Source organism: Adiantum capillus-veneris, chromosome 12 (genome assembly GCF_014529385.1).
Source record: "Adiantum capillus-veneris isolate H3 chromosome 12, ASM1452938v2, whole genome shotgun sequence".
Lineage (NCBI taxonomy): Eukaryota > Viridiplantae > Streptophyta > Polypodiopsida > Polypodiales > Pteridaceae > Adiantum > Adiantum capillus-veneris.
The window spans coordinates 106,336,989-106,481,167 of record NC_140942.1 but is presented as its reverse complement, the minus strand read 5'-3'; the positions used below and the strand labels follow the sequence as shown (position 1 = coordinate 106,481,167).

Sequence of the window (144,179 nt, the reverse complement as noted above, 5' to 3'; positions counted from 1 at the left end):
AGTCTGGGTGTTGCAAGTGAAATTTCTAGTACATAAGTGCACAATAAAAAATGTTCATATGCATTAAATTAACCCTATTTTTGAGTTCATCGGCCCCATACTCTATGTACAATTTAATGACCTTGTTGATATCATTTGCTGTCACATTGTGGGAGAGGTTTTTATAATGGGGGTTGATCCATATCTTTCATTCAATACCCTAGCATTCCATGGAAGGTATACATGTTCTTCTGCTTAAAAGCACGGCACAAAATGTTTGCACCAATAGGATTGTTGGTATCCCATCCTAGGTACACTTTTATCAGGAAAACTCCACAAGACCAGAGTCAATGGATGGAGATTAAAGCCCTACTTTCAACGTATCAATCCGCTGATAGGAAGTTATCTACCTACATCGTCTAAGCTCCAAATTGGCATGGCTCCCTTCAGCTTGGCAAATGCTCCACCTATTTTTAAAGCTTTGATGTGCAAAGAAGAACCAGCCTTGGAATCTGAACATACCCAAGGCAACCCTCCCATCTCCGATTTATGGGATTGAGGTAATGAAAAGCAGGTCTAATGGAGTAAAAGAGTGCATGTCGCTCCTCCTATTAAAAAAAAAAAAAAGGAAAAGAAAAAAAAAGAGAGAAAGAAACAACACCGTCCTCCTAAAGATATGAATATCTCTAGGCTTGGGGGAGGGCTAATATGAATGGCATAAAATGGTAACCATCTTTTTGCAACATTTTTCAGCCTACTCAACGTCCTCTTTCTCATATGTGTATATATTTTTCTACGCTATTAAGTTATCTAGAGTAAATTCCCCCTCTTTGTTTAACCTTTGTGGCGACACATACATTGTACTCTTCCCAAAAATGTAACCTTAGTCATATATTTATATTACCACCCTTTTCTTTTTGCTTTGTAAATAAAATTAAGCATACAATAACCAACTATCTACCCCCAAACTTTCTTACCTCTTGTGAATTAGTAGTAGAAAAATAATATATCCATCTTCCATCCCATATAGATAAATTACCATGGAAAATCAACTCTCCACTTGTCTTTACCAAAGATTATGGTCCATCTCTACAAGTCTTCTATGCCCCCTACATAGGTGGCCCAATATCTCTTAAGAATATACATATAGTTTTTCTCCTTTCAAAAAGACTCAAATTGTATATTCTTTTCACAAGCAAATAATATTGGGCCCTCCTCTATTTGTTTAAGCATCATACCCTTTTGAAAAAGCATGATTCCCCTTGGATGCATACAAGCAAAGGGCCCATACAAGAAGACTTGGAAGCAAAAGGTTCCCTAGCCTAGTGTGGACCTTCCAAACTGAATTTCTTGGTGCATGGGTGTGAAGAATAGTCCAAATTCATATCAAACATGTTGGGAAGGTCAAATTTTCCTTTTGAAGCATGTCATTCCGAGCTACAGGTAAAAAGTTATGGTCAAAATAGTGTAAATCTGTTAGATTCGCAGCAAAAGGGAACTGTAAATCAAGTAAATCAAGAGGGTGAGATCTTATTTTTCTCCTACTCATCTTCTAGAAGAGCAATGAGTGTTCAAGGTCACTTGCAGGTGATGGGACCAACCTAAAGATGCTTTCTAAATGCCAAGATAGACAAGTTGAGATACCCCGCAGGAGCCACCCGTAAGGCCTCATGGTGGGGCCCACCTACATTATGCATCCCTATGGAGCCTTCACGGTCTAAAATGATATTTTTGGTGAATAAATAGTCCCTTTTATGTCCAATATTCAATGAGTGGTCAAAGGACACTTAATTAGGGCTAATCACTCATCCTAATTAAGTGTAGCATAATCCCACTCCTACACAACTATAAATAGCCCCCCTTGGAGAGACTCAAGGACACACACCTATATTTTCAACTTCATGTTGTTCTTGATCAATAGTAGAGAAACCCCCAACTCTCCCTCTTTCACATCCTCCCTCCTAACCCTCCTCTTTGGAGGAAGTGCAACTCTATCCTCCACTCTTTCTATTCTACAATCTCTTACTACATCAACCCAATAAATCATTGTAGCACCTCAATAACTTGTAAATACATCATGATCTCTCTCATGGTTATGTTAATGATCATTAAATCATCTTCAAACAATCAAGTGTCGCAATTCGTGATGGTTAGCCAACGTTTGTCTACCCCTTAAAAGGTGTGCGAGAAATCAAGTAAGTGTTCTACTCTCAATTTACCATGGGTTTGTTTCTCCACACTTATTCAATTAGTCTAAAGAAAATTCTCACTCCAACTCTCTTTTGCTTCATTACATATGCATGTGGCTACCTCTCATGGTGATTTTATTTGTCATGGCATTGCATAGATGGAGATGAGCTCTCTATGCAAAGTGTGTTAGTTCGATGTAGGTGATTCTCTTGTGTGTTTGAGAGGCAGGTCTTGTGCGCATGATTTTTTTTTTTGATGAGTGCTTGAGAGAGGAGGAGTTTGGATGTATCATGGGTATTCTTATGGGGAGAAGGTGAATGCTATTCCAAAAATTGCATATTTACATTTGATGCACGGCATTGGGTTGCATAATCGTTGATGGTGTCAAGTGTCCAAAGTGTACATAGAGTAAAGGTTCTCAAAGTGTGTTGCTTGAGTGGGTGAGTGCAAGTGTTATTTTGATTGGTTTCCTTCTCCACTCCCAAAAGAAGGTGGTGCCCCAAGTAGTGTGCGTGCCTCTTTACGAACATTTTGTGAGGGTAGGCCCATTGGTTTGGGTTTAGAGGCCCCATTTCAAAAAGATCGCCCTCAATAGGTACTTCTCATACATGATGAATATCATATTTATTGGTATCAATATATGAGATGTATTCCCCATGTGGAGAATATGAGTCTCCGGGAGTGACACTAGTATCCGTTTCCTCAGTTACGTGTTGCGACAGAGTCTCTAGGTGCCGATCAAATCCATTGTTTAAACCACTTCAAGCACACAACATTAGGAACAATTTCAATATCCAAAAATTATCTGTTTTGTTGATGATTATAGGCACTTTGATTGACTTTCAAGCTGATCTTCAACACTTTGTAATTCTTCCTTGAGAGTGTAAGCGATGCTTGAATTGTCTTTGTTGCTTTTCTTCAACTGTTTGCATTGTTTTCTTTGAAATAGGTTGCTTGTAGTTGTGATTGAAGCTATTAAGATAAGGAAGCTTATTGTTCTTGTGTAATAAAATTGGCCTATGAACTTTGAGAAGAGCGGAATTAAGAGAATTAGAGTGAGCATTTTTGTGAGATTACTTTGAGAACATAGAGGGTGAACTTAACTGATGGTAGCAACATAAACATAGTACTTAATTAACTTGCATGAACAATGCTTTTGCAAGAGAGAGAGTATTAGAGAAATTACAATAGTTGAGGACCAAATTTACTTGGAGCCAGTCCCCCCTCCAAAAGGCGTTTGTATTATAGATTCTCCCATCAGAGAGACTTGATACAATACAATCTTTGTGTTCCTTGTGACCTAGGTGATGCAATGAAGATGGAAAGCTTCATGCATCACAAGCATAACATAAACTTTGCAAAAAATCATTAACTATCCCAAGCCTCAGTCCCAAGGCCTCAAACACCTTCGAAGGTGGAGAGAGCTAGCGGGGAATGAGGGTAGGGAAGAGGAAGAAGAATCATCCATAGGAGAAAGAAATAGTTCCTCAATTATCATCACTCTTCTTGCTTAGCATAGCATAATAGCATAGTAATGAATATGAAGAATATGGCAAGCTTAAGCATTGAACCATGGCTCTTGGTTGGATTTGCATTCCACAGCCAAGAGTGTTGGTGTAAGCTCTCCACTTCTCAACAAGCTTGGAAAAGGAGATGGATCTCTTGCACTACACAATGAGAGAATGTGTGTGTGTGTGTGTGTGTGTGTGTGTGTGGGAGAGTATACTCTCCTCTCTCTCTCTCTCTCTCTCTCTCTCTCTCTCTCTTGTATTATTTAATTATTGCATTTGGACATGTGTCCTCTTTTTCCTCTTTGAGATAAAGAACTTAATTATTTATTTTTATGCATCTAAATTCTCGTTAGACCCCTATAAAGCCTATCCAATAGGATTCAAGCACATCATGAGGGTCACATGTGGAGGATCATTTGGACATGGTTCTTTTATGTTTCTTAAGACATCATGTTTGAATTGAACACTTCAATTGTTTATGCCTCTTGAGATTTTATCTTTGAATTGAACACTTCAAGAACCTTAGTCATTTAAGCATAAAAATCACCTCAAGCTTTGGGCAAGGTTTGCACAAACACTTTAAGCACTTTAGTTAGCAAGCCGACAAGCACTTCATGTCAAGATCAACCCTAGCTTGCCTAAGGTCAAATGAATTTTTAACACTAACTTTTGGAGGTCTTTAATCTCCATTAGGTAGCATTGCTCTTTAACAGACCATCTCTCATTTAGACCCCTTTAACCTTGGCCCCATGTTGAGACAGATCCATAAGCACATACTATATTATAACCCTTGCTCCCATTTATTCTCCCACATTAAATGATCAGCTTAATATGAGAAAATCATTTGGGTTGGTTAGATATTAGATTTTATAACGTTACCTCTCTCTTGAAATCATAGTCGTTTTCGACTTATGAGGTAGAGGAGATAAAGTATTAGTCATTAGTCTATGTTTCTTAGCGGGTAGAGGATCCCTTTTCACCTTACGACATCATTCCAGAATGGATGACTAGTCCATTTGGTGCTTGGGAGATGTAGCTACCGCAAGCATGTCTGCTCTTTAGTCCATATCATACTCCCAAAGTAGAGTGACATTCTACTTGGTGTTTGAGTGACATCATCATCACAAACATGATTTTAAGCATGCATACTATTTAAATTTGTGCACAAAAGAGGATTAGTCTTATATGACAAAAACATTGTTCATTTAGAAAGCATTTACATTTGCTTACTCTAGTGCAGCATTGTAAGCATTGACAAGGTTCATACTATCCTTAAGATGTATTCCTTGCATCCATCTAGCATCTTCAAAAGGATAATTTTTTAACTTAACAAGATACCGTTAGATAATCTTACCATGCCGTATTACTTTGTCTTCATGCCAAAGGATAGCTTCGGGTTGTAGCACCTCTTCCTGGTCTTTAATTTCTAGAGGGTCTTCAATAATTGATTCCCTTGGTGGATCTCCTTTGTAGGGTTTAAGTAGGCTCACATGAAAAGCATTGTGTATAAGCCAATGGTTGGGCAACTTGAGTTGATAAGCTATGTCATTGATTGGCTTCAAGATTTGAAGAGGACCATAGTATCTTTTTGCTAATTTAGCATAATACTTTTGATGGCACGTAGGATTTTTGCCCGTCGGTTGCCTCAATCGAGCCTTGGGGAACTTAAGTAAGACCCAATCATTTTCTTTGAACGTTAAGGCCCTTCTTTGCTTGTCAGCAACAACTTTTTGTCTTTGTTGAGAGATGGATATAGCCTCCTTAGCCTTTTGAAAAGATTCTTGTAGGTCACGGCTATACTCATCAACAACGAAGATCTTCCCATGTAATTTAAGTAGCAAGGGAATTTTAGGTCTTCCCTCTATGATCTCAAAAGGTGCTTTTCTTGTAGTAGTATGGATAGTATTATTTTATGCATACTCTACAAGGGGTAAGTACTTCTTCCATTGTGATCGTTGATCTACTTCTGTAACATAAGTCTTTAGTAGATCGAGTATCGTAAGATTGGCTATTTCACTCTGGCCATCCGTTTGTGGGTGGTAGGTTGAAGAGATATTCAATCTTGTACCTAGATTTTCAAAGAGACCTTTCCAAAAATTACTGGTTATTCTAGGATCTCTATCTGACACGATGGATGTTGGTAATCCATGGTGTTTGAAAATCTGAGATATGAAGATGGTTGCCATTTGTTGTGCCTGAATAGTTTTTTTGACAGGAATAAAGTGTGCTTGCTTGCTAAACCTGTCGACTATTGTCCATATTCCCGTATTCCCATGGATAGACTTGGGTAATCCAAAGATAAAATCCATGGATATACTCTCCCATGGTGAATTAGGGAATGACAATGGCTGGAGTAATCCAGGTTTCTTCCCTCTATCATACTAAGTCTTTTGGCATACCACACATTTTGAAACATACTCTTGTATGTCCACTTTCATGGTAGGCCAATAGAAGTACGTCTCTACTCCTCGAAAGTAGGTTGAATGCCTCTATGCCCCGCATAGGGAGGAGCATGTGATTCATACTTGAATTTCTCACAAAGGGAGTGGGTAACACATAGCCTATTTCCATGGAGAAGATAACCATCCTACAAGGTGAATGGTTCCTCTTTTTTCTATAAATCAAGGACCGACATTACATCTTTAAAGTCAGGGTCAGTAGCATACTCACCTATCATAGAAGATAGATCATTGTGAGTTGCTATAGACACCGTATTGACTTTTGGTCATCGTGAAGTGCATCGGTCACTTGATTGTGCTTACCAACAAAGTGAGCATTATGAAAATAAAACTGCAAAAGAAAATTTTCCCACCTTATTTGTTTGTCAGAAAGCTTGGTTTGCATCATAAAGTACTTGAGAATTTGGCGGTATGTTTGTAAAATGAATGGAGTCCCCAATAAATAGTGCTTCCATGTGTCTAGGGCATGTAGAACAGCTAAAAGCTCTTTCTCATAAATGCCCAAGACCCGTTCATCTGTATTGAGCCTTCGGCTCTCACATGCTATGGCATACCCTTCTTGAAGCAAGACTGCTACAAGGCAATCACCACAAGCATCATATTGGACCTCAAATGGCTTTGAGAGATCCAGAAGCATGAGGATGGGTTGGGAGGTAAGCTTCTCTTTGAGCTTGTCAAAAGCATTTTGCTCCTTAGCAATCCATGAATACTTAACGTTCTTCTTTGTTAAGTCATGTAATGGTCCTGCTCTTTGAGAAAATTTTACTATGAAGCGTCTAGAGTATGCACACATACCAATAAAGCTTCTTAGCTCATGTAGATTCCTTGGATTAAGCCATGCTTTTATTACCTCTAACTTCAATGGATCCATACGGATACCATCTTGAGAAATAATATGACCTAAGTATTGAATCTCTTGAAGGAAAATTTCGCTTTTCTTTTGGTTGAGAAAAAGCTTGTTCTCCCTCAATGCTTGAAAAATCACTTGGAGATGTTTCTTGTGTTCCTCCAAGGACTTGGAGTAGAAGATGACATCATCAAAGAACACTCCAATGAACTTACGGTAGGATATAAATATTTTCTCCATCAAATGATTGAATGTGGCAGGTGCATTGGTCAATTCAAAAGGCATGACTATCTAGATATTCATAAAGACCAAACATTGTATGAAACGGCCTTTAGGATATCTTCATCGACTATCCTTATTTGATGATAGCCACTTTTAAGGTCAATCCTGCTGAAGTAGGTAGAGCCTTGTAGCTTATCAAATAGATCTTCTACCCGAGGCACGGGAAATCTATTTTTGATAGTGATATTGTTTAGTGCTCAATAATCCACACACATATGGTATGTACCATCTTTCTTTTGCACTAAAAGGACTGGAGAACAAAAGGGAAAGGAGCTAGGCCTCACCATCCCTTTGTCTACTAGTTCTTGTACTTGCCTCATGATCTCCTCTTGTTGAGCTTGGGAAACTCGATAAGGAGGCTTGTTAGGCAGTGAGCTTTCCAGTAGGAGCTCAATTCGATGGTCATGATCCCCTCGTTTTGGAGGTAAGTCCATAGGGATATCATTGATGAAAACATCTTGGAATCCATTTAGAAAAGTAGACAAGCCTAACTCTTCTTGATTCCTACCATTTTTATTTGATAAACCATTAGTGTCATTAGTGGAATCTTTGACAAAAATCATGTACACAGAAATCGAGCTTTTCATTGACTTATCAAAAGTTGGTGAATTTACAAGTGGTATAGTACGACCAGACTCATTAGCATCTATACACATGTTATTTCCCTTGTAGGTGGAGTAGATTATCCTTTCAGGGAACTTCATGTTGGCAGCCATGCAATCAAACCATGGCGCCCCTAGGATAGCATCCTCATGTTGGAGAGGAGAGATGAAAAAGTCTTCTTTGTTGACATAGCTTTGGACATGAAGCCTCAACTTCCCAATCAAGGGAGTAACGGATGCTTGTTGTCCCTTGAAAGCCTTGTCAGCCATTACAATATCTCCCATCTTGAAATCTTGAATGCCCAACTTGGTGGCCAACTCCGTTGACATGAAGTTGTGAGTAGAGTCAAGGTCAAACAAGATGAAGGCATCATGCTCCCTTACCTTTCCCCAAGCATAGGAGAGAGATGATCCTTTGCAATGAGCATCCTCTTTTGGAGCTTCGATGGTGGAAGCCCTAGGAGTTTCATTGCGAGTATTTTTCTTGGGGCAAGAACGATAGCCATGTCCTTGCTCCCCACACTTAAAACACTTATGGTCCTTGCAAAAAGCTTCAAGCTCTTCATGAGAGAGTTTGTTTTTACCTTTGTAAACCCCCTTCTCCTTGGACCTATTGTTGTTGTTGTAGGAAGTGCCTTGAGAAACATTTTGGGCATTGGTTTTCCATAGGTTTGACATTCCGTCTAGCCCCTTGTTGAAAATTGATGCAAGAAGCAACCATGGTGTGGTGGATTACTTTGGCGATAGAACTAGGCCGTTGGGAGTTGACATACTCGGCCATTTCTTCAGGTAATCTCGCACAAAATTTTTGCTTTTGCTCGGTGAAGTCTATCTTTTGGAAGATAGTAGCCTTGAGATGTAAATCCCAAAACTTGTCCACATATTTCTGAATAGACTCGTGCGAGAGAAGCTTCAAACTGTGCCATTCAGTAAGTACTTTGTCCTTTGCATTTCTTGCAAGAAATTGCTTCATGATGGAAACTCGTAGAGTTTTCCATGTCTTTGGGGCTTCACCGTTGCCATGAAGGCTAGCCCACCATTGATGAGCCAATTTCTGGAAGTGCATAGCTACATGGTGTAGCTTGGAGGACTCCGTGAAGCCCTCGTCTCCAAAGGCCACATCAAATTGTTGGATGAAGGCCAATACTTTGTCGGTGGCACCAAAGGTGCCATCATAGGTGAGAAAAGAGATACTCTTTCCTCTCTCTTTGAACGTCTTGAGCTTTTGTGATCTTTGCCATGCAGGGTATGATTTGCGATGTCCTCCCCTCTTCTATTATCTAGGATAATAGCCATAGATTTCGTCGGGAGAGTGTTACCATATACACGTGGTAGTGATGTGTGTGAACACACTAGGACCGCCGGGGCATTTTTTCCCTCTTTAGGAGGTTTTTTCCCCCGAGCATTGTATATACGCCCATCACTCTAGGGCTATCTATCTTTCCATTGCACACTAAGTAACACACTCTCTATTGTGTGCCTTGAGCTTCCTTCATCTTCTCCAAGTTGTGTGCGTTTCTCTGCAACCCTAATTCCAACAATTGGTATCAGAGCAGGTCACGTCTTCTCGGGCTTAGTCGCCAGTTGCTCCAGCACACGCCTGCTCACTTTCTTCGATTTCAGTGAGCTTTGGCAAGCGTTTGCAGGTCGACGAATATTTTGGGAAATGCTCGTAGAGCTTGTTCTGCTTAGAATTTTGATTTGGGCTCATTTCGGCCTCCGTTTCCACTATAGGCAGTACTGCATAGGCTATTTCGTCATTTTGTGCAAAATTTGTCAGTGCTGTTTTCTGCATAACAGGTACCTTATAGTCTTCTACGGTTTGTGCTATATAGCACAGGTTGTTCTCGCTCCGTTTCTCCTATTTTCGAGCAATTTTCACATCAGGTGCAGCATTTACCATGGCTGGCAACAACAACACAGATGTGTTCAAGATGTTTGTTGTTGAGGACAGGTTGGATGGGGACAACTACCCTATGTGGGCTTATATGATGCAACATGTTCTTGTGTCAAAGGGTGTCTGGAACATTGTGCAGGGCATTGATGTACGTCCTAGTTCTGAGGATGTAGGCGATGTTGAGGATGTTGCAAGTCTTGCTACAAGGATTGCTGCTGTTAGAGTTGTATTTCCTACGGCAGAACAAGCTTGTTGGGATGTTAAGGATGCGCAGGCTCATGCATTGATATCGTTGTCTGTGAAGCGCACCATTAAAACTACTCACATCCGTTCAGCAAAATCTGCAAAACAGGCCTGGGATATTTTGGCTGGTCTTTATGCAAGTCGCAATGAGGCTAAAATTGCTTTGCTGCGTAAAGAGTTGGAGTCGAAGATTATGCATGAGGAAGATGATATGGACACTTTCCTTGCTAGTGTCAAGGATATCAATGAGCAACTTATTTCTGCAGGAGAAGTCATTTCAGATAGTTCCCTTGTGCAGACTGTTCTTGATGCCTTACCAGATTCTTACCAGACTTTTGCTAGTACTTGGAGACTTATGACCCAAGGAAATCCAGAAGTTGTCAAGTTTGATGCATTATGCACATTGCTGTTGCAAGAGTCACTTTCCAGAAAAAGCAGCACTAGACAGCGTGCAGTTGAAAAGGCTTTTATTGCTTCTCAAAGAAAGGGTGGTAACAGCAATGCAACCACTTCTTATGGTTCTGTTGCGAGTGGCAAAAATTATGTTCCTAATGCTTCTGCTGGCAGCAATTCGTCTGGAAATTCTGGTGATAAGGGCAAAAAGAAGATGCGTTGCCATTATTGTAAAGCCAATGATCACTTGATCAAGTCGTGTCCTAAGTTGAAGGCCAAAGCGGCTAAGAAGAAAGAGGGTGGTTCCACTGCAAATGCTGGTTCCACTACAAATGCAGCCATTGTTGAGTCTTCTGTGAAAGGAGACTGTGTTGCTGATGTTGATGCAGAATGGGCTTTTAGCGCAGAGTGCAATTACAATCCTGCTGTCCATGATGCATGCTTGTCAGTTGCTGCAGATTCACATGTGTGGTATTTCGACAGTGGTGCTACAAAGCACATTACCTCACATCGTGAATTGTATACCTCTCTCCAGTCTGTCCCTCATGGGAATTTAGTCACTTGTGCCAACAACGCCTCTTATGTAGTTCAGGGAGTTGGAAAGATTGTGCTCACTGCTGCTAATGGCAGCTCCTTCACACTTGTTGATGCACTTTATGTACCTGGGATCAAGAAGAATCTCTTGTCTGTATCCGCACTTGCTAGACTTGGACTTGTAGTCAAATTTGTGGATGACAGATGTACAGTTCATGATCTCAGTTTTGGTGATGAAATTGTTGTATCTGGGCTTTTGTGTCGTGGGCTGTATAAGCTCACTTTGTATGACAAGTGTGGAAAAAATTTTGAAAATGCTGTTGCAGATTCAAGGGCTATTTCATATGCAAAACTTTGGCATGCACGTTTTGGTCATCTGAATTTTGCCAGTTTGCTGCGTTTGCACAAATCTGATATGGTTGCTTCTTTGCCGCCTCTTGAAGCACCTGTCAAACATGTTTGTGAAGGCTGTATTTTGGGTAAGATGCAGCGTTCTAAATTTCCAAAGGATGGTTCAGTTCGGGCCACATGCAGGTTGCAGCTTGTGCATAGTGATGTTTGTGGGCCCATGCAAACTCCGTCCTTGGGCAATTACCTGTAGTTCGTGACTTTCATTGATGATTACTCCAGGCATGCATGGGTATTCCTCTTAAAGCGAAGTCCAAGTTTTTATGTGCTTCAAACAATTTCTAGCTATGGCTGAAAATGTCTCGAAATGTACTATGGGCACCCTCCGTTCCGATCGAGGGGGGGAATATATGTCTCATGAATTTAATGCATTTCTGGCTAGTCGTGGGATAAAACACCAATGTACAGTGACTTATACACCTCAACAAAATGGTGTTGCCGAGAGGAAAAACAGGTCATTGACGGAAATGGCACGATGTATGGTCAAAAGTCAAGCTTTGCCGCATTCTTTTTGGCTTGATGCCATCATGTGTGGCACTTATATACTTCACAGGTGTCCTACGAAAGCTTTGCAGTCTATTACTCCATATGAAGCATGGCATGATAGAAAGCCTTCTCTTGAGCACATGCGTGTTTTTGGCTGTTTGGCATATGCTTTGGTGCCACAAGTGCAGCACAGAAAATTGGATGATAAGGCTGTCAAATGTATTTTTGTTGGTTATAGTGCTGAAAGAAAAGGTTACAGGTTGTATCATCCGCAAGCAAAACGTATTCTGGTTTCTCAGGATGTAGTGTTTGTGGAAGATTCTGTTCAGCCCTTGCTGTCATGTACTAGAGACAGTAATGTAAGCTCACAGGACATTTATGACACTTTGTTGCCTCTTTTCAGTGGTGGAAATACAAATGTAAGTTCCAATGAGGCAAATGTACAGCCTATGGGGTTTCTGAAAATGTTTTAGATCAGCCTATACTGATGTAGATGTACATGATGCACTTGATGAGGAAAGGACTGAAAATGAGCAGGCTAGAGGTATGCCAAAATGGCTGGTGCACACTTTGCCTGACAGTAAATTGGATGCACCTTTGTCTAGTCGTACTCGTTCGGGCTCTCGCCATGCATCTTATGCATCAGATTGTTATGCTTTGGCTGTGTCTAGCTTACATGATGTTGAGGAGCCTCTATCTTTTGATGAAGCACAGAATTTAGAAAATTGGATGGCTGCCATGCAATCAGAATATGATGCACTTATAGAAAATGACACATGGACTTTATGTGATTTGCCTTCTGGAAAAAAGGCCATTGGTACGAAGTGGGTTTACAAGTTGAAACGCAAGGCGGATGGTGAGATTGATCTCCATAAGGCTCAACTTGTTGCAAAGGGTTATGCACAGCAAAAAGGCATAGATTATGAAGAGACTTTTGCTCCCACTTGTCGTATGACTACTGTGCATTTTCTATGTGCATTGGCAGCTCATTTTTGTTGGGATGTACATCAATCAGACATTGTTACTGCTTTCTTGAATGGTGACATATTTGAGGAAGTTTATGTAACGCAGCCTCGCGGTTTTGTCATAAAAGGACAAGAGGACAAAGTGTGCAAATGTAAGAAGGCTTTGTATGGGTTGAAGCAATCTCCTCGTGCTTGGTATGAGAAAGCTGACACTCATTTGGTGAAACGAGGCTTTTGTAACAGTCCAACAGAAAGCACATTGTATGTAAAGCGTGAGGATGATGTACTTCTCATTGTGGTTCTTTATGTCGATGATTTGCTGATCACTGGACCAAATGAGAGACATATTGCTGAATTTAAGGCTGATTTGAATGCTACTTTCAAGATGAAAGATTTGGGGATGTTGCATCAATACTTGGGTATACAGTTTAAGCAGTGTGATGGTGGTATTGCTTTGTGTCAGAAAAGTTACATAGAAACATTGCTATGTAAGTTTGGACTTGAGGATTGCAAAGCTATTGCCACTCCCATGGAAACAGGTTTGAAGTCACTCTTTACCAAACTGCTGTTGGCTGCCATTTATGTATGCAACACGAGGCCAGATATTCAGTTTGCAGTCTCACAGGTCAGCAGATTTATGCATATCCCAAGGTCTAAGCATTGGCAGGCTGTCAAGAGGATTTTCTGCTACCTTAGTGGCACTTTACATCCTGGCTTGTTTTATCCCAAGGGGGGATCATTGCCGCCAGACTTACATGCTTTTTTGGACTCAGATTGGGCTGGTTGTTTTGACACGCGAGTGTCCACAAGTGGTTTTTGTTTCATGCTTGGCGGTTCATGTATATCATGGTTGAGCAAGAAGCAACCTACTATGGCCACTTCGAGTAGTGAGGCTGAGTACAGGGTAGTCTTCACAGCTACGGTTGAGTGTGTATGGCTCAGACGCCTTATGGCTGATTTGGGTGTTGGACAGGACACTGCCAACACTATCTACATTGACAGTCAGAGCGCATTGGCAGTTGTGAGAAACCCAGTTTTTCATGCTCGCACAAAGCACATTGAGGTGCATTACCACTATGTCAGGGAGAGGCTCTCAGCAGGAGAGATCAGCTTGGCTTATGTGCCACCATAGGACAACCTTGCAGATCTTTTCACAAAGGCATTGTCTCATGAGAATCTTGAAGCTTTCCGCAAAGCTTTGGGCTTACTCCCCTTTGTGGACTCATCCTGTCCTCAAGGCATGGCACTTCCCTTTACTCATGTGCCAGCTCTCGTTCACCGCATCACTCCAGGGGGGATTTGTTACCATATACATGTGGTAGTGATGTGTGTGAACACACTAGGACCGCCAGGGCATTTTTTTCCTCTTCAGGAGGTTTTTCCTCCCGAGCATTGTATATACTCCCATCACTCTAGGGCTATCTATCTTTTCATTGCACACTAAGTAACACACTCTCTATTGTGTGCCTTGAGCTTCCTTCATCTTCTCCAAGCTGTGTGTGTTTCTCTGCAACCCTAATTCCAACAGAGAGGAGGAGGGTGAAGAAGAAGGAGAAGAGGGTGACCTCTTTCTTGACCTTTTCTTCCTTTGTTTCCTCTCTTACCTTTCAGAGTGACGAGGATAAGGATTGTGTGTTGACCGTTTCCTCATGGGAGGAGTTGGCGATCGTCTAGACCGCCGTCTTTGTGGAGCCACATCTTCAAAGGAACTTAGGGATTCATTACTTTTTTTTCTTTGGATTCCTCCTCTCGTATGGGAGAGAGTCTTCTTTTGGGGGTCTCATCAAGAGGCCTCCTAAACTCTCTCTCCTCTTGGAGAGGAAGGGAAACTAGCACGAAGTTGTTGGGTAATTTCGGCTTGCAAAGTAGGGTTGCCCATATCTTATTGCAACCTAGTAACAAGATGAGTGATAAACATGGGGGCATCATCATTAGCACCGTCATGTGCAAAATCAAAGTTACCAATGTTCATTCTACTCTCTTGGTTATTGTCAGCCATGCTAATTATACTTATGGGTTTACTTAGTGTATTCTTTGGCAATTCAAAACCTTAGTTGCTACTCCTCTTAGCCTTTGAAAATAAGCACTTAAGTATCTACACCCATGGCTCAAATTGGTTAATTATAGAGAGTAGTTAGGTGGGTCTAACAAAGCAGAATTGCCGAGGGATAGCTCCTTTAAGATTTCTTATGGCTCAATAATGGTAAAGTCGTAGGCAAGTCTAAAAAAACCCCATTATTAAGAACAAAGCTCCCGAGGTGTGCACCATATCCCACATAGTGGGCTCAACAAAACCGATAATAGATTCCAGTCCCACTTACCCTAATTTAATTAACAAAATCAACTATTAATAGGCTACTTAAGGACCTCTCTTCTTAAGCAAGAAAAGAGAAACCAAATGCTCTAATATCATTGTAATGGAATTGGCCTATGAACTTTGAGAATAACGGAATTAAGAGAATTAGAGTGAGCATTTTTGTGAAATTACTTTGAGGATAGCGGAATTAAGAGAATTAGAGTGAGCATTTTTGTGAGATTACTTTGAGAACATAGAGGGTGAACTGAATTGATGGTAGCAACATAAACATAGTACTTAATTAACTTGTCATGAACAATAATTTTTCAAGAGAGAGGGTATTAGAGAACATGACAATAGTTGAGGAATATATTTACTTGGAGCCGGTCCCCCCTCCAAAAGGCATTTGTATTATAGATTCTCCCATCAAGAGAGACTTGATACAATACAATCTTTGTGTTCCTTGTGACCTAGGTGATGCAATGAAGATGGAAAGCTTCATGCATCACAAGCATAACATAAACTTTGCAAAAAGCACTAACTATCCCAAGCCTCAGTCCCAAGGCCTCAAACACCTTCGAAGGTGGAGAGAGCTAGCCGGGAATGAGGGTAGGGAAGAGGAAGAAGAATCATCCATATGAGAAATAAATAGTTCCTCACTTATCATCACTCTTCTTGCTTAGCATAGCATAATAGCATAGTAATGAAGATGAAGAAGATGGCAAGCTTAAGCATTAAAGCATGGCTCTTGGTTGGATTTGCATTCCATAGCCAAGAGTGTTGGTGTGAACTCTCCACTTCTCAACAAGCTTGGAGAAGGAGATGGAGCTCTTGCACTTTGCACTCCACATAATGAGAGAATGTGTGTTTGTGTGTGTGTGTGTGTGTGTGTGGGGGAGAGTATACCTCTCTCTCTCTCTCTCTCTCTCTCTCTCTCTCTCTCTCTTATTATTTAATCAATTCATTTGGACATGTGTCCTCTTTTTCCTCTTTGAGAGAAAGAACTTAACTATTTATTTCTATGCATCTAATTTCTCATTGGACCCCTTTAAAGCCTATCCAATAGGATTCAAGCACATCACGAGGGCCACATGTGGAGGATCATTTGGACATGTGTCTTTTATGCTTCTTAATATATCATTTTTGAATTGAAAAGTCAACTAAGCATGGAAACCGTTTATGCCTCTTGAGAGTTTATCTTTGAATTGAACACTTCAAGAACCTTAGTCATTGAAGCATAAAAATCACCTCAAGCTTTGGGCAAGGTTTCCACAAACACTTTAAGCACTTTAGTTAGCAAGCCGACAAGCACCTCATGCTTGGGTAGGGTTCCCACCTCAAGGTCAGCCCTAGCTTGCCTAAGGTCAAATGACTTTTTAACACTAACTTTTCGAGGTCTTTAATGAAGCTAACCCTAAGGTCTTTAAGCTCCATTAGGTAGCATTGCTCTTTAACATACCATCTCTCATTTGGACCCCTTTAACCTTGCCGTGTTGAGACAGATCCATAAGCACATGTCTATATTCGAACCCTTGTTCCTGTTTATTCTCCCACATTAAATGATCAGTTTAATATGAGAAAGTCAATTGGGCTGGTTAGGTGTTAGATTATATAACATCTTGCATCTTTAGCAAAGAAAGATCCTTCCAAAAGTGATGGCTGGTTAGGTGTTACATTTTATAACATCCTGCATCTTTAGCAAAGAGAGTCCTTCCAAAAGTGATACTCTTGAGAGTCTTCAAGCCAAGATTTGTTTGATTTTCCCACAATAAGCACTCTTCTTTGCTTCTACACATTGTCCAGAGTGTTTTTGAAGCTTTGATACCACTGTTGGCTTCCTGAAATTGAGCTAGGTATATCTTGCAAGTATCGGGTTCACAGGTTTACAACGTTTTTAGATAGGTACATGTCCATAGAGCCACTTATTCAGGTGTGAGCCAGTTTTCGAGGCTTTTGGTTGTGCATGTATACCATTTGTGGATTTGCTTACTGAGACACTGAGTGTCTATCTATGCTTTATGTGGTAATGGTGAGATTTTTTTGTATTTTCACTCAATTTTTAGGGGAAACTCTGTCAGATTTTTCCCAGAGATTCTCTCCATGTTCTATGTGTATCTGTAGTTTTACTCTCAGATGGTTTAGTGGTCGAGTTTGACTCCCACTTTGACAAGTTTTGTCAACCTTGTACACACTCTTGCACGAGTGACAATTGTATATGCTTATGTGGCTATAGACTTTGCAAGTCATAGGTTTCTCTTTTTTTTTTTGTAGATTTCTTGCATGCAATTTCTCTTGTGGGATGCATTTGAGCTAGTGTGCTCACTACTTGCATATATGGTTATGTGCTTTCTACTAGCTGAGTTGTTTGTCCCAGATTGTGTGCTTGCAAATAGCAAATTGTGGAGCTGATTTTATGCATATGTGAGCATCGATTTTGATGCGTTTGATCATGGTTTCTATGATTGTGTAGTGGTTGAGTTATCTCCCACTTTGTTTCCAATTTGGCAAGGTTTATGGTAGAGATTCTACTTGAGTTTTTTGCTCAGTTTACAGAGGAGACTTTTTTGTCAATTTTCTCCCATGATTTTTCATCATAGTTTATTGACATTCACTTATGGTTGCAGACATGTGTGACGGTTTAGAGTCTACAGTGTGGTGGCAGTCTCGTAGTTACCAATACATGCGATGTTGGCATTGTGGTCACACATGGCACATTAGATGTCGTTGTTTCATACATATGAGATAGATGCAAAGATCTATGCATGATACACATGAGGTTTTGACACATACTAGAGTGGTGGCTTAATATGCAAGTGATGGCGATGTCACGTTTCCCTTTAGTGTTCCTTCTGCTTACATGTCTTCTAGAGGTGACACTTCTCCCCGTTGGTTGTTAGATGAGGATGGAGTTTTCTATGACACACCATATTGTGACTAGTTTAACACCTTCTCTAGTGGGAGATTTGCTTGTGTACACTTGGCCAATGGTTCTGACTTTTACATTGTAGGTGCAGGAGATGTTTGTTTGTAAATGCCCAGTGGTGTATCATATATGCTACAACATGTGCACTACGTTCCTCAGCTGAGAGAAGGTTTGATCTCAGTGAGACAGTTAGAAAATTTTGGGTGTCAAAACACTGCTTAGAGAGCAGTCTTTCTAGATGCATTGTGGTTCATTAGTGATTTCCACAAGAGCACGCAATGGCTTGGTATATCCTATGCATGTGTTTGAGGTTTGAGACGGTATGGTCTCGGTGTTGTTGCAGGCAGGCTTTGAGCGAGAGATGAGACGTGTCTCCTTCACAAGTGAGCTCCACCATGCTCACAAGATAAAGAATTTAGCTATGCAAGACGTGCCAATAGACTCTTAGAGAGAGGTAGAGTGGCAATGCTCTAGTGAGACACAACATGTGTTGTCAGCGTTTGTGCAGGCAGAGGGAGAGCAATTGTGCTTTCTAGAGACACAGGCAGAGATGACAGACCTGGAGGTATTTGATATGCTCATGCCAGAGGCTGATGAGTTGGTGCCAGGACACACAATTTTGCCTATAGGTGAGAGTAACATAGCCATCCCAGTGTCGGCATTGACACATCCATACGTGATGAGTAGTCCTCATGATGTAGTACATGTAGACAGCACATGGGAGGCTAGGATAGCCAGGTTTGCACATATTTCATCAGTGTTTGGGCATCTCATGTATGACCTACTAGTGTTGAAGCCCAACCTGGCATCTGCAATGGGAGCATTTGCATCAGGGATTGTCAATTGTATGATAACTGACATTAGTATGATGCATTGTGGAGTTTTGCAGACCATACAGAGTAGTCTATGAGATTTACATGTAGGCTCTAGCATGGATACACATGCTCGTCTATCACTAGAGCTGATACAGATGCATGTAGATCGATTGAGCGAGCCAGTGTGCATAGGTTGAGAGAGTCTCTCACCTGTTTTCTTGTACACACTAGTAGTTTCTCTAGTAGGACCCACTTATTGGCACATTCTCCATTAAGTAGGAGATTGTTGGGGTAAAGGCCTTTGTGCCTTGCCGGCCGTCCAAGCTATGGGTGCCCACCCACTAACCACCTTATTATTTTGTACAAATACAAAGAATAAGGGGCATGTCATCTTGAGTCTTGCTCCACCCACACACCTTGCATTCTCTCTCTCTCTCTCTCTCTCTCTCTCTCTCTCTCTCTCTCTCTCTCTCTCTCTCTCTCTCTCTCTCTCTCCTTCTTCCCCTTCCCCCATGCACCACACCGCATGCATTTCGCTTGACAGCACTCTTCAAACAACAAGATTGCACATGGTCATGTTAAGGGATGACACAAGCTAGGAAGGGAGAATGTATGTGGATCTATATCGGTGCCCACCTAGCCAGACACCACATTTGTACCTAACTATTTTTTCAAGCTAGTGTAGCTACACTGTGTGTAAATCCTAATTCCAAAGTAGCAGGTGGATTCCCTGAGTTTAATAATTTTAATGTGAAAAGAGGCTTATCTTTAGGAGAGAAAGAACTCTATTGTACACAACCAGCAGCTCTCTCTCTCTCTCTCATAGTGTTCAACTCTTTCTCTCCCGCACATTCTCTCTCTAATGTTGCATGTCTATTCTCTCTCGCCAACCTTTATTGCCATATAGTTGCTCAGTAGTCCTACATACTTAACAAGCTGCACATGCAGACACTTCGACTCACCCCAACCCCCCCCCCCCCCCCCCCCCCAACTTTCTCGATCTCGACACGCTGCAAGTGCCACCCACCATCTATCCAACCGCAATCTCTCCCTCTATCTCTCCCTTCCACATGTTGTTTAGCCATCGTGGAACTACCAACTTACTCTTCTCACCCTCTATCATCCACTATAAACAGTGGTTGTGCATATAATCATCCAACCACACAGGCGCACACCGTCTTTGTGTCTTCTCTTTTGACTCTCGCTTGCCACACACTCACAACCACTACCTTTTGACGGCCATGCAACTTCACACCCCTCCCACCCCTACTTTTCAGTTCCAATTTTTGTGCCACACCTACACACATTGTGAGCGGTACTCTATCCGCTCATCAGTTACCATGCAAACACACACAACTCACAACTCCCGACCCCTCAGCATCGGCAAGTCCTGCAATCAATAGCCTTGCATGCTGCTTTTGGACCTCCTCTACGTACATGCAGCCTCACTTTCTAACGTCGGACTCGATAACCTTTCCCTTTACACTGCAGACCTCCTCTCGCGGTGCTCTCTAATGCCACCCTTTCTCTGATAACTGGCGAACCACCTTCAGACTCCTCTCTCTCTCTCTCTCTCTCTCTCTCTCTCTCTCTCTCTCTCTCTCTCTCTCTCTCTCTCTCTCTCTCTCTCTCTCTCTCTCTCTCTCTCTCTCTCTCTCTCTCTCTCTCTTCCCCTAGATGACTGCTTACAGTGGCGAACATGGGTGGCACTCTGCAGCGACCGCTGTAATACTTTCTAGAACAACCCGCCATCCTCAGCTAATATTCATTTTTAGCGCTATTATTTTGTATCCAAACATTGTATTAGCTCCACAAGGATGGTATCGGTTGGTTCCATAGGCCTTCAGAAGTCGTCATTTCATTTCATTTCTCTCTTATCCCTCCCAATTCGACTCCTTATCATGGAAGACATTGATGAATCTCTATAGCAACCGCCGCTGCCACACTTTCTCAGACGACGCCCGATGTCGGGCATCCTCGGGCACACACAATGATGATGATGCATTGCCTATGATGCTTTCATACTTTTAGTTTTAGTCTTTCACTGTAACTCATTTTATTTTTGTACCCAGGCATTATATTAGATTCACAAGGATTGTATCAGTTTGGCCTCATATTTCATTTTGGCATTTTGAAGCCCGCTAATATAGCATTTCATTTCATTTATCTCCCTCCCCCCCCCCCCCCCCCCGCCCCCCCGCGCTCTCGCCCTTCTCTATATCCCTTTCTTCTTCCCAATCAAGTTGTGGGATTATTTCCCATGAAGAGAAGGTTGAAATCAAATTCTAGCAAAGCTTGAAGTCGAAGACAATATTGAATCGTAAATACACCTTCAAGGACTGTTGGTTGTTTTCTACAATTGTATCTCCTTTCGGTAGTTATTGGCTTGGCATTGATAACCTCCTCATAATTGGTTTTTGGATAATATATTTGCTACTTGTCTTTATTCTTGCAAAAAGTTAGTCTCAAATGGTTAAATTTCATGTTAGAGCTCCTACGCCTGAACAAGGCAGGACTCTCCGCTACACACCTTGTTATGGAAACTTATGGTTATTGACATGTGTATTAGAATGCCTACGCCTCGTGAGGAAAAACTCTCCACTTTGCAATAATGTTATGGAAATTTATGGATGTCAATACACGTGTACTAGAGTACCTACGTCTGGTAAGGGAGGACTCTCCGTGGTTACATTATATGTGGAACTGGCCCACCACATTTGGTACGGATTGATATGAAAGGATATGATGAATTGGTATGGCAAGGTGGAACGGTGACAGATTGTGTTCTATTTGGCACAACATTTTGAACCAATGTTGCACTTTACACCTATACACATATACTTCGTTTTATGCACTCCCATCACACCATACACATGTTACACATTTTTCCACTTTTAAATTGCTTCCTACTACTCATTGTTACTCTTTTGGTTTTTAGTTACTCATTGTGCTATGTAGGCATGTACCTAGTGTCTTGTACCTCACACTCGACTCCCCCACTTATGTACCTCGCAACTGAGGATAATTGCTTTTTCAACCCCGGGATATGTTATGGATAAGAAATATGTACATTTATTACTCAAGTGCTCATTTTTAGGAGCTATGGTCATTTATGTCAGTCGGCCAATGTGTATTCATTCTGAGCATTGAAGAATCTATAAATAAAATTCGTGCAAGAGGGAAACGATCACTCTTGCACGGGGGGAGATTGCACCCAGTGTTTGTGTCTTTCTTCTCTCCACTCCTCCCCTTCTCTCATTGTGCCGACGTAGCACCCCGCTCTAGGAGGTGCGTCTGCACGTGATCTCTTGCTCTCTGTCTCTCTCTGGTTCGCGTATATTGTCAATTATGTGCTCGTGGATGTGTCAGGTATGCAATCTCATTGGTTTTATGGCTTGCAGCGTGTTCCTTTTGGTATTTTGCAAGGTCGCTGCGCATTTTGTTTGCAGGCTTGACCAAGCTAGTCTATTACGAAATATGAGTTTTGGCCATTTATATCTGGCTGGCCAGTTTATACTCACTTTCACCATTCAAGAAATCTATAAATCAAATACGTGCAAGAGGGAAAGGGTCACTCTTGCACGGGGGGAGATTGCACCCAGTGTTCGTGTCTTTCTTCTCTCCTCTCCTCCCCTTCTCTCTTGCTGTGGTGACGTAGCACTCCACTCAGGAGGGCCGTCGCGCGTTCGATGTAACACATTGTGTTCCTTTTTCTTTTTCTCTTTCAATCAAGTGTAAGCATTTTCAGTTTGTTGTGGTTTGTGACTACGCGTCTATGAGCCTATTCTTCAATTGTGGTGTTTATTTTGAAGTTATGGTATACCCAGATTTTGTTAATGCACTATTTCATGGTTTGCCTGTTTCATTCAAATGGGGCATTAAAAGATTATTTTTTGTCATTGTCATGTGTCTCTATGCACTCTATTTAACCCTCACCTCTCTCTCTCTCTCTCTCTCTCTCTCTATATATATATATATATATATATATATATATATATATATATATATATATATATATATATATATATATATATATATATATATATATATATATATATATATATATATATATATATATATAATGTACACATATATTCACCCTCCCCTTGATCATTTTTTGTGTATGCTTTCACTCATACATATTGAGGGGTAGCACTAGTCGCTAGGTACCTCTGGATGCAATCTGGATCATGACTTAAACTACATCTTAAGTCGGAAATTGAGAACTCCTTTCCTATAGAAATGCTTCCGCAACTCTGATATACATTGAACTTGTTTAAAAGTGTAAATTATCTCACATAGACCCTTGCAAAGGGTATCTTTCACCTGGTATCAAAGCCTAAGGTTATAGAGAAAGCGTGAAGGTTGATACTAGTCGGGCTAGTTATGCATCATACATGCATGTATGAATGGCTATGTGAAAAAGAATATTGTATTCATGAGCATTTACAAGTGACATTAATTAGTGATAACTCATGCTTGAATTTTCTTCTTGTGTGGAGTTGCATGGTATTGGGATTACAATGAGTTGATTGAAGTATCGAACAATCGTATCAAAGATTTTTGAATGTTTGTTTTGTAGTTAACAATGGTTCCTAAGTCCTAAGGGGCTTCTAAAAAGGGTAAAAGGTTTTGACGATAGTATAACTGACTTTTGATACCTCATAACTAGATCTTGACTTCTGACTGGGTATAAATGTTTACCCATTCCCTAGGATATTATGGTTTATAAAATAATCCTCCCACTCACCCTTTTTGACCTATAGTGCAAAAAGATTAGTGCAACATATTGTCAACCATTTACTTTTCATAATAGATTATTGAATATAGGATTTTTAAATTTGACATTATGTAGTAACCAATCATGCCTCGTAGAGCAAATAGAGTGACTAGTAATGCCAATGTCCCAATCGCACCTTAACTGACTATCATTGATCGTGACATCTATACTATGATTCAAAAGTCATAACCTGGGAACTTTAGCAGAGAAGGCAAAGATGTAGACAAGGTCCTTGAGGATTTGACTGAGCGTATGGATGGATTACTTTGATTTAGCTCATTCATCTGCCACGAGCAAGGCCATTATTGCAAATTTTTGGAAAAAATGGTTGAGAGTTGGTGGAAGGACCATTATGATGGAAATCATGTTAACCCTAACACAGCAACGTGGGATTATCTTAAAGCTCAGTTAAAGAAGAACTACCAAAACAAGGTATATCACTTTGACTGTACAAACAAGTTTCTTGATTGTACTCAGCAGAGAACCACAGTTCTAGAGTCATACTATCAACATTTCTTGACCCTTTTCAAGTACGCTCCAACTAGAATGACTCAAGAAGTCAAAGTGGCAAGATTCGTATCAAGTTTGCGCAACCCTATGAAGACTAGACTCCATAGCTTACGACTTATAAATTTTGCTTATATATTTCTTGATTTGGGTAAGCCCATTGAGCCTGAAATATCAAATGGTAGTAAAAGACCTCGACTAGATGATGAGTCTAGGTTTTCACATTCTCATACTTGAGAAGCTATGTTGCGTAGAAGGGCAATAAAATGTCACCTTCAATTCAATTGTTTTAAGCACGACCATGTGTTTCGGGATTGTTCATTTAATGATCTAGACACCTATGAACCTGTACGCAAAAATGATGCTTGAAGTATGGAAACTAATGGGAACTTCAGAAATTCATAGTCTAGTCCTAATACGCCGCAAAAAAAACTTGTATCAAGACTAGAGACCACCACAAAATCAAGGGAATTTTAGAGCTACAAATCCAATCTTTACTAGAAATGGACCGTTGAACAATAACAGAACGCCTCGTTTTGAAGGAAATCAACAAACTCAAGGAGCAACTCAAACCAACAAAACTCAGAACGCTCGATGTGGAGGAAATCCATCAAATGTTCGTGCCCATGCAACCAATGTAGAGCAAGGAGAAAATGAAGAGCTTTTGGTACCTTTTGGACTCGCTAATGCTCGAGCATTATTCCATACGTAACCACAATCTCTCCAACACAGGATCATAATTGAATATTTCATGAAATAGTCAATTTGGCGTTATATTTATAGAGGTTTTGTATTTACTTATTTGATATTAATGTTGAGTATGGAAAATTTGAGTATCAAATTTTTCAAGTATGGAAGGATGTAAGATCCCTGATTTTTAGGTCTCTTTAAAAAATAAGAAAAAAGATTCTAATGTATGTTTCTCATATTCTTGGTTTAGAATGCTCGTTCAGCAATGATGTAAGGTTTCAAAATGAGGAGCGATGTCGTTTTCATGTTCCGATAGATAAGACGCACATTTGGTTCACTTTTGGAAAAAATTATTTTTTACCTTTTATGCTTTTTGGTGAAAAGCATGGTCGAATCCTTAATCTATGAATCATCGGGATGCTATGATTCAATTTTGTAAAAACCCACTTCTCAAGTCCTTTTTATGCTATTTTCATCTTGTCGTGCTTTTCGATGAAAAGCGAGCGTGTTACCTTGTTCAGGTAAATGAGGAAAAGCCATGGTTCAATGTTTTTTGATCTTTCTATACTATTTTTAGCTTTTTGTGCTTTTTAGCGTTTTTAAAAAGCAATGTGCGTTTTAAAATGACTTAAACCTAGAAAAAATAATTTTTAGTCACCGTATGGGTGAAAAACGGGCATACAATGGGGAGATACGAGATTAAACGGGATTTTTATGGGAATTATTTTTATGAAAAACAGTGTCATAATTAGTTCGTGGTGGTACAGTGAGTGTCGTGATTACACCAAGGCACCATGATACGGTCTAGTTCACTTGCGGTCCCATTAGTTGCTAGATACTGTTTATGGGATGAAATCTTGTAGGTAAAATTGAAGGGTATGGCCAGAGCTGACTTCTAAAAGCAAAATCCTTGGTCTTTTTTAAAAAAACTAGTCTTTTCCCAAGACTAGGATATAGATATGTATAGCAAGAGAGGGGGTGCCTTCTATCAGCTTGGGGCACACTCTAGCCTGGTAGAAACATCATATAAGGAGCAGGTCCAACTTCGTGGTGAAAACTACTACGTAGCTCTCATCAGTGCTCTCTTGCAGCAAATCAAGACGCCTTCCAACCATCGATAACCACTTCTTAATCATGCCAAGAATCTCTAAAGTCCATAACCATCTTCTCTTTCTCTCTCTACTTCATAGCTGAGAAACTACGCTCTCGATGCTTGCTTTTTTGTATACATAGACATGTACGAGCTTGTTATATGTATACAAGGATGTTCTATTCTTATTTCATTAAGTTTAGCATGCTGATATATGATATATGCATACGGTGTGTTTATGATCACATAGGTGGATAAAAAGCGCTTTTTGTTTCATGTCACGTAGAGAGTAGGGACATTGTTTTGGTCGTATCTCCTAAACCGCTATGAATCAGGTCAAAAACTTTAAACCAAAGATTAAACATGTCATTTAGAAAATTTTCACTCGTGTGTCACGTGAAAATTCCACCCGAGCAAAGAGTTATGCTCAAAATACAGCTTGTTGTCCATTGCACTTGATCAATTTTTTGAACCCCCATGCTCCTTGAAGAGCCACCATAGAGATTCATCGGGTAAGGAAACCCACTTACCTGGATCAAAACCTTGATTAAACATGTTGATAAACACGATTAGATCATCGATATCATCTCATGAGTGTGAATTATTAATTGTTCCTTGTACGGGATTACCTAAATGTGTAGGGGTGCTACCTAGAGGGAGTACCATATCGACTCGTGAGTTTAATGAGTGGTTCATAGACTTTTTATGGTTTGTTTTGATGAGTTGAATTCAAGTGTTTTATGTCCATAAACTTATATTTGGATATATGGTTAGTCAACCTGAACAGTACGAGCAATTATGTACAAAGTGGCTTTCTTTTCATGCCACGGTTGTAAGCATGAGTTTCATATGAGTGATGTGCTATGAAAAGGTGTTGATATATGGTCTTAGCTTGATGCATTGGGTTGAGGTAAAATACTCTCTTTTTCATCTCATGTATGCATCCGAAAGTAAGAAAAGGTTGTTTTTTGCATATATATGAAGTTATGCCATAAAGTGGTGGGACTATTTTGTATCATGTTGTCTTACAATGTGTGGAACTTCATGGATAGATGTGGATGTCCCATGTGCTTGTGTGTATTGCTTTCCACCCTTTTATGTCAAAACTAGCTCTATGTGCAAGGAGGGTGAGGTGTGATCATAGTACATTGCTTATTCTTGGTTAGACGTTATCAAAATGGGATTTTGACGTCATGTTAAGTCGTTAGTCCAACTTATTTTACGCATAAAAATTCATCCTTTAAGAGCCGGGTATGTTGGCTCAATTTGGTTGCAGCATTGGTGCAGCCAAAGTTGGTTGACCTTGGCAACATGCACAAACAGGTATGGATAGGCTTACAGGTGCATGGCAAAGGTCTGAAGCAAGTGTGAAGATCCTCGACAGACAAGTGGTAGCGACGTGTATGGTAGAAATAAGCCAGAGGAGTGTTTTGCATTAATTTTGTATATATCATGCATGGTTTAGCACCAACCTAAGAGGGGGTGCCCTACTCAACCAGCTCCATAAGACAAGGAGTTTAACAATCCACACCAACAGTATGATCGGTAGGAAAAACACCTCACTCACTTTCCAGAACACACACAACGCAAGAAAGGCTAAGTGAGAGGAAGAGCTTCCTTCACCTTAAATAGAGGACCCTCCAACTGAAAACGGACAAAGACCCTCGAAGATTCAGCTTACAAGATCGGCACAAAGACCAAGTGGGCTGGCAACGCCATACTCCTATTATTCCACCATAGGTTTATGTCAATGGCACGAGAGAGAGAGAGAGAGAGAGAGAGAGAGAGAGAGAGAGAGAGAGAGAGTAGCAGATTGGGGCTATAGCTAAGGAGCGGGCAAGAAAGAGATGATCACTATTGTGCTTGGGAGGATAACCTCCATTAAGAGGGCACATACCTAAATGTATAGGATAATTGACCCTTTGGAACAAATAACTAGGGATGGTCCATCCAACAATAAAATGACAAAATTTCCTTAGCATTTTTATGGTAGAGGTCTACTAGAGACTAGCCCAAAGGATTATGCCAAGACCAAGAGGGTTCTATTTTTTTATATATGACATGTTTTTTAGGTAGCAAGTAAGAGTGTTAAGGGTATGATCAATACTAACAATAGTTCGATTATATAGTAGTGTTTGCAAGCTAGTTCACCCCAAAGTGAGCTACCCTCACCAAACTATTTAAGCCAAGATTAGGTCTTAAAGGGGCTATAGTTATAAAGCCAAACATGGAGGGTTATTAAATTGAATCGGGTCAGGTCCAATTTGTGAGTCACAAGTTTTAAGGTGTAAAATAAGCAACAGATAAACATTGAAGTGACGCGCGCGCATGTGTGTGTGTGTGTGTGTGTGTGTGTGTATCCAAAGTAGTCCATCCTCATCATGGTACAAAAAAGGTAGTAGCCCCAAAAGGAATTATAGTATTTCAAGCTTTAATGGGAGGTTCTTCAATGCATAGGCTCAAGTCTAGATTAATAAAATAGTTGACTGTTTTTTTAATTAAAAAAACTTAAAAACCATTGTCCCAAGTCTTCATCTATATCAATCCTTTGTTTTTGCAACCCCCAAGATTTTGAAAGTAGTACTTATAATTATGTATTTATATAACCACATTTTTTTATAAAGACTTTAAATAGATATTAGTATATATTTTATTTTGATAAAAAAGGCCACCAACTCTCCTGAACCAAGTGTCTTAATCCTTATATCATCTCTTAGATCAATTTTTTAACACCAAAATAACTTTGTCAATTTTGTCAAGCTCTGATTTCACTAGCTTTATTTAAGTACCATGAAGCCATAAAGCTTGTTTATCAAAAACAGAAGAAATCCATATATGTTAACGGCACTGTCAACGTTATGCTATATAAGCTAACAAGCGAGATCCTTTGCAAGGGTAAAAGGGAAGAAAAAACCCCATTACACCACGCAGTAGTAAACAGATTTTTTCATGCGTCAAATAAAGAGTAAAACAACCCTAACTTAAGGCTGCGTTTTATTAAGACAGACCAAACAAACGACAGTACCAAGTAAAAGATTCCCCCTTTTCTACTATCCGAATATTGCCACATCAAGCACCACTACTCTGGTTGTGCATGGGTTACCAAAAATCCTCATCCATAATAAACTAAAGGCACTGTACAAGCTATCAAAAATACCTTTTGTCATAAAAAACTAATCACCCTTTTTATAAAAAAAAAACCCAACAATAATTAGCGTGATTAGTACCAACCATCACCATCTCAAAATTTGTATTGCAAGCCATAAATTTTTTCACCATCCATCTACAAACAATTAATTCCAACATAGTTATGTAATTGCGATATAATATAAAAAAAAACAAGGTACAACCAATCAATAAACTGCGCGATTAAGCAAAAATAACAAACTTCCTTATAGTAACAAGAAGGGGAAAAAACCATTATTGTATGTCATCAAGGTACTATTATCAAGGTGAGTACCGAACTGAGATGGTAGCTCAACAACCGCCATAGTTGCTCAATATCAAAAGCACTCATACCTCTCTTTGAAATACATACACAAAGAGAAAGAAAAACCACAGACTAAGTGAAGGACCAGAGTACCCTCACCTTATATATCGCACCCGACATGCTCAAGGTGAGGACGTCCCACGATCAAGTACACAGCAGCTACTATCTCCCAAGCAATTTGTATGGCCACTCCTGCTTGCATACGGGGAGTTGAGAGGGAAAGAGAGCAAGTGTAGGGGTTAGCATACGCTACTGCGAGTTGTTGTGTACTTAAGGCGGACAAAGAGAGCTGACGGGCGTGAGGTTTAAGGTAATGAAAGCCACTATCTTTGCAAAAAACTCCTAAGGGGTGGGTTCCCATGAGATGTTTAGGACGAGGGATGTTACCCCCCATTCTTTTCAAAGAAAACCACACCGACTACTCCAATAGTTTAAGTTTTCAACTCGAGAAAGGAAATATATATTTTTTGTTCTATATATATAATCAAACTGTTGTATAGGTATACATGTGTGTGTGTGTGTGTGTGTGTGTGTGTGCGCGCGCGCGTGTGTGTGTGTAAATATTGTTTGAGAAATGTGTATCTCAACTTAACCTTAGTCTTAGACAACCACGGCAACGAGTTGAAAATAGATGGAAAAAACTTGATTGGATTTTGAAGATAGTGCTAAAATACCACTTGAGGATAGGCTTAAAGGAATTTGCGTATGTTGGGCAATGAAGGTTTTTTTCCTGTACTAGCGTTTGGGACCTTTGGGCATAGTGGCAACATGGTCTTTGGGCTTTAAGCATCAAATATGGATGTCTAATAAAGCTTGGAATGTTTTAAGGTCTGGGACATTTTTTATTTTAGCTTTTATTAAAATAGCCACCCAAAGCTTTCAAATATGAAAACGAGTTACAAGCCGATGAAAACATTTACAAGCCCATGAAAACATAACAAGTAACGTATAAAGATGCCACTCAAGCTTTTTGGATTGATAGCTGCTTGTAGTGAGCTATGAAGTGAGAGAGGGACTAGCGATGGGTGTAGAAGAGCCCACGAGCAGAGAGAGAGTGAGAGTGAGCGCTATTGCAGAGAGAGGGAGAGAAGAGATCGTAAGATTTCTTAGTGTGTTTCTTGGACACACAACTAAAAGTTCTATGTTTTATTATTATGTAAGGGTACAAACTTATGACCATTTAAATGGCATTTGGGTGTGAACACACCCAAGTATAAAAGAATCAATAAATGAGTAAGAGAGGCTATAAGAGGGCCTTTAGACCCAACAACCTCCCACTTAAAGGCCCGATGTGGTACCTTTAAGTAACTCCCACTAAGTGTAAGCAATACTAATGTTGTGTCTTAGCAAGACACTTAGTGAGAACATCTGCAGGGTTATCCTGTGTCTTGACCTTTGTCAGTGTGACAAGACCATCATCCAATACCTGTCATATAAAATGGTACCACACATCAATGTGTATGGTACGAGCATGGAACATGGCATTCTTAGCCAAGCATACAACACTCTGACTATCACAACCAAGCACTGGAGCATATGCAGGAAGACCGAAGTCTCTGACCAACCTGCCAAGCCAAATAGCTTCCTTAGAAGCCTCTGTGGCTGAAATATATTCAGCCTCTGTAGTGCTCAGTGCCACAATCTTCTGTAACCTTGAACACCATGAAATAGCACCTCCAGCAAGTGTGAATACATACCCACTGGTAGACTTTATAGTGTCAAGATCACCTGCCATGTCCGAATCACAAAATCCCCGCAATGATAGTGTACCCTTGCCATAACATATACATGTGTCCAGTGTACCTTTTAAGTACGTGAATATGCTCTTCACTGCCTCCCAATGTGGTTTGCTAGGATTAGACATGAACCTGCTAACAAATCCCACTGCATAAGCAATGTCTGGTCGTGTAGCAACCATGGCATACATCAATGAACCACAAGGTGAAGCATAAGGAATGCCTTTCATAGCATGAGCAGCAATATCGTCTTTTGGGCAATCAAGCTTGCTAAGCTTTGTGTGCGGAGGTAAGGACACACCAAGAGGCTTAGCATCAGCCATATTAAACCTCTCAAGTACTTTCTTGATGTACTTGTTTTGAGAAAGGAATTAAAAACGCTTCTTTCTATCCCTCCTAATATGCATACCCAAAATATGTTCAACTGCACCCAAATCTTTCATCGAGAAAGCTGAATTCAGCTCCTTTTTCAAAGCATTCAAAGTCTCCTTATGCTTGCCAGCAATCAACATGTCATCCACATATAGGACTAGCACAATAAGACTACCATCAAGAGCCTTTTTAGTGTAAAGACAATGATCTGCTTGATTGCGTTTGAAACCATGATTGAGCATAAAAGTATCAAAGTTTTTGTACCACTGTCTATGAGCTTGTTTCAGCCCATACAAGCTGCATTTTAGTTTGCATACCAAATGCTCTTTCCCTGGAATGACAAAGCCCTCAGGCTGTAGCATATACAGCTTCTCATCCAAGTCACCAGGTAAGAAAGCAATGATCACATCCATTTGATCAAGCTCCAAATCCAAGATAGCACATAGAGCAAACAACACACAGAGAGTAGACATCTTCACTACAAGTGAGAAGATTTCCTGGAAGTCAATGCCTTCCTTCTGTGCATAACCCTTAGCAACTAAACACGCTTTATATTTGGGTTTGTCATCAATAAATTTGATCTTATAAACCCACTTGTTAGGAATAGCTTTCCTACCTTTGGGAAAATGCACAAGCTCCCATGTATTATTTGCATACAGTGATTGCATCTCAGACTTCATAACAAGCTCCCACTTACTTTTGTCGTCACAAGACTGGGCCTGTTTGTATGTAAGAGGCTCTCCCTCATCAGTCAACAAAACACAATCCAAAGATGGTTGAAACCTCTCTGGTTGACGTCTCTAACGTGTAGATCTCCTCACCCAATCATCTACATTTGCCGATAAAGGGTCTACATCCTCAAGAATGATTCCGTTATCATTTAGCGGCTGATTTTCAGCATTTATACCCTGCTGTAAATTATTTTCAGCATGCTGGTCATTGTGTTCTACCGCATTTTGTGTATCTATTTGCTGTCCATTCTCTTCTAACTGTTGCACAAATGGTTGCTGCTCGTTTTCAACATCAATAGGCACCATATTTTCAGCAAAGGAAGGCTTTATGGCTGGCTAGTCATTATGAAATTTGACCCTCTTTTTATCATGGTCTACATGTGTAGCATTTTGGAGCAATTTAGCCTCATTAAATACTACATCTCGGCTACGTACAACCTTCCTGTAATCAGGTAGCCATACTCTGTAACCCATCTCACCCTCATCTCCATAACCCATGAAGATGCCTCTAATGGATTTCATGTCTAGCGTAGTCCTCTGATCTACAAGTACATGCACAAATGCCCGCAACCAAAAACACGCAAATGATCATATGAAGCAGGTATGCCAAACCAACCCTCTTCGGGGATGCCATTGTCCAAAGCACAATTTGGAGAACAATTGCATACATGAACTGCAGTTTTCAAAGCCTCTCCCCAGAATTCTTGCGAAAGATTAGCTGTGGACAACATGCAACGTATCCTCTCACAAATTGTGCGGTTATATCTCTCAGCCACGCCAGTAGATGATGGATTATAAGGGGCTATTAACTCCCTTTTAATACCATGCATCTCACAAAAAACATTAAATTCACGTGATACATACTCTCCCCCATTATCTGTTCTTATGGCCTTTAACTTGAGACCTTTTTGTGTGGTCGCAAAAGCATGAAATCTTTTAAAAGCGTCAAAAACATGACTCTTGTTTTTAAGTACATACACCCAAGCCTTTCTACTGAAATCATCAATGAAAGATACAAAATAGCGTGCACCACCATGTGAGCTCACAGGCATAGTGCAAACAACAAGCGCTTCCCAACCGTCAAGCAAAGTCATCAAAAGAAAGATAGCTTTCAACTTGTCATCAAATGGTTGCAGCTTTGAATCTTGAAGTTGACTCAAAACACCTGTAAACACATTCAAATGCTCAGATGCAGGCCGTGCCTCATCCAATTCCATATTTACAAGTTTTCGCATGAGATAAACTTGATTAACAGGAGTTTTATTCTCATATCAACTAGTCAACTTTTGCCAAATAGCATGTGCAGTGTCAAGACGCTTAATATCAGTAAGCACATCATCTGACACAGCCATTTTGATATAAGCAATAGCCTTTTTGTTGAGCTTTGCCCAATCTGCATCTGACAAGTTTTCAAGTTTTGCTATGAGCAATGCATCTTCGCAATCTTTAAGGAATAGAATGCCTTGCATTCCTTCCACAAATCAAAGCCAGTGCCATCAAATCTTTTGATTTCTATCAAAGACTTTGAGCCACTGCTACTTGTAGATGCATTAGAAGCCATTTCGATGCAAAATAAACCAAAAATTCACTGCTGTAATTTTACAACAACAAGCTGCAAGTTGCAATTTTAGCCTTACAGGCTCAGAGAACACTATAGAAGTGCAAGGAAACATAACACTGGATTACTAACACTTTATCCAAAGTGTACAGCAATAAAAGAGATAAATTTCAATAGTAAATACTGAAATTTCAACACACATGAAGCATACATCGTGTGCATGAATGGTAACACTTCAGTAGCAAAACCAGAGTGCATTTGCAACAACCTCAAACCTGCAACTGAGGTAAAAGCTACTGCAAAATGTATTTTCAGCAATACATAGACTCAATGGGAAGCATCCACAAGTAAATACATGTGTTTATTGTCATATAAACCTCTTGTATATGTGTTTATTGTCATATAAACCTCCTATATATATGAGAGGTCTCAAACTCTGCTCAATTGTACCACAAATTGCAATACATGACACAAAATGTCCAGAATTGCATTACATTAGCAAAAGCCCCAAAAGTTACTGCACAATTTGTTGAAATTTTTAAAAAATCAACAAAATCCCTAAATTTCTCAACTCGAATCCCCGAGAATTTCTCCTGTCATTATCCCTATAAGCGTAGACTTGAATAAGCTTGCACTAATGTGCAAAACCCCAAGTTTAAAGTGACAACTTGCTGAAATTTACTGAAATTTCAGCAAATAGGACAAAACCCCCAATTCTCCGAGTGGATTGGTGTTACCCAAAGTGTCCCAAATGTAGGTGTAACACTTGTGCTTGCTGTAATTAACAAATAAAACCTGTTTTTGAAGAGAAACAGCCTGAAATGACCTGTTTTCAACTTGTTTTCAATATATAAACACTTATGGACTGAGATATTGTCTTCTTGGAGTCTGAGGAGGAGAGAGGACACCTGCGCTTATTGGTTTTAGAGAGAGAAAACTACGCAAAAGAGAATAAAAATTTCTCATGAGTGAATGCACGCGGGAGTAGGGAACTTGGCTCTGATACCAGTTTGAAGTGAGAGAGGGGCTAACGATGGGTGTAGAAGAGCCCACGAGCAAAGAGAGTGAGCGTGAGCGCTGTTGCAGAGAGAGGGAGAGAGGAGATCGTAAGATTTCTTAGTGTGTTTCTTGAGCACACAACTAAAAGCCCTATGTTTTATTATTATATAAGGGTACAAACTTATGACCATTTAAATGGCATTTGGGTATGAACACACCCAAGTATAAAAGAATGAATAAATGAGTAAGAGAGGCTATAAAAGGGCCTTTCAACCCAACAAGCTGAAGCAAAATAGCCTCAAAAACAAGGGTGAAACTTTTTGGCTCTAAAAGCAACAATTTTGGTGAGTTTTGAGGGAAGATGTTCTCCTCGCTTCTGAGGATGAGTTTTTTTTCAGCTTTCAAGGAGCTATAAATAGGAGAGCTTTGTGCCTATTGTAGGCATTCAGAAGAAGGGATTTGAGGAGCTCAAAAACTCAAAGAAAGACCGAGAAACCAAACTGGGTGTAAACCCAACAAAGGGGAAAAATTTTGCAATGTCACACACATAATCTTGCTCTCTTTCTTTCTTTCTCAACACGCATTATATGACAAACATCAGAAGATAAGATCTTCTAGTCTCACTCTACACTTGTTTATTCTATGTAAAATGGAATAAGTTATAAAAGAAAAGAAGAGGATTGAATCAAAGCAGAATTCAAACTGACAAGATTATTATTTGTGCAGCAAGATCTTGCTACCAATCATAAAATTTCTTAGAATATAAGTTTTATTTGCCAGCCTTGTTAGGCCAGATGAAGAAACCAAAAGAATGGAAGACGAGCTCCAGGAGCAACTGGCAGAGCAGAGGAGGGCAGCAACTGCTAAAAAAATAACAAAACAAAAAGAAGCCCGGAAGACGGAAGAAGAAGAGGAAAAGGGCTGAAGAATATCAGAAAAGGACATATGTTCCACCATCACCTCCTCTACCTCAGCCACAACCACAAAGGGAGGGCCAGCATGCAAAGAGGACCCAGGAATTTCCAACCCCACCACCCATCGATCACCAAATAATCTTTTCAGGAAGAGATCTACTCCAGATCCATGCAAACATCATACGCATCACCACCGCAGCCGAGAACCTTCCCATAGAATGCACACAAAGAATTTATTTAACTCACAATGCTTTTTAATTGCGTCAGTCTTATTTGATTATGGCCACCTGAGCAATCATGCAGCCAATTATAGTTACAAAACATATGATACTGGCTCACTCTACATGCACATCTGAACAGCTCAAAATCAAGCCCAGCTAATTGGGCAGAGATACCAATCCAGCTCAGTTAGTATCCGAGCTGCACCGTTCTCATTCACACAGCCGTAGGTTCTGACTCCTTCGATACAGGTACAGCTTGTAAGACAGGGTCAATAGGGAACAGCTGACATTGAGCATACTGCTGCAAAAGTTGGTCCACGAGCACGAGTGCCACCATAGCTTCAACCATTGGAACAGCTGAAAAACATGGAAAGAGTCTCTCTCTCTCTCTCTCTCTCTCTCTCTCTCTCTCTCTCTCTCTCTCTCTCTCACACACACACACACACACGCGCGCGCGCACGCGCACACACACACTTTTCACACACATCCAGGTGGGCATCCTTTGGAACACACCTCGAGGAACAACACATGGATCATGACGACCTCGCGCTCGCAATTCCGTCTCATGTCTGTCTCTTGTTACAGTTTTCTGGGATTTCTGAGCAAACATGCAAGGTGAAAAAAGTTGAATTTGGACTGAGGAATAATAAGAAAGAAGCCAAAGTGCTGTGGATACAACATACAGTGATGGTCGAAGTAGGTTTGAATGCAACCCGCAACACTATGGTTTCACCATTTGAGATGCCACCCTATGCATGAAGTTAAGATTTCGGTAAGCTTAAAGCTACTAACCTGTCAAACTCATACCTTCCAGGCAGAAGAAAAGGATCTGTACAAAAATGTGCTCTGCCAAGCCAATTGTTACAATCCGAGACAAACAGCAGTACCTGGATTCCACCTGAGCGATTAGTTCGAGTTCGTACAGCACCATCCTCCGCAATAAAAAATTCATCATTATGTTCACTTCCGGTCAGTAAAGATCCTGCCATCAGCACACAATCAAGATCACCCTTAGCCTGTAATAACTTCTACTCATTCTGCATGCCTGTTGTACAGCACATACAAACTAACTACATAAAAACTGTAGTAGAGATTGGGGTCTGATTGTAGCACTACCAGAAAAACCGCTGCCCACTTCAAATCCTTTTGTTGCCGGCAAAGACATCAAAGCTTTTGCTAGTTCTGCTTCTAGCTTGTCAAAGACGGGAGATCCCAACCCCTGATAAGTACAGTCTTGTCGTTACAAACTCTTCCAAATTAAGCTGAATAAATCCAATGCGCTTTTGCAAACAAAAACTGGTTAAGGTCTTTTTCCCTTTATCTAGTATGAAATAAGTCATAAGGAACTTAAGACTACAGTCTAGACAACTTTACCCGAGGGACGTTGCGAGCAACGCAAGTTACAACTCCTCCCACTGAATCGCCCCTTACACGAACTTTGTCAATGGCTTCAATCATCTTCTCAGCTACAACAGGGTCAGGGCACCTTACAATATTGGCCTCCACCTACAAACACATAAATTAACTGCTCGGCAAAGTGAAGTGAACTCCCCTTAAGCAAAGCCTTGTTGAAAGCGATACACTAAAAATTACGACCACATAGATGTGATAACCTCTGATAATATGGATCTAACCATACCTGTTCCATGGTTAATTTCTCAAAGTCAACTGCCTCTTCTGGCATCTCCACCCCATGAACCCTTGAAACAAAGGCAAGAACCTAAGGAAAGCAGACCATGATGTACAGTCAATACCTCCACCAAACAAGTTCCCCAGGAATGAGTGGACAAACAACTATTAAAAAGGTGCTTGCTGAATACAAAAGAAAATTAAGCTTGAAACAAAAACCTTGTAACCATCATTTCCTCCAAGCTGACAAAGTATTTTAAAAATTCAAGAACGGTACTGCACAATGTCACATTTCATCTTGCAGACATCCATTTTGGAAAAAAGTAGGTGATTTCATGGGCTAGAGCAGACATTTGGCAAAAGCCCAGCACAGCAGATTCATGAAAGTCTCTCGTCGAACTCAGACCTGTTATTCAAGAGGGAAATGGCATAACCAATCTACCACACTTGGGTGATAGAAAGGTTATACCATTTTCCTCTTCTTATTAAGCACAATCACACACCGACACACACACACACATATGAAGAAAAGAATTTTTAACGCCATAGGAAGCTATCCCAAGAGACCTCAAAGATCTATTCTCGACAAGAGTTGAACTCAAGACCTGTTATTCAAGAGGGAAATAGTAGAGAGAGAGAGAGAGAGAGAGAGAGAGAGAGAGAGAGAGAGAGAGAGAGAGAGAGAGAGAGAGAGAGAGAAGCCTGATGTTGGGTAAAATTCCTTCAAGCCACAAATACTCTACAATGGCTCAGGGCAGGAAATCATGGTGGGAACAGTGGAAAATGCACTCTCCAGACTTTGTCCTCTTTCTTTAAATGCAGAATCACAACCAGCAGATGATGCTCTCAAGCAAGCTAATAACAGAAACATATTGATTCATGGTGTGCCAAATGGTAGTGGCTGTATACGCAGGAAGCACAGACAAGCTAAGATTCTTCATTAGATGAGGAGTGGAAAATGAAATGTCAAGAGAATTTCAGACAGTTTTGGAGATTCACACATGTTACATTATATTCCCAATGGCCAAGGTAGTCACACATTTGCAAATGTCAGTTAATTCTTAGCAGAGCTCATGGAGAGCAATCGAAGGCACAATATGCCTTGATATCCTTTTGGATCCATATCAAAGGAGCTTCTTTTTTAACCCTTATTTAGTGGCTCCATACCTCGTATGTAGCAGTCATAGATCGATTATAACTAGTATGCGCGCGCGCCTGCGTGTGTGTGTGCGTGCGTGCGCGCGTGTGTGTGTGTGAGAGAGAGAGAGAGAGAGAGGTTCATAAGGTTGTTCCATGATAACAAGGAGATCAAGAGCTTCAAATTTGGCTATAGTCGAGAGTTACTGCAAGTCAGCATATGGGGAAGGGCAACAGAACAAGGGTCTGCAGAATGAGACCTCACATGCATGATCACTGGGTTGACATAAAGAAAATAGAGAGAAAGGAAGTAAATATACCTCAGTTCCGGATATTTTCTTCAGCACTTTCTTAGCAACTGCTCCAGCTGCCACCCTTCCAATAGTCTCTCTCGCGGAGGACCTACCACCACCCTGAAAAACATAGCCAAACAGATTATAACAAGCCTTCTTATCTAGAGATGTCATATTGCATGCAACTTGGTGCCAGGACATACTTGAACAGCCCGAACCCCATACTTGAAATCATAGGTAGCATCTGCATGGGATGGTCTGTAGGCAAGCGACATTTCTTGATAGTCCTGAGGAGCAATAGAATTTTCACACTCAACAATCAGCAAAACTGCACACAGCTGATCATTCACAATTAAATCTGACCATTTGCCTCCTTGACTTCAACAACACCTAACTGCATTATTTCCTTTTTCCTTCACCCAAAGAGCATTTTTCCCCCTTACAGTGACCATGACTTGTTCCATGTCTGTGCATGAGAGAGAGAGAGAGAGAGAGAGAGAGAGAGAGAGAGAGAGAGAGAGAGAGAGAGAGAGAGAGAGAGAGAGAGAGAGAGAAGAAGAAGAAGAAGATTGTTTGAACGTTGTAGGAAACTATCCCAAGAGACCTTAAAGATCTATCCGACAAGGAGAGTTGAACTCAAGATCTGTTATGAGAGAGAGAGAGAGAGAGAGAGAGAGAGAGAGAGAGAGAGAGGAAATGAAATGTTATATTGAACGTCTTCAAAAGGCCAAAATGACCTATGAGACCAAACTGATACAATCCTTGTGGATCTAATCCAATGTCTGGGTACAAAAAATAAAATGAAATAAAATGAAGGAAAGTGAAAGAGGAAACTTAAAGACTGAGATCGTCAGAATAAGATCTCTGTCCATGTGAGAGAAAGGGAGTGTCCATCCAAGGAGTACTGGAATGGAGGCAGTCTATCCATACTGAAGCCATGTGACTGAATCATGATGTCATCTGCCCATACCAGCATGTTGTGTCCCCCTGTAGCGCCAGCTATCGGGATGACTCAAGGGCTAGACGAGCATATTTGTCTCTGGGGAGGTCCCATAAATTATGCATGAAGGAAACTGACCTAGTAAGGGCCTTAACTATGAGAGGGGGGGGCAGCTAGGTCGGCTCGAATAATCTCATGTGGCATTGAGGCCTTAACCCGAATCGGCCGAGAGATCATAGAGACTAGAGGCCTCTCCATACATCTCCATCCATCAATGCTACCAGATCTGCCATGGTGGTCCACTGGGGGTCGCCAAATGTGAACCCCATAAAGCATAGCTGAAGCCACACTAGTGTCAAAAAACCACAACTTTGTTCGAGGTTCCTGAAACTGGACCTGCGAACACATCTTCTCCAATCCTCCCAAGGCTGCATAAGCTCTCGTCAATCTAGTCTCTGCTATGAGAGCGTGCGTGCGGAAGCGTGAGAGAGAGAAGAAGAAGAAGAAGAGAGTTTTAACGTCATAGGAAACTATCCCAAGAGACCTTAAAGATCTAGCCGAAGAGAGAGAGAGAGAGAGAGAGAGAGAGAGAGAGAGAGAGAGAGAGAGAGAGAGAGAGAGAGAGAGAGAGAGACCACAAACGCAAGATATAGTGAAGAGGGGGCGATCAGTCCCTCCATGATTACCATGAGCAAAAGACCCATTACACTAAAACCAGATGATGGAAGTGGGTACCCCCTTGGCCCTATAAATAGGTGCCCAAGGGGAGGTAGGGCAATGCTTGGAAAATACCCCACGACCCAACAAGAAATAAATGAAATATGATGGGCGCCCGGACAATGCAGCCTAAATGCATATGCAAAGGGTGGCCAGCTCGGAGGCACACTAGCCGTACATGCATGTCCTAGACCTGTGAAGCAGCAGAGTGGTGTAAATCTAACACCCCCACTCAGCACCTGATGCCGAACAAACCGCATGAAACCGAAGATGTGAGGCAAATGATGAAGATGTCTGCTGCAATGTTCACTGAAGGAAAATACTCCATGAGTGTAGCAGCATTCTGGGGTGTCATGATTGTCGCGAGATCTCCATGGTAATGTACCGTCACGAGCAGTGTAGCAAACTGTGCTACTCCGCCGATACAGGGTGAAGATACTACATGAAGGTCCCAAACCAAATGTGAAAACAACTCCTTGTCATAAAAAAAGTGCCAATAGACATGGGTGTCCTGCCCAATAGGATCTGTGGTGTCTGTAGTCAAACTGTCTGGAGAAAATGGGGAAGCCTAGGAACCGTCATTCAAGCCTGTCAATGCATGCACCAGTAACCCAATGTGAACAGGTGGCTAAGCTATGTAAAACTCCAAGAAGGCCAAATGTAGCAAACTGCGTCGTAAACGTCCTCCGAAACAAGGAAAGCTAGACTAAACAATCTGCACTATAGAAGCTACCGTGAGCTGTAGCAGTCACCAGGAGACCGCATCGATCACCACTGGATGGTGTCCTGTCAATAGGTAGGGTAATCCAAGATGAGGGGAAAGCGAAACTCAACAGCCTGCGGTGTGAAGGGCCTCTAAGAAGAGGTGTGGTCAAACCAAGCTGTCTGTACCGTAATCATCATGTATGAGTAGAGAGCCAGACTAAGAAGTTTGCGCTGTGAAGATCCTCTGAGAAGAGGAAAGGCCAGACTAATCTGTCTGCACCGTCTTGCCTGTATATCCCGTCTCCAATCCTCCGGTGTCAACCAAAACAAAATCCATGCCAACAACGCCACCAAACCGCATGTCGGTGTGGCTCTCAATGTGAATGAGCCGGGACTGGCCTACTGCCAAAGTCGGGGGATAAGTCTGTTGTAAGGTTACTGAGGGTGAGTGTAAGCAACTCTGAAGGTAGCAATCCAAATGATCAGGAGTGTAGAAGAGCAACAGCACTACCATCCAAGCCAAGCTTCAGGTGACTCCTGATGTAGTCGCGTGATGCCTAATCTCCCGCATCTCGCGGGTAAACTCTCCATGAGAGTCCAAAGCACTGAAGTCTCACTCTAATCTATAGATCCAAGCAATGAACCAATCCAAGAAGAGATCCAAGATCCTCTCCCTAAGTCCATGTAGATGCTCCTGTGTAACCAAGTGATATGACGTGTCGAGGTCAAGTGGTAAGTGTCTGTCCACCCAAGATGGTGGTGTCTTCTCTGGGAATGTCGAAATCCCATATGCCATGAGCATGGCCATATCTCGTGTGAACTCCCTTGATGAGTACATAGGTGTGTCCAAAGCAAACCAAAAGTCACCACCCCCTTTGGAGTGCGCAACCGCCGAATGACGGCTGGAATGAATGGATCTCCCAAGGATCGTACGCCCGTAGATTTGATGTCGAAGATACCGTGTACTGCAGCAATCACTGACAAACTACATGGACCACCACCGGATGGTGTCCTAGCAAGAGGGAACTTCATCCTCTGTGAATACACAAGCCATGTGGTTGCTGTCCACCCAAAAACACAACTGCGAGGTGATGAAAACGCTGCTGTCCAGCGATTTTCAGCGTCCTCGTACGCTCCCGCAAGGTCCGGAGCGATGCAGAGGGTGTGGGGAGGGTAGTGCATCAATGGCACAACCCCAGGTGGGCTGAAAACAGAGAAAACAGCAGGTGTTTATGGATCAAAACAGTAGAACTGTAGAGGATTTTGACCGGCAATGCACCAGATGCAAGGCCTTGTGTCGTAGGCAAGATCTGGTGGAGCAAAGCTGAGCGCTGCCCCCTCTGCTGCAAAACGTTGATGCTCCCAAAAACGCAAACCAACCAAAAACACTAGGGTCTGCTGGCAAAAACGCTGATGGTAGGGGGCAATTCCAGCGATGAAAAGCCCTCCTGTTGCTAGCGCTAGGTGTGTGGAGGGCAGATCTGCAGTTCTCCAGCAAAAACGTAAGGTGAGGGTTGAGGTCTTTGCGACGGATGGCCTCGTACTGATGTCGCCCCCCTCTTGGTGTAAAAACGTTGGCTGATCTGATCTGCTTCTTGGGAGGAGAACTTGATGCGAAGATGATGCGCCTTGGAACACGACAAAGCCTGAAGCTGCCGATACCATGTGAGAGTGCGCGTGTGCGAGCGCGCGAGAGAGAGAGAGAGAGAGAGAGAGAGAGAGAGAGAGAGAGAGAGAGAGATCACAAACACAAGATATGGTTAAGAGGGGGCGACAGCCCCCCATGACTACCATGAGCAGAAGACCCAATACACTATAATCAGACGATGGAAGTGGGTACCCCCCTGGCCCTATAAATAGGTGCCCAAGGGGAGGTAGGGTAAATGCCTGGAAAATACCCCCACGACCCAACAAGAAATAAATGAAATATGATGGGCGCCCAGACAAGGTGGACGGTAGGCCCAGAAGTGGACAGCCGGATAGTGCAGTCTAAAGCATATGCAAAGGGTGGCCAGCTCGGAGGCACACTATGTAAGGTGCATCGGAATGGATGTTGAACTTTGCTCAAGATGAGTGCTCCGAACTGTGCTCAAGGGTTCCTTTTACTTACGGAAGGGAGAGCCTTCCGTTCCTTTAATGAGAGAGTGCAATGGACACAAACAAAGTGGATAAACACTGTGAATGAAGGTACTGAGACTGAGATAGAGAGAGAGGAATACGACACCAATAAGTTGTCAAACCCTCCTCCGAAGGCCCCACTCTCCATGGCGAGAGCGGTCTACTTATGATTGCACAAATCTCTACAATGCTTGGACTTGCCGACGATGTCGACGACGATGAGGACGACAACGAGACAGGATGAAATCTGAAAATGCTAAGGGCTGAAATCTGCAAATCTTTATCTGCTGAATTCTGACTCCATGTCGGGGACGATGTCGATGGCGGCGGTGCGACGACGACGCACTGAAAACGCAGATGCTGAAATCTGCGTTTTCCGGGCTGAAACTGCAAACTTCGATGGATCCCACCGTGCGACGAGGAACTGCTGGGCAAAGGTGAGATCTGCGAGGTTTGGGGGTTCTACAACGGGTACTGAATGCTGAAAACTGAAAACACTGGGGTTCCTGATGGTCTTGTCGCGCCAGAACTACAAAAACGATGAGTGTCTATGCTGCTCCAAAAACGCTAGGCTGAAAACTGTCTTCTTGCTATGGAAACTGCTAACGCTAGGGGATCTGCTGTGTCGTGATGATGCCGGGCTGATTTGCTGAACAAAACGCCAAGACTGGTCTACTGATGCAAAAACGCTAGTGTAGCTGCTGGGAGGCAAAAACACTAGGCCTTGCTGGGGGTTGATCTTGCTGAGAAGTTGCCTGTTGAGCAATGCTCCTGCTGCCTCTTCTGCCAGAAAGTGCTAGCGCTAGGTTTTCTTATATCCAACTTAGCAAAATTGCTCTACCTACTTTCCAAAAAAAAGTCACTTAATAAATAAGTGAAAAATGTCCAAAATAGGGAAAATAGGTTTAATGCACTAGAAAATTCCCCTGATGGATTCTGATGGTCATGCTGTGGGTAACCAGAAGATATGCATCTAATCTAAGTGTCTGGACATACACGGTCTACGAACAGACTCACAAAAGTGCCAGATCACTTCCTATTCTAGACTGACTTGACTGAACTGAACCCTGGTCATGCTATAGCTTGTCCACGGACACATAGGGTTGGATGTGTCACGTGACACACTAGCCGTACATGCATGCCCTAGACTTGTGAAGCAACAGAGTGGTGTAATTCTAACATCTGTTGCTCTCCTCAATGAAAACACTGGTCCATTGAAGACTACCCCAAGATAGGTGTATGCATTTGTAAACTCCACCGTCTCCTGACCATAAGTAAAAGTGAGTACTGACCGACCTCTTGACCCACTATGGGGTGGTGCTAAACACCATAACCTTGGTTTTCCCGAGGTTGACAGACAATCCACTGCCGTGGGCAAATGTGTACAACGTATCATTTAGATTCCGCATCCCCTTCGCGGAGTCAGAAATCAACAAAATATCATCAGCATATAACAACAGGGGATCCATGTCCCTACCAATTGTGCTCCTCTATCACCAAGCGTGAGAGAGGAGAGGAGAGAGAGACAGTAGACACGAAAGCATGTGCGGAAGCATGAGAGAGGAGAGGAGAGAGAGACAGTAGACACGAAACGTTGGTGTAGGGAAGAGGAGCGATCAGCCCCCCTGACTACCAGAGCATAAGACCTGTACAATGTAATGTCAGACTATATGTGAAATGGGTACCCCCTGGCCCCAAGGGAGTCCATACTGGGCGGGCGGCCACCCCAAACCTAGGTGGCCGGACAAAAGTGCAACCTATATGCATATACTATCGGTGGCCAACCCGAAGGCACACTAAACGTACAAGTATACCATAGACCTATGTGAAGCAACAAAGTGGTGTAAATCTAACACCCCCTCTCAGCACCTGATGCTCAACAAACCGCGTGAAGCCGAAGATGTGAGGCAAATGATGAAGATGTCTGCTACAACCCTGCTGAAGGACAATACTCCATGAGTGGTGTCCCAACCTTCGAGAGATCTCCATGGTAAAGTGCCGTCACGAGCAGTGTAGCAAACTGCTGTACTTCGCTAATGTAGTGTGAAGGTACTGCGTGAAGGTCCCGAACTGAGTGTGAAAACAACTCCTTGTCGTGAAAGAAGTGTCAATAGGCTTGCAGGGTGTCCTGCCCAATAGGATATGTGGTGTCTGTAGTCAAACCGTCTGGAGAAAATGGGGAAACCCAGGAACCGTCATGAGAATGACCGAAAGCCTCTCTATGGATGAACCTGTAACCCAAGGTGGCCACGTGGCTAAGCTATGTAAAACTCCAAGAAGGCCAGATATAGCAACTTGCGCCGTAAATGTCCTCCGAAACAAGGAAAGCCAGACTAAATAGTCTGCACTGTAGAAGCTCCCGTAAGCTGCAGCAGTTACCGATAGACCGCATGGACCACCACCGGATGGTAGGGGAAAGTCTGCGTTGTGAAGGGCCTCTGAGAAGAGGTGTGGTTAGACCAAGTTGTCTGCACTGTAGTCATCTTGTATGAAGAAGGGAAGATAGACTAAGAAGTCTGCGCTGTGAAGAACCTCTGATAAGAGGAAAGGCCAAACCAATATGTCAACGCCGTCTTGCCTGTATCTCTTGCCTCCAATCCTCCGGTGTCAACCAAAACAAAATCCGCGCCAACAATGCCACCAAACCGCATGTCACTGTGGCTCTCAATGTGGTTGAGCTGGGAGTGGCTTGCTACCTAGGTCAGGGGATAAGTTTGCTGTAAGGTTACCAAGCAACTTTGAAGGTAGCAATCCAAATGATCGGGAGTGTAGAAGAGCAATTGCACTACCAACCCAGGTTGACAGACAATCCACTGCCGTGGGCAAATGTGTACAACGTATCATTTAGATTCCGCATCCCCTTCGAGGAGTCAGAAATCAACAAAATATCATCAGCATATAACAACAGTGGATCCATGTCCCTACCAATTGTGCTCCTCTATCACCAAGCGTGAGAGAGGAGAGGAGAGAGAGACAGTAGACACGAAAGCGTGTGCGGAAGCGTGAGAGAGGAGAGGAGAGAGAGACAGTAGACACGAAACGCTGGTGTAGGGAAGAGGAGCGATCACTCCCCCCTGACTACCAGAGCATAAGACCTGTACAATGTAATGTCAGACTATATGTGAAATGGGTACCCCCTGGCCCCAAGGGAGTCCATACTGGGCGGGCGGCCACCCCAAACCTAGGTGGCCGGACAAAAGTGCAACCTATATGCATATACTATCGGTGGCCAGCCCGAAGGCACACTAAACGTACAAGTATACCATAGACCTATATGAAGCAACAAAGTGGTGTAAATCTAACACCCCCTCTCAGCACTTGATGCTCAACAAACCGCGTGAAGCCGAAGATGTGAGGCAAATGATGAAGATGTCTGCTACAACCCTGCTGAAGGACAATACTCCATGAGTGGTGTCCCAACCTTCGAGAGATCTCCATGGTAAAGTGCCGTCACGAGCAGTGTAGCAAACTGCTGTACTTCGCTAATGTAGTGTGAAGGTACTGCGTGAAGGTCCCAAACTGAGTGTGAAAACAACTCCTTGTCGTGAAAGAAGTGTCAATAGGCTTGCAGGGTGTCCTGCCCAATAGGATATGTGGTGTCTGTAGTCAAACCGTCTGGAGAAAATGGGGAAACCCAGGAACCGTCATGAGAATGACCGAAAGCCTCTCTATGGATGAACCTGTAACCCAAGGTGGCCACGTGGCTAAGCTATGTAAAACTCCAAGAAGGCCAGATATAGCAACTTGCGCCGTAAATGTCCTCCGAAACAAGGAAAGCCAGACTAAATAGTCTGCACTGTAGAAGCTCCCGTAAGCTGCAGCAGTTACCGATAGACCGCATGGACCACCACCGGATGGTAGGGGAAAGTCTGCGTTGTGAAGGGCCTCTGAGAAGAGGTGTGGTTAGACCAAGTTGTCTGCACTGTAGTCATCCTGTATGAAGAAGGGAAGATAGACTAAGAAGTCTGCGCTGTGAAGAACCTCTGATAAGAGGAAAGGCCAAACCAATCTGTCAACGCCGTCTTGCCTGTATCTCTTGCCTCCAATCCTCCGGTGTCGACCAAAACAAAATACGCGCCAACAATGCCACCAAACCGCATGTCACTGTGGCTCTCAATGTGGTTGAGCTGGGAGTGGCTTGCTACCTAGGTCAGGGGATAAGTTTGCTGTAAGGTTACCAAGCAACTTTGAAGGTAGCAATCCAAATGATCGGGAGTGTAGAAGAGCAATTGCACTACCAACCAAGCCAAGCTTCTGGTGACTCCAAATGTAGTCGCGGGATGCCTGATCTCACGCATCTTGCGGATAAACTCTCCAAGAGAGTAAAGAGAACTGAATTGCCACTCCAATCTGTGGATCCAAGCAATGAACCTGTCCAAAAAGAGATCCAAGATCCTCTTCCTAAGTCCATGTAGATGCTCCATGTGTAAGCAAGTCATCTGACGTGTCGAGGTCAAGTGGTAAGTGTCTGTCCACCAAAGACGGTGGTGTTCTCTCTCGGAATGCCGAAATCCCATATGCCATTGGCATGGCCATATCTCGTGTCAACTCCTCTGATGAGTGCATAGGTGTGTCCATAGCAAGCCACAAGTCACCACCCCCTCTGGAGTGCGCAACCATCGAATGATGGCTGGAATGAATGGATCTCCCAAGGATTGTACACCCGTAGATGATCAAGTCGATGTCGAAGATACCACGTACTGCAACAGTCACTGAGAGACCGCATGGACCACCACCGGATGGTGTCCTGGCAGGAGGTAACTTCATCCTCTGTGAAAAACAGAAGACAAGTGGCTACTGCCCACCCCAAAACGAAACTGCAAGGTGATGAAAACGCCGCTGTCCAGCGATTTTCAGCATGCTCGTACGCTCCCAGCGAGATTCGGAGCGGTGCAGAGGGTGTAGGGAGGGTTTATCTCTGTGTGCACAGCCGTCGGAGGGCTGAAAACAGAGAAAAAACAGCAGGTATGTATGGCTGAAATCTGTAGCAGATGAAGAGGATTCTCACCGGCAATGCACCGGATGCAAAACCGGGAAGAAAATGCAAGATCATGTGGTCCTCACCTCGTATGCTGAAGAAAACGCAGCAAATCTGGAAAACGCAGCAAGTAGAACTTCTGCTCCAGAAGAGGTAAATGCCTATCCAATGTCAAGGCAATTAGGGGGTCGGGGATGGAGAGCTTACTCTGCCAAATGCAGACAATGGGCCTCCCCACTGCTAAAAACGCAAGCACACTAGGATCGTAGAGGCATGAGAGGAAAAACGATCCTGAAAACACAGCCAGGTGCCCCAAAAATGCTAGTGAACCTCCAAACGCTAGGGCTGAGGTGAAAACGCTGATGGGATGCTGATGATTTTGGCCTTGTGAAGAGTTTTCGCGACGGAAATGCTCGAAAGGCTGATCGCTGGCTGTGTGTAGGCTGATCGCTGTAGGATGTGCTCCCCAAATCTAGCTATTGCAGAAATGCTGGCTGATCCAGCCCTTGGGAAGAAAACCTCATGCGGGTGATGATACAACCTAAACACTAGCCACTAATACCATGTGAGAGTGCGCGTGTGCAGAAGCGTGAGAAAGGAGAGGCGAAAGAGAGACAGTAGACACAAAACGCTGGTGTAGGGAAGAGGGGCGATCAGTCCCCCCCGGCTACCAGAGCATAAGACCTGTACAATGTAATGTCAAACTATATGTGAAATGGGTACCCCCCTGGCCCCATATATAGGAGTGCCCAAGGGAGTTCATTCTGGGCGGACGGCCGCCCCAAACCTGGGCGGCCGGAGGCAACCTATATGCATATGCTATGGGTGGCGAGCCCGGAGGCACACTAGCTGTACAAGTATGTCGTAGACCTATGTGAAGCAGCAGAGTGGGGTAAATCTCATCCACATACATGCCCAATAGTGTAGTGGATAGCGGGCAGCCCTGTTTCACACCCAAACAATGGAGTGAACGAAATCAGAACTCCGCTCTGGAGTACGCACATGCCCCACTATTGACCTGTATAAAGTCATGATCCCCCAAATCAACTCTTTGGGTACCCCCATCTCCTATAGTCTGCACATCAATCTAGCTTTGGGCACTGTATCGAAGGCTTTGCAGAAATTCACAAAGCAACAATAGAGCCGTCTCCATTGTGAGTGCGCGTGTGCGCCGTGCGGAAGAGAGAGAGAGAGAGAGAGAGAGAGAGAGAGAGAGGACCACAAATGCTATGTGTAGGCAAGGGGGCAATCAACCCCCCACTGACTACTAGAGCAAAAGAACCTCAGTACAACAGATGATGGAAGTGGTACCCCCCTAGCCCTATAAATAGGTTGCCCAATAGGAGGTAGGGCAATGCCTAGAAAAATCCCCCACAACCCAACAAGAAATAATATATAGAAATATACGAGGGCGTCCGGACAAAGTGGGCGGCCGGCACCAAACTCAGACGGTCGGACCAGGAGCAACCTAAACTATGGGTGGCCAGCCCGGAGACATACTAGCCGTCCAAGTATGCCCTAGACCTGTGAAGCAGCAGTGGTGTAAGTCTAACACCCCCTCTCAGCACCTAATGCTGAACAAACCATGTGAAGCCGAAGATGTGAGGCAAATGATGAAGATGTCTGCTACAATGTCCACTGAAGGACAATACTCCGGCGAATGTAGCAGCAGTCTGGGGTGTCCCGACCGCCAAGAAATCTCCATGGTAAAGTGCAGTCACGAGCAGTGTAGCAAACTGTTGTACTCCGCCGATACATGGCGAGGGTACTGCGTGAAGGTCCCAAATTGAGTGAGAAAACAACTCTTTGTCGTGAGAGTGTGCATGTGCGGAAGCATGAGAGAGGAGAGAGGGAGAGAGAGACAATAGACCACAAACGCAAGATGTAGAAAGAGGGGGCGAGCAGCCCCCCATGACTACCATGAGCACAATACACAATGACCAAATGATGGAAGTTGGTACTCCCCTAGTCCCAGAAATAGGTGCCCAAGGGGAGGTAGGGCAAAGCCTAGATACAATCCCCCACGACCCAACAAGAAATAAATGCAACAAGAAATAAATGAAGTATGAGGGCACCCGGACAAGGTGGACGGCCAGCCCGGAGTGGGCGGCCGGACAGTGCAGTCTAAATGTATATGCAAAGGGTGGCCAGCCCGGAGGCACACTAGTTGTACATGCATGCTCTAGACTTGTGAAGCAGCAGAGTGGTGTAAATCTAACACCCTCTCAGCACCTGATGCTGAACAAACCGCATGAAGCCGAAGATGTGAGGCAAATGATAAAGATGTATGTTGCAATGTCCACTGAAGGACAATACTCCAACGAACACGAGTGTAGCAACAGTCTTGGGTGTCACGACCGCCAAGAAATCTCCATGGTAAAGTGCCGCCACGAGCACTGTAGCAAACTGTTGTACTCGCTAATGCAGTGTGAAGGTACTGCGTGAAAGTCCCGAACTGAATGTAAAAAAAACAACTCCTTGTTGTGAAACGAGTGCCAATAGACCTGCAAGTGTCCTGCCCAATAGGATATGTGGTGTCTGTAGTAAAACCATCTCGAGAAAATGGAGAAGCCCAGGAACCGTCATGAGAATGACTGGAAGCCTGCATGAACTTGTAACCCAAGGTGGCTAAGCTGTGTTAAACTCCAGAAACGCCAGATGTAGTAATCTGCGCCGTAAATGTCCTCCGAATCAAGGAAATCCAGACTAAACAGTCTGCACTGTAGAAGCTACCGTAAACTACAGCAGCCACAGGGAGACGAGACCGCACGGACCACCACCGGATGGTGTCCTGACAGTAGGTAGGGTAATCCAAGATGAGGGGAAAGCCAGACTCTCAACAGTCTGCGCTGTGAAGGGCCTTTGAGAGGAGGTGTGGTCAGACCAAGCTCTCTGCACCATAATCATCCTATAGAAGTAGGGAAGCAAGACTGAGAAGTCTACGCTGTGAAGATCCTCTGAGAAGAGGAAAGGCCATACCAATCTATATGCGCCGTCTTGCTTGTATCTCCTGCCTTCAATCCTCCGGTGTCAACCAAACCAGAATCCGCACCAACAACGCCACCAAACCGCAACTCGATGTGGCTCTCAAATGTGAATGAGCTGGGAGTGGCATACTACCAAGGTCGGGGGATAAGTATGTTGTAAGGTTACCGAGGGTGAGTGTAAGTAACTCTGAAGGTGGCAATCCAAATGATAAGGAGTGTAGAAGAGCAATTGCACTACCATCCAAGCCAAGCTCCAGGTGACTACGGATGTAGTCGCGTAATGATGTCTAATCTCCCGCATCTCGCGGGTAAACTCTCCAAGATAGTCTAAAGCATTGAAGTCCCACTCCAGCCTGTAGATCCAACATCCTCTCCATGTAGATGCTCATGTGTAAGCAAGTGATCTGACGTGTCGAGGTCAAATAGTAAGTGTCGATCCACCCAAGATGGTGGTGTCCTCTCTGGGAATGTCAGAATCCCATATGCCATGAGCATGGCCATATCTCGTATGAACTCCTCTGATGAGTGCATAGGTGTGTCCATAACAAACCACAAGTCACCACCCCCTCTCAAGTGCGCAACCGCCAAATGATGGCTGGAATGAATGGATCTCCCAAGGATCATACGCCCAAAGATGATCAAGCTGATGTCAAAACTATCGTGTACTGCAACAACAGTCACTGAGACACCGCATGGACCACCACCGGATGGTGTCCTGGCAAGAGGTAACTTCATCCTCTATGAAAAACACAAACCATGTGGCTGCTGTCCACCCAAAAACGCAACTGCGAGGTGATGAAAACGCTGCTGTCCAGCGTTTTTCAGCATGCTCATACGCCCCCGGCAAGGTCCGGAGCGGTGCAGAGCATGTAGGGAGGGTGGGGAATCAATGTCACAACCCGAGGTGGGCTGAAAACAGAGAGAACAGCAAGTGTATATGGCTGAAAACAGTAGATTTGAAGAGGATTCTCGCTGGCAAGGCACCGGATACCAAGCCGATGGGGCAAAGATCTGAGTGGGCTGATGCTGGTGCTACCCCACTCTGCTGAAAACGCAAGGTTTTCCACCAAAAACTTAAGGGGCACCAAAAAAAACGCAAGTGATCTGGAGGGGTTTTCCGCGACAAAAATGTCCAAAAATGGCTGGCGCTGGCAGCCAGCAGGTGATCGCTTATGGAGGAAGCAAAAACGCAGGTGGAAATGGGGATTCCCACGACAAAAACTGCTCCAGATGTCGTCGCTTGCCTGGCTTTTTGTTGATCGCTGACTGATGTAAAAACGTTGGGTGACACTTGCAGAAGACGTTGCTAATGTGATCGCTTGGAAAAAGGTACCTGATGCGGAGATGCGCCTTATAACATGGCAGAGCCTGAAGCTCTGATACCATGTGAGAGTGCGCATGTGTGGAAGCGTGAGATGCCTGTCCCAAGCCATGCAAAGCCTAAGCTGCTCATACCATGTAAGAGTGCGCGTGTGCGGAAGCGTGAGAGAGGGAAGGGGGGGGGGGGGGGGGGGGGGGGGGAGGGGGGGGGGAGAGAGAGAGAGAGAGAGAGAGAGAGAGAGAGAGAGAGAGAGAGAGAGAGAGACCACAAACGCTATGCGTAGGCAAGGGGGCGATCAGCCCCCCACTGACTACCAGAGCAAAAGAACCTCAGTACAATAGATGATGGTAGTGGTACCTCCTTGGCCCCATAAATAGGTGCCCAAGAAGAGGTAGGGCAATGCCTGGAAAAATCCCCCACAACCCAACAAGAAATAATATATGGAAATATATGAGGGCGCCCGGACAAAGTGGGCGGCCGGCCCCAAACTCGGACGGCCGGACCAGGAGCAACCTAGACTATGGGTGGCCAACCCGGAGACATACTAGACGTACAAGTATGCCCTAGACCTGTGAAGCAGCAGAGTGGTGTAAGTCTAACATCCACGTGATCTCCCCTCCTCTCAATAATGGCTCTAAGTGGTAGAATATGATCAAGAGTAGAGAAACTTCTCCTGAATGTAAAGTGTGAGCTTTGTCCTAGAGTACAAGAGTATGAATCAAGGATAGGAAAGGTGGAATTCTCCCACATGCAGTGGTGCGCAAGGCTTTAGAGCTACTTGAAGCTCATTTCATGAATGAATAAACCAAGTCTATTTTGCATTACATCCCTCTTGTTTATGGTGAGCTTGTGATGGCTTAGCAACAACTCAAGATCATGTTTATGAGTCCAAGTTAATTGATCTTGGAGCCTAATTCGCTTGAGTGATAATCTAGCCCAGGTGCGGTAAAATCCGCTGCTTTGAGCCGGTCAGGTCCGTAGGGCCTTGATCCCGCACGAGGGCGCCCTTTTCAAGCCGCATCCAGATTTCAAAGGAGCGCCAAGCTCAATTTAAAACTCTCAATTGGGTCCGCACAAGCGCTTGCCAAAACACCTTTTCCCGCTGACTGGCGACCTGCCCCTCTACCAACCCTGACCCCGCCTGCCCGGCCCTCTTGCTTGGTTGCCCACTCTGCCCGAACTCAATAGCCACCTTTTGCCTTCAAACCTCAATGGGCTTGTAGGGGTGTTGTCCCACGAACCAACACACACAAAAGGGGCCTCAAAGCTTCCACTGGCTTCAACATTCAATAAGAGTTACATCGATCATTCAAAAGGCTTTCCAAGCTTGAAAGGGTTATTTCAAAAGGCCCTCAAAGTGCTTCGAATTTCAAACAAAAGCTTTTTCAAGCAAATCTTCAAAGGCATCACCAAGCAAATTAAGGGAACCACGAAGCTTCATCAAGGCCACTCAAAAATCTTCTAAACCTTCATCGAGCAAAGTTCAAAGTCGTGAAGAGGGGCTTCACTCCCGTAAAGAGGCGCTTCACTTTGACAAGGAAAAATCTCTCTCTCTCTCTCTCTCTCTCTCTCTCTCTCTCTCTCTCTCTCTCTCTCTCAACTTGCAATGAAATGAATCCATCCAAGCACAATAACTTCAAATAAATTTCTTATTTTTTGGGAGGATACTTGTGCTCGTGTAAAGAGGCTAGCAGAGTCTCCTAAGTTAAGACCCCTCTATTAGCGCAATGGAAGAGAAAGGGCTTAGGAAATTTAATGGGGTACTTGGCAAACCAAATTGAAAGGCTACTTAATGAAAAAACACTTGTGGGGAGTAGTCAAGCCAACGATCACAGATCCGACATCTACTGATGGTGCACACATATTGACACGAGCTATGAGTGCACAAAATCAAGCCAAGGACGAGCAGGCATTAGGAATCATAATCACTGCACTACATGACAATTATGTACACTTTACTGATGATTGTGAAACCTCTTCAGTTGCATGGGAAGCACTAGAAAAAAACTTTGGAGCTAGGAAAAAGAAAAGCAAAGTGAGCTTAAAGAAGGATCTACACAAATTAAAAATGGAACATAACGAAGATATTGCAAGCATGGTCAATCGCCTCAAAAGCATGACCATACAACTCGCTTATGTAAACAGTGCAGTACCAAAGGAGGACAAAACTGGAATCCTTCTAGGAGCCTTACCACCTAGTTTTGACCAAATAATGACCATCATTGAGGAGAAGGATCCAACACCAAATTTCCAGGATGTAATCAACTCTTTAATGTCCGAGGAGAAGAAGCAAGGGAGGAATGCTACTTTAGAGGGAGGAGCTTTTGCAGTTAGCTCTAGTAACAAAACTTGTTTCAAGTGTGGCAAAGAAGGGCACATAGCAAAGGACTGTCTAGCATAGAAGACTTGCAACATTTGCGGGAAGAAGGGTCACCTTCCTTCCAAGTGTTTCAAAAAGGACAGAGGCAGCACCAACAGAAATCCAAGGCCCAAATTCTATTTGGCAGAAGAAGACAAAGATGAAGATGAAGAAGGAGGCAATAGCCTTCTAGTCTACGACGACATTCTCTACCTTTTGTTTTCGCATTTCCCCTTCAGTTGTATTTTGTTTGGAGATAGCTTGGACTAGCTTGGTCTCAATTTTATACATCTGTTTGAGGGGAGGTGTTGAGTGTCTCTTAGAGATAGTTTGTCCCCTCGATTAAGGACAGTCTCCTGGATTGGAATTGTTCTTTTTGCTCCTGGATTGGAGTGTGTCAGAGTTGTCTGTTTCTTTAGTTTCTTCCTAGCCCAATCCGCAAGGGGAGGATTGTAAAGTGTGAGCTTTGTCCTAGAGTACAAGAGTATGAGTCAAGGAGAGGAAAGGTGGAATTATCCCACATGCAGTGGTGCAAGGTTGTAGAGCTACTTAAAGCTCATTTTATGAATGAATAAACTAAGTCTATTTTGCATTACATCTCTCTTGTTTATGGTGAGCTTGTGATGGCTTAGCAACAACGCAAGATCGTGTTTATGAGTCCAGTTAATTGATCTTGGAACCTAATTCGCTTGAGTGAGAAGAAGTGATGACTAGTAGGGGAGAGTGTTCATGGAAGTGTCGCCATGCCTCACCTAAATCCTAGCTCAAAAACAGTTGATATAAATCCTGCTCGAGTCCGCTAGAAACGCCCTCTTCTTCCGTCGTACCAAACACCGAGAAGCAATCCGTGATTGCCTGTGGGTAATGACTCCTAGAAGTACCTCCCTCTGAAGTCGGGCTTTGGTCTCTCTGCACTCCTCATCATACCAGCTATTTTGGGGCATGACCCCAGAACGTTGTCACTACCCATGCTCAGTGTGTGGGTATGCCTCTGTTGCTGCATCCTTTAGTGTCTGTCAATATATAAGTGAGCTCCCCTAGAGGTCTCCCCAGATCCTCTGTGCATAGGCGTCTGTAGATACCATCTATGTAGATAGAATCAGTCTCCGAAGTGTATCGGGTATACGTAGAGAGAGAGAGAGAGAGAGAGAGAGAGAGAGAGAGAGAGAGAGAGAGAGAGAGAGAGAGAGGATTTGTGAGCCAGATAGCTACATTTCACTACCTGATTAGAGTATCTCTATCCCTAGATGTATCTTGTGGTTTGTTTTGGGATGTTTCCCCATGATCTCATTGTATATCTTTCAGGGTTTTTCCCACAAAACACACACACACACACATAGAGAGATGATAAGAAATGTTAATATCTTATAAACATCTGTAAAAAAAAAAAGTTACAAATCCATATGTAGAGGTATATAACTCTCTTATTTGGGGGGGGGGGGGGGGGGGTAAGCCAGGTTTCTCAGCAGCTCCAAAAACTTTTTTTGCTTGGTAAGATAGTTCTCTCTTCTCTCCCAAAAAAGAAAAGAGAGAGGAACATGCAGGCCAGGAAAATATGAAATTGCTCTTAGGTTTCAAAGCTAACCCCTCCTCTTTGATCTGTATTTGGCACGTTCACGGCAATTGGAGTTCCCAAGGTAAGACCTGCAAAGGTGAAACTGGAAAAATGAATCTAAAGAAAGAGTGCATCAACAGTCTGAGCACAAGATCACCTGCATTTAAGCTAAAGACGTAAAATATTGTATACCGTCCGCAACACCAGACAATATTGAGCAGGTATCGGTCTCCTTTCGAGGAGTTGTGATGCGGCTTTGACCTGGCCTCCTGTAAGCATTGGCATGCTTAATTATCACACTAGAGCACAAAAACCTTCATAACAACTCATTGTACAAAAATCTCTTTAGACAAGCATAGCTGTTCCAGCATTACTTATGATCATAACACCGTGTTATGTTGCATTCCTCATAATTTGATACAGCTATACTGGCTCCTCACGCGAATTTATGACCACCAGCTATACTGGAGTTTTAGATGCAGAACACATTACACCCTCTGATAACAGAAAGGCAAGCCAGACTTCACATTGCAGACTACATTCAGCAAGAAAAGGAAGGAGAGAGATTGTTGCAGAAAAACACCAGACACTAGGACCACAATTTTTAAAAGCCAAGTAGTATTAAAGATCAGAAGAAGCATAACCAAAAAATTTATAGAGTTATCTAGGTTTCTGCTTCTACAGGCCAATTAGGCAGCTTCCTCATGTTTATACCATAATAACATTGAAAAAAAAAAAAGACAAAATACCAACCTCCTATCCAGCTCAAACTGCATGTCTGCTTCAGTGAGCGGTAGTCTTGGAGGAACCCCATCAATGACACAACCAACACCTCCACCATGTGACTCGCCATATGTGGTCACTCGAAACAAATTTCCAAATGTATTTCCCACACCTGCATATACCTCTGCATAATAAAAGACAATTGTGGACATCTCTCTCTCTCTCTCTCTCTCTCTCTCTCTCTCTCTCTCTCTCTCTCTCTCTCTCTCTCTCTCTCTCTCTAAAAGGGGCTGTATTCTGTGTACATAAGAGACCTCTGAAGATGCACAATGGCCTATCACCGACAAGAAGTACAAAAGTGGGCTAAGAAGTAGTGAACTATATATACATCAAGGTGGCCTATGCGATGAATGTAAGAGGAACCACTGTGGGGGTGCATAGTGCCATGTGATGTGGCCATGATCTCAACGAAAAACTGATGATCACGCCCATCTGTGAAGAAAGAGGCATTGACGCTGCTCCGCTGCCCTGGAGGAGCCGGCTGAAGAATCTCTCTCTCTCTCTCTCTCTCTCTCTCTCTCTCTCTCTCTCTCTCTCTCTCTCTCTCTCTCTCTCTCTCTCTGTGTGTGTGTGTGTGTGTGTGTGTGTGTGTGAATGTGTGTGGGTGCGCGCGCGCAATAGAAGTGGGGCTTTGACCCTTTGCATTAAATAAAAATCAACCATCGTCCATATACAAGGAATATGGGAAAAACCTTGAAAGATGTTAATGAGATCATGGGGGAAAATCCTATAGCAAACCACAGGAAATATTCGGGTAAAAAGATATTCTAATCAGGTGGTCAAATGTAGCTATAGTGATCAAGTCTACACAAATCTGCTCAAAGCTCTGTCCACCTCAAGAGATGTAGCGAAAACCACAAGGTCCAGTGCCGTGATATAAAGCGTCCGCTGGAAACCTTCAGTAGCAGCTCACAAAAGCCAAGGGATTGTGAAACCCTTTGGCCGTGCCTCCAAAATCATCAGCATCCACTCTTAACATTTCCTGATGATGTACCCCAAAAAAGGATGCCGATCTATGGCATAACCAAACTATAAGAGAGGCAGCACTCGCTGTCCACCTCAAAACGTCAAAGCAGGCAGCCGAAGATGCAATGAAGACAAGAACTGGCTCGCAATCCAGTGGACACCTCAACTCCAATCTAGAACACCTGCAATGCCACACACATGAACAAGGCACCTGTGAAGAGATCATTGAGCTAGAAAAAGAAGACATTTGAGAATGAGAGAGAGACAGAGAGAGAGAGAGAGAGAGAGAGAGAGAGAGAGAGAGAGTTGTTTGAGAGCCAGTTTAGAGAAGCCTTGGGAAGGCTGGTTTGGTCAGAGAGATGTGCATCTTGGTACCTTCTTCTGGCCTTTGAGGTGGATAGTGAGTGGGTCCACCCTGCCTCTCTTACAGTTTGGTTGTGCCGAAGATCCGCTTCCTTTTTAGGAGTTCATCATCAGGAAATGCTAGAATGGATGTGGATGATTTTAGAGGCACCGCCAATTGGTTACACAATCCCTTGGCTTTCCGTCAAATAAACAACACTGGATTCAGTGGTTTTCCCTACATCGCCTGAGCGGACGGAGCTTTGGGCAGATTTGTGTTGGCTTGATCACTACCAGATAGCTACACTTCACCACCTGGTTAGAGTGTCTTACCCCAGAGGTTTTCCTGTAGTTTGTAATGGGATTTTTCCCATGTTCTATCACAAACTGCTGACGTGTCAAGCCACTGAAGAACGGAATCAACCTCCAGATCCTGGCCAAGGGGCCCAAACCCTAAGAAGCATCAGCAGAAGAAGCACAAGACGTTTTACCAACTTATAAAGTCTTGCCGAGTGGCCTATTTTTAAAGAAAAGTTCCCACCAAGTTCCAACCAATGGAATAGATCCTGGCTGAGGGGCCTAAAACCTACACATAGATCAGCAGTCGAGGGGCCTAAAAACCCTAGAAGTCAAAGGAAACTTGTTTAAAGTGCCCGAAAATGGCCAAAACAAAGTACGACAAGTTTATTACCTCAAATTATGATGATGTGGTACATGTACGGATATCCCGGAATTCGTGGCGGATTTTTAGAGAAACCCCAAAATTTTAGGAAAGTGTTTTTTTGGCGTCAGCTTTTCATATTTAATCTTTTAGGCTTTGGGCCTTTAAATATGAGCCTTGGGGGCCCTCTCTGGCACTCTTCAACGCGCAGATTGCAGAGGAGGTTCTCCTCGGCTATTGTACTTTGTGAATTAGCAATAATAAAGTAATAATGAAAGGGGTGCTAAGATTTGGGGCCAATGCTCTCCCTTGAGTCTGTTCTTTTCAGTTGGCACTGCCTATCCCCGTGACAATGGTATTAGAGCTTCAGGCGTGTGCTATTCTGAAAGCATACGGGTCCAACCAAAGAGCAGACAAAGCAAACCGGCACTTCCAAAGTCTACTGGAACTTTATTTGAAGTATCTTCCAGTCCGACCAGACAGAGCAAACCAGCGCTTCCAAAGTATTCTGGAAATTTATTTGAAGTATCTTCGGGTCTCGACCCCGGACTTACTAGGCACTCCCACCCTTACTTCAACGCGCATCAGGCGCGCTCCCGTCTTCATCGCTCTGTCTTACAGGGCATAAGCTATCATTTGCAGAGAAGGATCAAAACTTTTTTTTCGAGCTACCGCTTTTCTCACAGGCAGTGTCTGTGAGAGTGCGCGTGTGCAAAAGCGTGAAAGAAGAGAGGGAGAGAGAGAGAAGACCATAAACGCTATGTGTAGGAAAGGGGAGCGATCAGTCCCCCCACTAACTACCAGAGCAAGAGAACCTCAGTAGATCGCCCCCCACTGACTACCAAAGCAAGAGAATCTCACTAAAACAGATATGGAAGTGGGTATCCCCCTGGCCCCATAAATAGGTGCCCAAGGGGAGGTAGGGCAATGCCTAGAAAAATCCCCCACAACCCAGCAAGAAATAAATGAAATATCAGGGCGGTCGGACAGTGCATTCTAAATGCATATGCAAAGGGTGGCCAGCAGCCCGGAGGCACGCTAGCTATACATGCATGCCCTAGACCTGTGAAGCAGCACAGTGGTGTAAATCTAACACCCCTCTCAGCACCTGACGTTGAACAAACCGCATGAAGTAGAAGATGTGAGGCAAATGATGAAGATGTCGACTACAATGTCCACAGAAGGACAATACTCCATGAGTGTAGTAGCAGTCTAGGATGTCCCGAAAGAAAACAACTCCTTGACGTAAAGAAGTGCCAAAAGACCTGCAAGTGTCATGCCCAATAGGATCAGTGGTGTCTGTAGTCAAACCGTCTGGAGAAAATGGAGAAGCCCAGGAACCATCATCAGAATGAATGGAAGCATGTCAATGCATAAACCTGCAACCCGGTGTGGCCAGGTGGCTAAGCTGTGAAAAAACTCCAAGAAGGCTAGATATAGCAATCTGCACCGTACACTCCTCCGACTGTAGAAGCTACCGTAAGCTGCAGCAGTCACCGAGAGACCGCACTGACCACCACCGAATGGTGTCCTGTCAGTAGGTAGGGTAATCCAAGATGAGGGGAAAGCCAGACTCAAAACTCTGCGCTGTGAAGGGCCTCTGAGAAGAGGTGTCGTCAGACCAAGCTGTCTGCACCGTGATCATCCTGTAGAAGAAGGGAAGCCAGACTGAGAAGTCTGCACTGTGATTATCCTCTGAGAAGAGGAAAGGCCAGACCAATCTGTCTGCGCCGTCTTGCCTGTATCTCCTACCTCCAATCCTCTGGTGTCAACCAAAACAAAATCCACGACAACAACGCCACCAAACCGAATCTCGGTGTGGCTCTCAATGTGAATGAGCTGGGAGTGGCCTACTGCCCTGGTCGGGGGATAAGTCTGTTGTAAGGTTACCGAGGCAGAGTGTAAGCAACTCTGAAGGTAGCAATCCAAATTATCGTGTACTGCAGCAATCACTGAGAGACCGCACAGACCACCAACGGCTGGTGTCCTGGCAGGAGGTAACTTCATCCTATGGGAAAAACACAAACCATGTGGCTGCTGTCCACCCAAAAATGCAACTGCGAGGTGATGAAAACGCTGCTGTCCAGCGATTTTCAGCGTGCTCGTACGCTCCCGGCATGGTCCGGAGTGGTGAAGAGGGTGTAGGGAGGGCGGGGAATCAATGTAGCAACCCGAGGTGGGCTGAAAACAGAGAAAACACAGCAGGTGTTACAGGCTGAAAACTGTCAATCTAAGAGGATTCTCGCCGGCAAGGCAACGGATGCCAAGCCAGTGGGGCAAAGATCTGTGGGTGTTGCCCCCCCCTTGGCTGAAAATGCTGAGGCTCCCAACCTGAAAACGCTGATGCTGATTGCCAAAAATGCAAGCCAACCAAAAACGCTAGGGTCTGCTGGCCGAAAACGCTGATGGTAGGGGGAAATTCCGGCAATGAAAAGCCCTCCTATTGCTCGCTAGGTGTGGGGAGGGCAGATCTGCAATTCTCCAGCAAAAACGCAAGGTGAGGATTGAGGTCTTCACGACGGATGGCCTGGTAGTGATGTCGCCCCCCTCTTGGTGTAAAAATGCTGGCTGATCTGATTTGCTACTTGGGAGGAGAACCAAATGCGGAGATTAGCCCCCTCAACACTGGCGACCGATACCATGTGAGAGTGCGCGTGTGCGGAAGCATGAGAGAGGAGAGGGAGAGAGACAGAAGACCACAAACGCTATGTGTAGGAAAGGGGGCGATCAGCGCCCCACTAACTACCAAAGCAAGAGAACCTCAGTTCAACAGATATGGAAATGGTACCCCCCTGACCCCATAAATAGGTGCCCCAGGGGAGGTAGGGCAATGCCTAGCAAAATCCCCCACAACCCAACAAGAAATAAATGAAAATAAGGGCGCCCAGACAAGGTGGGCAGCCGGCCCAAAAGTGGGCGGCTGGACAGTGCAGTCTAAATGCATATGCAAAGGGTGGCCAGCCCGGAGACACACTAGCCGTAAATGCATGCCCTAGGCCTATGAAGCAGCAGAGTGGTGTAAATCTTACAGTGTCCTGCAGTGGTGGATGTCTATAGCTACCAAGCCGCATACTCGAAGGACTTGGCAAGCTTTCAAGATCATTTTTGCCCAAAATTATATGGTATCTGGCAGCTTCTGGCAGAGTGGGGTGTCCTAAAATGCTTGCCACGAAAACTCTAGCAAATTAGGACTTGAAATTTTTAGACCTCTCTCACCAGGCGTCTCTTCTCGAGCTGATAACCTCAAAGATCCAATGTGATTTCTATATCTTGGGGTTACCATCTCCGCCACAAGAACATTGCTTGTCGAGGCTTGTTTCAACTAGATCCTCCCATGAGCCCTCTCCCTACCCCTCCCTCTTTGCCACCAAATCCCGCATGATGATGGAGATAATGATGCGGCGAGACGAAGCTCGACGACAAGAGCGTTTGGAAGCAGAGGAGGCATGTCGATTAGAGCGTGCGGAAGCGGCGGAGCGAGAAGAACGTCGATTGGCGGCCAAAGCCAAGGCTCGTAAATGAGAGCACGAGGCGGACGCCTGATGAGCGCGCGGCGGTGTGTGCAAGTGAAAGAGCACGCGAGGAAGTGCAGTGTGTGTGCAGAGAGGGGAGGAGAAGAGCAGCAGGAGAGGAAGGGCTAGCAAAAGAAGAGAGAGAGAGAGAGAGAGAGAGAGAGAGAGAGAGAGAGAGAGCTCACGTTTTTGGGAAAAACTCAATAAGTGAGTTTTGGGTTTTCCCACTTTTATTATAAGTGACCTTTAAAAAATGTGTCCAGGTTCGATATGAACTTGAACAAAGTGTAAAAATGTACAAAAAGGGATTATTTATGCCTTTAACCCAACAACCTCCCACTTAAAGGCATAAATGGCGCCTTTAAGCTACGTGACTCCCACCATCTCTATGCATAGATGATGTTGTGCTTTGGGTAAGCACTTAGTGACAGCATCGGCTGGATTTTGTGATGTATAGACTTTAACCAATGTAATAAGGCCATCCTCAAGCACTTCTCGTATGAAGTGATACCGCACATCAATATGCTTTGTGCGTGCATGAAACATGGCGTTCTTTGCCAGACATATGACACTCTGGCTATCACAACCATGCATAGGTGCCTTGGCAGGCAAACCAAACTCACTGCATAGGCGTGCTAACCAAATAGCTTCTTTGGAAGCCTCAATGGCTGAAATATATTCAGCCTCTGTCGTAGACAATGCAACAATCTTTGCAATCTAGAACACCATGAAATAGCACCTCCCGCAAGAGTAAATACATAGCCACTTGTGGATTTCCGTGTATCCACATCACCAACCATGTCAGAGTCACAAAATCCTTTCAATTCCATTGGTCCTTTACCATAGCAGAGGCATTTGTTTTTAGTCCCTTTCAAGTACCTCATAATGGACTTAACTGCATCCCAATGCAACCTGCTTGGATTAGCCATAAATCGGCTCACAACTCCCACTGCATGGGCTATGTCAGGCCTAGTAGCGACCATAGCATACATAAGTGAACCACAAGCTGAAGCATAAGGCACACTTTGCATGTCATTGGCTTCTTCCTTTGACTTGGGACAATCATCATGGAGATTTTAACATATGGATGTAATGGCACACCAAGAGGCTTTGCTTCAGCCATGTTAAATCTGTCTAGCACCTTTTCAATGTACTTTTCTTGCGACAAATACAATAGGCGCTTGTCTCTTTGCCGTGTAACACGCACTCCAAGTATATGTTCAGCTGCCCCAAGGTCTTTCATTGAAAACGCAGATTTCAGCTGCCCTTTAAGAGCATCAACAGTGCTTCTTTTCTTTGCAGCTATCAACATATCATCTACATAGAGCACAAGAATGATAGGGCTGCCATCCTCATCACGTTTGGTATACAAACAATGGTCTGCATGGCTTCTTTTGTAACCATGTTTAAGCATGAAGCGATCAAACTTCTTGTACCACTGTCTACATGATTGTTTCAGCCCATACAAGCTTCTATTGAGCATACATACCAAATGTTCCTTGCCAGGGATGACAAAACCCTCAGGTTGCTTCATGTAAAGCTCTTCTTCCACATCACCATGCAAGAAAGCGGTATGTACATCCATTTGGTCCATTTCCAAATCAAGAGCAACCACAATGGCAAACAATACACGCAAAGTGGTCATCTTCACAATAGGAGAGAACACTTCTTGAAAGTCTATGCCCTTGGTTTGAACATATCCCTTTGCCACAAGCCTTGCCTTATACTTGGGTTTTGCATCAACAGTTTTGATTTTATACACCCATTTGTTAGGAATAGCCTTCCTTCCTTTGGGCAATTCAACCAAATCCCAAGTATGATTAGCATGCAAAGCTTTAATCTCTTCCTGCATAGCAAGCTCCCACTTGTCGCTGTGCTCACATGTCTTTGCCTCTTTATACGTAGGAGGCTCTCCCTCATCTGTCAACATAATATAATGCAAAGAGGGGTCATATCGACTCACAGGCCGTCTTTGACGAGTAGACCGCCTCACCCAATGATCCACATTATCCGGCAATGGGTTTACATCAGGTGGCACTACAAAATCATCAACAATGGGCTGCTGTACATCATTTTCAGCACCATTTTCAGCATTGTTTCTTGGCTGCAAATGCCCTTCGGGAGCCTCAATTTGTTGTCCAACATCATCTGGCTCAAACACCACTGGATCATCTACATTTTCAGCCATTTGTGGTGCATCCTTAGGGTCAAAAATAGGCCTAACAGGTGGCTGGTCATGCTGAAATTTCACCCTTTTATGGTCATGCTTTGAGACACAATTGTTTTGAAACAGCCTTGCCTCATTAAAAACAACATCCCGGCTGCGCACAACCCTTTTGAGCTGAGGTAACCAAATCCTGTAACCCATTTCGCCTTCTTCACCATATCCCATGAAGAGGCCTTTAATGGACTTCGCATCTAGTTTACTCCTCAACTCCGGTCTTACACGCACAAAAGCTTCGCAACCAAAAATGCGTAAGTGATCATATGAAGCAGGCTTGCCAGACCAACCTCTTCAGGGATGTCACCTTTCAAAGACATGTGAGGGGATCGATTGCATATATGCACTGCAGTTTTCAAAGCTTCTCCCCAAAATCCATGAGAGAGATTAGCTGTGGACAGCATGCATCTCACCCTCTCACAAAGTGTCCTATTGAATCTTTCAACCACACCATTAGAAGAGGGGTTGTATGGTACAGTAAGCTCCCTCTTAATGCCCAAATTTTCACAAAACTTGTTAAATTCAGCACTTGTGTACTCCCCCCCATTGTCTGTACGCAAGCATTTTAGTACCAATTTGGGTGGTCACAAATGCATGAAATCTCTTAAACGCAGCAAAGGCTTCATCCTTAGACTTAAGCAAATAAACCCAAATTTTCCTAGAATGATCATCAACAAAGGAGACAAAATAATATGCACCACCCATAGACTTAGTAGGCATGCTACATACATCGGAATGTACAAGATCAAGCACACAAGATTTACGAGAGACACCAGAGTAATAAGAACGCTTTACTTGCTTGCCATATTGACATTCATTACAAAAATCAAGCTTTGTGCCTTTAGCATCAAGCTTGTTCAAAGTACAAAGCTTAGAAAGGCCCTTTTGGCTCATATGGCCAAGCCTCTTGTGCCACAACTCCATGTGAGAGTTAATTTCAGCCAATGCAATAAACTTGCCCAACACGGCCTTTCCATGCATGCAGTAAAGTGTCCCTTTCTTTGTGCCCTTTACAATCAGCCTTGAGCCTTTGGTCATTTTCCATGACCCTCTCTCAAACAAGATACTGTAACCATGTATATCTATCTGACCAACAGAAAGCAGACTCTTCTTGATTCCCGGTACATATCTAACATCATGCAAGACAAGCTCATTTGTGCCATCTATGGAGAGATGCACAGTGCCAATACCCTCAATTGAACATGCATGATTGTTTCCAAGGTATACATGGCCACGCTTGCCCGCATCAAAAGTAGAGAAACACTCCTTGATAGGAGTCAGATGAAATGAAGCACCGGAATCAACAATCCAAGTCTGGGACAATGCATCATTCACAGTTAACAAAGCATCAATAAGATCACTCTTAGTGATCTGCATGTCCTGTGTATGAACATAGAGAGAGGCATCAAACTCATGAGCATCATCAGCTGACAAAGTAGCACATAGGATGTCCTCTACATCTGACAACTCCTCAATAACAACACTAGAGGCCACATTGGCCTTCTCCTTGTCCTTAGAGCTGTCCTGTGCATCTGTCTTGACTTCTTTCTTCTCTTTCTTTTTGTCTCCGCCATTCTTCTTTCTTTCTAACTCTGCCTTATAATACCTGTAATCGGGCTTCTTGTGACCTTTCCTACCACATTGATAGCATGTCACATCACCCTTGCCTTTGCTGGCATTTCCCCTTTCCTTGCTCTTACTCTTACTCCTCTGTGCATAGTTATTCTTCTTCTTTGTCCTGCCTCTAACGATGTTGGTTGAGCTGCCTCCCTCTCCACCTGCTTTCCTCATGATTTCCTCATTGAGAATAGAACCCCTAACACCATCAAAGGTCAGATTGGGGTTATTAGACAGTGAAACCACCAATGTCTCCCAAGAATCAGGTAGGGTCATAAGCAAGAAGATAGCTTTCAGCTTATCATCAAAGGGAGGCATGCCTGAATCCTACAACTGCGACAAAGTACCTGTAAACGACGACAAGTGCTCTGCAGCGCTCTTTGACTCATCCAATTGCATGCCAACAAGTTTTCGCATCAAATGCACTTGATTGACCGACGTTGTATTTTCATACATTGCCTTCAACTTTGCCCACAAACTAAAAGCACTCATAAGACCTTTGAGATCTACCAAGATCTCGTCAGAAACGGCCATCTTTATGTAAGTAATGGCCTTCTTGTTCAAAGTGGCCCATGCATCATCAGACATGTCCTCTGGCTTGTGTTCCTCTAATGCCCTATCACAGTCTTTAAGGAAGAGAATTCCTTGAATTCTGTCCTTCCATAGGTCAAAACCTGTACCTTCGAAGCGCCGGATCTCAAAGAGATTCTTCACGTCCGAGGAGAATGACGCCATAGTTGCACAAAAGGAGAGCTAACTTGCTGAAATTTTGGGCAAAACGCACCAAAAACGAAGTACCACCTCACAGGAGTGTGTACAACAACTCCAAACAGTCACAGGAGCAATTCGAGGCAAAACGGGTCAGTTTAGGCACAACAATCGAGTTCTGAATTTTCTGCGCAGAAAATTTCAGCGAGCTAATTTGTGCCCAAAAACAACAATTTTGGTTGTTTTTACCCTCACAGGACATACATAAGGCTAAAGCACAGCCTTTAGAAGCATGTATGAACAAAAGCCCCAATTTGTTGCATCAATTTTGCATGAAATTGGCCCACAAATGGTCATACATAGGCAAGACAAGGTCAATGTGCATAAATTAGAGCGATTTGCACTTTCCCCATTGTATATACATCGAAATACACTTGCAAAAAACCTACGCAAATCTGAAATTTGTTGGAAACACCTGTTTTGACGACCTGTTTTCGACAATTTCAGTGTTTTCGGACAGTGGGGACCGAGGGAATGCGAACCCACACCTTAATACATGCTTTGCAATACCTGCGTTTTGCTGTAATGACCTGTAATTTGCTGATTTATACCTGTTTTCAGCCTATTTTAGGTCAAAAGTGCAAGCCCAGGGGCCCACTAGTGTCCGGGGACGATCCCTTGGCGATGAAACGGCAACTCTTCGCGTCAAAGTTGATCCTCTTGGCTGAAAATCAGCATTTGCAGGTTTTGGGCCAAACCCTAAATGGGCTCTGATACCAATTGATGAGCGCGCGGCGGTGTGTGCAAGTGAAAGAGCACGCGAGGAAGTGCAGTGTGTGTGCAGAGAGGGGAGGCAAAGAGCACCAGGAGAGGAAGCGCTAGCAGAAGAAGAGGGAGAGAGAGAGAGAGAGAGAGAGCTCACGTTTTTGGGGAAAACTCAATAAGTGAGTTTTCGGTTTTCCCACTTTTATTATAAGCGACCTTTAAAAAATGTGTCCAGGTTCATATTCTGGACAAAGTATAAAAATGTACAAAAAGGGGTTATTTAGGCCTTTAACCCAACATTGCTTATATCAAAATGGCTGTGTCAAATGATGTGCTTACTGATATTAAGCGTCTTGACACTGCACATGCTATTTGGCAGAAGTTGACTAGTACGTATGAGAATAAAACTCCTCTGAATCAAGTTCATCTCATGCAGAAACTTGTAAACATGGAATTGGATGAGGCAAAGCCTGCATCTCAGCATTTGAATGCGTTTATAGGTGTTTTGAGTCAACTTCAGGATTCAGGGCTGCAACCATTTGATAACAAGTTGAAAGCTATCTTTCTTTTGATGACTTTGCCCGACAGTTGGGAAGCGCTTGTTGTGTCATTGTCAAACAATGCTGCTTTAACCTATGATGGCGTAAGAGGCTCCATTCTCAATGAGGAGATTAGGAGGAAAGACAGTGGTGAAGGCAGTGGCACAGCTTATCATGTAAGGGGCAGGTCAGAGAAAAGAAACAATGTAGCTAACAAGGGCAAGAGTAGAAGTACGAGCAAGGAAAAATCTCAAGATATAACTTGCTATCAATGTGGACGCAAAGGGCATAAAAAGCCTGATTGCAGATTTTACAAGCAAGAGCTTGAGAGGAAGAAGCAGCAGCAGGGTAAGAAGAAGAAGGATACAAAAGATGCTAAAGGTCATGATGACACCTCTTCTTCCAAGAATGTTGGCAAGGCAAATGTGGCCTCTAGTGTGGTCATAGAGGAAATTGTTGATGTGGACGAAGCACTTGTCGTAGCTTCGAGTGTCTTTGATGATGTTGTGGCTATGGCAAGTGATATGTATATCACGAAGCCAAATCTTATTGGACGCTTTGCTTTCAACTCATGATGGGTTCTCCCAATCTTGGATAGTAGACAGTGGTGCCTCATTTCATGTAACTCCTTCTTTGGAGTCTTTTGCCACATACATTGCAGGTAACCTGGGTAAAGTTTACTTGGGTAATAACTATGCATGTGACATTGAGGGTGCTGGCACCATTCACTTGGCTTTGGAAAATGGCCAAGAACTTGTTTTGTATGATGTTAGGTATGTGCCTGGCATTAAGAAGAGTCTGCTATCAGTTGGGCAGCTAGATGTAAAGGGCTACTTCACTACTTTTGGTGGTGGCTCTTGGAAAATACAAAAAGGGTTCTATGTTGATTGTGAAGGGCAGCAAAAGGGGAACTTTATACTATTTGCATTGCAAGGCCTTACCTGGCAAGTTTGTTGCTATGGCTGAAGTTCATTCTCCAATGGAACTTTGGCATAAGAGACTTGGCCATATGAGTGAGAAAGGACTACAAGTTCTCTCCTCTCTTGGGAGATTTGATGTAAAAGGTCCTTGCCTTGAATTTTGTGAAGATTGTATCTATGGTAAACAAGTGAAGTTCTCTTATTCGTCTGGTGTCTCTAAAAAGTTGCATAGTACATTCAGATGTTTGCACTATGCCTGTGAGCTCACATGGTGGTGCACGCTATTTTGTATCTTTCATTGATGATTTCAGTAGAAAGATTTGGTGTATGTACTTAAAAACAAGAGTGATGTTTTTGACGCTTTTAAAAGATTTCATGCTTTTGTGACCACACAAAAGGGTCTCAAGTTGAAGGGCATAAGAACAGATAATGGGAGAGAGTATGTATCACGTGAATTTAATGATTTTTGTGAGATGCATGGTATTAAACGGGAGTTAACAGCCCCTTATAATCCATCATCTAATGGTGTGGCTAAGAGATATAGCCGCACAATTTGTGAGAGGATACGTTGCATGTTGTCCACAGCTAATCTTCCGCAAGAATTTTGGGGAGAGGCTTTGAAAACTACAGTTCATGTATGCAACCGTTCTCCACATCGTGCTTTGGACAATGCCATCCCCGAAGAGGTTTGGTCTAGCAAACCTGCTTCATATGACCATTTGCGTGTTTTTGGCTGTGAGGCATTTGTGCATGTGCTTGTAGATCAGAGGACTAAGCTAGACATGAAATCCATCAGAGGCATCTTCATGGGTTATGGAGATAAGGGTGAGATGGGTTACAGAGTATGGCTACCTGATTACAGGAAGGTTGTACGCAACCGAGATGTAGTATTTAATGAGGCTAAATTGCTCCAAAATGCTACACATGTAGACCATGATAAAAAGAGGGTCAAATTTCATAATGACCAGCCAGCCATAAAGCCTTCCTTGGCTGAAAATATGGTGCCTATTGATGCTGATAATGAGCAGCAACCATTTGTGCAACAGCCAGAAGAGAATGGACAACAAATAGATGCACAAAATGGGGTAGAACACAATGACCAGCAAGCTGAAAATGATTTACAGCAAGGTATAAATGCTGAAAATCAGCCGCTAAATGATAACGGAATCATTCCCGAGGATGTAGACCCTTTACCGGCAAATGTAGATCATTGGGTGAGGAGATCTACTATTAGGTGCAGCGGAATGAATGTTGTATTTTCTCAAGATTAGTGATCTTTATTGCTCAAGGTTCCTTTTAGTTCTTAGGGAAAGAGAAAGCTTTCCGTCTTGTAGAGTGTCGTGGTCATGAACAAAGTGAGTGGATATTGTGCGTGCAAGTGAATGAGACTGAGAGAAGGAGAAAGAAGAGATATGACACCGAGAGGTTGTAAAACCCTCCTCCGAAGGCCCCACTCTCGTCGGCGAGAGTGGTCTACTTGATTGCACAAAGGTGTACAATGCGTATGCAATGGACTATGCAACTTGGTCTATGCCGATGACGACGATGGCTGAAATCTGAGATCTTCTAATCGCTGAATTTCGGGACTGTTTCGGTGGCTGAAAATGACTGTTTTGGCTGCGTTTTCTTGGCTGAAAAATGAGGTTTCTTAGGGCTGAAAACTGATGGTCTTTACGGCCTGAATCTGCTACACTTTAGGTGAATAATGCCGGTCTTAATTTGCTGCTGAAATCCAAAAACGCCAAGGGCTGAAATTGGTCCTTCTATCGCCGGGGTTCTGCAAATGCAAAAACGCTAGGCTGATCTGCTGTGTCGTGATGACGCCGGGGCTCATCTGCTGTGCACAAATCGCCAAGGCTGATATGATGCAAAAATGCTAGGTCTTCTGTGGAGAAAACGCCAGAGTAGTCGCGGGGGTTGGTCTTGCGGAGAAGTTGCCTGTTGAGCAAGGTGCTCCTGCTGCCTCTTCTGCCAGAAAGTGCTAACTTGGGTTTGCTTATATATTAACTTACCAAAATTGCCCTACATACTTTTGTTGAAAAGTCACTTAAAAATAATAAATGAAAATCCCAAGAAATAGGAAATTAGGCTAAATGCACTGGAAAATTCCCCTAATTGATGCTAATGGATTCTGATGGGAATTCCGATGATCATGCTGTGTACAACCGGAGGATATGCATCTATGCTAAGTGACTGGGCATGCACGGTCTACGAATAGACTCACAAAAGTGCCAGATCACTGCTATTCTAAACTGATCGGATTGACTAAACCCTGTTGTGGTGTAGCTTGTCCACGGACACATAGGGTTGGGATGTGTCACGTGACATCCCCTCCTTTTCAAAGTGAGTTACTGGTACCGAACTGTATGGCGTCCAGGGAGATCGCAAACAGCATCCGAAATCTTGGAAGGGACTCTACGCCGGCCCACTCTGATCTGTGGGTCGTGCGATACTTGAACTTCATAAAGGTCTGCAACGCTTACTTCTTTGGGCCGCGCCGAAAGTGACAGTCTTCTGAATCTCCTTTCTTGCTTCAACTTCGTTGAGAGTCCTGCTTCTTTCGTCTTCAAGAATCTCCATGGCTGAAAATTCCTGAAAGCATCTCCAACACAAAACCATGAACATACCCATTCCATGTAAAGTGAAGGAAAAAAATATTGCCTTCTCTAAAGATTGTGTATGCAATGTCGATGAACATAGAGACGGAGTTACAACCCGTTCATCAAACACATGCAAACAATGCGGCGAATCTTTTCTGTTTGATCGAAATCAATGAATTGTGGCAAATCACAATGGAAATGCCCATGCTTGGTGCTCATACTATCATGTGCTCTTTCGGAAACTGTGTCATGCCAAGGAAGAGACATGGAATGCGACTTCCTTACATACAAACTTTTCAACTTTTCATGAACAATCCGCATACATCCGTGCTCATCCATGAGAGAAACGTGCTCAACATACAATATGTCATGCCTAGGAAAAGGGATCACATAACGATGCTGACTAAAATACAGGAAACCTTCACGAATGAAACACTCGAACAATGCGTGCGTATCAATCATGCGAACACACAATACTTCCTGTGATCGTTCCTTGGACCAAGGCTCGAGATCCAAGATCGGTTCTTCCTGAATGATCGAATCGTCTTTTGGGGGATCTGTGAACCTCGACTCAAAAGCCAAGATCGATTCTTGGTGATTGATCGAATCGTCCTGTGGGGATTCTTTGAACCTCGACTCGAAAGCCAAGATCGCTTTTTCGTGATTGATCGAATCTACGAGGTTAGCTTCGCTAGAAAAAGCATCAACTAACACATCATTCTTGGGAACAATCACATCTTCTTCATGCAACTCATCATGCTTGTGAGAAATCACATCTTGATCATGCAAATCATCATGCTTGTCATTGTCATCCAAATCATTATGCAAATCATTGGCATCCAAATCATCATGCTTATCATTGTCATTCAAATCATCATGCTTAGCAATGTCATTCAAATCATCATCATGCTTCAAACAATCATGCAAATCCTGTGTGTCATGCTTGCGAGAAGAAGAGACTGAGAGAGTCTCCTTTTCCCGATCTTGTTGCATCTGTGCCTGTATTCGAAAAAAGAGTTGCAACATCTCTTGCCTTATTGCTTTGTTCTCGCGATCAAACTTGACTTGCATTTCTTTGTTCTCTCGATCAAATTCTGCTTCTCTTGCTTTGGCTTCCAAGCGTGCTTGCTCGCTCTCACGCGCTATGGCTGCCATTCTTTCTTGGTACTGGCGCTCTATGGCTGCCATGTCTTCTTCGTAGGCTTTTCTTTCTGCTTCTCTTTCTTGGTCCAACTCCTCCATAGGAGTTAGTGCAATCTTTGTCGTAGATGGAAACGGGTGAGGGTCGGAAAAACCTCCTGGTGAGGAAAATTCTTCTTCGCCTCTCTCATGCTCATCACCTCCAAGCGAAGTATCCATTCCGCTTCGAGTGATGACCATTCTGCAATCGTGGGTTCTTGTGGGTTCTTAAGTTCACGAGGAACTTGGATTCTTGGGAGTCTTGGGTTCTTAAGTTCACAAGGAACTTTGGTTCTTGAAGGTCTTGAGGTTCTTGACATCCTTGATTCGTGAGAATCTTGGGTTCTTGAGGTTCTTGAGTCTTGAGGGTCTTGGGTTCTTGGGGTTCTTGAGGTTTTCTTTCGCTTGCAAATCGCGTTGGAGAAGGATCTTCTCTTCACCCGAGTTCTACCCTTTTCTGCGGGCGCACCCCTTGGCGGCCTTGCGCTCACACCAAGGTTGCTTTTTCCCACCTCACGTCGATTGGCCGGCCGCTAAGTGCACGGTCCGCTCTCAATGAGTGAAAAGAGACACAAGGGGAGGCTGGACAAGCCCTTCTTTCTTGGGATTCCTGTCACTCTTCAACAAAACACGATTAGGAATCGCCACGCCCAAGTAAACTTGGGTTCGTGCGATCGCAACAAGCAAAAAAAAATTCTTGTGGTTCTTTCCTTGAGTAATGAAGAACACTTCCAAAGCTCTGATACCAATGTTAGGTGCAGCGGAATGAATGTTGTATTTTCTCAAGATTAGTGATCTTTATTGCTCAAGGTTCCTTTTAGTTCTTAGGGAAAGAGAAAGCTTTCCATCTTGTAGAGTGTTGTGGTCACGAACAAAGTGAGTGGATATTGTGCGTGTAAGTGAATGAGACTGAGAGAAGGAGAAAGAAGAGATATGACACCGAGAGGTTGTAAAACCCTCCTCCGAAGGCCCCACTCTCGTCGGCGAGAGTGGTCTACTTGATTGCACAAAGGTGTACAATGCGTATGCAATGGACTATGCAACTTGGTCTATGCCGATGACGACGATGGCTGAAATCTGAGATCTTCTAATCGCTGAATTTCGGGACTGTTTCGGTGGCTGAAAATGACTGTTTTGGCTGCGTTTTCTTGGCTGAAAAATGAGGTTTCTTAGGGCTGAAAACTGATGGTCTTTACGGCCTGAATCTGCTACACTTTAGGTGAATAATGCCGGTCTTAATTTGCTGCTGAAATCCAAAAACGCCAGGGGCTGAAATTGGTCCTTCTGTCGTCGGGGTTCTGCAAATGCAAAAACGCTAGGCTGATCTGCTTTGTCGTGATGACGCCGGGGCTGATCTGCTGTGCACAAATCGCCAAGGCTGATCTGATGCAAAAACGCTAGGTCTTCTGTGGAGAAAACGCCAGAGTAGTCGCGGGGGTTGGTCTTGCTGAGAAGTTGCATATTGAACAAGGTGCTCTTGCTGCCTCTTCTGCCAGAAAGTGCTAACTTCGGTTTGCTTATATATTAACTTACCAAAATTGCCCTACCTACTTTTGTTGGAAAGTCACTTAAAAATAATGAGTGAAAATCCCAATAAATAGGAAATTAGGCTAAATGCATTGGAAAATTCCCCTAACTGATGCTAATGGATTCTGATGGGAATTCCGATGATCATGTTGTGTGCAACCGGAGGATATGCATCTATGCTAAGAGACTGGCCATGCACGGTCTACGAATAGACTCACAAAAGTGCCAGATCACTACTATTCTAAACTGATCGGACTGACTGAACCCTGTTGTGGTGTAGCTTGTCCACGGACACATAGGGTTGGGATGTGTCACGTGACATCTACACATCAGAGACGTCAACCAGAGAGGTTTCAGCCATCTTTGGATTGTGTTTTGTTGACTAATGAGGGAGAGCCTCTTACATACAAAGAGGCCCAGTCTTGTGACGACAAAAGTAGGTGGGAGCTTGCTATGAAATCTGAGATGCAATCACTGTATGCAAATAATACATGGGAGCTTGTGCATTTGCCCAAAGATAGGAAAGTTATTCCTAACAAGTAGGTTTATAAGATCAAATGTGTTGATGACAAACCCAAATACAAAGCGCGTTTAGTTGCTAAGGGTTATGCACAGAAGGAAGGCATTGACTTCCAGGAAATCTTCTCACCTGTAGTGAAGATGTCTACTCTCCGTGTGTTGTTTGCTCTATGTGCTATCTTGGATTTGGAGCTTGATCAAATGGATGTGATCACTGCTTTCTTACCTGGTGACTTGGATGAGGAGCTATATATGCTTCAGCCTAAGGGCTTTGTCATTCCAGGGAAAGAGCATTTGGTATGCAAACTAAAACACAGCTTGTATGGGCTGAAACAAGCTCCTAGACAGTGGTACAAAAAGTTTGATACTTTTATGCTCAATCATGGTTTCAAACGCAGTCAAGCAGATCACTGTCTTTACACTAAAAAGGCTCCTGATGGTAGTCTTATTGTGCTAGTCCTATATGTGGATGACATGTTGATTGCTCGCAAGCATAAGGAGACTTTGAATGCTTTGAAAAAGGAGCTGAATTCAGCTTTCTCAATGAAAGATTTGGGTGCAGTTGAACATATTTAGGGTATGCATATTAGGAGGGATAGAAAGAAGCGTCTTTTACTCCTTTCTCAAGACAAGTACATCAAGAAAGTACTTGAGAGATTTAATATGGCTGATGTTAAGCCTCTTGGTGTGCCCTTACCTACGCACACAAAGCTTAGCAAGCTAGATTGCCCAAAAGATGATATAGTTGCTCATGCTATGAAAGGCATTCCTTATGCTTCACCTTGTGGTTCATTGATGTATGCCATGGTTGCTACACGACCAGACATTGCTTATGCAGTGGGAGTTGTTAGCAGGTTCATGTCTAATCCTGGCAAACCACATTGGGAGGCAGCGAAGAGCATATTCAGGTACTTAAAAGGTACACTGGACACATGTATATGTTATGGCAAGGGTACACTATCATTGCGGGGATTCTGTGATTCGGACATGGCAGGTGATCTTGACACTAGAAAGTCTACCAGTGGGTATGTATTCACACTTGCTGGAGGTGCTATTTCATGGTGTTCAAGGTTACAGAAGATTGTGGCATTGAGCACTACAAAGGCTGAATATATTTCAGCCACAGAGACTTCTAAGGAAGCTATTTGGCTTGGCAGGTTGGTCAGAGACTTTGGTCTTCCTACATATACTCCAGTGCTTGGTTGTGATAGTCAGAGTGCTGTATGCCTGGCTAAGAATGCCATGTTCCATGCTCGTACCAAACACATTGATGTGCGGTACCATTTTATACAACAGGTATTGGATGATGGCCTTGTCACACTAACAAAGGTCAAGACACAGGATAACCCTGCAGATGTTCTCACTAAGTGTCTTGCTAAAACACAATATCAGCATTGCTTACACTTAGTGGGAGTTACTTAAAGGTACCACATCGGGCCTTTAAGTGGGAGGTTGTTGGGTCTAAAGGCCCTCTTATAGCCTCTCTTACTCATTTATTCTTTCTTTTATACTTGGGTATGTTCACACCCAAAGGCCATTTAAATGGTCATAAGTTTGTACCCTTACATAATAATAAAACATAGGGCTTTTAGTTATGTGCCCAAGAAACACAATAAGAAATCGTACGCTTTCTCCCTCTCCCTGCAACAGCACTCGCACTCTCTCTCTCTGCTCGTGTGCTCTTCTACATCCATCGCTAGCCCCTCTATCACTTCATTGCGGACGTAAATTCAATTTACCGAGGTTGTAGACACCTCATAACATACTAAGCGCATCACAGATAACATTATCTAGGAAGTGCAAAGATTGAAGAGCTCAATAGACAGAAAGATGGAGTAAAAAGACCATGACTATAAGTTCAAGCGTGGCTAATAAAGCCAGCAAAGGTGCTACAAAAAGGTAAGCACTGAGAAGAAAAGGTAAGAGTCGAAGCTCAAGAGTCAAGACTAGCCACTAGGGACTCCAACTCAATACATAGATGCTAAATTGCCAAAATGGAAACATGTCAAGGGCCAAGGCTCAAGGACAAAAAGAGCCACTAGCCTGCCAATCTGTAGTGGTGGTAAGATCATGGATGTCATCCCAATCCTCATCCCCAACAGGCTCGTCCACATCATCCACTTCATGTAAAAGTTCTATAGAACCATCCTCCCGAAGTATCTCCGCCTCTGCCTCCATCTCCCACTATAGAAAGGGATCTGATACTTTGAATGCCGACTTACAAAGCATACGCAAGTTTGCACTCACAAATACAAGATTATTTGCTTTCTCCACGGCAAGTCGGTTTCTCTTCCTAGATGCAACGTGGTTGTAAAAACTCCACAATTGCTCCAAGCAAGAGGAGCTAACCACCTGAGGATGCGGATAGCGAGTCGCTGAAGCTCTAGCCCATCTGAGCCATAATCTTGCAACCACAAAACTCAGGAGATCTTGGTGCCATCAACTTGGGCATCGGCAAGCCCAAATGATACTCACATATCCCTATACATGGCAAGCTGATCCTTGATTTTGCAGCGTTCTTCTCGATCAAGGTGAAACATGCTCAAGATCTCGTTCCATTGCTTGGTCACCTCCCCATCATGCTCATGTCTTGCACCTTGAAACTCTAGATCCAGCACAAAAGCCGCACCATGGAAAGGGGAAGCATAGGAGTCCCACCTGCTCTGACAAAGCTAGCTAATCTCCTCAAACCTGTTTGCATCTGGCTCAAGTGTTTGGAGAGCCTCCACCATGCGATTCATGACCTCATAAACCTTGCCAATGCAAGGTTGCATGCCATCAACTACTCAAAGCAAGTGGAGTACAGGCTACACCATTTGGTCTATAGTCTTCAATGCCTCCCAAAACTCGGGATCCTCTGACTTGCCTACACATAAGATCCCTGCGACTAAACCTGTGTAGGATGAGAAAGTGTACTCCGTATTGACGAGGGTCTCGCGCACTGCACCGACATTCGCATAGGCGATGCACCATTAGGTAGTTGTAGGCAAAGCAGGTCTCAGAGTACTTCAAGAGAAGCTTGCCCCCTGATCACTTCAAGAATGCAGCACGAAGGAGATTGTGATTGTTGATGAAGGACACTAGCTTGGACGCACTTGTAATGAGTGGCTCAATCCGAGGTAGGCGCCCTATATCCTTTAAAAGGTTGTTAAGGCAATGTGCCATACAAAATGACACTTTGATGCGGGGATATATGCCCTCCAAAATGGCATTGGCTGCCCTGTTTGATGCCTCTTCATCCGTGACAAGCTGCAACACCACCTCTGGGCCAATGATCTCTATGGCAGACACCCACTCTCCTCAATGTAAGGTGCAGCGGAAGTGAATGTTGAACTTTGCTCAAGATGAGTGCTCCGAGCTGTGCTCAAGGGTTCCTTTTACTTACGGAAGGGAGAGCCTTTCGTTCCTGTAGTGAGAGAGTGCAATGGACACAAACAAAGTGGATAAACATTGTGAATGAAGGTGCTGAGACTGAGAGATAGAGAGAGAAGAATACGACACCAGAATGTTGTAAAACCCTCCTCCAAGGGCCCCACTCTCTATGGCGAGAGCGGTCTACTATTGATTGCACAAATCTCTACAATGCTTGGACTTGCAACGGGCTGAAATCTGAAATTGCTAAGGGGTGAAATCTGCAAATCTTTATCTGTTGAATTCTGACTATGATGACGGTACGACGACAACGCACTGAAGAACGCAGATGCTGAAATCTGTGTTTTCCGGGCTGAATCTGCAAACTACACTGGATCTGACCGTGCGGCAAGGAACTACTGCGGGAAGGCGAGATCTGCGATGTTTGGGGCTTGATCTACGATGTCTAACTACTGAAAACAGAAAACGTTGATGCTTATGGGGATTCTGTCGCGAAGATCTGCAAAAACGCTGAATGGTCTTGCAGATGCAAAAACGCTAGGGCTGAAAATTGTCCTACTGCTGCCGGTTGTCCTGCAAATGCAAAACGCTAGGCTTCTTGGTCTGTCTTGCTGTTGCCGGGGCTGATCTGCTGTGCACAAAAGGCCAGGCTGCCTGTGGATGAAAACGCTAGGTCCTTGCAGATGCAAAAACGCTAGCTCTGCTAATGTGGGGGGTCTTGCTGAGAAGTTGCATGTTGAGCAAGGTGCTCCTGCTGCCGCTTCTGCCAAAACGTGCTAACTTTGGTTTGCTTATATATTATCTTAGCAAAATTGCCCTACCTACTTTCCAACAAAAGTCACTTAATAAATAAGTGAAAAATGTCATAAGATAGGGAAAATAGGTTTAAAGTACTGGAAAATTCCCCTGATGGATTCTGATGAATTCTGATAGGAATGCTCATGATCATGCTGTGTGCAACCGGAGGATATGCATCTAATCTAAGTGACTGGTCATGCACAGTCTGCGAACAGACTCACAAAAGTGCCAGATCACTTCCTATCGTAGATTGACTTGACTGACTGAACCCTGGTCATGCTTTAGCTTGTCCACGGACACATAGGGTTGGATGTGTCACGTGACATCCCCTCCTTTTCAAAGTGAGGTACTGGTACCGAACTGTATGGCGTCGAGGGAGATCGCCAATAACATCCGGAATCCTTCAAAGGACTCTTCGTCGGCCCACTCTGATGTGTGGGTCGTGTGATACTTGAACTTCATAAAGGTCTACAACGCTTGCTTCTTTGGGCCGCGTCGAAAGCGACACAAAGTCTTCTGTGGCTCCTTCAATGCTTCAACTTCATGTAGAGTCATGCGTCTACCTTCTTCAAGAATCTCCGAGGATGAAAATTCCTGAAACCACTTCCAACACAACAACATGAACATATCCATTCCATGTAAAGTGACTGGAAAAAGACTATTCTTTCGAACAAACTGTGCATGCAATGCAGATGAACAAAGTGACGGAGTGCCAAACCGTTCAACAAACACACGCAAACAATGAGATCGAATCTTGAATTTCTGATCTAAATCAATCAACTGTGGCAAATCATAATGGGAATGCCCATGCTTGATGCTCAATCTTTCTTGTGCTCTTTCTACGACTGTGTCATGCCAAGGAAGAGACATGGAATGTGACTTCCTTGAATGCAAACATTTTATCTTTTCATGAATAATCCACATACATCTGTACTCATCCATGAGTGAATTGCGCTCAACTTACAATATGTCATGCCTAGGAAAAGGGATCACATAAAGACGCTGACTAAAATACAAGAAACGATCACCAATGAAACACTCGTACAATGGGTGCTAACTAATCATTCGTACACATAATACTTCCTGTGAGGGTTCGCTGGACCTAGGCTCAAGAGCCAAGATCAGTTCTTCGTGTTTGATCGAATCTTCCTTTGGGGGTTCTGTGGACCTCGACTCGAGAGCCAAGAACAGTTCTTCGTGATTGATCGAATCTGTAATGAGGTTAGCTTCACTAGAGAAAGTATCAACTAACACATCATCCTTGTGAACAATCACATCATCTTCATCGTGCAAAACATCATGCTTGTGAGAAATCACATCTTGATCATGCAAATCATCATGCTTATCATTATTATGCAATTCATCATGCTTATCATCATGCAAATCCTGTGTCATGCTTGGAGAAGAAGAGACTGAGAGAGTCCTTTTCCTGAATCTCTTGCATCTGTGCCTGCACTTGAGAAAAAAGTAGCAACATCACTTTCATGTGTCGGTCGTTCATTTCTTTTCTTGCTTTGTTCTCGCGATCAAATTCTGCTTTTCTTTCTTCAGCTTCCAAGCGTGCTTGCTCGTGCTCACGCTCTATGGCTGCCATTCTTTCTGTGTTCTGCCTGTCTTTCTGCTTTTCGTGCTTCGCATTCTAACTTCATGTCCATCACCATCTTGTCAAAAAGCTCCATAGGATCTGGTGCAATCTTTGGCGTAGATGGAGAAGGGTCGGAAAAATCTCCTGGTGGGGAAAATTCTTCTTCGCCTCTCTCATGCTAATCACCTCCAAGCGAAGTAGCCATTCCGCTTCGAGTGATGACCATCCATTGATGTCTTGGGTTCTTGTGGGTTCTTGTGGTCTTGGGTTCTTAAGTTCACGAGGAACTTGGGTTCTTGGGGGTCATGGTTCTTGGGGTTCTTGAGGGTCTTGAGATTCTCGAGGGTCTTAAGGTTCTTGCGGTTCTTCTTTCGCTTGCAATCTGTGTTAGAGAAGGATCATCTCTTCACTCGAGTTCTTCTCTTTCCCGCGAGCGCACCCCTTGGCGGCCTTGCGCTCACACCAAAGTTGCTTTTTCCCACCTCACGTCGATTGGTCGGCCGCTAAGTGCACGGTCCGCTCTCAATGAGTGAAAAGAGGCACAAGGGAAGACTGGACAAGCCCTTCTTTCTTGGGTTTCCTGTCACTCTTCAAAAACACGATTAGGAATCGACACGCCCAAGAGGTCTTGGGTTACGTGCGACCGCAACAAGCAAAAGAAAATTCTTGTGGTTCTTTCCTTGAGGGATACAGAATACTACCAAAGCTCTGATACCAATGTAAGGTGCAGCGGAAGTGAATGTTGAACTTTGCTCAAGATGAGTGCTCCGATCTGTGCTTAAGGGTTCCTTTTACTTACGGAAGGGAGAGCCTTCCGTTCCTTTAGTGAGAGAGTGCAATAGACACAAACAAAGTGGATGAACATTGTGAATGAAGGTGCTGAGACTGAGAGATAGAGAGAGAAGAATACGACACCAGAATGCTCTAAAACCCTCCTCCAAGGGCCCCACTCTCTATGGCGAGAGCAGTCTACTATTGATTGCGCAAATCTCTACAATGCTTGGACTTGCCGGTGATGTCGACGACAATGAGAACGACGACGAGACGGGCTAAAATCTAAAACTGCTAAGGGCTGAAATCTGCAAATCTTTATCTGCTGAATTCTGACTCTATGTCGGTGACGATGTCGATCACGACGATACGACAACGCGCTGAAAACGCAGATGCTGAAATCTGCGTTTTCCGGGCTGAATCTGCAAACTACGCTGGATCTGACCGTGCAGCGAGGAACAACTGCGGGAAGGCGAGACCTGCGATGTTTGGGGCTTGATCTGCGATGTCTGACTGCTGAAAACTGAAAACGCTGATGCTTATGGGGATTCCGTCGCGAAGATCTACAAAAATGCTGAATGGTCTTGCAGATGCAAAAAAGCTAGGGCTGAAAATTGTCCTACTGCTGGCCGGTTGTCCTGCAAATGCAAAACGCTAGGCTTCTTGGTCTGTCTTGCTGCTGTCGGGGCTGATCTACTGTGCACAAAAAGCCAAGCTGCCTGTAGATGAAAACACTAGGTCCTTGCAGATGCAAAAACGCTAGCTTTGTTGCTGTGGGGGGTCTTGCTAAGAAGTTGCCTGTTGAGCAAGGTGCTCCTACTGCCTCTTCTGCCAAAAAGTGCTAACTTTGGTTTGCTTATATATTATCTTAGCAAAATTGCCCTACCTACTTTCCAACAAAAGTCACTTAATAAATAGATGGAGTCTGATGAATTCTGATGGGAATGCTCATGATCATGCTGTGATCAACCGGAGGATATGCATCTAATCTAACTTCTAAGTGACTGGTCATGCACGGTCTGCGAACAGACTCACAAAAGTGCCAGATCACTTCCTATCCTAGACTGACTTGACTGACTGAACCCTGGTCATGCTGTAGCTTGTCCACGGACACATAGGGTTGGATGTGTCACATGACATACAAGCACATCGGCGGCTTTCCCTGTTTCTGTGGCATCATGTGAGTGAGCAAAGTACATCTCTCCCTTGCAATAAGCCACAAGCCCGTGAATGAATCTCCTCCTCGTGTCGCTCCATCCATCTGCAATGAGTGTCACTCCATACTTGGCCCATTGTCGCTTCATGTTTACGGCTGCCATCTACTACGGCCTTCTCTCTATCAAGAAAAGTCGTACGGAGGGCCTCTGAAATGGGTGGCACGTAGCGTGGGCTGTAATCTCCAATCCTTGTGCACATTGCTTTGAAGTAGTCTGACCTACATAATGTACATGTCACAAAGGTCAAAAATCACGTGAGTGTTGAATGGGAAACGGACATACTAGTTATGGTCATAATAATGATAATATATATGAGCATTGAGAACTTGGAACTTACCGAGCCTTTATGAAAGGGATATGGTCGTGATAAGAAAAGCGGGCAACGGAGGCATCCACATCCTCCTCCTTTTTTGGATCCCATGACGCATCTAGAGTTCGTTGACGATGGGTGGGAAGAGAGGGTGAAATCGTTTAAAATGATGTTTGAGCCGCCGCACTACTACCTCCAACGGAAGCTTGCGAATGAGTGGGGCAAATGGCTTGCTCTTCGGTCGATCATTTGCTTTGGCTCTCATAATGGCATCCTCGATCTCAAGCTCCTTCTTCTTCTTGGCCGTCACATTCTTGCAATGCTTCACTTGCTCCCCCACTATGTGAAGGAGGTGTGCTCGGATCTTGCTTGTCCCGGATTTGCGGGTGGAAGCCACATACTTTGCACGTCCATGATCTTGCACCGCCGACTTTGCCCAAGACTTCGGAATGCACCTCATCCCACCATGAAGGCTCATCCTTCTTTCCTCTCTTAACAACCGAGGGATCTTCATGTGATGCGGAAGCTTGTGCCATATTGATGGCGCCTGAGGCTTGAGAATTGAAACTTGAGAGAGGGATGGAGGGATGGAGCTTGAAAGTTGAGAGAGGGATAGAGCTTGAGAGAGGGATGCGATGGAGGAATGGAGCTTGCGAGAGGGATGAAGCTTCAAGCTTTAGAGCTTGTGGCTTCAAGCTTGAGAGAGAGGGTGAGAGTGGCTTGAAGCTTCAAGCTTGAGAGGGGGTGTGAGAGTGAGACTCGAGAGTGGCTTGCCGCTCAGCGCTTCAAGCTTGAGAGGGAGGGTGAGACTCGAGAGAGTGGTTTCAAGGCGCTTCAAGCTGGAGAGTGGGCTATGAAAGTGTGAAATCGTTTAAAATGATGTTTGAGCCGCCGCACTACTACCTCCAACGGAAGCTTGCGAATGAGTGGGGCAAATGGCTTGCTCTTCGGTCGATCATTTGCTTTGGCTCTCATAATGGCATCCTCGATCTCAAGCTCCTTCTTCTTCTTGGCCGTCACATTCTTGCAATGCTTCACTTGCTCCCCCACCATGTGAAGGAGGTGTGCTCGGATCTTGCTTGTCCCGGATTTGCGGGTGGAAGCCACATACTTTGCACGTCCATGATCTTGCACCGCCGACTTTGCCCAAGACTTCGGAATGCACCTCATCCCACCATGAAGGCTCATCCTTCTTTCCTCTCTTAACAACCGAGGGATCTTCATGTGATGCGGAAGCTTGTGCCATATTGATGGCGCCTGAGGCTTGAGAATTGAAACTTGAGAGAGGGATGGAGGGATGGAGCTTGAAAGTTGAGAGAGGGATAGAGCTTGAGAGAGGGATGCGATGGAGGAATGGAGCTTGCGAGAGGGATGAAGCTTCAAGCTTTAGAGCTTGTGGCTTCAAGCTTGAGAGAGAGGGTGAGAGTGGCTTGAAGCTTCAAGCTTGAGAGGGGGTGTGAGAGTGAGACTCGAGAGTGGCTTGCCGCTCAGCGCTTCAAGCTTGAGAGGGAGGGTGAGACTCGAGAGAGTGGTTTCAAGGCGCTTCAAGCTGGAGAGTGGGCTATGAAAGTGTGAGGGATGAGGGTGAGCTTTTATAGAAAAAGAGACCACCACCCCCCCCCCCCCCCCCCCCCCCCCTCTCCATCTCTAGTGTGAACCACCCCTAGAGTGAACCACCCCTAGAGTGACCCCCAAAGTTCAAATGGAACTGGCGCCCCCGCTCATTTTTCAAATTTTAAAACTGCCGCCGCTTTTCAAAATTCAAAATCTATCGCTTCCGTTCCGGCCCGTTCCCCCCGTTCCAGCTGGCTGGAATGCCGTTCCCATATCAGCTCGCCGAGCCGGAACGCCTGTCCGTTCCCGTCACCGTTTCCTCGGTTTAAGTAGCTTGGAACGTCGTTTCGGTACGGAATGCCTCCGTTCCACCCGTTCCCTGTTAATGTGAGTAGGAAAGATCAAATTCTCTCTTTGGAGTCTCATTCTTTTCTCTCTATTCAAGGTGTTAGTTTTGATGATCTCAAAGACAATTAGATGGGTTCTGAATTTAAAAAGCACTGGTTACAAGCACTAAATCCACAAGCTCCGTGCAATTATATCATTCCTGATGGTTTGCTTTTCTTTAGGAACCGTTTGTGTGTGCTATCTTCTCACAGAGCACCCATTTTGCATGACGCACATGATGCTTTGACAAGTAGTCATAGGGGTATTAATGCTACATTGGAGAAAGTTGAACGGTTTTTCTATTGGTCAAAGATACGTAAGGATGTGTACAATTATGTTACTATTTTAATTATGTGTCAAAAGGTTAAAGTCCCTCATGGCAAGCAACAAGAGCTACTCATGTCGTTGTCTATCCTTGACGGATCATTTGAGGACATAAGTATGGATTTTGTAACTAATTTGCCTCCTTCCACGTCTACACGAAAAACGCAATGTCTAACCATCGTTGATAGGTTAAGCAAACTTTGCATATTAATCCCTTGCAAGGCCAATGTTACTGCACAAGATGTTGCACGGTTGTTCATCAAGCATTGGTATCCATTGCGTGGTGTACCCAAGTCTATTGTGTCGGATCGTGATACTAAGTTCTTATCCCATTTTTGGCATACTTTGTGTGAAAATTTTGGCACTAAGTTAAACTTTTCGTCTGCATTTCATCCACAGTATGATGGACAAACTGAAATTTATAACCAATTGGCATTTAATGTTCTCAAATCATATGTGCATGATAAGCAATCTAAGTGGGACTAATATTTGCCATTAGTTCAAGCTGTCCTCAATGATTCGTTTTCTAGTGCAATTGGTCGTACTCCTTATTGGCATTTGGCAGACCTTTTCAATCTTTGTTGACATGGCTCTGTGGACATGCTTCATCGACTTCCAGAGCCAATTTTCCCCTTCTTCCTAGATAGTAGTGTCTAGAATCCTAGGAGGATTAGTACTGGCAATTTTGTGAGCATGTTCGCAAGACCTGCATGTCCGGACAAGTCCATTAGATTAGGTTTTTTAGTTTTGGAACCTTCTTGCATAAATGGTTTGTACACGCGTTTTGACAGACGTTATTACACTACCGTGGGCATCTGGCATGACCTACATGTAGTTCTAGGATAGAGGAATCTAACAAGCCATGCCCCGCGTCGATCGGATTCCCGAGTGGGCGGATGTGCGATAGTTTCACCCAAAACTGGACCCAGACTCAATTTAAATAAATCATTTTGTGATTTATTTGTTGGGTTACTTGGTGGACACTTGCCCTATCTAAGGCCTAATAAGTTCATAACCTACAGATCTAGCCTATAAAGGGAGATCATCTGCTAGCCTTTCATTCATTGAAGCCTAGCGCCAAAAGAAGCAGAACTTAGCCCAGCGTTTTGCAGAGGGCAACCAGCGTTTTCAACCTACTACACAGACAGCGTTTTGGGCTGATCAGCCAGCCTTTGCAGATTTCAGCCAGGCAGCCCTAGCGCTTGCAAGTGCAACAGATCAGGCCAACATTTTCAGATTTCAGCCCTTTTTCGTCGCGGAAACCGGCAAGGATCTGTAGTTTGCAGCCTTCCCGTTGCGGTCCGGTACTTCGGCAGCCCATCAAGCCTCCCCTCGGCTATTCCCTCACCTGCATAGAGTGCTCCATTGCTGTCCATCATCGGCATCGTCGAGATCTGCGTTTTCAGCCCTTCATTCCTCTCACATCGGGAGCGCAAATCAGCCCATTGGTGGGCATCCGCAATCCCACATAGAGAAGGATCCAAGGTGCATCACATCAACCCCGGAGGTGCCTCTTTCTGAGGAGTTACCGCGGGGATTGTCATCATTCGAGTCAATAGAGTCTACATTGAGGTATTGCATTGTGTATACATTCCATTTACGCAATTTAAAGCAAATACGACATCGGTAACGGTGTGGGGGGGGGGGCCTTGAGAGGGTTGGTTGGGACCCCATCGGGTGTCGCTCTCTTTTCTCTCTCTCTCTCTCCCTCTACACCTCTCTATTGCATTCTCTCAACCCCTCTTCAGGGAAAAGCAAAAGGAACCATCGTCTAAAAGGAATCACTGACGCCGGGAAGCAGTTAAAGGATTTATGGAAATGTAAAACTAGATCTTAAGCTGCACTTGACGCACCAATACTAAAGTAAAGAGTAAAGGAACTACCTAGGGGAACTGCAACATGCCCACGAAGATCGGAATGGGCTGCCCCAAGTTGGGGCTCTCCAAGGGAAGTACAGGAGAGGCATCCAAATGTTGCTGATTGCGCGAGCAAGAACGAAATGTCCCCACCAACTATCGACACTAGATGCAAACCTGTCATCCAAAGGATCTCGACAAATCTGTTGTCAAACATCAAGACTACCGCCCATAAAGAATAACAAACATGTTCCACAAATGATACTAACAAGCTCACAAAAGGGCAAGGAATGACCAAATTTGTAGGGCCACACTACCAATCAGTGAAGAGAGAACATGGAGATAAGAGTAGTCCACACTCAAACAAAACCTCCTAGAACTATTGTCATTGTCGGCTAAGTGTCTCGCACCACATGCTCCTAAACCTCAACTACTAAAGTCGGATGATCACACAAGAAGTGATTCAAGTTCTGATGCAAAAACACTACATGGATATATGCTAAAGGTACTTGGTGCTTGTACCGAGGATACTGTCTTATGTTGCTAGTGGTGACCCTAGGGGTCACCTTTATAGGTATTTAAAGCTGGGTCGAGCAAGGACCTCATAAAATACCCCACAATTTTACAAAAGGATGCTATATGTCACTTATTAATAAGTTGATGAACCCTCAATAAGAGGTGCTTCGTATACCGTACCTACATAGGTTGGTACTAATAATATTGTATGGAACTCCTCCCAGTGCCTACACCTAGCAGACACTGGTTGTGCTCATGTATAATCACAAGGTAAGCAACTACACTACAGTGCCTAGACATACACGTCTTGCGTACAAGCTAACAAAGGTGCCTAAACACATCCTAGGTTGTCCTAAACCTTAGAAGTAGAAGTAAGCTTGTCCACATGCGCATAGGGTTATATGCGAATGTGACAGGTCCTTACCAAGAGTGTTACAGGGAACAGCCAAAAAAGACCCTTGGAACAACAGAACGGCGTTTCAAGCACAAATAAATTGGAAGGAGGGGGGGGGGGGGGGACAAACGGTAGGACATTTCGCAAGACTATCTGTCGCCAGAATTCCAGAACGACCTGAATGGGGCTGCCAGATAGGGGATTGACCGACTGGACGAGTACAACACACTACTAGAGTGCTCTGCTTTTGCTTACATCCGAACTTGCTTCCCTCACATTTTCAGCCATGTAGATCCTTTTCAGCCATGACCTAGACCTACATACTTTCCTCTCCCAACCAAAGTGTGTGCTCTCCAATGCAATTCTCATCACCACAATCATTGAGCATCAAGAATCACTTATCAGCCCCACACATATACCTTCATAAGTTCAGAATAGTCTGAACTCACGAATTATAAGAGGGAATAAAGCACTCATAAAACTATAAAATTATCAGCCCCACACATAGTACATCACATGTATCTTTGGTCCCATAGATTATATTTGACCTCAAAGGTTGCTAATAAAATCTCTCTTAAAAGTCTCTAAAAGGAACCATCAATAACGCAATGTTACATAACAAAGAATTGTGATAGTGATAGCTCAATTCTACTTTCTTTCTCAATCCGTTGTGCCAAACACTGAGAAAGGCAAGAGATGGGCTGCAATTTCGGGTTGAAAATGCTATCTTTTGCTCTTACAGAGCCTGGATAAAAAAATAGACAAGGTGTTGCTTTTACAAGGGTTTTGGGACTTCAACTTCCGGTAGTCACCAACAACTTCTGAGAGGGAAAGCCCATTGCAAATTCCAGAAGTTACATCTAAGTTATGTGTGAGACAAGTAATACTGGAATTCTATAGGCTAGTGGATGCACAATGTGTGAGGCAATAGACATCTAGCTTTGATGCACTGGGTGCACTACATGTGACGAAACAAACCTCAATTTTTTATGCACTTGCCTGGAGGCTCACAGTAGCAAATCGTCTAAGAGCAACAAACCTCAAATTCTGTGATTGTTGACAAGATGTGCGCACATAGTTTCAAATACTTAGGCTCGTACTCTCAACCTAGTGATCCATTTGACTTGGAACTCAACTACGACCTTTTGTTTATACTAGGCTACATGCTTATGTTGTTGGGTGTCCACCAAAGCGTGATAATACCCATCAAACACGTGTACAAAAAAACCTTACCTAATAAACTTGTCCGAACATGCAGGTCTTGTGAACGGGCTCACAAAGTTGCTAGCACAAAATCCCTTAAACCCAATAAAAGAATCTTGCCTCTAGAGTCTAAAAACACAGTTGTGGCAGAGCCAAGAAGAGGACAAGGAGCCGACAAAGACAGACAAAAATGCCTCCAACAAGACGAGTTTACAAGCACAAAGATTCTCTACAAGATCGACCTCTTTAGGCTTGTTCTTCTTCGGTACAGATTCCAGTCCTATAGGGTTTCTGGACGTACCTTCATCTAATTCTAATAGAGATGATATTCCTCTTGCTGTGCTCATGACAAAATATAGAAAATGTTTCCATCACTTAAGACATGATGTAAATGTATATGTTAGGAGAACTAAGATTGAGAACCAAGCAATAGTCTCGCTCTTTTTTTTTTTCCTTTTATACACTTGCCATCAAGATCGTTCCTCTATACTGATTATGCATTCTATATTTATCTTGAGATTGTAACCTTGTGATGTTCATTTTAATAAGTAGATTTTTCTCAAGAGTAATAGCAAGTCCTCATGGCACATAGAGCCATGTGCATGCAACTCTTGCGTTTTTTTCTCTTTTTTCCTCTTCGAATTGCAAAAATCAAAGGCAAAGGTTACTCAAAAGTCATTGTTGAAAGTTCATTCTTCCATAGAGTACACACGAGTGACCTATCTTGCAGAATGATTGCAAATGTGGGTTTTGTTTCTGTCTCTAAGACTTCCCACTCAGCATGAGCATTAACACTATTTAATCTACCCTTCTGTCCAACCACCCATTTCCTTTGGCGTCTGCTCCCGCCAAAGCCTCAGTTCAAGACATTATGGGCCTAAAAGTCTTCATCGTACTCTCCCATAGAGACCCTCTTCACACCACGTGAGAGATTTTTTGAGCTATAGCTATTTGTTTCTTTTTTGGTGCCATCAATGGCACCCCAAGGTGAAATGTAGTTAAACGGATGTACCTGATCCATCCCATAGAGTGACTTCAACCTCCAGTGGATGATAAGCCTCTCTCTCTCTCTCTCTCTCTCTCTCTCTCTCTCTCTCTCTCTCTCTCTCTCTCTCTCTCTCTCTCACACACACACACACACACACACACAAGCCTGTAGATCTGATCGAGAATACAAAACACGGCTCCAAGAAAAAATCAACAATATTGCAGAGAAGCTGCTAGTGAAAAGATGGATCTAGACAATTCAGAAGCCTCAAGCCTCAATAAGTTCATGAAAATGAAGGAAAGGAGAATACCAAGCCTGCTGGTAGGATGGCTTTGTAAAGGACGATGGTGATGCAGAAGCCGATTGAGGTGGGCTCGAGCAGGGCGAAGCCCAGAACCGTCCAGCAAACCAGAATGCTCCGAAACTCTGCACGAAGAGCCCCCGGCAAGGGTTGCAGACTCCATGTCTCCTTAGACGAACCCTTGGCCGCAAATGCAACGAAGAGAGAGAGTCTGTGGCGGGTGCGTGAATGTCTTCGAGAGAGGGAGAGCAGAATGTGCAGTAGCACCGGTAGGTAGTACACTGAAACGAACGAAATGTTTTTTGTGGAGTGTGCGGGCGGGCTCACGAGGAAGAACACGTGTGAGTGCAGACTAGTCTAATTTCTACTTCTTGCTTGGTCAAACGCATGCCTCAAGATGTTAAGGGTGGCCGGTGCCAGGTGGGGCATCCCTTTTTTTTTTTTAGGGGAAATTACCAAAATACCCCTCTAATTTGAGGAAATTCCCAAAATACCCCTGAAATTTCAAAAATTCCCAAAATGCCCCCGATAGTTTGTCATAAATTCCCAAAATGCCCTTCAAATTTTCAAAAATTCCCAAAATACCCCTGGTTGTGAGACTAAATTTCTCGAAAAATAAATTTTTTTGTAGGTCTTCACAAGAAGAGTGATTGTCTATCGTACAAGATGCTAAAACTACAATTTGAGTTGGTTACGTAGGCTTTGGAGATGAATTGCTTCATTATTTTTTAGACATAATTGCCTTTTTTGCGATAATAATTGGAGACAAATTACAAGCTGAGCACTCAAAAACGGATCTCAATTGTCAAAACGAATGAAGATTAGAAAATCTTGAACATTCCAACCAAAATAGATACAAGGGTATTTTGGGAATTTTTGAAATTTGAGGGGTATTTTGGGAATTTCATCAAATTAGAGAGGTATTTTGGTAATTTTCCCTTTTTTTTAAGAGAGTACAGGAACTTTGAAAAACCTTCAGACACCCTATGTACAACTGCCTCACAGGTACGGAGAGAGGCATCCCATGACACGCACACAACCGCATATGGGAACAATCCCTAAGGACTTAGATCTTCAGGTCGCCAAGGGAGGATTGAACCCAAGACCTTAGGCACATAGGTTATGACTCTACCAACTCAGCTAGCACCTGTTGATGTGGGGCATCCTTTTTACTTTGCTAGCATATAGACATATTCAAAAATTTTGCAGGACTTTCGTCCACGTGGTCGGGATTTTGTAACGGCTCCATCCAGGCCTGAAAATTGCAACCCTTCTCACCCTTCCTTTATCCCTAGCCCTGCATTTGCCTGGCAAAATTTTTGGAGACCTTCCCACCGAAGGTCACTTTGGCGGAGGAGCCCTTCACTAAGGAAGGGTTGGCATTCTCTTGGCCTTCCTCGGGAAGGGCCACTTTTTTAAATGCCCTTCCAAGGTTAAATGGACGCTGGAGCCTGGGAGTCCAGGTTTCATTTATAGCATAAGCCCAAAGGTAAGAGACTCTAATAAAAAGCGAAGGTCGAGACAACTTTGAGGTTTGCATGCACCTGCCAGCACACCTACTCCATTTGATTTTGCAATTGCGATTTGCAACTCGCGAGGGAACCAATACAGGACTCAAAGGCGCACTCCGCGCGCTCAAAATTCAAAGCTCAAACTCCAGGCTCCAAAGCACTGAGCAGTCAAGACTCGAGAGATTGCATGCGACTCGCGAGGGTTGAGGCAACACTACGCAATAACGATGATCAAACTAGTTGTCACCTAGTCCTAGAATACTGGCCGCATTGCCCCAGTCTCTCTATGTAGCCCTCATTGTGGAGGACGATGCAGACACATTAAGCCAGCTACATGTCGACGCCCAAAGCTCGTCCTGGCATTCTACGTTGTCGATGTAGGCGTCGTCTTTGCACATGATCGTGCCATCGAGTGAGGAGTCAGGACTCGGAGTCAAGAAGTGTAAGGATGACACAAGGTGAAGGCTTCTTTCCTGAAGCCTCTTGATTGTAGCAAAAGAATATCTCAGCAAAGCCTAAAGGTAATCTTACGCTTTTCTCGTCGAATCGCCAAGTCTCTTCTTGTGTGTGCGTGCGCTTGCATCATAGTTGAGATATGTGCATTGATGTTACAAGTAAAAGGAAAAGAGATTGTGTATGCTATTGAAATTTGTAGTAATGGATGGGTGTGTTCGTCAGCCATGTGAGGACATCACCTGGCTCTAGTGCAAGCTGCACACTTACAAAGATCATACAAAGGCCTTTGTATCAGTATCTTTGGCGGCCTTTCCGAACATGGACAACTATGGTACCTATAGAGAAGACTTTTAGAATCATAAATATATAGCTGGACTTTTTACAACCTTGGGTTGCAGATGATTCTATGAACCTAAGTTCTGATTTCGCATCGACATCACACATGTTTTGTTTTTTGAGAGGTGGTAGGGATTTGTTTCTGCAAACTATCTGTCCTACACAAATCTCGCCATTTATTTTCTCAAATTTACATTCAAGTATATGCATTGCAATTTGGAGGCTATGTTGTAGATGATGTCTAAGGTATTTAAGGACATTTTCTTCCTTCTTGCGAGTAGAGCAATCAATTGGTGTTAATTTCAATAGCAACATGACATAGGTGCTCATATTGTTTTGGCTTGTGAAAAGGTTGGAGAAGGGATGTCTTTTGTTTGTTTTCAACAAGTTAGTCACTTCAAAGATTACCATTAATTGCATTTCACAGTTTCAAAAGTACCATGTGCATGTTTCGATTTTTCAAAGTTTCGTACAGCTTAATGGAGGAGTGAGAGTATCATGCTTGCATTGGACTCCATGGTATAGTATGGTCTCTTGCATGATGACATATTACTTTATCTGTAAAGCTGACATCACTTGCCTAAAGCCCTCAACTAATGATGTGTACAACTGAGCAGACCCAAAACCAGTTGAAAATCTGTGAAAAGTATGTACTGGTCCAGAACTGAGAAAAAATGAAAAAGGCAAAAACTTTCTTTTGGAGAGAGAGAGATGTAAATTTTTTGGACGAACTACTGATGTACCATTTTTTGCCTTGCAGTTCTGATACAAAGAAATGACATTTATTATGTTTTATTTGAGAGACTAGAATCCAGCTATATGTTTACTTGAGGAGCTATATTTTACTTGAGGACCAGAGTGCTTATTCCTTGCTTGGACCTTGGTACGTAAACTTACTTTTGAAGCGCATTGTGTTCATGCTATCTGTGCTCTTTTCTATATTATGAAAGTTAATTTTAAAACTTGGGATAGCTTGCATCTTGAATGAGTAGCAATAACAACTATGCATTATTAGTGTAGATTCATTTAAATATGGAAAGCGATAAGAAGAAGAAGCAGGTAGACCTTTCAAGCTTTTATAAAGCTATGGAAGGAAAAAGCAAGAGAAAAGAGAAGGAGTTTCAAAAGAAAAAAGCTCGAGTCATAGAGGAGCTTTTTGGAGAAGGCCCAGAGATAGGACAAGATGATAACGACGAAGCCCAAGAAGTGCAAGATACAGCCAGCTCAGAACCAATTCCTAAAGCTAAAAAGCTAGTAAAATGGAGGCCAGCTTGGAAGTTCGAGCACAAATGGGCATATCCAGTGGTAATTGAGGGACAGGTTAGGGTAAAGTGTGAGTGGTGTGTCTATTGCAAACAAAAAAACCCTTTTGCAAATAAAGGTTCATCTACACTCCAGCCTCCTACTCTAAATGAGCAGAGTGCTTCAGATGAGCATAAGCTAGCGGCCTTGAAGTGGGCAAACAAGGAAAAGAGGGTATGCATTCCTCTTCCCGAGTATGTCGCAACATTTGAAGAGAAGGAGAAAATACATGTGATCACAATAATGTGGAAAATTTACTTCGTCGTGAAGTGTACAGGGCCTATCGAGCACTTTGAGAAGCGTTGCCTTTATCAGATTGAGCAAGGGTTGCCAAATATGCCTGGCCATATAGATTATGGTACTTGTTTGAATCGAACTGCTGGTATGGAATTCATACAAGAAATGAAGGACGTGCTTTGGAATGCTTTACGTGGAGAAATTCAAGCAAGTCCTTGGTACTCACTCATGGTAGATGATAGTACAGATAGGGGGAAAGAGGGTCATCTCATTGTTTATGTCAGTTATTTGAAAAATGGGGGTAAAGGTGAAAATCATAGTACATTTGTCAAGCTTATAAAAACTGATGATGGTGGAGCAGAAGCTAAATATGATGCTCTTGTGAAATTGCTAAAGGAGATGGGGCTGTCTATCCATAAACTTGTATCACTTGCGACTGACGGGTGTTCGGTTACGGTGGGTCAAAGACATGGACTCATTGCTAAAATGAGAGCAAATGTCTCCCATCTCCTCCTTGTGCATTGTCTCGCCCATCGTGAAAATCTTGCGGCAAGTCAAGCTGTTGACTCATTTTCAGAACTTGTGCATTTGGACAAGCTTTGTAGAAGTATCTACACTTGGCTTCATGCATCAGGAAAGAGGATGGATGACTTCAAGATTATTGAGGGAGCATTAAATTTTCCGGAGTTGGCCATGCTACGTATCCACTCTGTGAGGTGGCTTTCACGTGGACATGTGATGGAACGCATGGTAAAAAATATGTCGGCTTTGCTTTTGGAGTTTGGAAAAGAGAAGCCAAGCCTCTATGATGAGCTTGTCCTCTATGCAAACCAGTTTTACATACATTTATTAGCAAACGCATGTTCAGAGTTGAATCTTTTAAGTTGTCATCTTCAATCAAATCTTGTGGATATTGCTAGCATATCAAGGTTTGTTGATATGGCGTTACAAAACTTGAAGAAGAAATTCTTGAGAGACTCGGCTGATTGTGGAACAAAGTATTTGAAACAATTTGTTCAGCAAACAAAAGGTGGCCAGATCACTTTTTCTGATGCAGGTGGAGATATGCATGTTCACATGTTAAGGTTTGACAAAATTGAGGGAAGCAGCAGAGGTGGATCTTTTGAGGATTGCATGCATCTAGGTAAAGAATTAGTCATAAAAGTCGTGGAGAATTTGACTACAAGGACGCAAAGAAGACATGCCAATCTTCGAGGCTTGCAAGCTTTTTAGCCCAAAGCACTACCCAAGTGAAGAGTTGTTGCTTGAAGCTTGTATCAAGCAGTGGTTGTTGCAAGTTCTTCGCCAATATGGAAGCTTGGTAGAGAGTGTAGAGAAGTGTATGGGAGAACTGGACTCATTTACCATTGTTTTGTCTAGCAACTTTAAACATAAAAGCTTCCGTGATTCATGGGAAGTATGTAGAGATGACATTATCATGCATGACTCATTCCCCAACTTAATGAGACTTTGGGAGATTCTCTCAGTGGTTCCTGTGAGTACAACTGCTACAGAACGAGGGTTTTCTTGTCAAAACAACATCAAATCAGCCCATAGAACAAGCATGAACACGACAATGTTGGAAAACTATATGTTTTTAGGCTTGAATGGGCCCGAAACCACTTCAGATGTGCCTTGGGATGATGTGTTCTCCTTATGGAGCAAGAAGAAAAGGAGATTCATAAATGTTGCAGCATAGAGGATCACAATGTAGCATTTTGTGTTCTCTACTATTTCATGGACTTATAGATAACGTGCAAGCTATGTAGCCTCTCATAGAGCTTTTGGGCTTTTTGTACACTGATTATGATTGCTAGAATCCTTGACAGAAAAGATTTTGTAATTTTATAATTTTGTTGGTGAAACAGTACCGAACTCGATTATGTGAAATTGCATGGTCTGTTTTGATTTGTTGGTAGTGCAAAGAGTGTGGCACTTCTATTGAAACGTGTGAACTTTGAATTACTTTGCTGGTTCTCTGTGTAAACAAGATGGTGCTTCTCAATCGGTATTTGAAACAAGAATTGCAGGTAAATTTTGAGTTTGGCAAGTTGAATATTTAGCTTTTGGGTTTCTCTTTGTAGAATATGAAATGTATGGCTTTTCTTATAGGTGGACAAAAGAGGATTTCTAGGAGAAGGCGTCCAAGTTACACAATAAGTGGAATTTCTCTCGGTACACAATTCATTCCAAATTGAGCTTTGTTCAGTCTTGGTAAATGCCCAAAATTCCCAAAATACCCCTGGTTGTGAGACTAAATTTCTCGAAAAATAATTTTTTTTGTAGGTCTTCACAAGAAGAGTGATTGTCTATCGTACAAGATGCTAAAACTACAATTTGAGTTGGTTACGTAGGCTTTGGAGATGAATTGCTTCATTATTTTTTAGACATAATTGCCTTTTTTGCGATGATAACTGGTGACAAATTACATGCTGAGCACTCAAAAACGGATCTCAATTGTCAAAACGAATGAAGATTAGAAAATCTTGAACATTCCAACCAAAATAGATACAAGGGTATTTTGGGAATTTCCTCAAATTAGAGGGGTATTTTGGTAATTTTCCCTTTTTTTTAAGAGAGTACAAGAACTTTGAAAAACCTTCAGACACCCTATGTACAACTGCCTCACAGGTACGGAGAGAGGCATCCCATGACACGCACACAACCGCATATGGGAACAATCCCTAAGGACTTAGATCTTCAGGTCGCCAAGGGAGGATTGAACCCAAGACCTTAGGCACATATGTTATGACTCTACCAACTCAGCTAGCATCTGTTGATGTGGGGCATCCTTTTTACTTTGCTAGCATATAGACATATTCAAAAATTTTGTAGGACTTTCGTCCACGTGGTCGGGATTTTGTAACGGCTCCATCCAGGCCTGAAAATTGCAACCCTTCTCACCCTTCCTTTATCCCTAGCCCTGCATTTGCCTGGCAAAATTTTTGGAGACCTTCCCACCGAAGGTCACTTTGGCGGAGGAGCCCTTCACTAAGGAAGGGTTGGCATTCTCTTGGCCTTCCTCGGGAAGGGCCACTTTTTTAAATGCCCTTCCAAGGTTAAATGGACCCTGGAGCCTGGGAGTCCAGGTTTCATTTATAGCATAAGCCCAAAGGTAAGCGACTTTAATAAAAAGCGACGGTCGAGACAACTTTGAGGTTTGCATGCACCTGCCAGCACACCTACTCCATTTGATTTTGCAATTGCGATTCGCAACTCGCGAGGGAACCAAGCAGGACTCAGAGGCGCACTCTACGTGCTCAAAATTCAAAGCTCTAACTCCAGGCTCCAAAGCACTGAGCAGTCAAGACTCGAGAGATTGCATGCGACTCGCGAGGGTTGAGGCAACACTACGCAATAACGATGATCAAACTAGTTGTCACCTAGTCCTAGAATACTGGCCGCATTGCCCCAGTCTCTCTATGTAGCCCTCATTGTGGAGGACGATGCAGACACATTAAGCCAGCTACATGTCGACACCCAAAGCTCGTCCTGGCATTCTACGTTGTCGATGTAGGCGTCGTCTTTGCACATGATCGTGCCATCGAGTGAGGAGTCAGGACTCGGAGTCAAGAAGTGTAAGGATGACACAAGGTGAAGGCTTCTTTCGTGAAGCCTCTTGATTGTAGCAAAAGAATATCTCAGCAAAGCCTAAAGGTAATCTTACGCTTTTCTCGTCGAATCGCCAAGTCTCTTCTTGTGTGTGCGTGCGCTTGCATCATAGTTGAGATATGTGCATTGATGTTACAGGTAAAAGGAAAAGAGATTCTGTATGCTATTGAAATTTGCAGTAATGGATGGGTGTGTTCGTCAGCCATGTGAGGACATCACCTGGCTCTAGTGCAAGCTGCACACTTACAAAGATCATACAAAGGCCTTTGTATCAGTATCTTTGGCGGCCTTTCCGAACATGGACAACTATGGTACCTATAGAGAAGACTTTTAGAATCATAAATATATAGCTGGACTTTTTACAACCTTGGGTTGCAGATGATTCTATGAACCTAAGTTCTGATTTCGCATCGACATCACACATGTTTTGTTTTTTGAGAGGTGGTAGGGATTTGTTTCTGCAAACTATCTGTCCTACACAAATCTCGCCATTTATTTTCTCAAATTTACATTCAAGTATATGCATTGCAATTTGGAGGCTATGTTGTAGATGATGTCTAAGGTATTTAAGGACATTTTCTTCCTTCTTGCGAGTAGAGCAATCAATTGGTGTTAATTTCAATAGCAACATGACATAGGTGCTCATATTGTTTTGGCTTGTGAAAAGGTTGGAGAAGGGATGTCTTTTGTTTGTTTTCAACAAGTTAGTCACTTCAAAGATTACCATTAATTGCATTTCACAGTTTCAAAAGTACCATGTGCATGTTTCGATTTTTCAAAGTTTCGTACAGCTTAATGGAGGAGTGAGAGTATCATGCTTGCATTGGACTCCATGGTATAGTATGGTCTCTTGCATGATGACATATTACTTTATCTATAAAGCTGACATCACTTGCCTAAAGCCCTCAACTAATGATGTGTACAACTGAGCAGACCCAAAACCAGTTGAAAATCTGTGAAAAGTATGTACTGGTCCAGAACTGAGACAAAATGAAAAAGGCAAAAACTTTCTTTTGGAGAGAGAGAGATGTAAATTTTTTGGACGAACTACTGATGTACCATTTTTTGCCTTGCAGTTCTGATACAAAGAAATGACATTTATTATGTTTTATTTGAGAGACTAGAATCCAGCTATATGTTTACTTGAGGAGCTATATTTTACTTGAGGACCAGAGTGCTTATTCCTTGCTTGGACCTTGGTACGTAAACTTACTTTTGAAGCGCATTGTGTTCATGCTATCTGTGCTCTTTTCTATATTATGAAAGTTAATTTTAAAACTTGGGATAGCTTGCATCTTGAATGAGTAGCAATAACAACTATGCATTATTAGTGTAGATTCATTTAAATATGGAAAGCGATAAGAAGAAGAAGCAGGTAGACCTTTCAAGCTTTTATAAAGCTATGGAAGGAAAAAGCAAGAGAAAAGAGAAGGAGTTTCAAAAGAAAAAAGCTCGAGTCATAGAGGAGCTTTTTGGAGAAGGCCCAGAGATAGGACAAGATGATAACGACGAAGCCCAAGAAGTGCAAGATACAACCAGCTCAGAACCAAGTCCTAAAGCTAAAAAGCTAGTAAAATGGAGGCCAGCTTGGAAGTTCGAGCACAAATGGGCATATCCAGTGGTAATTGAGGGACATGTTAGGGTAAAGTGTGAGTGGTGTGTCTATTGCAAACAAAAAAACCCTTTTGCAAATAAAGGTTCATCTACACTCCAGCCTCCTACTCTAAATGAGCAGAGTGCTTCAGATGAGCATAAGCTAGCGGCCTTGAAGTGGGCAAACAAGGAAAAGAGGGTATGCATTCCTCTTCCTGAGTATGTCGCAACATTTGAAGAGAAGGAGAAAATACATGTGATCACAATAATGTGGAAAATTTACTTCGTCGTGAAGTGTACAGGGCCTATCGAGCTCTTTGAGAAGCTTTGCCTTCATCAGATTGAGCAAGGGTTGCCAAATATGCCTGGCCATATAGATTATGGTACTTGTTTGAATCGAACTGCTGGTATGGAATTCATACAAGAAATGAAGGACGTGCTTTGGAATGCTTTACGTGGAGAAATTCAAGCAAGTCCTTGGTACTCACTCATGGTAGATGATAGTACAGATAGGGGGAAAAGAGGGTCATCTCATTGTTTATGTCAGTTATTTGAAAAATGGGGGTAAAGGTGAAAATCATAGTACATTTGTCAAGCTTGTAAAAACTGATGATGGTGGAGCAGAAGCTAAATATGATGCTCTTGTGAAATTGCTAAAGGAGATGGGGCTGTCTATCCATAAACTTGTATCACTTGCGACTGACGGGTGTTCGGTTACGGTGGGTCAAAGACATGGACTCATTGCTAAAATGAGAGCAAATGTCTCCCATCTCCTCCTTGTGCATTGTCTCGCCCATCGTGAAAATCTTGCGGCAAGTCAAGCTGTTGACTCATTTTCAGAACTTGTGCATTTGGACAAGCTTTGTAGAAGTATCTACACTTGGCTTCATGCATCAGGAAAGAGGATGGATGACTTCAAGATTATTGAGGGAGCATTAAATTTTCCGGAGTTGGCCATGCTACGTATCCACTCTGTGAGGTGGCTTTCACGTGGACATGTGATGGAACGCATGGTAAAAGTTATGTCGGCTTTGCTTTTGGAGTTTGGAAAAGAGAAGCCAAGCCTCTATGATGAGCTTGTCCTCTATGCAAACCAGTTTTACATACATTTATTAGCAAACGTATGTTCAGAGTTGAATCTTTTAAGTTGTCATCTTCAATCAAATCTTGTGGATATTGCTAGCATATCAAGGTTTGCTGATATGGCGTTACAAAACTTGAAGAAGAAATTCTTGAGAGACTCGGCTGATTGTGGAACAAAGTATTTGAAACAGTTTGTTCAGCAAACAAAAGGTGGCCAGATCACTTTTTCTGATGCAGGTGGAGATATGCATGTTCACATGTTAAGGTTTGACAAAATTGAGGGAAGCAGCAGAGGTGGATCTTTTGAGGATTGCATGCATCTAGGTAAAGAATTAGTCATAAAAGTCGTGGAAAATTTGACTACAAGGACGCAAAGAAGACATGCCAATCTTCGAGGCTTGCAAGCTTTTTAGCCCAAAGCACTACCCAAGTGAAGAGTTGTTGCTTGAAGTTTGTAGCAAGCAGTGGTTGTTGCAAGTTCTTCGCCAATATGGAAGCTTGGTAGAGAGTGTAGAGAAGTGTATGTGAGAACTGGACTCATTTACCATTGTTTTGTCTAGCATCTTTAAACATAAAAGCTTCTGTGATTCATGGGAAGTATGTAGAGATGACATTATCATGCATGACTCATTCCCCAACTTAATGAGACTTTGGGAGATTCTCTCAGTGGTTCCTGTGAGTACAACTGCTGCAGAACGAGGGTTTTCTTGTCAAAACAACATCAAATCAGCCCATAGAACAAGCATGAACACGACAATGTTGGAAAACTATATGTTTTTAGGCTTGAATGGGCCCGAAACCACTTCATATGTGCCTTGGGATGATGTGTTCTCCTTATGGAGCAAGAAGAAAAGGAGATTCATAAATGTTGCAGCATAGAGGATCACAATGTAGCATTTTGTGTTCTCTACTATTTCATGGACTTATAGATAACGTGCAAGCTATGTAGCCTCTCATAGAGCTTTTGGGCTTTTTGTACACTGATTATGATTGCTAGAATCCTTGACAGAAAAGATTTTGTAATTTTATAATTTTGTTGGTGAAACAGTACCGAACTCGATTATGTGAAATTGCATGGTCTGTTTTGATTTGTTGGTAGTGCAAAGAGTGTGGCACTTCTATTGAAACGTGTGAACTTTGAATTACTTTGCTGGTTCTCTGTGTAAACAAGATGGTGCTTCTCAATCGGTATTTGAAACAAGAATTGCAGGTAAATTTTGAGTTTGGCAAGTTGAATATTTAGCTTTTGGGTTTCTCTTTGTAGAATATGAAATGTATGGCTTTTCTTATAGGTGGACAAAAGAGGATTTCTAGGAGAAGGCGTCCAAGTTACACAATAAGTGGAATTTCTCTCGGTACACAATTCATTCCAAATTGAGCTTTGTTCAGTCATGGTAAATGCCAGCTTACACAAAAGGAAGCTCTTCTATTTTGATTTGTTTACTTGTCTATTTGCGTGTTACTCATGTGGCACTACCCTCAGATTTTGTATCACTTGCTGCATTTCCTTCTTCTCTCAGATTTCTTGTCTTTGGCAGTCTCAAGCTTGAGAATGTTTATAATTGGCATGTAAGAATTGCTTCATATAATAACATGTATGATGAGCTTCTGGTTTGTTTGTTTGTGATAATTTTGCACTCCAATTAGGGCATGTATGTGATATTGCACAAACTAGTTATACATTACATTTATTAAATACAAAGTTTGGAAGGGTCATTGAATTTCTCCCATGCATGGTGAATGCCGGATTGTCTAATAGCCCTTCCTTTGGGAAGGGCACACGAGAGTTTCCTTTCTTGGGGAAGAGCAGGGGTACCCTACAATTTTCAGCCCTGGCTCCATCTTGCTTTTTAATTCGCAGCAAGTCTTAACGTAATGAGTGTTGCTTTTTTAATCGCAGTATATTGTCGCTTTTCTTTGTTGTCCACTATAGCAACTCCCCTATGCAAGGTTGTGGCATGATCTAGAGAAGAAGCAATATTCGCTACACATAGGCAAGAAGAGCATGATGAGGGTTCAATACATGGATGTGGCATGATCTAGAGAAGAAGCAATATTCGCTACACAAGTCAAGCATAGACACAAGGAGCATGATGAGGGTGTGTGGTCTTATGAAATCACTTACGCTTGCACCTTGAAGGTGTGTGGTCTTATGCAAGACATTGACATGGGTGAGACAACTCACGATGAGATTACTAGTTAGGGGCTTTTGGAAAAAGTTATCATGCTTGGGAGTGCTTTGCTCAATGTCCTCACGAAAGCACAAAAAAGCTCTTGATGGGCATTCTGTCCAAAATGTTGGAGCGCATTGATTGCATGATATGCCCATCAAGAACCTTTAGAAGTAGGCCAAAGCTTCCTTGCCATAATGTCATGATTGGCAATAAAAAGTGTTTGAGGATGGAATGTCGCCTCTTGGAATGCACTGATTGTGGGATGTGCGCAACAAGAGCAGAGCCAGAAAGCTCTTGGCTATTTTCATCAATGGATGCAAAGCATTGGAATGCATTGGTTTCGGGATATGCACAACAAGAGCAGGCCCAGAAAGCTCTAGGTTGTTTTCAGCTTCCTATCCAAAGTGTGGACTCTTAAAATGCATCGATTGCAGGATTTTCCACAAGAGAAAGCTCCAGTCTATTTTCAGTAGATGCAATCACCTACTCGTGCATCTTGAAGGCATGTGGCTCTAAGATGCTACTATGAGCACAAAAATCCAGGGAAATATTGCTAGTCAAGGGATGTTGATGAAAAAAGATGTTGTGCTTGGCAATGCCTTGGTCGATATGTATGCCAAATGTGGTGCGAGTTGATCTTATCCTTTCCATGGTAGTAGTACACCGTTCCCAAAGTGCATGGTGCAAAGTTGGCGAATCCTTGACTTCATGGCCTTTCCGGAGTCATCCATGATAGGTTCCCAACGTTGAATTTGTAAGTTATCATTCTTGGTAGTGCTTTGCTCGATTTCCTCATGAAAGCACGAAAAGCTCTTGATGGGCATTTTGTCAAAAATATTGGACCTTGTTGATTGCAAGATATGCCCATCAAGAACCTTTTGTAATAGACCAAAGCCTCCTTGCCACAATGTCATGATTGGCAATGCTTTGGTGAATATGTATGCAAGTGTGGTATGCTTGAGAAAGCACAAAAAGTGCTTGAGGAGCTTCTTGTCCAAAATGTTGCCTCTTGGAATGTATTGATTGCGGGATGTGCGCAACAAGAGCAGAGCGAGAAAGCTCTAGGCTATTTTCAGCCGATGCAAAGCATTGGCCGCAGGATATGCACAACAGGAGTAGGGCCAGAAAGCTCTAGGTTGTTTTCAACTTCCTATTCAGAGTGTGGACTCTTGCAGTGGACTGATTGCAGGATTTGCCACAAGAGAAAGCTCTCGTCGGTTTTAGTAGATGCAATCACCTATGCGTGCATCTTGAAGGCATGTGGCTAAATGCAAGATGTTGATATGGGCATCAAAATTCAGCTTGATGAGAGAGAGAGAGAGAGAGAGAGAGAGAGATGGCGACTCGGTCGAGAGAGATGGCAAGCCCCTCTTGCTCCTTTATTGCCTTTCTTCCCCTATGCAATTCCCCTCCTTGCTGCTTGTTGATTGCCTTTTTCTGCTCACTTCACGTCAAAAAAATCTCTATATTTGGCTTAAAAAATAATCCCCTTCTCGGCTTGTCACGGCGGCGTGACAACCCGCCTATGACGACATGGCAGGGCCGGGGTCGACCTTCACCAAATCTTGTGCCGAACAAAATCACACGTAAGATAAACAACCTATTTTAGGTCAATCAATTTTGGCGCCCGAAGCACTCTACAGCTTCCTCTAGATGTGCTCTACCTATTCCTAAGGTCAAAAACCAATTTTAATGCATGTATTGTGCATAGGAAGGAAAATTAGCTTGTAGAAAACACACTTTTATCGCGAGAAAATTACATTAAATGAAAGATCTTTCACATGCAAACGCGTTGGTATGCTCAGAATAGCAATGCAACAGTGTACAAGAGAGACACAAGGAATCGAAGAAATAGTAGACTCGTGTTGAGCTTCTGCATCAAACGCTTACTTTCATTATCCAAAAACTTAGGTTTATTGATGAGAAAAGATGTTGTGCTTGGCAATGCCTTGGTTGATATGTATGCCAAATGAGGTGCACATTTCACAAGAAGGTCCAGATTCTTTGTTTATTTTCTTGATCTAATTCTTTCCATGGTAGTCGTACACACTACCCAAACTATATGGTGCAAAGCTGGCGAAATCCTTGACTTCATGGCCTTTTCAAAGTCATCCATGATAGGTTACCTAGTGTTGAATTTGGAAGCTATGGTGCTTGACAATGCTTTGCTCGATGTCCTCACGAAAGCACAAAAAGTTCTTGATGGGCATTCTGTCCAGAATGTTGGAGCATGTTGATTGCAGGATATGCCCATCAAGAACCTTTTGTAATAGATCAAAGCTTCCTTGCCACAATGTCATGCTTGCCCATGCCTTGGTCAATATGTATGCCAAATGTGGGACACTTGAGAAAGCACAAAAAGTGCTTGAGGAGCTTCTTGTTTGGAATGTCACCTCTTGGAATGCACTGATTGTGGGATGTGTGCAACAAGAGAAGAGCAAGAAAGCTCTAGGCTATTTTCAGTAGATGCAAAGCATTGGAATGCACTAATTGCAGGATACGCACAACAGAAGTAGGGCCAGAAAGCTCTAGGATATTTTTAGCTTCCTATTCGAAGAGTGGACTCTTGAAATGCACTGATTGCATAATTTTCCATAGGAGAAACCTCTAGACTGTTCTCAGCAAATGCAATCACCTACTTGTGCATTTTGAAGGCATGTGGCTCTACACAAGATGTTGATATGGGCATAGGAAATTCAGGTTGATACTGTTAGTCAGGGGTTGTTGATGAAAAAATATGTCGTGCTTGGCAATGCCTTGGTTGATATGTATGCCAAATGTGGTGCACGTTTCACAAGAAGTTCCAAATTCTATGTTTATTTGCTTGATCTGATTCTTTCCATGGTACTAGTACACAGTGCCCAAACTGTATGGTACAAAGCTAGCAAATCCTTGCCTTCATGGCCTTTTTGGACTCATCCATGATAGGTGCCCCAGTGTTGAATTTGTAAAGCTTTGTGTCATCATGCTCAGGAGAACCCTAGCCAAGGTACACTCACAAAAGCATGAGAAGTTCTTGATCGGCTTCATGTTTGAACTGTCATCACTATTACACATAATCCCAACATGGATGTTGCAAGGAGGCGCTCTGTTGTTCTCATTGGATGAGTAGCGAAGGCCTCTTTCCAATTGTCCAAATGCAGACACTTATTCTTGCACCTTAAAGGTCTTATGCAAGATGTTGACATGGGTTAGAGCATTCATGAGCAATAAGATTACTAGTCAAGGGCTATTGGAAAAAGTTATCGTGCTTTGCTCGATGTCCTCATGAAAGAACGAAAAGCTCTTGATGGACATTGTGTCCAAAATGTTGGAGCATGTTGATTGCAATATGTGAGCAACAAGAGCAAGGCCACAAAGTCTACTTTGTTTTCAACAGATACAAAGCATCTGAATGCACCAGTCGTGGGATATGCACAAGAGGAGAGGGGCCAAAAAGCTCTAGGCTTTTTTTAGCTTCCTATATAAAGTGTGAACTCGTGGAATGTGTTGATTGTAGGTTTTCCACAAGAGGAAAGCTCTAGTCTGTTTTCAACAGATGCAATCACCTACGCGTGCATCTTGAAGGCATGTGGATCTACGTAGTATGCTAATATGGGCACAAAAATTCATTCTGATATTGTTAGTCAAGGGATGTTGATGAAAAAAGATGTTTTGATTGGCAATGCCTTGGTCAACATGTATGCCAAATGTGGTGCCCTTGAGGAAGCACATAAAGTGCTTGAGAAGATTCCTATTTGGAATGTCGCCCATTGGAATGCAATGATTGCGGGATGTGCGCAACAAGAACAGGGTCAGAAAGCTCTAGGTTTGTTTTCAGCAGATGCAAAGCATTGGCCCTGCATTAGTTGCGGGATATGCACAACAATTTCAAGGCCAAAAATCTCTAGGTTGTTTTCAACTTCCTATCAGGAGTGTGGACTATTGGAATGCATTGATTGCAGAATTTGCCCCACAAAAAAAAGCTCTAGTCTGTTTTCAGCAGATGCAATCAACTATGCATGCATCTTGAAGGCATGTGGCTATACGCAAGATACTAATATGGGCACCAAAATTTAGGATGATATTGTTAGGGGTTGTTGATGAAAAAAGATGTCGTTCTTGGCAATGCCTTGGTCGATATGTATGCCAAATGTGGTGCGCTTGAGAAAGCACAAAAAGTGCTTGAAGAGATTCCTATCTGGAATGTCATGCACTGATTGTGGGATGTGCACAACAAGAGCAAGGCCAGAAAGCTCTAGGCTATTTCCAGCAGTTACAAAGCATGTGTATCTCTCCAAATTCAGTCATCTATACTTTCGTCTTGAAGGTTATGCTTACATCTAAGGCATGTGGCTCTACGCAAGTTCTCGAGGAGCTTCCTATGTGAATTCTTGACTCTTGGAATGCATTGATTTTGCAAGATTTTCCCCACAGGAGCAGGGCCAGAAAGCTCTAGTCTATTTTTAGTAGATGCAAAGCGAGACCCTCTCTCCAAATTCTGTTTTCAGAAAGCAACATTGGAATGCACTAATCACGAGATATGCACAACACAAGCAGGGCCAAAAAGCTCTAGCCACCCAGGTTTTAGCTTCCTATCCAGAGTGTGGATTCTTTGAACGCACTGATCGCTAGATTTTCCACAAGAGAAAGCTCTAGTTTGTTTCCAACACATGCAATCACCTACGCATGCATCTTGAAGGGATGTGGCTCTACACAAGATGTTGATATGGTCACAAAAATTCACAATTATATTGTTAGTTAGAGCTGTTGAAAAAAATGTCATGTTTGGCACAATCTTGGTCAATATGTATGCCAAATGTGGTGTGCTTGAGGAAGCATAGAAAGTGCTCAAGGAGCTTCCTATCTTGAATGTCGCCTCTTGGAATGCACTAATTGCGGGATGCACACGACAAGAGTAGGGCGAGAAATCTCTAGGCTATTTTCAACGAAAGCATCTCTCCAAATTCAGTATGAATACATATGCTTGCACTTGAAGTCTAGTGGCCTTATGCAAGCCGTTGACATGGGTGAGGAAATTAAGGAGAAGATACCTGGTCCGACACTCTTGGTGAAGGATGTCATGCTTGGCAGTGCTTTGGTTAATAGGTATGCCAAATGTTGTACTATCACAAAAGCATGAAAAGTTCTTAATGGGCATTCTCTCCGGAATGTCATCACCTGCAATGTTGCAAGATATGCCCAATAAGCCTATCACAAGAAAGCTCTTGAGATTGTTGTAACATAACTTTTTCCTCCAAATGCATTCACCTATGCTTGCACCTTGAAGGCCATAGGAGCAAACAAGAAGCATGTTCGAAAACTCATTCACAAATCTTTAGCCAACATCATCATGTTGGTTACGACAATTGACAAATGAATGTCAAAGCAAGAAGATATGTAAAATACTCTGAATTTTGTACTCATTACTAATGCCACAGTGAAACGAACGCACTGAAAATTGTACGCTATTGTGGGAATGGCACGTTCCCTTGTACTATAAAAATTGGGGAGGACTCTTCAAACTCCCCCATGCAAAGAGACTTGCATGTTTTTTTTTCCAAACATAAAAAAGGAACAACATTTAAAAAGTGAACATATTTCAAATGATCAATTTCATCACAACATAAATTATATTATGGTTCTTTCACGAGGTACATGGTTCAAAATTGGAGCATCACAATCATAACGTACAAGAGACAATTGAGAAATAAGAAAACATGCTTTGATGAAAGGTAACAAGCTTTCTCTCCCTCTCTCTCTCTCTCTCTCTCTCTCTCTCTCCCCCATTTGCTTTCTCTTATTTTCTTCTCTAAGGATGTTCACTCTTGTTGAATCTTGAAATGACACAACCATATTCACACAAAAGACAAGAATGCACACAACAAAGCAAGATTGAATCAAAGAATTAATACAATCTAAAAGCTAAGGACAGTTTTATGATTATGTTAGCTTAGCGTACCAGGATATGTGGAAACCAAAGCGCAAGATCTCTCTCTCTCTCTCTCTCTCTCTCTCTCTCTCTCTCTCTTCCCAAGCTTTTCTTTTCTAGGTTCTTGTTTATGGATGCATACTCTTTACGTATACTCTTGTTGAATGTTTGGATGACAACAAAATGCTAAATACAATCTTGTATGTATGACAAGTATGCACAAAATAGTGAGATTGAATATAAAAAAAGCACATCCAAATTTTCCCAATTCAATACACATGCAGCTAACAAAGCACTCTAGTTTCTTTTGTGTACCCAACAGGCTAAGGCCATAGAGATGCCTTTTTTGGTCTGCCCAAAGGGCAAAGGCCATAGAGATGACTTCTCTTTTTGGTTGGCTAAAAATTGGATCATTTTTTTGGGAACAAAAATTGGATCATTTTTTTGGGAACAAAAAATTTGATTGGTGAGTGTTATAGTGAGCACTCAAGAAAGTTGTGAGTCGACGGATCCAATGTTGGTAGGTGAATTGGTTTTCAAGAAGGTGTGGTTGCCAAAAGTCATCATTGGTGCATGTTAGCGGGGAGTTGCGATGAACATTTATAGCAGAGCTATCTGGCACTAACATATATCAATACTAAGGGAAGTAACTCGGATGGGACACAAAGACTCTTTGAGGTTGTCAATCCTCAAGAAGTGAATCTAACAAGAAAACGCATCAACTCAACAGGAAAACCACCACTTAATCATCAAAAAACCTGCCTATGTCTTGTCTCACCGCTCTAGGTCATCACGCCATTTCAGTGACTAAACGGACTTGGATAGTCACGAAACTTTAAGGGAGGCTATATTAGGACTAAGGGGACATGTTTACAAAGTCTAGTCACAATATGACAAGGTACCAAAATCACAATCTATCATGATCAAGGTAACAAAAACTACAACAAGACAGCCCAAACAGGTCGCCCTAAGGTCCAATAACACTCTCCTGTGGTCAAAACGTCAAAATATAGTGTTTTAAGCACTCAAAATTGAAGATTTGTCTTACCGATGCATAGTCGCGAACCACAAAAAAACTAAAAATGCTTACAGTTGATTGAAAAAGCAAAGAGAGAGGATTCTTTGCTTGATGGTGGGGCATTTATACCTTTGAAATCTTTAAAATCATTTGTTGGACTTTTATTGCTTGCTGGCTATGGGAGCATGTCCTTATGTGGCTTGGAGCTCTAGTGAGCCCAGGTAGGAGCTATCCATGGGAACATGGGCTTCTGACTTGAAAAGGAGGACTATCTGTAAATGATTAGGAAACACAACTCAATACTGTGAGCCATTCAAAGATGGATAGGTAGTTTACAAGTGCTAATTTTTCAATGTATAAAATCCATACAATGCCAAGAATAGTGACAAATTGTGGGCCTTTCTTAGAGACTCCCTTGTGGAGTCTGATTGTTGCTTGATAGGAGGCTTCAATATGGTTGAGAATAGGAAAGACAAAATTGGCACGATGTCTGCTAGTAGGTTGTTCCAAAGAAAAAAAGACGGCAAAGCCTCTTTGAGAAGTGGGCCTTGACGGACATGTGGTTGATCAGGACATGGAATAATATGCATGGTTTTACCTACATAAGCCTTCAATATGCTTACAACTTGATAGATGCTACAACTCTCATCAAGTCGAATGGATCCCCTCTTATGCAGAAATGAAGGTAGACATATCACAAAGCTTTTTCCACCATCTCCCACTATCCATTGAACTAAAAAAAAAACCAAGGGGGATACCTCCTTCCTCAATGGAACTACGAAGAATCTAGTCACCAAGGAACGTCTTTTCAAAGACCCTCTCTTCAAAAGTCTGGCAAAAAATGCACTACACAAGCTAGATAAAGACATAGAATTGGAGAACCCTAAAACTTGGGATGTATTTTCTTGGAGCATACAAACAACAATTAAAAGAGTAGGCTCAAGGGTGAAGAAGGCTTGCCAAGGATATCAATAAGAAAACTGAAATGAAGTACAAATGCTGAGTAAAAAACAAGTGAAGGGATGCCCTCCAAAGAAGAACACAAGAGGTGGATTGAAGCGAAAGCAGCTCTTGCAGATCGACAATTGGATGACATATGGAATACAAGACTATTATCACGAGAGACTTGAGGCTATCAATCAAGCACATTTCTTCAAAGCTAAAGACTATCGGGGAACCATCAACACACTCATGGACAAACAAGGAAGGGTGGTCCATGACCCTGTTGGGTTGGCGCTAATGCTAAACTACTTGGGCCAAATAATAAGAAAACCTGAAGTGCAATCCAAAGAAGTGAAAGAAGCAAGATCCACACTTCTCAACACTATTATCATAACAATATCACCCTCAAAAGCCAACCTATTGGAGAAAGCATTCATCAAATACAAATGCTTGTTTGTGTTGCACTTGCTTGGCAAGGAGAAGTCTCTTGGATGGGGCAACATGACAACCAAGTTTTTCAAGGACATCTCGGTGGAGCTAAAGACCCCTAGTACATGACTCACAAAAAAAGTTCTTGTAGAAGGGGTTCTTGATCTTGGGAGTGGCCGTCCCCTCCACCTCTTCCCAAAGAGGAGAATGGATGGTGGAACATGTTGCATCCCCCCTCAGGGGCTATCATTTTGTGTGGCATGCAAAGGCTTGCTTAGTGGCAGGCAAGTTGTATTTTTTGATGGGGCTTGGCTCCCCCTTGAGCATGTAGGTCTAATTTTCAACTTGGTTTGGTGGTTTCTTGTGGATTGCTCAATGACAATGGTGTGGTTGGTGTCAAGTGGCAGGGAGACTCTTGATGTTTGAGGATGTTGTTGCTCAATCTTTGATAGAGAACCCGCTTGGTAAACCTGCAAGTTGGCATGAAGTACCAGCTCCAACCCCTATCAAACCAACTTTGGAGAAACAAGTAGACACGAAGGAGAGACTCACGAATGCCTCTGAGTCTAAGAGAGAGCCTATCATAGTGCCAAATACAACAGATGATACAAGTGAGGGGTTCCAACCTAAAACATTGGTAGAAATGGGTAAGGATTGTAACGGTCTAGATGATCTGTGGAGGCAAATCCGTGATGCCAATGAAGCCAACAGGGTGAGTTACCACATGAAAAGCACAAGAAACGAGAAAAATGAGATCTTACCTCCTATTGAAGAATTTGAGGCAAGATCACAAATGAACTTTGATATGCCTTCACAAGGGGGAGACCAGGGATCGATTAGTTCGGGGCACAGCCAACCAGACTCGCTGAAAACTCTACCCTCTTACCTAGGAGAGTATGAAGCCAAGTCTCAGGTGAGAGCAATCCCATCTCAAATACTTTCTTCTAACAAAGTGATGGATTCACAAGGGTTGATTGAGTTATTGTCCACCCCTGTGGTATGCACAATCACATTAGCCGAACTCCTGAGGTTACGACCAAACATGTGGACCACAGTAGGCAAATGCTTAGAAAAATTTGGAGTGAAAGACCCCACCTCGAAGCTTCAAGAAGGGATCAGAGAATTGAACAGGCCTCAACTAAACACTAGGCCTGTACCTTTAAACAAGGTTGGAGAATATTGTGAGGGAGAAGATGGAAACACCACGCTACTAGTAGAATTCCAAGGAGTAGTTTCCAAAGCTATTCTTGACAGTGGAGCAGGAGTCGCTATTGCCACCAAAGAAATATGGAAAAAATGGGAAAAACCGGCTTTGAGAGCTACCAAAATGAAATTGCAATTGGCAGATGGGTTCATGGAAAAGCCTCTAGGACTCTTAAAAAAAGTAATTGTCACCTCGTGCAGAATCGAGTATGAGCATACGTTTGCAATAGTCGATTTCGACAAAAAGAACAATTACGAGATCATCTTGGGAAGACCATTCATGCGACAATCAAAGATGGTCCAGGATTGGGGTTACGACCACATATACCTCAGACATGGCGAGACTATAACCAAAATTCACTTGAAAGACCATAGTTACAAGGATGTGAACCAGACACCAGTAGAAGTGTTTGATTCAGCTACATTGGCAAGGTCAGAACTCCCAGCATGGTTAGGGCAACAAAAAGAGCTATGGATGTGCGGAGCTTCACATTGTGGGAGCTTAAAAAGAGAGGAATGCGTCTTAGAAAGAGCGATTGAGGACAAGGATTATATTCGGGAACCTTTTCTTGAAGATGCCTTAGAACCTCTGGAATGGGAACACATACTAGCAACATTGGATGTCTGTACCATTACAGATAGCCCAACGATAAAATTTTGCGATAAGGATGGCTATGATGTGCTACCCTACTACATGGTAAGCCTTATACTAGGAGGAGATGAGATTGTAAAACCACCAGAACAAGAAGAGTTTTATAACTCCTCTGAGTATCTGGAGATGAATAACAATGCAGATAAAGAGTGTTCAGACAGCTCAAGCGAGCGTGGGGAGAAAACTGCGAATATCAAGTTTTATGACTTTGCCAATTAGCACCCTATATGCCAGGAACGCTATAGGAAAAAACGAGCAGAAAACAAAATGAGAGAGAACGTGGTGCCCAGGATAAAAGATAAAACTCACTATCTAATGCTTGTCAAAGTAGAGGATTGTGTAAAAGACCAAATATCAAGAAGATTCTCAAGAGTGCGAAGGGAACGGACGAAAGAGGAAATAAAACAAGTACGTAAAGCTAAAACAGAAACAAAATCAAAGAAATATCAAAAAACAAAACAAGAAACAACAAAAGACCTAGAGTGGACCAAACTGGAGTGTAAAAAGAAATACCAAGAACTGAAACGGTCGTTACGAGAGGTATGGACTACTGAGGGAGAAAGTGATGGTAAGGATGAGTCAGAAAAAGGAAACATGAATGTACCCTCACACTATCGGAAATTCACCATCCAGGACATAAAAATCATAATGACACCACCAATCAAGGAAAGAACAAACCAGGAATCTTACGATGGGTCGAATTGCAAAACGGATAGACCTCGTTGAACCAGGTGAAAAGCCTCAGCCGGTCTATATCGCAACTGATTTAGAGCCTGAAGAAGAAGAACGGCTAACACAACTTCTCAAGAAGTATAAAGATGTGTTTGCATGGTTCTACAAAGACTTCAAAGGAGTTGATCCATCGATATGCCAACATACAATTCCTTTGAAATCAGATGCCAAACCTAGCAAACAACGTCCTTATACATATAATGACACATTTGCTAAACGAATCAAAGAGGAGATTGACAAGCTGATAGATGTGGAATTCATCTATGAAATCGAGCATACATATTGGGTGTCACCCATTGTGGTTGTCCCCAAAAAGAACGGAAAGTTGCGAGTGTGTGTGAACCTCAAAAAGGTAAATGCAGCCACCATAAGGGATAATTATCCCTTGTCGATCACAGAACATGTACTTGAGAGGGTAGCCGGGAAACGGGCTTATTCCTTTCTAGATGGGTTTTCAGGATATAACCAATTGGCAATTGCAATAGAGGATCAACACAAAACAGCGTTTGCCACAGAATGGGAAATATATGCGTATAGAGTTATGCCTTTTGGCTTAACCAATGCCCCAGCTACCATTCAAAGATTAATGACTCATGCGTTCAAAGAATACCTGAGAATATTCTTAGAAATATATATGAATGATCTTTGTGTACACTCTCTTCTACGAGAGGAACATATTGACCATTTACAAAAGGTATTTGAGAAGTGCAAAATATATCGAATCTGTCTTAACCCGGAAAAGTGCATTTTTATGGTTAGGCAAGTCCGCATCTTAGGACATATTGTCTCAAGAAATGGCATAACCACTAACCTAGACAAAATCAAAGTCATAGTAGACCTGCCCAGGCCTACTAATGCGAAACAAGTGCAATCCTTCATGGACACTGCGGATATTATCGAAGATTCATATATATGTATGCAGTCATTGCACAACCTCTGTATCGTTTGTTAGTCAGTTTCGACCGGACTGAGGAGTGTGAAACTGCATTCCAAAAGCTTAAGAAAAACCTAGTATCAGTACCTGTACTTAAAGCACCAGATTGGGAAAAGATATTCCATGTTCACATTGATGCATCTGCATATGAAATTGGGAGTAATCTAGCTCAACCTGGAGACGGAACAATGGATTTCCCAGTTTGTTATGCAAGCCGACAGTTAAATAGTGCAGAATAGAACTACACAACCAACAAAATTGGGGTTAGGAATGATTTATGCTGTAAAGAAATTTCGGCATTATTTGCTCGCAATCAAATTTGTGTTCTTCACAGATCATCAAGCTCTTTTGTATTTGGTAAATAAACCATGCAATATCGGGAGAATTGTACGCTGGTTTATTATATTGCTAGAGTTTGATTTCACAGTGGTTGTCAAAAAGGGTAGAACTCATCTAAGGGCGGATCATCTTTCGAGGCTATAGAACGGGGAAGCTCCTAAAGGAGTAGATGATGACATACCGGATGCGTATCTTTTCAATATTGAAATGATACCCAAATGGTCTCAGGAAATTGTTACCATTCTTTCCTTTGGAGGTAGGTTTGATAACAAGGAAGACAGGTCCAAACCGCAAACAATTCGACAAACAAAAAACTTCCAGTTGATTGCAGCACGGCTATATCATCTAGGATCGGACCAAATTCTACGATTATGTATAAATCCGGAGGAATTCGAGTGTTATCTTGAAGAAGCACATGTCCAGGATTGTGCATTTCATTGTTCAACAATAAAAACACACCAAAGACTGAAACAATTAGGGGTTATTTGGCCAACTATGTATGTTGACACACATGCTTATGTTGACAATTGTACTATATGAAGTGCCAAACGACCAGGGGATCACGCGACATTGTTTCATGTAAACATTGCACCTGCATGGAGTCAATATATCATTGATTTCTTAACCACAAGGACGTTTCTTGAAAACATAACAATAGCACGGAAAAGGGCTATAGAGCTGGAGGCTCGTGACTTTAATCTAATTGGGAACCAACTCTATAAGCGAGGAAAGGATATATAAACTTAGAATCTATGCAAGTGAAAGTGAATACCTGCTGATTCTAGAATGCGCACATGGAGGAATAAGTGGAGGCCATTTTTCAGGCGATAAGATGGCAAAAATTGTATTAACCACATGAATATGGTGGCCCACATTGCATATGGATGCTGAGGAGTTTGTAAAGCATTGTGACGCATGTCAGCGCACCAAGGTGCCGATAAAGAGAGATGAGATGCCACTACGGCCAATGATGGGAGCAAGGGCATTTGCAAAATGGGGCATTGATTTTGTGGGGCCTATTTCACCCCCTGCATATCGCACCCATACCCAATATATCATTGTGGCTACGAACTATCTCACAAAATGGGCGGAAGCCAAGGCAACACAAAAAACAGATACATGAACCACTGCACAATTTTTGTATGAGAATGTCTTTGTACGATGCGGGTTACCAATAGAAATTGTCAGTGAGCGAGGAACACATTTTCTTAATGAAGTCGTTGAATATCTGCTAAATGAATTCATGGTCATACATAAAAAATCTGCTCCATATCATTCATAGGCTAATGGACAAGCTGAGGCCACAAATCAAACATTATGCACGGTTCTCACTAAAATTGTATCCAAGTCAAGAACAGCCTGGGATCAGCAGCTACACTCAACACTATGGGCATACAGGGTAGCTTACAAAACATCAATAGGAACGACACCGTACAACATGGTGTTTGGCCTAAATGCTATATTACCCATAGAGTTTTTAATTCCAACTCTACGAGTAGCGAAACGCTTAGAATGGACAGGGCATGAGCTCTCTTCAAGAATAGATGATCATGAAAAGCTAGAGGAACTTCGCTTACGAGCTGTAGCTTCGATCTATGCTAAAAAGAGACGACAAAAAGAGTTTTTTGACAAGCATGTGCGCACGAAAGAGTTCAAAACAGGTGATTATGTACTTGTTTATACCTTGAAGCAACATGCCAAGAAACTTAAAAAGCGAGAGATGGGACCCTTTGTGATTAGTGACCTATCACAGAGCGGAGCTGTCAAGCTTGCTACATTAGCAGGTGAAGAAATGCCAAATTGGATTAGTGGGTGTCGATTAAAAAAATATCATTTGCCACTAACCCAGGATATGCTTCAACAAATCCATCAAGAAAAACAACGGATGAAGGAGAAACAGAGGGTACGAGAAGAAGCCCAAGCAGAAGCAAAAGAACGCATTGCAAAAAGAAGGCTTCTACAACAACAACAACAATGTGGATCACCGTTGCGGATAAATGCCATTCGACTAACGAATTCTGATGAAGATACAGTGGAGCCAATAATTGCAATCAAAGTGGATAGCAATCAAGTTGAATCGACGGCATTGCTTGATTCTGGAGCTCAAGCAAATCTAATCTCTTACAGATTATACAAACAGCTCAAGCCCAAAGGTCAACTACATCCTACTCCACAAGTGCTGGAAAGTATTACATCACATTCGTTAAAAACATTGGGCTGGACTATATTGCATGTACAAGTACATCAATATATTTATCCATACAAGTTTTATGTGGTCGCGGATGAAAGCACACAACACCCCATGTTGTTGGGACAACATTGGCAAAAAGAGTACAATGTGCGGATTGATTGGAATGCGGATGCAGTCAAGATTCAGCATGCACAAGAACAATAGGTGGTAGCTTTTGCTCAGCAACCTTAGAAGAATCAGCTGCCAGCCACACAGACACTGGAAACAAAGACACAAGGATGGGTGCCACAAAAAAACAACAAGATACCCATGGCGAACAAACAAGGAATTGCCAACCATGTTCACTACAAACATCCAACCAAACAGACCGCAGTGCCAAGATCAAGGTTAGCAACACGCGACAAACAAGTATGGGTGCGGAAGGATAGAAATGACATGGCAGACAAACCACAAGACACTAGAAGAAGTCAACCGAAGCAGACAGTTCAACCAAAAACCAAGGGAATAAAACAGATATGGATTCCAAAGAAAATGCTCAACAACAACTTAAATGCAACTCGCATTTGGATCCCGAAACCAAAGCAACATGAACTCCCTTCAGTACAAGCAAGATCGGCATACAGACAAACACAACATAGGAAACCGGCAAACCGATCCATGTGGGTGCCAATCAGCAGCAAAACACTGAGTACCGTGGAAGTAGCAAGAAACCTACAAAAACCTCCAAAGCAAAGCTACAAATGGAAAGCAAAAGAGACAAAGTCTATGGCCAATTCTGCCACGACAATTCTCTCCAAGGAGATGACTACGGCCATATTGACAATGGCGGCAACAAAATCGACTTTTGCAAAGAAGACGATCAAATAGCGAGCGATAGAGTTACAAATTTTACTGCAAAGAAAATCTACCGACCAAATCAACAACAAACAGGAAACCTCGACGACGAATGCCAATAAGCATCTTGCTTATAACCTCCTCTTGCACAACATTAATTTTTCCATGCATTGACCGCGTATGCATCATATAGGGCCACATTACACGGCCAAGCATTAGCACAATTTTTTCAAATCCATGCACGACACATATACCGAGGCGATACCTTGTCGTCCGGGAGGACTACGGCTAGGAGGAGGGGAGGCATTCTCAAATGCGGACCCAATGGCAGAAAGAGCAAAAAAGGGGATGTAGTCACTGATTATCCCCATATTTTTTGTTTTTCATTACGGCCATTTTTCACCTGCTTTTTATATTTTTGAAGTTTTTCTGCCGAAAATTAGTAAAATTAAAAGGAAAATAGCAAATCAAACCCAGAAAATCCCCAAAAATCATAATAAATAAAAAACATCACTACAAAACACTATATACACTCACATGTAATTTTTATGGCTGGATTTCTCCGTTTTACCAATATTTTGCCCGAAAAATGGCTATTTTTACTTATATATACACACCTAGGGGCTTGACTTGGCGTTTGGCCCCATATACTTGTAGATTCATGTTGTATAAGGGCATATGTACTTAGGTTAGTCCAAAAATTTTTGCAATCAAACGATAACCCTTAAAAATAGTAAAAAAAAACCTATGGCGCAGTGGGGGTGCAATTATGAGAAGGAGCGGAAAGCGTGTTTTTGCCAGATTTTGACCGAAACGTCAAATTTCTCGTAAATGGGGCAAATGGAGTCCAAATCAAGAAATTTTTGAGTCTAAACCGCATCTCGCAAGAAGTTGGGAGCACATGTCAAATTTCATGGAAAGTGGTTCGGGGACCCCCATTATAAGAAATTTTCACTTCATTTTAAGCTCATTTTCACTATTGCCCTTTGAGAGAGAGCTTCTGCCACCTAGAGCGAACGAGACTTCCAGCAGCTTCTACGACGCGCACGACTACCCGACAGGCTCTAGACATGAGAGGTAGGCTCACCACCTTGAGCTTTTCGCGCATGTTTGTTGTTTTGTCGCGAAAACTAGCGTAGGGTTCACATAGAAAGCGGGCGGTAGAGACCTACAGGTAGTCGCGACCACCTAACCGCTAACCCAAAATCAATGAGGCTTCATTGGCAGCTTACCCTAGTATAGGAGACCACTTTTGGATGACCAAAGGCAGTAGAAAACCATCGGGAAAAACCCTAATTCCTAGAGCCCCGCGAGAGGCCACCAAATGGGAAATCGGCGGAAAGGCGCCCAAATGCTACCAAAACTCATGGGTAGGAGCATCTCGACATGCTCGACAAGTCTATATAGCCCACATGATCTTATGGTGACCGAAAGCGGCACTAAACTTCAGAAACGACATCAGACACACAAAGCGTCAAATAACTCTCGCGGCCAAACCGCATGTCCGGTTGCCACCAAACTTCACGAGCGGCTTTCCTAGACCATCAACAACCAAGTCCTATGGTGGTAGACCACCACAAGTTATCGACGACATGAAAATGCAACCACGGGTGCTTCTAGAGCGACAATTGCCAAATGGAGCTTCAACAAAGCCAAAGTCGACAAAAACCATATGGCAAGGATCCCCAAGGGATTAGGAAGCTATGGAGACCAACATCGAGAAATTTCATCGCCGAAAAGCACTCCAAAAGTCAAAAAACTGCTCGGAGGCTCTCAAATCCACACACGGAGTTTTCTACCATCAATTTGACTTTTTTGTTGAAATAATGCTTAAAAGGGACTTAGGGGGGCTCAGGGCACGTGCCAATAACTCTTCCAATATAATTTTCATTTGGAGACATCCTACGCGTAGGATGTCTCAAGGCCAAATCTGGGCACCAAACCTAACATTTGTCATCACACAGCTTCTGAATAGCCTGTACAAGCTCTCCACCAAGTCTCATCACATTTGGGCAAAAATTGACCTCATGTACCAAAAAAACGCAAAGTCAGGCCATAGAGGCAATAATGGGCCATAGACCTACCAAAACTTGTCCAAATCACATGAAACTTGCACAATACATTCATGAGCACATTGCCAAGCTATCTGTGTGGTCACATGCAAAAAATGATGAAATAGACATCCTACGCGTAGGATGTCTAAATGACATTTTTGGCCCACAGATGGTGTTTTTCAATTCCAGATCTCTTTATATCCCCTTCAAGAGCTCATATATCAAGTTTCAAGCCATTCCCATCTCTTTTGGCCCCCAACATCTCCAAGATGCACTTTTTGGGCCTAAAAACACTACACATGCTCTTACCAACACCAAATCTTGTCCAAATCAAAATCCAAGAGCAGGGCCATGTTCCACAGGCCAAGAGCTATCCACAGAACAAATCTCAAGCCAATTTGATGAAATAGACATCCTATGTGTAGGATGTCTCCAGCATGATTTTGAACTTCTCTGCAAGAAATGACCTCATGGGAGCCATTACCATGGTGCAAGAAGCTTATATATCAAATTTCAACCCATTTGAATATCATTTGCCACTTGTTGTGGACATCCTACCCAAATTGTGAGCCTAAAGCCTGAATCTGCCCAGATATGCACTTTTTGATGCCCAAACCCAATTCCAATCACATAGCCATGTTGCACAGGCCAAGGGCCACCAGCCTGCCAAGTTTCACAAAAAACTGATGAAAAAGACATCTTACGCGTAGGATGTCTAAATGATAAATTTTGGCCAGAATGATACTGTGAGCACATGCAGGGTTTCCCAAGTTCCTTTTAAGTTTTATTTTCAATTTTCAAGTCATTTGGATAGTTAAAACTCAGTTTCTCAGCCGATATGGAAAAAACGCTTACTTCGGACTACTGAGTGCAACAGGATCCATGGCAGCCGCAAAATCACCTGCAAAGAAGAAAAGGATGACAATAAAAGATTACTTGGAAGAAGTGGAGCCGTTTGTCATCCCAGAAGGAACTCTAAAGCCAACCAGCACCTGGATTCAGGATGACTTGCTCGAGTCCAATGACTTAAAGATCTACCAAGGTGTGTTCAAGGATCCTGAAGGAAACGCAGTAGAGCTACCCATGATACCACGGGAGCTCACTGAATTTTCCAGAAGCAAGATGGGAGAGTACTTGGAGAAGATAGATCTCCATAACTATTTTCAAGCACTGTCAGCATGTATTGACACAAAACGAGTGTGGGAATTTGTAACCATGATCAAAGAAGATGGAGTTGCCAGAGTCACAGATCTACAGGGCAAGCCAGACACCATGATTATCATCACAGAAAGGGTGGTGGCAGCTGCACTAGACATCTCCAACAAAGGGGATAGTGTGACTAAGAGAAGAGATGAAGTAAAGGTGTACTCAGAAAAGAAGAACAATTACACCTTTGAAGACATTGCAAACCCTAAAGTGATGTCATGAGCCAGCTCTACAACCAGTATTTCCATATGTGTACAAAGCGGCCATAGAAGTACAGAATGCCTCCTGGAGCAATTGCTACCACCTTCACCTGGGCAATGCAGAAGAGCAAGCCGAAGGTGATCAACTATGCTGTTTATATCCATGACAATCTGGTGAAGATGGGCAACAAGAATCCCACCTACATTGTGCCAGGTGAACTGATAACAAAAGTGGTTTATGGAGCATTGCACGCCAAGGGAAGTGGGCCTGACCCTCCATCACAGAATGACTGGCTAAGGCTCAAAGAAGATAAAGAGGATGAACATCCCAAAGCACCCAGAGTTGCCACAAGATTGAAGCGCCAGTTAGAGACCGTGCAAGAGGAGCATCCAGAGTTGAAGAAAGGAAAGGAGGAAACGGTACAAGTGCCGATCAAAGAGACCAAATCTCAGAAAGCGGCACGGCTTGAAAGATTAATGGAAAGCTTCAGAGCTGAAAGAGCCCTCAAGGGAGATTTGAGCGAGCTATGGAAGCCCTCACTAGAAGCAATGTCGGGATCATCCCGAAGGGTGCACTGAGATAGATTTGAAGATTACATCAAGAATTTTGAGATCTTGGATGCTACAACAGAAAATATCCCAAATGTACTATTTACAAAATCAGAAGTGGATGAAGTACGACGGAAACTGCTAGAAGATCAGGAAGGCCAAGAGAGAGAGAGAAAGATAAAGGTGGACAGGGACTTCAAGAAGAAGCCAGCAACTCCACCGTCAAGCCCGGAGTCCAGCCCACCGCCATCACCACCTCCTCTTAGCCCTCCACAAACCCAACAAAAGGAGGAGCTAGACAAATCTGATGATCAAGAAGATTCAAGGCAAGAGAAGAGCCAAGAGCAAGAGCAAAAGGAATAAGCCAAGCCCAAAGATGAGCAGCCAGAGCCAGAGGAAAGAAGGTTTAGCACATACCTTGATCTACTAGCTGCGGGGTATTCAAGGGAACAGGCAGCCACTGTGGCATTTGAGTTCCCAACCACAAGGCCCAAGGAATAGAAGCCGAGCCTACGATTAGTGGAACTAAAAGAGATGGCCACTGATACAGTGGACCCACAGCCACCGACAAATGACTGGGATGTGGTGATGCACAAGCTAACTAGGCTCAGGGCAAAATCATTGGCCATGGAAAGTGAGGTTGATAATCTCAAAGCTAATGAAGTTCTGATCAAATCTAAAGTAGACACACTACAAAAACAAAGCCAAGGGCATATAGAGAAAGAAGCAGAGTTGCAAGCCAGTCTGGCCACGTCATTGCAAAGATGCCAGGAGATGGAACGAGAGAATCAGGCAGCAGATCAAAGAATGTAAAGAGCTGAAGAAGAATACAGAAAACTTAGCAAGTCATTGACAGATGCACAAAGGGAAAGGGACAACCTAACCCTATAACTTGCTGAAGAATTGGAAGCCATGAGGAATGCCAAAGAGAAGGCAGAGATAGAGCAGGAAGCTAGCCAGGATGAGGTCACCGAGCTAAAAGACCAGATTAAAGTCAAAGATCAAACCATCCAACATCTACGGGCATCTCCTGCCAGAGTCAGAGCTGCTAGCTTGACTCACACCACTTCAGAGACGGATCTTTATGAAGAACAAATGAAAGAGCTCCAAAAGGAGTTAACCTTAGAGAAAAAACAGAGGCTCATGATGGCTGAGGGGTTAGTGGTCATGCAAACCCGCATGGAAGAAGAGCACAAAGCAATGCAGAATGAGCTAGAAACCATCAAGAGAAAGCTCGAAGAGGCGGAAAAGATAAATGCCGATCTAAACGACCTCCTCGTGAATATGGGAGAACAAGATGAAGCAAAAAAGAAGACATTTCAGAAGCAAATAGAAGAGCTGAGAGGCCAACAGCAAACAGAAGAGCAGTTTAGCACCGGGCCACCAACCATGGAGGGAATAGATCCAGTGGACACCACCATGCAAGAGGAAATCCTTGTAGGACCCTCTCAAGAGCCATAAGATCTGACACAAGAAGAAGAAGAGAAGCTGCAAAAGGCAATAGAAGCAACAGTCAAAGACACAGCAAAAGAAGCCTTGGAATGGGAGCAGAGGGTATTTAAATCAATGACTATTCAAAAGATAGATGCCAGCAACCTACGGCGTGAATGGCTACAGCCCTCTCTCCCATATCCTCTACTGAAATATGAAGCTGCCACAATCAACAAGCGAATCAGAGAGGAGCCAACAGTGCCACTGTACAAAGCAGACATCTTTAAGCTTGAAGGGGTCAAGTTGATAGTCTACTCTCAGCCCAGGTGGAGAAAGGCATGGTTGACAAAGTATCCACAATATCTAATCCATATGGTAGAGGCACCTAAAGCCATCAGAGATAACCTCAGTTTCTACCCTCTACTAAGGATGAGGACGTGGAAGGCTCATGAGCTATTGCAAAGAAGCCAACCTACTTGGCTAAATTACCCGAAGCTACCAGGCTCGAAGGCAGGCGAGAGAATAAGTGAGCAATACATGGTGAAAACCCTAACGGGCGCCATTAAATTGTTCACTGGCTCGCCTGACCTATCTTGCATCATGATGAGAAAGGTTTACAAAACACTTTTGGCAGTCTTCGAGACATTCAAACCAGGCCAGGCGATAGACAATATCTTCTTCTTTCAAGATACATACAGATGTGCATACATCTGTCTGGTCAGCATCCCACGAGGTGATACATGCATTGTATCAGAGGATCATGTTTTTACCTTCTTATCACCTCCAGGCCTTTGAAGAAGCCTTCTACACCGGCTTCTTCACAATCAGCACTGACATATTCGGCCCGACGGTACTAGCTCAACATGCGAGGTATGAGTCTCTTTTGAAGATGCGAGCAAGCTTACACTAAAGAAGCAGCTCAACAGCCATGTCGAGGACGACATGAACAAGGAGGGGGGGAGTGTTAGAAGCTTGACACACCCTATGGAGCTCGACAGAAGATTATTTTTTGTAATTATTCATTTATTGAAAAAACCCGACTTTTCACCTTTGTAATTATTGGGGCTTACAGAAGTTTCCAGATTGTATCCCATTTTTTACATTTAGATTGAGTAGATGTTTAAAGTTGGAACATTAGGGTTTGAGATTGTAAGGTATTTATACCACTTTTTGACCTTAATGAGAAGACCTTTTATCATTTAAAAAAGTTTTGTCTCTGTGAGTGAGCGTACTGTGTACGAGATAGAGAGTGAGAGTTTCATCTTGACGCTACGCGTGCATCGGTGGTTGGGATCGAGTGCGGAGAAGTGCAGCATGTTGCCCCCGACGAGGGCTATGCGCCGATACCTACATTGCGGGCGTACGATCCGATTTTGTGAGCTCGACCTACGAGCTTCATCTGGTGATTCGGTGAGCATACGTTATCCGTTTTCGCATTTCAGCATATCCACGCGTTCGCATTGAGTAGAGCTACACACTAAGCACTTTAGTTTTTGGAAACGATGACCTGCAAATTTCGGCTAGACATTCTACGTGATTTTGCATCAGGTGTTTTGGGTTGGGATTTTGGTTCATGGACCTTAGGGAGTGCGACCTATTGGTGTTAGTAGGGTCTCCTTCAAGTTCTGTGGCGTTTTGAGACCATTTGATGGGTATTTGGCTCTTGGAAGCATTGTAGGAAACCTCTTCCTATGCACTCCTGAAGGCTGTAGCTTAGACATTGGGTAGAGACCTCTGTAGGAATTAGTCGAGAGTCGGTCGAGTGTAGATTGACACCCTATGCTTGCTTCCACGCGCCTGCGGATCGAGCTTTGTCCTCAGCTGATAAATCTTGTTAGGTGAGTTCTCTCTATGTTGACGTCCGTCGCGGCGTATCCGCCAACACTCCATATGACAACAAATTATATTTAACCCTCGTGTTTAACAAGGCGTTATATAACACTTTTCCATAGGCGCTATTTAGTTCAATAGGGTATCATAGAGGTGTGTCAAAGTCCAACCAATCATCCTCTGTTTCAACGTGAAATGCATATTTGACTCCAAGGTTGGCCTCTCGTTGGCATCTTATACATTGTTGTCGCTTCCTAGCCTCAACTTGAGCTTGTATCTTCTTCCATTCTGCTTGTGCCTTGGCTTCCTTTTTTTGATGGATGGCACATAGCTCCTCTTGGCTTAAAGGATCATAGTATCTTTTAACTTTACTCCCATTGAGGAATCCAATGGTTTCAACTCCATCAAGAGTCTCCACACCAATGGTTCCTTGTGAGGTGATCTCACATACTCTATACGGTCCTTTTCTAGCATATTTCAACTTTTTTTTCTCGTTTTTCACTCCATACATATGGACTTTATCACCAACATTGATATCCTTGTTCTTTAGATGACGATCAAACCATTTCTTTCTCATATCTTTCTCCACAAGTGCATTTTGCACATCCAATTGTCTTTCTTCATCTAACCTTTCAAGGATATATAAGCGCTCAACTAAAGGGTTACCATCCCAACCTTCTTGTGAAGCTACCCGTAGACTAGGAATTACAAATTCCCATGGCATAAGTGCTTCTTGGCCATATACCATTTTGAATGGTGTACAATTAAAAGCCACTTTGTAAGAAGTATGGTAAGCCCATAGAGCTGATGTCAGCTTCAAATCCCAATCTGTACGATGAGCTTCCACTATTTTGGTCAAGATAGAAATTAAGGTCTTGTTAGTGCTCTTAGCTTGGCCATTTGCTTGTGGATAATAAGGCGTGGACTTATGGTGGGCTATCATGAAGTTTGTCGTGAGTTCCTTTATCACTCCATTTATAAAATGAGTACCATTGTCACTCACAATTTCAAAGGACAACCAAATCTTGTTATAATGTTCTCAAAGAGAAACGTTGGCAGTTGACCTTGCATCAACCTTGCGTGTCGCTCTGGCTTTCTCCCACTTTGTCACATAGCCAGTGGCAACGATAACATATCAAGATTGAGTGTTATGAGCTGCCAGGCTAATTGGGCCTACAAAGTCTAAACCCCATTTTTCAAATGGTTGAGTCACTTTAACAGGATGTAAGGGTATCTTATTCTTTTGTTGTGTGATCTTGTAACGTGGACATTCATCGCATCCTTTTGCAAAAAGTGATGCATCCTTAAATAAGGCCACCAATAGCCTGATTGCAACACCTTCCTAGCAGTTACTTCCCCTGAGAAATGTCCTTCGCCTATACCCATGTGGGCTTCTTGCAGTATGAGTAAGGTAGGCCACCAATAGGCTGTTTGCAACACTTTCCTAGCAGTTAATTCCCCTGAGAAACGTCCTCCATCTATACCCATGTGGGATTCTTGCAGTATGTATAAATACTCATCCTCACGAGCACATCGTCTAAGAATATCATCCTTCCCTAGCTTGTAGAGAGTTCCTGCAATTAGAGAATAAGGTTCACATTCTTTTAACAATTTTTGAGCTATATCCTTACGAAGCTCTTTGGGTGGAAAATCATTAACTAGAAAGTTCACAATCTTCTCGCTCCATTCAGGCATGGTCTTGTCTAGCAACAGGGAAGTATCGGGCAATTCATCATCAACTCCAGTAGGGGCTTCACCACTGGGTAAGCAAGACAAATGATCCACCATGACATGTCTTTTTCCCGGTCTCACCACAACGGTAAAATTAAACTCAAGAAGAATTAACAACCACCGTGTAATTGTTCCCATGGATCAACAAGGTTTATCTACTAAAAACAACAAGGCTTGATGATCCACATAGCAACCAAACTTGCTAGCAAGAAGGTAGTAGCGAAATTTCTTTACTTCATAAATCATAGCTAAACCTTCCCTCTTTGTAGTGGTATAGTTTCTCTCAGAATCATTTAATTGGCGACTTGCAAAGCTAATGGGGTAGTCCAGTTTATGTTCTCCTGGTTGAACTAGAACACACCCAATAGCAAAGTTTGATGCATCAATATGCACATGGAAAATCACAATCCAATCCGGCACTCATAGAATGGGAGCGCTTGTCAAGGTCTTTTTGAATGACTCATAAGCATGGTCACACTCCACGGTCTAGTGGAACTCAATAAGAAGCTTGTACAAAGGACAAGCTATCTCGGCAAAGTTTAACATAAACCACCGGTAATAACCAACATGGCCCATGAGCCTTTGAACTCTTCTCAAACAATTTTCATAAACATGATATTCTTTCCAAGAAGAATAAACACAAAGGTCGTCTAAGAAAGCTTCGCAAAACTCCCTTAAATATTCTCTAAAAGGAGTGTTTATTAATCTTTGGAAGGTAGCAAGAGCATTGATTAAGCCAAAAGCCATAACACGAAATGCGAACACTCCAAATTTGGTTATAAAAGCCGTTTTAGCTCGGTCCTCTAGTGCAATTGTTATTTGATTTTATCTAGAGTACCCATCTAAAAAGCTATAAGCTTCCTTTCCTGCAACTCTTTCAATCACATGTTCTGAATATGGCAAGGGGTAATGGTCCCTCCTAGTGGCAACATTGACCTTCTTGAGATCCATGCACACTCTGAGTTTTCCATTCTTTTTTGGCACAATCACTATTGGAGACACCCATTTTGAGTGCCCAATAGGGTGTATGACAAGCTTTTCACTCTCTTCTTGAATAATCTTTGCATACTTAGGATTCATTGGGTAGGGTCGTTGCTGGACTGGTTTTGCCATGTTATTCATGGGAATCGTGTGTTGCACCACGAAATGTGGAACACCTTTCATATCATGATATGTCTAGGAAAATATATCCTTGAATTCCTTGAGAAGTTCTTTAAGTACATACTCCTCAGTCTCTGTCAGATCTTGGGCAATGAAAACATGTTTGGACTCTTCTCCTGGGTCTACTACCTCTATCTCCTTAACTATTGCTGGATCGTCATAGACTCCATTGCTTCCAGCAATAGGTTTTCTTTGAGCCTTTGTATACACAACCTTACGCTCCTTTGTGGTGTAGGATTTGAAATGATCAGGTGCAGGGTGTAAGTTTGTGGGATCTTGTTGTTCTGTGTGTGTACTTTGTGATGGATCCTTGGTAACCTCAATCAAGTTTAATGGCGTGATCTTTGGTGCATTTGGATTATTCAGACATTGGACAATCAAATAATCTACGCCACATCGATTACACATGAGTATCGACATTGTCGACGTTATCACTTGATTGGTTTGCATTAGTGTAGCATTCTTTTGTAGCCTAATAGGACACTCGGCCTCACGATGTGGACCTCCACACTCATAGCATTGAAGAGGTGGTCTCTTGGCAGTGTAATTTATATTTTGGCCTCTTGCAGTAATAACAACTACTTGATAGACATGTTTGACTTGTCTTTAATAGTTCTCCATGTAGTATTGTGGACTTTCTTCAAGTGCACCAATCCCATAGGCAATATTAGGGTCTATATCTTCCTCACAACGTTCCAAACAAGAAATAGATGACTCACAACCCACTTGATTCACATAAGTGATTCTCGGATGTGGTGGCTGCGGTCCTAGCACTAGAGATGGTAAGGATGTTGTTTGAACAACATTTTGGGCCCTAGGGACCATGTGCTGTGACGTTTGTTGAAGAGGTGGGGCCGGCATCAATGCAGGCACTCAAGGTGTGTCTGTCCATGCTAAGGTTGGTCTATTGGCCATCGTGCACTTAAATACTATGCAATCCTTAACTTGCTGACCATACCTCCCATATGCATTGCAATTCCCATTATTTTACTCTAAAAGTAGGGCATTCACCGGTACTATGCAGACCATAGCAAATTGAGCACCATTGTTGCTCCCTTCTTGAATACATATGATTATTTTGCGGAGCACGATTGTCTCTAAGACTCTCTTGAATGGCCTTGGTGAGATCTTCTAAGGTCATCTCATATATCTTTGGCTCTTTAACAATAGGCTTTATGGTCATTGGATGCCCCTATGCTTGCGAGCTAGTAGATTCAGGCTCAATAGACACTCTTTCTCCTTGAATCATTAAATTATCCTCCAATTGGATCGCATTGGTGGTGACTGCTTCCCAAGTGGTGACACCTCTAATGACTAGGCCATTGTATATATCCTCATGTCGTAATCCCCTAATGAATCTATCAAGCAATTGGTTATTATTGAAGCGCTCATTTGGATTACGCAGGAATTCAAATGCTTCAAGCGACTAATAAAGTCTCTCACCGACTCTCCTTCCTCTCATTGGGCTTTCTGGAGCTGAGATGCTACACCCCAAAGGACTCCCTCTTGTATGTACTCTTTCAAGAATAGTCTCCTAAGAGTAGGGTAAATCATTTTTTCTTCCACCCTTAGGGTTCTATGCATGTCATTGTGTTCTCGTACAGAATTGCATATTTGTTCAAACACTTCGATATGCTTTCTCACATCCCCGTCTCCACAAAATTTTTGTGTGAGCTTGGCTATTTGTACTACATTACTTCTAGGCTCTCTATCAGGTGTGTTACGCATATTCTCAGCAATAGATCAACCAATAGCTTTGAGAAAATGCTGCCAAGTCACCTAAGTGAGCAGGCATTGTGGGTGAAGGTGCTCTCAAAACTACATGTGGAGTAGGTATTGGCATTGGGCTTGACGTTGGTGTAGCTAAAGTTGGTCGGAGCTAAGTAGTGGTCTATGCCAAGCAAAGGGTGCAATCGAGTGCGGTGCAAAAGGCTAGGGCAGGTGCCGATGCCCTTGGCAGCCAAAGGATAGCGGGAAAGTGTGTTTGAAGCGGTTTTTTAGGCCAAAAGTGCAGTGGAATGGTCCAGTTGGGATGGCAGGTCAAGGTGCCCGAAATTCCAAGTCAGTGCTCTAGAATGTAGAGTTCAGCGTGCTCTAGAAGCCGATCCAAACGGCTCGTCAAACGGAGTCCCGGTGCTCAAGATATTGCAGTTTAAAGGTAAAGTGTGTAGCAGATCCCCGACGGACAGGGCAGCTGGGGACAGGTGGCCCGGGTTGATATCAATGCATATGTGTGTAGTGCTCGAGTTATGGAGCATGCCTGTCTTCTCTGATTGTGAATCGGAGCTCTGGATAGCAAGTTATGGCCATTTGAAGATTTTTCGGGGGCCGGGTCTGAGCCCACTTGGCCACATTGGAAAATGCGCCATCTGGCGTCTTTTGAGTCTCGCCAAGGTTCTCGGTGGAAGTGTTTACCATGTGGAGCTAGCACGAGTTGACTGCACGTCAATCGGATATTCGGTTAGTCAGATACAGCTAGACGAAGTTGGGATCATTTGATAGTGAAAGATTGGCAGATGCATATCCCGGTTTTTGGCGGCCTCAGATAGTTAGCTCGGAGAAGCCGAAATGGCGTGGGGTTGGCATGGCTAGGGACCGGAAAAGTGGAGACTCGGCACCACTTTACGACTCGGTGATTGGTTTAGCAGGTGCCAGTTGGCAGGCAAGAGAAAAGAGGGGAGAAGTTGATTTTCCATGGAGGTCTTTTTTATAAAAATTTAAAGGCCTTGGAGGCCATTCAAATTGGGACGGAACCAGGTGCTGCCACGTGGCGGCCAATTAGTCCCACATGCGGTGTGAGGAGCCGAGACCGCGGGCTATTTGGGCAGGACCGTGAGGCACCATTGGTATCACAAGGGAGAGAGAGGCTCCTTGGGAGCTCCGTGAGCTATGGCGGAAGGCACCACCGGCGCTGCGCTGGCTGCCGCTGGCGGTAGGTGGTGGTTTTGGGCGCCTCCGCCCGCGCGAGGAAGGTGATGATGTGGCGCCCGCCCATGGGGGGGGTTGTTTCCCGCGGACAAATTCGGTCCAAATCCTTTTTTGAAGGCAATGTGAGCCCTTAGGGGGGCAACGACGGCGCCGTCGTTGCTCCCTAGAGGGTGCTTGTGAGTAGAACGAAGCATGAAGCCTCGGGATATGTTCAAAATGGTCAAAGCAAAGTCAAGTCTCCCAAGGGGAGTGCCACATGTCGGCCTACCATGAAAAATGCCTAAAAACTCAAAAACGGGCCCAATAAGGGGGCAAAACTTTTTGTAACTAAGGAGTTCTTTTTGTACTGTACATGAAAGGAGAGGAGAGAGAAGCTCAAAGAAGGATTGTAACGGAGCTTGGAAGCCATTAATGCACAACCCTTTTGATCTGTGGTGCTGTGTCGCATCCCCCTTCCCCCTTTTTCTTTGTCGTCTCGTCTCTTGCCAGCCGCGGTGCCGGTGAAGCGTGTGTACGCCCGGATCGTTGGTGCTTTGCAGAGAGAGAGAGAGAGAGAGAGAGAGAGAGAGAGAGAGAGAGAGAGAGTAAGTGTATGTGTGGAGGGAGGCAGAGCAGGTGCAGTGAGGTGTCGGCTCCTTTTGCGGTCCTGAATAGCGTGTGTGCGCTTGGGAACTGAGCAGGTGAGGCGGATTAGGTGTAGATTTTCATTTCGAAGGTGTTTTCGAGTGGATTGGGGTGCTGTGTTGACCCTGAGCTATAGAGAGGCATTTCTGGTCGTGCCGGGTGTCGTCCCCATTCCCCCTCTCCAACGTATAGGAAGCCCTTGGGTTCCAAATTTGGTACGGTGTCATGCCATGTGGTGGCCCAAAGCTCGTATGTGTGGCCCTAGGTATAGCAGACGTGGTTGTTGCTGATATGGTCCCATTGAAATAAGATCTTGGATGTTGTGGTTGTGGAAAATAAGTTGTTGAAACAATGGGAGGGGTAGGAGCTACATGAGAACGAGGACCCATATGTGCATATGATTGGTACACACGTGTAGGTACTGTTTACAGGCATTGCGATACCACTAACAAAAGAGGTCCATGGCATGTTTTTGGGCATGCCCATCACTGGGGTAGGCATGGTAGCCATGGTGTCATCAACAGAAAGATGAGCTAGAGTTGGAAAGGTAAAGCTATCACTTGTGGGCTTAGACTGAGACCCCTGGCAAAACAACATATGGAGGATCCATTGGACTTACCGAGGGAGTCTCCAGTTGCGATAAGGTTGGTTGCTTAGCCTTCCCTGTATCCAAGAATCTCATGAAACTCATTGAAGGCATGTGGATCCCTTTGTTCTACCTCTCCAGCTCAATAACCCTATGGATTATACCACAAACTCTTTGTTGTTGATCCTCTATGCTAGTAGCACCCGTTGTAGATTGTAGGACATCTAACCAACCCACGTGATAGGTGTGACCTGTGTATAGGTCGGTTAGAGTTTTCGTTTGTAGTTCATACTCTTAGTTCTTGTTTAGGAACGCTCCATCTACGATTGAAGTGTTAGGGGTGTCCTTTGAACTAGATGCAATGTAGCTCTCTATGGGTTGACCCTTAGTGGTTGCTAATTCAAGAGCACTCGATTGCTCACCTATCATAGATTTTGACATAGGGGCCTTTGTCTTAAGTTCTCTTCGTTGCTCCGCCTTGCGTAAGCTCTTGGTTTCCTTTTCCCTCCCTGCAAGGATACATCGCTCAACCTCTTGCACTTCGGCAAGGCTTCTCCCATGAGGTAATATAACCTCGGAGGGGAATAGCTCTGAGGAGTTAGGGGGTGCAGTGAATGGAGTATTCACACACACACACACACACACACTCTCCGGGACCATGGGGTCTACGTTGTGCATGAATGGCGAATTTAGTTCCCCACCCCCTTTATTCACGTCTCTAGTTCCAGGTTCGGAGCAAGTGGCTCTACTAGAAGTTTCCTTCAAGCGGCTAAGCACGCTTGTCTTGGACTGTGGGCCCATGGCATGGACATCTTGGCTTTAACTATTGGGATTGGGCATTGGGTAAGCCTCCACAATGTTGTAGTCAAAGGAAGAGTCACTAGATGCAATATGCGGGTCCTAAGTGATACTACCTTGGGTTCCTGTTGAGGACCTAGAGCCTAATGTGGAAAAATAATGAGTGCCTGCATAAACGGAGACACTGGTGCATGTGACCTCAACACTCTAGAAGTGTTGGTGAGTGCCCGTGAAGGCGACTCACCTAGTTCTTAGGGCATTTGCAACCCAAATTTACCCTTTTTTTGGTCTTAGATTTCCCTATGTACTGCATTACTGTACTGTACTGGCTCAGATGGTAGTACTGGGTACTAACTCGTATTGACACCTGAGTATACTGGTACGAGTAGTACTGGTACTGGACCTTTACTACTAGAATATACCTGTATTGGTATACTGCTATACTGAGACTATTGGTACTGGCAGTACTGGTCTCAGATTTCAGTGAAGTATTGGTACTCGTATATACAAGACATGTACCAGTACTGCAACTGACCAACTGGACCTGTACTGGTACGTTTTAAGGTTTTTTTCAAACTAGTTTATTGGTAATGGTACTACTACACTCACTGTCTCAACCATCTCTCATATTGTCACTGGTATTGGTATTGATAGTGGTACTAGTGCTACAAGTACACTCTCCGATTAACTCAACTAGTTCATGGTCTAACCCAGCAAGCTGCGCACATAGACTCTACTGGTACTGGGTTCGGATTTTTAGCTACATAATTGGTACATAGCTACATTGGCATATTGATATAACTGGCACTGGTATATACTGGTACTGTCAAACACGGCAAACTGCATACATAGACTTACACTCAACCACCTCACTGGTAGTACCAGTTGGTACTAGTACTACGGGTAATACTAGTACACACAATTTTTATTTGTTACTAATACCTGTACTGGTACTAGTACCGGTAATGGTATATACTAGTACGAGCCACACCTATACTAGACATGGTATGATGGTATACTTAAAGGTTTGTTCTTGAGCTGGTGTACTGGTACTAATCTAACACAGGTGATTACTGGTACTGGTACAGGTACTGGGGGTACAATACTGGTATTGGGGGTACAATACTGATACCGGATCTGCATTGTATATTTTTTTCTCTTTTGTTTTTATTATTACTATTATTTTTCTTTGTGGATAATGTCCAATTGCTTGGCACCAAGCACATGCACATGCACAGAGCCTATCTCTAGCGCGTCCACTACTACACCTCTGGCCGCTCTGTCTAAGTTGCTAAACAACACTAATTAACACTAATTAACACCACACACACACTGTCTAACCCAACCAACTACACTCGGATAAAACTAAAACTGCACATTACAGCCAGTTAATAGTTCTCTCACAACTCAACAAAAACTAGAAAACAGATGAAAGAAAAGCTTCCAAAGGTAGCACTGAGTGCATCTCAAGTTTAGTTCAAGGCATTCCCTGACAGTGGTGCCAAAAATGTACGCTTTGCCATACGTGTCAAAGCTGGGAACTTGCGTGTGCACTGTGTGCAAGCATGGAAAGGCTGCAAACACACAACTAGAAGACTCTAGCAAGCTCAAAGGGGCAGGGGTGTGCCACTTACAACTCAATGCTTCTATCGCAACAATGCTTGATCATACTCTCTCTCTCTCTCTCTCTCTCAAGCATGCACGCACGTGAGCGTGCACACACACACACACACACACACACACACACACACACACACACACACACACACACACACACACACACACACACACACAGGGTCTTACCATGTGGCGAGCAAATATTTCCGAGCAAGGCAACTATCGAGCTAGCATTTTTAAAGAGAGACAGAGAAAAAGATAGAGATAAAGAGATAAAATTTTCTCTAATTGCTCTTGAGTAAGCAATTGAAGGTATACTAGAAAGGTTTCTCTCTCCTCTTATTCCATTCCATACTATTTGAAGAAAATGTTATCTGCCATATTTACTGAGTTATATTCGGCTTAAATCTCTCATATAGCTACAACACATACCAATGCTTCTCATAGTACAAAATTTGAGGTGAATTTGTTTAAGAAGCAAGTCTTTCTCCTTGGTATAATCCCAAGGCACCTTGTAGGTGTGTAGGTGTATTACATACGCTCGACAAGAGGGTATATTATAGATTCATATAAGTTACAAACTTACACTTACAAGTGGGTCATAACTTGATTTTTAGAAAATGTTAAAGGTTTGTGAATAAATAGGGCCGGGGTACAAAATGTGTAACATGGGGTTTTTATTGGGCTTTAGTTGCATTACAAAAGAGAGGATGATGGATATCAAAGTAGACATGATTGACACAATGATGAAGATTATAGTAGACATGATTGACATGAAATTAGCATGATGGAAAAAGTTGCAATAGAGATGATGATGGAGATCATAGTAGACATGATCAATACAATGATAGAGATCATCATAGTAGACATGATTGACAATGAGACAAGGTATGAAGCCAAAGAGACCATGACAAAAAGGATGAACATAGAAGGGACTTTCAATGTTAAGACCCACAATGACAGAAGGAGAACCAACACGAGCTTGGGCACGAGGGTAAGTTGAAAGAAGAGGAACAACACATAAGTATTGGTGATGGTAGACATGACAGCCAAAGTGAACACGAAATCGGTATGATGGTAGAAGTTGCTAAAGAGATGATGGTGGAGATAGCAGGAGAGATTATTGATACCATGACGGAGATCGCAATATGCATGATCAACCTAAGAGAAGGTATAAATATAAAGAGATCATCAAAAAGAAAATTAATATAGAAGGGACGGCACCCACACATGGATGGTGATCGATGGACTCCTAGACAACATGATGGCCACAACAATAGATACATTGGATATACTAGTAGTGATAATGATGATGCACATAGAGATCATCGTATCAAGAGAAAGGAGCTTGAAATTGAGCTTAATGAGGATGAACCAAACTTCTTAAGAGGTCAAACAAGGTACTCCACTTATGTGTCACCAATGAAAATCATTAGAAATTTTTATGGCTCATTTGATACAGCTCCAATGACACATTCTACTTCAGCCAAAGAGAGGAGAGAGTGACAAAAGCATTAGAAAACGACCCTGGCTAATTCTATCCCAAAGGATCTGATTTGTCTTTGGGAAGATCCCATGCAAGAAACAAGAGAGAGTCATGAGAAGATTATTTATAGACTTAAAATAGAGAATGAGGCTGTGTAAACACACATAGTTAAGACCCAAGATGATACAGTGAGAACCAATAAGAGGTTGAGCATGAGCTTGAGATCATGAGGCTAAGTTGAAATTTGATGACTTTTATTTTCTCTAGTGTTGCAAGGTTTGGACATTGAATAAATTGTAACCAAACAATCAAGGATACAACTACAATGCAAAATTTAGGTACAATTTCTTTCCATTAGAACATGCCATATTCAATGCTAGTTTGCATTATAAAACGATCATGGGATATAGTTTTAAAGGACGAGGCCGTGTGGCTCTATATTTTTTTGAATAAAATTTGTGTGAGGACTTAGACTTGCACTCCACAATTATTTGTGAGTTGAATTGAGCAAGTTCATGGTAAGTAATCATGGCACACTGCTTCTGTCTCGAGCCATACACACCGATCATACAAATGGCTAGACACAGATTTTGGTGCATAGACAATGTTACTTAAGAGTTGAGTCACAATACGACGAGTGGGTTTATCTAGGGTTAAGTGGATGTACGCTTTGTACTAGGTCTCCCTCTCATGGTGATCAAAACTCATAGCAAACATAAAAGAAAATATTTCTAGACTTTCTTTTTCTCATTGGCTCGTCTTCTTATATGAATGAGGAGAGAATCTGCTCAACAGAATTCTCTTTCAATTTTCAAGGCTGAGATTTCGGTCTTTTTGTTTTTAGGCAAGACTTTCACCCCATTGTCCCCGAGTGCAATTCATCAGCTCTAGTATCAATGCAAAGGGGTCAAGAACCTAAAAATCTTCAGGGCCCTGTAAAAGCTCAAATACTTCATCGTAAACATTCTGAATTTAAGGGTAATGCTTGTTTGATAAAGAATGCAGCTAGTCTAGCTGCCTATAACCATCTGCGTCAATGCGGATGGTGAGAGCCAAATTTTGGAGCGTAGAAAATGTTCTTTAAGGGCGCGTATGCACGGGCAAGGTTTCACCCCCGCCTACTGACGCCGGTCAGCTACGCTCTTTTTGGTCCACTCTGTCGATTTTGGCAAAGTTGGAAATTGCTTTTGCTACACCCGTCGAGTGCTACGAGCAAAACAATTTGCGTACATGATGATTGCTAGTTTAAATAAGAAAACTCTGAAATAGCTGATGCACAACAGCGGTAGTACCCCCGCCCGTGCGAAACTGCTCTAATATCTTGAAAATCTTCAACCTTGAAAAGTTCCAATACTTCATCATGAAGGCTACAAATTTAAGGGTAATGCTTGTTTGGTGAAGAAAGCAATTGCTTGTAGCCATCCACGCCGGCGCGGATGGCTAGAGGCAGGTTTCATTCGGACGCATTTGGCATCTATGACGCTCAGCGACCATAACAATATTCAAAGCTGCCAAGTGCTTAATTTGGATGCTTCTCAAATTGTTGGTGAAGAAAAAAACTGCCTGTAGCTATCCGCGCCAACATGGATGGCTACAAACAAGGTTTAATGGAAATCACTCTCTCATTCGGATGCATTGGGTATCTGTGTGGTGCTCAACACCCTTAAAATTCAAAGCGGCCAAGTGATTAATATGGATGCTTCTTAAATTGCTTCAAACTTCAGATGCGGCCTCATACGCACGAGAGAGAGAGAGAGAGAGAGAGAGAGAGAGAGAGAGAGAGAGAGAGAGAGAGAGAGAGAGAGAGAGAGAGAGAGAGAGAGAGAGGGAGATGAGCTACTTTGTCTTCTTGTAGTCGAATCTCTACAGCACTTCATGTTGATTTTGGATCTTTGTAGCACTTCAAATTGATTACAAATGTTTGTTGGTCTTGAACAGAAGCTCCTCCACCTCCCTAAGCGATAGGCCCGCTACAGGTTTGTCAGCTTTGAGGAAGACGAACGCTTATTGCTCCAAGAAGGAGTAGCATAATTAGCCAAGGAAGGTTGAACGAGCGGCAACAGGTGCACTTGTAGCTTCCATCATGCTATTGCCCATGCTATGCTTGCCGTTGTGGATGATTGACAATTAGCACTGAGGGTATTTGACTTCTCTTGGTGCGAGCAACCCCCTACTTGTTTGAATTGTGCTCGGCGTAGCAACTTTCATCTGGGTACGGATGTTCTTGTTCTTATATGCGTAACCGCCACCTGCAAAGGGGAAAAGAAGGTCATGGACCTGCATGAATTTGGTGTTGACTACCATCAGCAGGGTTTGCCATGGTCTGAAGCACGACTTCGACACTAGAAGACCTTCCAGTGCTATGCTGAAGCAGATCGACAGTAGGGCTGTCTGCAGATACAGAATTTTTTCTCCTTCTCCTTTTTCATCCTTTCACACTCAATTAATCGTTTTAGGTCTTTGGTATTTTTCCTTCAATCAAGAGGGCTTTCACACCTATAAAGACTGCAATCTCAAGCGAAATCTCCATCAATAATTGCATTTCAAAACACTGTATTAAGACACAGTGGTAAACGCTATCGAGTGTTGAAAACTCGACAAATTTGAAGTCTGTAGCAATTGCAATGGACAACAAGTATAGTGTAAGCATGCCAAGGCTAAACAACAAGCATTTCAAAACACTCTCTCACTGAAGGATGATCAGGCCTCGCATTGTAATTAGAGTTGTGAAATGTGCTTCTGAAATATTTTGCTCAATTTTTCTAAGCTTTATGTTTTTTAGAGAGAGAGAGAGAGAGAGAGAGAGAGAGAGAGAGAGAGAGAGAGAGAGAGAGAGAGAGAAGAAGAAGAGAATTTTAACATTGTAGACAATATCCCAAGAGACCTTAAAGATCTATCCGACAAGGAGAGTTGAACTTAAGACCTGTTGTTTAAGAGGGAAATGGCATAACCAATCTACCACACTTGGGTGATAGAAAGGTTATATCATTTTCCTCTTCGTATTAGCACGCACACGCGCGCGCGCGTACACACACACACACACACACACACACACACACACAAAGAGAGAGAGAGAGAGAGAGAGAGAGAGAGAGAGAGAGAGAGAGAGAGAGAGAGAGAGAGAGAGAGAGAGAGAGAGAGAGAGAGAAATGTCTAAATGTGCTGCAATTTTTCCTACAATAATCTACTATTGTTTTCCACATAAGTACAAGGTGTGCGCACTGTCTACCTAGGGGAGCATAAATATCTATTTGGATGATTCAACATCAAGGGATCCTTGAATATTAAGTGGACAGTGGTATCTCCATTTATGTCAATGAAACCGATGTCTTTTATTTGATCATGAAGGGATTGTTTTCAAAGTGGATCGCTTAGGGTTAAAGAGCCAGTAGCGTTATGACCACTAGTGCTATGACGGATCATACTCCACTTATTGGATAATTTGGGATCAATAGTAGCATGGAAAAGTGGAAAGTGAATGGCTAGATCATTTGAAATAGAGACACCTTACTGGCATGGCATGGTTTCAACCCTCTGTGGATGCATCTTACTCTTTTGAGCCCTAGAGGGCGTTCTCCTTGACCACCAATGTTTATACACCCGATTCCAAACATCGTACCGTAATTCTCGGTTCCAAAATCCGACAAACTCACAAATTATTTTCGTGAAACCTCATGGCAAGACGAATGCAATGAGATAGCTACTCTGCACTCAAAATTGAGCTCGAAGGAAGAAGATTGAAGCTCCCCAAGTTAGACGTTTTGCTACTGGCCCCTTTACCCTACAACGTGATGATTTCAAATCTTCATAGATATGCATGTAAGGTCTTTTTAAAAAAATGTCAGTAAATGAATCACATTCATGCCTTAAAATTTTCCTTCTTGTGTGTTTCTTAAGGTGCTTGGATTGGACTCTCAAGCTCATGGGTTTTTATATCATCCTCTTTAACAAAGGTTGACTTGTTGGAAGGACTAGAAAATGTAAGGATGAATATGCAATTGTAGAATTGCACATGGGGGAGGGATTGCATGGAAATAGAGTTGTATCTTGTTGTATTGAGTAGACGTTGCTTTTGATCTACATATATTTATACGGTGGGTCATCTATTTTGGCATATACCTATTGATATGCACGGATGTTTTGTGTCAATTAAAAGAACATCGTCGTGGTAGGTGTATTCTCCCAGGAAAATATATTCTTAGTTTGCTATTGAGCATGGCACATTGTTAATGACTATTTTTTTTCTTATAGTCTCTTTTTATCAATGTGTGAGACAAGTCTTGCATATGTTGGTACGGTAAAACATGTGCTTACTGTAACTGCAAGTTTAACAACAAACACAAAACTTTGATGCTTTCTATAGGTTTGGAATGTGCTTTTGCAAGGCTATGTCTCTTTCCTCTTTATGGTATGCTGAGATACTTTGCTAGATTTTGCTCGGTCTTGCATTAGCTCGGAAAATTTTGCTCGGGATTTGGGATTCCTCCACACACACACACACACACACACACACACACACACACACACACACAGTTATAGAAATGATATTTTATGATTAATTGCAGTTGACAGGTGGAAAAGACTAGACCGAGCTAGGCCTATGCGAATGGAAATATATATTGTACATTTTATTATTCAAGTGCTCTTTAGGAGCTTTGGCCATTTATGACCGGCCGGCCAATTTGTACTCAATTTGACCATTTAAGAAATCTATAAATGAAATACGTGCAAGAGGGAAATGGTCACTCTTGCACGGGGGGAGATTGCACCCAGTGTCTGTGTTCTTCTTCTCACCTCTCCTCTCTTCTCTCTCGCTGTGCCGGCGTAGCACTCCGCTCTAGGAGGTGCGCCTACACGCGTTCGGTCACTCTCTCCCGCTCTTTATCTCTCTCTGTTCGCGTATAGCGTTGATTATGTGCTCGTGGATTCGCCAGGTATGGAGATTTGTCCGTTTTATGGCTTGCAGTATATTGTTTTCGGTATTTTGCGGGGCTCTCCACGCCTCAGGCTGTAGCACACACACACACCTATGAGCACACGAAGGAGAAGGAGAGAGATGGAGTAAGAGCACTTCTTAGCTTACACCTCCAAGAATGAGGATTTTTAGGTCAAATGGACCTTTTATAAGAGTTTGACCCATTCACACATGGGCGCCCACAACGACGGCTGATCGTTGCACAACTACTATAAAAATAAATAAGTGGTGCGCCTCTCATCGTCGATCACATACACACCTATTGAACCGACAAGTCCAGTCCATGACTCAATCAAATAAATAATATGCGTCCGTCGAAGGTGATATGGTGTCTGTGAGGGTTAACAACTACGGCTACATTTACCTTTCATTAGACTGCTTAATCTTTGGATTTTAACCCCATTAGCCATTTGTAATCATCTTACCAAGATTAGGGGTGTGTGTGTGTGTGTGTATGTGGTTTTTGTTTGTCGAGATGAGCTCAAAAAGTTTATTTTGGGTCACTTGGGCTACTTGGTGTAGCTCACCTAAATTGATGTTTTGGCCCCTTGCAAGATCGTGGGTTCAAAGTGAAAAGTATTTTTAGCAAAGGAATGTGGGGAAGATTTCAAATAGAGGTGCCAAATTGGAATTGAAATAGGAGGTCAAGTCTTCAAGGGAGTTTACTCGCAAAGAAATTTTTCCAAGGCGGTTTGGATGCCACCACCCATGCAAAATTGCACACTATTAGCCCCTTTTGGGTCCGCAACAAGTCATTCCCGCACATAAGCGCCCCGAGATCTACATTCCCCCTTTTTCTAGAGGTCAAACCCCCTAAAGGGGTTGTTTCCACACCAGCTGGCCCTACCCAAGGGGCCTTACCCACATCAGTTCTTGAGCTTTGAGCTCACCCCATTTGGAGATTTCCCTTGGCTATAGCCCAAAGTCTCTGAGTGTTGAGCTCCCCACATTGAATGTGAACACACCTTAACGGAAGTACAAGCCATAGAATACATGTATGTGATATTTGTGTACAAAAGCACATTACCCACAACCACGGGACTAGACACTGTCACTAAATGTGGTAAGACCTTTGCTACAAGTTGCACACACATGATGAGCGCACACACACACAAGCATTATAAGTGAAATGTATGCATGCTTTGTATCATAAGTCATGAAGGCCGCACCCTCGACAAAAGAAACCAATGACACCAATGAAGATCGAGCAATTCAACATCAAATGAAGACAAAGACAACAAACAACAATGAAGAAGAACAATGTTAAGATGACAACATCAACAATAGCAATGACAAAGATATGTTTTTTAAGAGGACACACATCATGACCTCTTCACACATAAATGAATAAATGATTTTGTACCACCTAGGACTCCTATTGAGCCTACTAAGTCTCACTTGTGAACCATAGTGATGAATCCAGTTGAGAACTGCTATGTTGTATCATTGGACATTGAACCATGGTGATGAATCAAAGTGAACCGCCATGATGTATCAAGTAGATGAATCAGGTTAGATAAGTAGTACACCATGACATGAACACATGAAATCTTTGTAAAATCCCAAGTTGACTTAAGGCGACAATTTTTGGGGTAAGCGTAACTTGTGGATCAAATGGGAAAGCCCTCTAGCCACCTAGGAAAGGATAGATGATGAGATGGTTCAATAGTAAGAGCCTAATGCAACCTTTGTGGCCAATGATTTTTTAAATCACTAAGCCTACTGCTATTTTCTAATGAATCAATCGCATTTTTGAGCCCTACCATTTGTGTCTATACTCTACCTTAATGCTCTTGCAGTTGTTGGCATAGCCTAACCCTAACGTCCATCTCTCTAATACTAACCATAACACAATGGCTAAGCTAAGGCTCTACCCTCCATAGCCTAACTCACACCATGGGTGCTTAGAGTTAATGCCACACTTCCCAACACACACACACACACACACACACACACACACACAAAGACAATGCCATCATATGCACTACCATAGGGCATAGATAAACAAGTGATAAAATCATGAGGGTAGTGATGCCATATGGAAATATTCTCTCTAGAAGGATACATTGACAATCTTTCACTACCTATCATGAACATGGGAGTAAGAATTACAACATAGTTCAAAGGATGTTTTCAAAGAAATGTAGGTAAACTTTGTATTCAGCTCTAGTTGTTTGAGAATAAGGATGGATTGAAGACTTAATGGCAAAAACAAATGGAGTCAGCAGGGGACTTCGGAAACAAACCAAAGTTACTGAGGTAGTTATGGACAAGCAATAAGATAAGTGACCTCTAAAAACTCCTTAGGGATATCATCTGCTCAGTTGGGGCTAGGGCAACCACAAGCACAAAAAAACAACAAACAAACCCACAACCAAACACAAACAAGAAAAGGGGAACCACCTAGTTATGGGATGCAAAC

General features: G+C 43.1%; 2 protein-coding genes and 2 pseudogenes across 2 annotated transcripts; 3 read left to right on the top strand and 1 right to left on the bottom strand.

Annotated features, from left to right (window-relative positions):
• Positions 1-35,929: 35,929 nt before the first annotated feature.
• Positions 35,930-91,422, bottom strand: EMB1144 (chorismate synthase, putative / 5-enolpyruvylshikimate-3-phosphate phospholyase). The gene is made up of 13 exons (XM_086525528.1): positions 91,102-91,422; positions 57,411-57,564; positions 56,850-56,926; positions 56,688-56,746; positions 39,181-39,264; positions 39,005-39,097; positions 37,558-37,638; positions 37,293-37,424; positions 37,035-37,137; positions 36,806-36,900; positions 36,602-36,667; positions 36,432-36,516; positions 35,930-36,275 (listed from the first exon to the last, which is right to left on the bottom strand). Exons 1-13 carry the CDS (start codon positions 91,253-91,255, stop codon positions 36,133-36,135), a joined length of 1,326 nt encoding a protein of 441 aa, XP_086381654.1. The 5' UTR covers positions 91,256-91,422; the 3' UTR covers positions 35,930-36,132.
• Positions 91,423-94,427: 3,005 nt separating this feature from the next.
• LOC147446270 (uncharacterized) lies at positions 94,428-95,986 on the top strand. Its single transcript, XM_086524684.1, has 2 exons — positions 94,428-95,863; positions 95,965-95,986. The coding sequence occupies exons 1-2, from the start codon at positions 94,428-94,430 to the stop codon at positions 95,984-95,986; spliced, it is 1,458 nt and encodes a 485-aa protein (XP_086380810.1).
• A 13-nt stretch (positions 95,987-95,999) lies between these two features.
• Positions 96,000-96,633, top strand: LOC147446269 (uncharacterized; annotated as a pseudogene).
• Positions 96,634-101,467: 4,834 nt separating this feature from the next.
• Positions 101,468-102,101, top strand: LOC147446268 (uncharacterized; annotated as a pseudogene).
• Positions 102,102-144,179: the final 42,078 nt, after the last annotated feature.

Bases quoted from the DNA above. Each gene is read 5' to 3' on its own strand.
- EMB1144 (XM_086525528.1), bottom strand. From the start codon at position 91,255: ATGGAGTCTGCAACCCTTGCCGGGGGCTCTTCGTGCAGAGTTTCGGAG. The intron at 39,098-39,180 runs GTATGTCCTGGC...TATGTTTTTCAG, and splicing joins ATGGGGTTCGGGCTGTTCAA to GGTGGTGGTAGGTCCTCCGC. The intron at 37,425-37,557 runs GTATGGTTAGAT...ATGTGTTTGTAG, and splicing joins AGAAATTAACCATGGAACAG to GTGGAGGCCAATATTGTAAG.
- LOC147446270 (XM_086524684.1), top strand. From the start codon at position 94,428: ATGGAAAGCGATAAGAAGAAGAAGCAGGTAGACCTTTCAAGCTTTTAT. The intron at 95,864-95,964 runs GTTTGTTGATAT...AGCAAACAAAAG, and splicing joins GATATTGCTAGCATATCAAG to GTGGCCAGATCACTTTTTCT.